The following is a 105,359-nucleotide window of genomic DNA, read 5'->3' on the forward strand; positions in this document are numbered from 1 at the left end:
GTGGGGGTGTGGGTTTGGTGGTGTGGGTATGGGGCATGTATGGGGTGTGTGTGTGTGTGTGTGTTGAGGTAAGCTTCTATTTCTTTTTTACTAAAGGATCTTTTTCATTTAAAAAATGCATGTTGAATATTATCAAAAATATTTTCTGCATATGTTAAGACAAATGACCTTCATAGTTTCAGCTATTGGGTTGCTAAATTATATTAAACTTCTTGATTTTAAATTATGCTTATGTTTCTAAAATAAACCCCACTTGATCATGGTGAATTATTCTTTTATGTGTTACTGGAGCCTATTTGCCAATATTTTATATAGGATTTTTGCACTGATAGCCATGTAATATTGCTTATGGCACTCTCTTTCTGCTCTGCCAGGTTTTGAGGTCAGTATTATCCTGGCCTCATAAAAAATCATTTAGGAGTGTTCCCTTATTCTGCTGTAACACAACCTGAGTGACACTGGAGTTATCTGCTCTGTGAGGGTTTGGGAGAACTTTATGAACCCAGGGCCAGGGGCTTTCCAAGGTTTCGTTTTCACAAACTTGTATTTTGTTTATAGAATTGGGCCTGTTTTCATTTTAGTTTAGTTTTGTTTTTTAAGCCTCTGGTACAGAAGGTTGGGTTTGTCATACATGCCCCTTAACTCATGACACAGTATTACTATTCATTTCACAAGGCCCCAGGTTTTTACTTTTCAAAACACGTATTTGTTTCACCCTCTTTTCCCTTCCATTCTCTCTCTCTCTTATATAGGCAACCATTCTAATATGTGTAATGTATATTTTTTTTAAATCTCTGTAACCTGCGAAGTGCATGCATTCTTTTATTTACACAAATGACACTGTTATAAATCTCATTCTATTTGTTACCGTTTCCTTCAAGCACTATGGTTTAAGATTCATGAATGTCACTTTGTGAATATCTAATCCATAGCTTCTGATTGGTGCAGTCAACTCCAAGGAGTGGATCCACTTGATTTGACATCACTATTCTTCCTGTGATGGGTGACCTTCTTGCCACAAGTGGCTATGCAGTTAATACCACTGCACATGCCTCCTTAGGAACCCATGTGAGACTTCATCTGGTGGAACTGCTGGATCATAGCCTATGTGTCTATTTAATCTGACCCCCGTCCATGGATCCTAAGGAACATATGTGAGAATTCATTTGGTAGAATTGCTAGATTATAGCCTATCTGTCTATTTAATCTGACCAAGTAGTGCCAGCTTGTTCTCCAGAAGATCTGACCGATCTACACTCCCACCAGCAGTACGTAAGGATTTTTATTCCCCCAAATCCACGGATTATTTAGTTTTCTAATTATTGTCAGTCCAGTAGGGGCACACTGATATACCACTGTTATTTAATTGTGAATTTTCTTCAGCTACTGGTTACTTTTGGCGGCATCCTCATAGGTATTATATCTTTTCATATCTATCCTTTGCCCGCTTTCCTAATGAACTTGTTGTATTTTTCTTTTTACTTTCAAGGGTTTCTTGATTAAACCAGGTATTAATCTCTAGCTTTAGACATTGCAAAGATATTCTCTCATTCTGTCATGATTCTATACACTTTAGTCATAATGATATTTGCCGAACAGGAATCCTTAATTTGATTTAATCAAATTTCTCAGATTTTTTTTGTTTTTGGTTTATGATCTTGTTTTTGAAGTTTTATTTTAAAAATCTTTCCCTGCTCTAGGTAACAAAGGTATTTTTCTGTATTTTTTCTATTAACAGTTTTTTCTTAGATTTAATTTTCTAACTAAATCTATTTAGAATCTGCCTTTATTTGAGATATCAGGGAAGGATCCAGTTGTATTTTTCTCCAAGTTTTCTTACTACCACCTTAACTGGATATGTAGTTATAATATTAGGTTAAATTTACACGTCAACTTGGCTGGGCCATGGATTCCAAATATGTGATCAAACATTATTCTGGATACTTCTGCGGCGGTGTTTTGAATTAGATTAACATTTAAATTGGTGGCCTTGATTAAAACAGGTTGCCCTTCATAATGTAGGTAGGCCTTATCCAATCAGTTGAAGGTCTGCATAGAGCAAAAGGATCACCTCCCATAAGCAAGAGAGAATTCTGCAACAGATGAACTTCGGACTTGAGCTGAGCTGCAGTATTGGTGACTCCTCTGTGAGTCCTCAGCCTGCAGTCCCATCCTGCAGATTTTAGGTTTACCAATCTTCATAATCTCATGAGCCAGTTCCTTAAAATAAATCTCTTTCTATATAAACACACATTCTGTTGGTTCTGTTTCTCTAGAGGACTCTGACTAATACAGGAGCTTTAGCTTTAAGTATAATTTATTAAGGACTGTACGTTCAAGGCTTTAGACTTGAGTTCTTTATTCATGTCATTGTTCTATTGGTATAATTGGTATAAATATTTCTTTTTTATTACTGTCTGTGTAGTATGTCATAGTACTTTATAGGACAAGTTTTACTTCTAGTCCCCTTTCTTAAACTGACTTAATAATTTATAGACTTTTATTCCTCCATGTACATTTAAGGATAAGTTTATTAAGCTTCCCTTTAAAAATATAAATGTATGGTGAGGCATAGTGGCGTATGCCTGTAATCCCAGCACTTTGGGAGGTCAAAGCAGGCAGATTACTTGAGATCAGGAGTTCAAGACCAGCCTGGTCAACATGGTGAATCCCCATCTCTATTAAAAATACAAAACTTAGCTGGGCATGGTTGTGTGTGCTTGTAGTCCCAGCTACTTGGAAGGCTGAGGCAGAAGAATCACTTGAATCCAGGAGGTGGAGAGTGCAGTGAGCCAAGATCACGCCACTACACTCCAGCCTGGGTGACAGAGTGAGACCCTATCTCAAAAAAATAAAATAGAATAGAATAGAATAAAATAAAATAAAAATAAAAATGTACTTTTGATTAGGTTTGCCATGAAATTATAGGGAAATTTGTCACAACCAAGAGCATAGGTATTTCTCTACATTTCTTAATATCTTTCATGTCTTATATTAATATTTTCTCCATAAAGATCTTGTGAATTCTTGGTTAAGCTAGCTCCTAGAAACCTTATACTTTTGTTCTCATTGTGAATGGGGTGTTTTTTTTTAATTACATTTTCTAGTTGGATATTGTTGTGAAATGCTATTGATTTTTTAGAGAATGATTTTGCATGCAGCAGTCTTATTTAACTCTCTTATTCCTTCTAAAAATTTTTCCAATTTTTAATTTTTTCAGATTTGTGATCATACCTTCAACAAATAATAATAATTTTATCTCTTTTTTTCACTGTATACACCTTTGATTTTGTTTTGTGTTTTGGTCCTTAAGGCATTGGTGAGAACTTCAATTTAAAGAAACTCTAAACCTGTAGGACTACTACTCTTTTCAGAGTGTTTCAGTCCGTTTTCACACTGCTATAAAGAATACCTGAGACTGGATAATTTATAAACAGAAGAGGTTTAATTGACACTCAGTTCCACATGGCTGGGAAGACACAAGAAAGTTACAATCATGGCAGAAGGTGAAAGGGAAGGAGGCTCCTTCTTCACAAGGCGGCAGGAGACAGAGTGCACAGGGGAATCTGCCACTTTTAAACCACCAAGACTTTGTGAGAGCTTCCTCACTATTATGAGAACAGCATGGAGGAAACTGTCCCCATGATCTAATCCCCTCCCACCAGGTCTCTCCCCCAACATGTGGGGATTACAATTCTCCATGAGATTTTGGTGGGGACACAGAGCCAAATCATATCACATAGTAAATGGGTATTAACACATACAGGAAGTTTCATTTGCATCTCTTGAGACAAACACCTGATTTTTCTTCTTTAGTCTATTAATGTAACAAATTACATTGAAAAAGTTTACAGTTGCAAACCCTCCTTATTTTCCTAAGATAAAAATCTTAGGAAAGGAGATAATTTCCACGCCCAGTTAATTTTTGTATTATTAGTAGAGATGGGGTTTCACCATGTTGGCCAGGCTGGTCTTGAACGCCTGACCTCAAGGAATCTTAGGAGATTGCCCCACTGCACTCCAGCCTGGGTGACAAAGAGAAACTCTGTGTACAAAAAAAAAAAAAAAAAAAAAAAAGAGGGGTATAAATATGATTGATCTACATAGGTAAGGACATTTAATCACTAAAACTTGGATTTAAGTGGTCAATGGGAGCCCCGAGGCTAGACAGGCTTAGGAACATTTAGACTATATCTGAAATTAAAATGTGACTCAATGGGAAAATGCATTTTTGTATATTAATAATAAGGTTGCTTGAACAGAAATGTGAGATTGTAGATGTGTATATGAAGCTCTTACTCTAACAGATACAGATGTGCACTTTTGTCTTTAAATAAGAATCCAAGTTAGAACTGTATACAATAAGAAAATACTTCCTACTACAACTACTATTTTTGAATAGAATTTAAATTCACTTTGTCTTTCTCTCTACTGTACCATCCTCTACTATAATGCACAGACACATACAACATGAGAGCCTTCTGGCCTTTTCTATCAACATGCATTGGGATTTCACATTCTCCCTCCAACAGTCCAGATCCCCTCACCATAGTTCAGAAAAAGAAAATCACCTGGTCACGAACCCTTGTCCAGAGACCATTTCTTCCTCCTTTGAATTCCCATGATGTTTTATCTGTACCTCCCGTGAGACTTACCTCTTTCTATCTTATCTTATAGTTGTTTACGTGTGGTACATGTCATGGTCAAGAGGGAAGAAAGTCTGCTGGCTTTAGAGTCAGACCTGTCTGAGGACAGATCCCAACTCCATCCCTCACTAAGTGGGTGGCCTTAGGAAAATACCAACTCTTGGAAGCCTCCATTTTTTGTTTTGGCAAGATGTAAAATTATCCTCTCTCTCATAATTGTTTTGAGGACAGTGCTTGGCAAACCAGAAAAAGAAAAAACTCAGTCGTTTTTATTGCTATCATTACTAGTGATGTTATTCTTGTTATTTCTTATGCCCCCTGCTAATGTATTTGTTTATCCATTCATTCAACAGGTGTTTATTGAGGACAAACTATGTGTCAGGCACTGGTTGACTACATGGAAAAAAAAGACAGAGTTTTAGGGGTAAAGGCAGCAAATAAACAGGCAGACAAATAAATGCAGAGATAATTTCAGATAAAGATGTCCTGTGAAGGAAAGAAAACATGATATGCAACAGAGCGTGAGAGAGACTGGGGGAGATAAGGGAAGGGAGCATTTGGGCTGAGACAAGGATAAAAGGGAAGCACCTAGCTATGAGAAATTCTAAAGCCAGAGCATCCCGGAGGTGGGGGCAGCACAGCAAATGGGAAGCCTCTGAGTGGGTAACCAGCAGACAGCAGAGTAAGCAAAGGAAAACACGCTGTGTGGGATACAGAGATATAGGCAAGGCCAGATCCTGCAGGACCCGGTTGGCCCTGATAAAGAGCATGGATTTTATCCTCAGTGTGACTAGAAATCTCCTTGAAGCATGGTTCACTGGGTCATACTCAGAATCATACCTACCTCCTGGAGAGATGCTACCCAGCAGCCAGCCTACAGATTTTTGCAAGAGGTAGAGGTGGAGAGAGGGAAGGAAGTCTGAAAAGAAGACAGAGAAGGGAGGAGAGCTGGAGGGGGCAAGGAAGGAGGGGGATAGGGAATATCACAGCAGACAGACATCCACGCAGATGAATCAGATGGTTCTCCCCACTGTCAGGGACTCAAGTCCAGACTGAGGCTGGCCTTGGTGGGTGGGGACATTTTCCATCCTCCTGTGAACATTTGGTGTCACACTGGTCTCGTTCCTCGGGTGGTCCCAGATGGCGGTGGGGGGCTGGGGAACTGGGAGGTCTTGCAGAGGAACAACTCATCACGGCCTCTGGCACTCATCGCTGGCAGTTCTGTCTCTCAGGTCGCAGATAACAACTGTCAGATGGTCTCACTGTGAAGCAATAAGCTTCCCCAAAACACGGAGGCAGGCCAAGCCCCAGAAAGCTGCAGTCTGGACAAAACACACAGCCTGGAAAGAATTAAAAGTTCATATGCAATGAACAAAGCACCTCGGGGAAATGTAAGGGGTTAAATATAAGCACACAGTGTTCCCAACGCCCTTGAACACACAAGCAGGAAAATCTCACGCATCCTTGGTAAAGGGGAAAAGAAGCAAGGAGAGAAACAAGTTGATGTTCCCATATGAGAACTAAAAATACTGCTGTGAAAGGTTGGCCCCGCCTAAAAATGGAGAGAGACAGAAATGAAAGACGGTAGGGGAAGGTAAGAAACAAGATAGGAGGAAGAGGCAGAGGGCAAGGCCTGCTCAGTGCAGCCCTGCTCAAGGCTCTCAGCTCCTTTCTCACGCTCAGGCACTCCCTTCATCTGAGTAACAGAGCCGGGATTGGCAGGGTTTCTCAGGACAGCCTCCCTGCCGATCTCCCTGTTTTAAAGGCACTGTCGTGAGGGGAATCCAATGCACGAATGAAAGAGAAACAACAGGCTCTTCTTAAATATTTTTCTTCTTACATTTTGATCCGAAATATAAAAAGAACTGAACTCAAACCTGGCCAACCCCCGTGGCAAAATGGTGTATGAGGTATTTTCTAATGGACCAGCATCTCCAAAAGAACACTTCTGGTTCAGAACAGAATAGTAGCTCTTAAATGAGCAAGAAGTGTGAGAGTGAGAGAGTCTGGAATCGTACATGAATGCACCTTAAAGGTTAGCGAGCCTGGATTGATGGGAGCTTCTGGTCGCAACTCCTGTCTGGAGGAAGCAGTACAGTAGTTAGAATTAAAGGCAGAACTAGCTGGCTTGTTCCTTATTCCTGACCTCCGTTTCCTCATCAGGGCCAGTTTGGTGCTCAGAAACTGTATGAGTGCAGTTCTGAGAAGTAGTGCCATGATCACAAAAATCCCATCTTGGCTTCATCCTGAGCTTTCCCTGAACATTTTTTTGTTTTTAACCACAAAGATAGGATAAGGACTACAAGCAAGGAATTTCTCCTCCTGTCTAAGGCCTTTTAAACTTCACAGTTACAAAAAGGTAGAGCAAACTGGAATGAAGAAAGAGATTTTGTCCAAAAGTTGTAAAGCTGTTGAGAATTATAATTATCACGTAATGTCTACAAAGTACTCAGGGCCAGCTATGGATGAAGCATTTTCAAAATGCTTTGCCTACGGCGGGGTGCCTTTAATAACTTTCCAGACCTCTGCAAAGTAGCATCAACCCCATGTTGCAGATGGTGAAACTATGGCATGGAGAAATTAAGCAATTTTCCCATGGCCTCTTCGTGAGTTAGTGGAATTTCCAGGTGGGCCTAGGGCTGCCTCATTTCAATGCCAAAGCCCATTTTGAGAATATAAACTCATCTCTCCATAACTGATAAAAAAAATTAAATGGCAGATTTCAATGGCATGGTCATCATTGGTGAAAATCTTTAATGGTTGATTATGGCTTCATTGGGGGTTCAACATTTTTATGGAACAAGCACACGGTGCGCAGGCCTCTTACCTGACATGCTATAGAGAAGATATTTTGAGCTCATAATCTCCAGTGAGTAATGTACTTTTTTTTTTCCCCAGAGACAGAGTCTCACTCTGTCACCCAGGCTGGAGTGCAATGGCGTGATCTCAGCTCACTGAAATCTCCATCGCCTGGGTTCAAGCGATTCTCCTGCCTCAACCTCCTAAGTAGCGGGGATTACAGGCAACCCCCACCATGCCCAGCTAATTTTATATTTTTTAAGTAGAGATGGAGTTTCACCATGTTGATCAGGCTGGTCTCGAAGTCCTGATCTCAAGTGATACACCCACCTCGGCCTCCCAAAGTGCTGGGATTACAGGCATGAGCCACCACACCCAGCCTGTACTTTAAACATTTTTGGCTGAGGGTTTCTTTGTGTCATGAAGATCAGCTCCATCGCTGGGGTACGGAAGAGTAAAAATAGATTTCCCATTAGTAGCAACAAGGAGTTGTTTGTCAGCCAGAAGGAAATTCTTTAGTTCTTTTCCTGTTTCAGTTCTTTTTCTGCCAACATAATTAAGCAAGGTTCATGTTGGGGTAGGTCAGAGCCAGCTTGATATACTGGTGGAATCGGGGGTCATCTATAGAAGATGACTTCAGAGATGTGAGAAAAAGGGTGTTGAACTCAGACAGGACTTGAGAGCACCAGTCAAGCAGGGACCCCCGCTCTCCAAAAACAAAGGAGAGGAAAAGTATATCTCTGGTGAATTTATCCAGAATTAAAATTACTCCAAAAATTTAGAAAGGAGCTTTTTTCATTTAGCAAACATGCAAGTTCTATATCATTTGTAAAGTCAAGTTATTTATTTATTTATTTATTTATTTATTTATTTTTGAAACAAGGGTCTCACTCTGTCACCCAGGCTGGAGCAATCATAGCTCACTGCAGTTTTGACCTCCCAGGTTCAAGTGATCCTCCCACCTCAGCCTCCCAGGTAGCTGGGACCACAGGCACACACCACCACACACGGCTACCTTTTTTTACTTTTTGTAGAGGTGGAGTCTCACTATGTGACCCAAGCTGGTCTCAAACTCCTGGACTGAAGCAATCCTCCCACTTTGGCGTCCCAAAATGTTGGGATTACAGATGTGACCACTGAACTGGTTCTGTCAAAGTACAGTTCCGTTGTTGTTGTTGTTGTTGTTTGTTTGTTTGTTTTTAATGACATGGAAGGGAAAAGGACCACTTCATCATCATAGTTTGCAAGGCTCACTGTCTGTAACATGGTAGATGTGTCTCAACTCTCCCGCTAAAATATGTCCCCACACTGATACCTAAAATGCCACCATTAGCAATCAGTCCCTTTTTGCTAAAGTGTCTTCTTTCTTCCCTCAGGGTAGGTTTTCTTTTTGAGGCAAATACCTAGGAGCTAATACATGAATTTCATACACCTCTGGGAAAAATAATAAGCTTATCAGATATGTATTTTCCATTCCAGAAAGACTCTGGGTCCCATGAAAGCATTTGGTAAGGGGGAGTACCCACTCTCAGCCAAGGTGTAGCAACGAGGGGAGAAAGAATAGGGTGTCCTAGGGCAGTTCCTAATTCTATAAAATTTGCTAGGGAATCACAAAAGTCATGATTCTTTTAAACTCAAACACAGAATTTTATTGCAACTACAAACTACAAAACCCAATCATAGCCTTTTTTATTAATAAACATGTCTGAGGCGCTAATATCAACAACCTAAAGAAACGGCTAACCTAACACATCTCCTGTTCAAGCCTGTGGCTTCCCTCTGCCTGTCCCTGTAAGGTGCTGTTGACCGTGGAGTAGGAAAGGATGCTGGCTCCCAGCCTGCTGTCTTAAGGAGGATGACTTCCTTCTTCACTTGCTATCTCAGCTGACCCCCTCAGGAGGTGTAGCTGAAAGTTTAAAATCATGAAATGTTATGCTTTTACAAACCATTTATCTGCAATCACAGCATCCTTGGTGAATTCGCTGGAAGTCACAATTCCTTTTCCCCAGGAAACAAAAATGGACACACCCACACCCACAAAAAAACGCTGCATTCGATTTGAGAGCGTTGAGAAAATTCTGAACCCCAGGTTAAGATCAGATAGCCCTCCTATTTGATAAACAAAGAGCTGGAGAGCCAGAGAAGTGCTTTGCTTGAAGTCACAGTTAGTTAGTGGCAAGACAAAACTAAGATCTGAAGTTTTCACACGGTCATTAAAAGAAATGCTCCCCGTCAGATTTCCATCTGTCAAACATTTCGGCAAACAGAAATGGGAGGGTTACTCTATTCAGGAAGAAGTTTGTTTAGCTCAGCCAAACTTACTTTATTTTTCAACAGATGAAGTAAACCAGACTCACAACTCTACATCTTTTTTTTCACATATGGGGGATGGGACTCTCCTAACTGGAATAGTTCGTGTGTGGTGGGAAGGAGAGGAAGATGTATAATTAAATGAAACATTTGAATTTAAACCAGAAACACCCTGCTGATGTAAAGAACAAAAACAAAAACAAGAAAACACACAAAAGTGCCCCTTTTAGACAAATCAGTAACATTTCCTCCTTGAATTGTGTGTGTATGTGAATGGGGTGTGTTTGTTGGTGTGTGTGTATTGGTGGAATGTGTTTGTGTGTGTGGCTGGCTGTATGTGTGGGTGGGTGGGGTGAGGGAGTGTGTGTGTGTGTGTGTGTGTGTGTGTGTGTGTATTTGGCTTCCGTTTTTTGTGAAAAGCAAATGAGAAGCAGCGTGTACCCCATCAGGGTAGGAAAAAACTTTTAATTAAGAGTTGTGTGTTAAGAGGATAATAAGAGACAGTCAAGGAGCGCTTCCATCCTGACTCAACCAGAAGCCTTCAGAAACGCTGGAGAAGGAAGTTGGACTGAAGAGTGGGACCTGGGGAGGGGCACAACTTGTGTCTGGAGCATCAAAACTGAAAATCAAGAGATTCTCCATGGCATTTTTTGTCAACCAAGTGACGTAAAGGTGTATCAGGATTTTAAAGGACATGGATTTCTTTTTCAGTTTCCATGTGTTTGGATTATTAATGAAACTAAGTTGGAATCCCACTTTCCAACTGGGTGGCCTTGGACAAGTTCCCTTGTAGACCTTAGGGTGTGATGAATGAATATTGGGATTTTATGATCAAAATGCCAAGGAAATGCCTTCCTAGTTTATCTATGACTCAGTTTAGAACAATGGTTCTTTTTTTTTAACCCAGTAATCCCCAAATATTTTATCCTCCTCTGATAGGTTACCGTGCACTGTCTTCCTGGACAGAATTCATGTTCCTGGAACTTATCTCTATTCTCAGCACTGCAGCTGATACCCTAAGTTAGAAAAAAGAGAATGGAAAAGACCTGCCTGTTTATTGTCCCTCCTATGGGGTGAGGTCCTGTCATTCTGGGTGCCACAATTGGCTTTGAACTTCCTGTGGACCCTTGAGGAAACCCAATGTCTATTTGAAAAGGACCACTCTAACTGATTGCTACCTCTTTAGTTTTTTATCTAGAAAAATTGAGGCATCAACAAAAAAGTATCATCCTAGCTCTCTTCTAATTTAGCTCAACTGTATTTACTTGCCCAGCTGTAAATGCTCTGGTGTTTGTAGATAAACACTTTCAAGAAGTCCTTTTAGAACTTCAGCAATGAATTGCATAAGGAGTCAGAGGGGATCATGAACTCTGTCCAACAGCACTTGTAATTGCAGTAACAAAGCTCCAGCATCTTCCAGGATAGCTTTTTCAGCAGGTCCAGGAGAATTTCAGAAGCCCAGGGCAAGGAAGTTTGCCTCAGATCCCACTTCTGTCTTGCAAACATCTATGGCAGGGGCCAGCAACTATTTTCTGTGAAGGGCCAAAGAGTATTTTACTTTTCAGGCCATTCAGTCTTTGTTGCAACCACTCAGTTCTGCTGTGATAGTGCCACGGGCAATGTGTAAATGAATGAGTGCAGTTATGTTTCAATAAAACTTTATTTACAAAAACAGGCAGCAGGCTGGATTTGGCCTCCGGGTCCTAACAGGGAATTGATCTTTGATTTATAGACTATGGAGCAGCAAGATTAAATGTGGGGATTCACTAAGATTCTCATCCAACCCCCTTTGTATTTTTAAATAATATTTTATTGTTTTCTTTCTCCTGATAAAGAGATATGATTATTATAAACATTTACAAAAAAATAGAAAAGAAAAATTATCCACAATGCCATCAGACATAGCACTTCTTAATATTTTGGAACAGAGCCTTCTATTTACATATATATATATGCATATATATAAATGCTTATTTTATAGTATTAGGAAAATTCTGTATGATCCTGTATATATAAAAATTTGCCTAATACATTTATTTTCATGCTACTTCCTACATAAGTTTAGACAAATTTTACTAATTTTTACTTTATGGGTTGTTTGCTTTTCAGGAGCAATGAGGAACTCCAGCTGTATGATTTCTTCTCTCACATTTACAATTATGGGACTTTAGTCCTTGAGATTTGGGGCAACTAATATAGAAATGGAAGCAGATAGGATATTGCCTAATGAACTCTAATAATGTGTTTCTCCAAGGTCAGCTGTAGAATGACCCCAGGGAGAAGGGTGTGTGTGTGTCTGTGTGTTATTGGGGAACCATTTATTGATATAGTTTCCTGTAGCCCTTGTTAAAGGTATTGTTTTATGCCCTGTTGAAACTCTGATGCAGGTGGTGTGCAGCTCAAGCTCTGAAAAACACTGAGTGTGTATCAGAGAAGAGCGTCAATCATTCATTCGCTTCAGGTGAAGACTCATTCTCCAATTCAGATGATAATCAAGCATCTGCCTCACATTTTTTCCATTGACAATCTTGGCTATTTTTCTAATCACTGATATCCCTAACAGATAATAGTAGAAGTTCTCATTTAAAAGGGTTTACAGGAGGTAATACATAAAACCTAATGCCTAAAACCACAGCTGTTAGGATTTCATGTGGCTTTCACGTTTAACCTACCGTCCCGTGTGTTCCTAAAATAAAGCCAGATATTTCAATCCTGTTGCTGAAAAGAGGTGCACTTATTGGGAAAATCAATAGGGAACCAGAAAATGACTTGACCCAAATGATCTAAGCTAGACACCAAGACAAAGAATGGAAATAAATAGAATAAGGCCCTGTTACCTTGTAGGGTGAAAGTTATCAGTTAGAGCTTTACTTTCAGGCTCATGTGAGATGATGTTTGCTCAGCGAATTTGCTACACAAGGCAGCTGGAGTAACAATGTTTTTAATTAATGGAAAATTATTTTTTAAGTACTTGGAAACCAGAGATTTGCAGTGGTGTCAGTGAGAATATAAACCATCAAGAAGTCGTCAGGACAAGCCCAGTGGCTCACGCCTGTAATCCCAGCACTTCGGGAGGCTGGGGTCCTGTCCTTGAGTGGACTACTTAAGGTCAGGAGTTGAAAACCAGCCTGGCCAACACGGTGAAACCCTGTCTCTATAAAGAATATGAAAATTAGCTGGCATGTTGGCATGCACCTATGATCCCAGCTACTTGGGAGACCGAGGCAGGAGAATCTCTTGAACCCAGGAGGCAGAGTTTGCAGCAAGCTGAGATCCCATCACTGCACTCCAGCCTGGGCGACAGAGTGAGACTACGTCTAGGAAAAAAAAAAAAAAGAAAAAAGAAGTCCTCAGTGTGGAAAGCAGTTCCTCCTGTTAGCATCCTGTGACCACAGACTTACTCCTTATCTACCTCTGGGTTGCTGGAAAAATAAAATAATTGATATAAATTCTAGTGGCTAGCCTACAATGAATGCAGAATGAACGTTGCCATTGTTTATAACAGAATCAGTGAAGTAATTACAAATTTTCCTTGACCATTAATTTTTGAAGGACTTTCGCTGATGTTTTACTTGCTGTTTTGTTTCTGTATGTATATAAAGGTAATAAGACAATTATGCTATAAATTGCACTATTAATTCATTCCAAGTAGACTTCCCTCAAATTAATACTAATTAGTGATGTTTACATATAATTTCCATAGGGATTAGAGTGATGTTTGCTTTGCAATATCACTGGGAGGGAAAAATCAGTGTTTAAGTATAAATGGAGGAAGATAACATAAAGTGAAGATCAAATAATGACTTCTAAGTATTTACTAAATCATGTTGTGTGCTGCTTCCTCACAATAAAAATATCACTTACACTGGCAGACAGAAGGAAGATCCCTCTAGCCTGGCACAGGGTGGAAAAGTCAGTCTTTATACTCTCAGTGGAGCATCATGCTCATAAAAATTTTTGTAATAATATTACATTTTTTTAATTAAAATTTTTTTGAGATGGGGTCTTGCTCTGTGGCCCAGGTTGGAGTGTGGTGGTGTAATCATAGTTTGCTGCAGCCTCAACCTCAGAGGCTCAAGTAACCTTTCCACCTCAGCCTCCCAAGTATCTGGGACTACAGGTGCACACCACATCTAGCTAAATTTTTAAATTGTTTTTACTGATAGGGTCTCACATTTTTCTGCAGGCTGGTCCTGAACTCCTAGCCTCAAGTGATCCTCCTGTCTCAGCCTCCCAGATTATAGGTGTGAACCTCCTGAGATTATAGGTGTGAACCACCATGCCCAGCCTTAAATACTAAAGTGTCCATTAATGCGGGCTTGCCCTAAAACATAGGACACATCAATCGTATTCTGTTTTAAGTTGTTTAAGCAAGATAGCTCAGAGAAGCAGGGGAGGGCTTGACTGCTTCGATATTGGCAACATGATTTATTATTTTCAAAAATTATAGGTGTTATTATCCTTTCTAGTGGTGAAAGGACCCACAAAGCTCCAGTTGTACAGAAATCAGGATTTCCCAAACTTTCCAAGCAGAAGAGTCGCCTGCTTAAAAATACACATGCCTAGACCACTCCAGGGAATCAGGATCTCTAATAGCTGCTCTATTGTAATCTGACAAGTTTGGGTAACTCTTTCCAGCACTGGTTCTTAGCACTGACCACTTGCTAGGATCTGCTGGGAAGCATGAAAAACAGCAGCAGCAACAACAATGATAACGGATGTCCAGGCCCCACCTCCGACCAATTCAGTCAGTATGCATCTCCTGACTTGGACTGGCCATGGATGTGTTTTCTAAAGCCACTCAGATCATGCTAATATGCAGCCAGGCCTGAGAAACACCAGCTGCTTTGCCTCAGTACTCAGTGTCATCAGAACTAGCAGGACTGGCCTCTTCTGGGAGCTGGGTAGAAGTGCAGGATCTCAGGCCTGGCCCCAGGACCTGAGATGGCGATCTGAATTTTTTTTTTGTTTTTGTTTTGTTTTGTTTTTTTGTTTTTCCCCAAGATGGAGTCTCGCTCTTTTACCCAGGCTGGAGTGCGGTGGTGTGATCTCGGCTCACTGTAACTTCCGCCTCCCAGGTTCAAGCAATTCTCTGCCTCACCTTCCCGAGTAGCTGGGATTACAGGCGCCTGCCACCATGCCCAGGTAATTTTTTTGTATTTTTAGTAGAGACAGGGTTTCACCATCTTGGCTAGGCTGGTCTTGAACTCCTGACCTCATGATCCACCCACCTCAGTCTCCCAAAGTTCTAGGATTACAGGCGTGAGCCACTGCACCCGGCCAAACAAACTCTTTAAAAAGAGATCTATGTGCACACTAAAGATTCAAGTATGCGTGTCAAGGGAACAGAAACCTTTCCACCGCGAGGATGGATTTTTACTCCCCTCTCCCCCCTCCCTTTGCCAGCACACCATCAAAAGCAGCTTAAAATCTTGACTGAGGTTTTTTCTTTATACACTTGGCCAATCGAAAGCCAACTGAAGAGTGGTAGGGTGAGGCCCACGTATCTGCTCCAAAATCATTTAGGAAAGTATGTTAAATAGCATACACTGCTCTTACCCAATCAAATGTCCCAGCCCAGCAACATTTAATTGGCAGTTTGTTTCATGTCCAGCAATCAAAGACATTAAGGACCACTAATATTTACATCCATGAATTCATTTAGACAGTTTTCTTTAATTGATGATGAAGACACTACAATTCTAAGTACCAGACAGAATCAGGAAAAAAAAAAAATTGAAAATAAGCATAACACTATAAAGAAAACTTGGAAAAGTGAAACACTTCTAAATAAAAAATATATACCTGGCCTGGTACCCATTACATATATACATAATACATGTTATACACATATATACAGTAAATGTTTTGGTAGCAATACAGACCATGCATTGGTCTTTGTGTACACAGATGAAGTAGCACCGGGGACAGCACCACCATCTTAAGATGACAAACCAAACTACACATACATTAAATGAAAATACATATGTGTTTAATTTGGCCCACCCTGTAGCCCAGAGGTGTAAGGAAAGTACTTTGCAAGAAAAAATTGTTTGGGGAACTACATTCTTAAGCCAATGGTGAAGTTCTAAAAAGAAAAAGAAAAAAAAACACTTACAAATGTCTATGCAAATACTGACAAGTTTTCCTGTTTACTGAATTTGTCCTATCCTATGGCATACTGGTTAACAGCATAAGGAAAGAGAGAATTAAATGCCAGGTGAATGGCAGAAGTCTAAAACACCAGATCTTTTCAGTGTATCCGTCACAAATGGCAAGTCATTCACAAACTAGAAAAGAAAGATAACTCTCCACGTAAGTCATGTGTTTTCTAATCATATTAGCTAATTATAAGCTCTTTATTCATAATAAATTCCTCGAGGAGGGTTAAGCACCTCCAATATCATTCCACCTCCTCCCTGCGCTTAATATGATGCTCTGTTTACAAGCAGTGGGAGACACACAACAGGTTACACTTTCTCTACCCATACTTAGGAGACAGACTTACAGAACTCTGGAAGGACTACGAAGATCTTCTGTGGTGCTGCCTCAGAAATGACCCACGGCACCAGTGTTTATCCTCGGTGTTCTACTGACTATGGGGCTGTTTTTGTTCTCCATAACTGAGCTCACATTCTGGAGGTGTTTTAGTCTTGGCAAGGTCATATTTCCTCACATTCCTAGAGCACGCTTCTTCCTCTCAAGTTTCTCACAAGCCTATACATACATATACATATACAGATGTATATATACATATACATCTATATATCTAGTGTATATATATCTATATACACACACACCCCACACACACGTCACATACACACACACACGTCATACACACACACACACACACACACATATACAACATTACCTCCAACTAACATTCATCATTCATGGTATCCTAGGAACATTAACTCCCATATCAAGTCATTGCAAAGAAGAAATTTCATATTGGCTTCCACCCATTCTCCTTCCCATTCCTACCAAAAGGGTCCTGTCTCTCCCCAGTCAAGGTCTTGATTCACAGTGTCTGGATTCAGGGCCTCCTTGTGTGATGGACTGACCTACAGAGCACTCTGCAAAAGCGGCATGAGACCAAATATAGGATCACTGTCACCAGCAGTTGGAAGACTGCACATGGATACCATTTTTCATGGCTCTCATTGTCAGTGGATGGTGAAACCCTTCCCCGCCCCCCCGCCCTTTTTTTAACCATCTGCAGTAAATAAAATTAAAGTTTCCGACTTTGTGTTACATTGCATTCAGGATGCAAGACTGAATAAAACAGGGCTTCAGTATTGTAAAATACTGTTTCTTACCATACAGAAAAATTGTTTCTTAATACTTCAAATGTCTCAAATTTAAATGATAGCTAGAAGACAAAAGCCAGAGGAGGAAAGGTTAAAAATCTCTACTTCTGGCTAGATGATTTTTAGTAGATCCATTTTTGCAGTCACCAGATTAGTCAAGAGAGTCCTTGACCTTTGAAAGTCAGCAAGAAATAGCCACAAATGTAACATCAGTACTGATTTGTCATTATTGACTCAGGTGGTTGATCATTAATGGATTCTCTTCACTTCTAGCCGGTTCTAGGGCCATTCTTTTGCCCAGAATGAAGATATCATCAAAGTCATGAAACATATTTGTTCTTTTCACAAAAGAGGATTTTAAAACTCTGCCTAAGTCTCTAAGGAAGAACGCTGTGAGAGGTTGGTGTCATGAAGAAAAACCCACTGACTTCTAGGTTAACCAGAGGCCACTAGAAGCCTCAATAATGAAAGCCCTTGGCTGGCCTACAAATCCTTTGAAATGGATAAAAGCCAACTCTCCTCAATGGGAACTGAACACAAGGACTTAGCAGCTGACGTTGCTCAAAGGAAACCCTTTGTGTTGCCAGAGCATGAGTTTTTGGTTTGAGTACCAGCAACTTCCAGTTTTAAATTGGTAGCTTGATGCCACCATCAAAACCAGCTCAGGTACCACTAGAAGCAGCTTAAATAAGAATTTCTACCTTTATGCTATTTGACTCAAAAAGTCAGAGAAACAGAAACCAAGAGATAGATTTTTCCAGTCTGTTCATTTCTGCTCTCATCCAAAACATGTTGATAATTCCACATGCAGAGGTATCTCGGTAACACATATTCAAAGTGTAGGTTCCTTGAGAAATAATAACCACCTTTACAGGAAAATGGTTGGGAGTGACTTTCTTCATTGATTTCTCTTTAACTATTTCAGTCCTCAAAGGAAAAGAGCAGGGCAGCTTGCTCTCTTCTTCCACTAGCAAGAGTATGAATCAGAATGCTTGAAAATATGAAAAGTTAGTTTGACTAAGAAAGTCTTTTTTACAAAAGAGTAAAAAACAACTTTCATATCAGATTTTCAAAATGGGTAGTCCTCTCTACTAATAGGAAATGATGTAATTCTGCAAGTTCCTTGAAAACAATGGATTCTTATGACTCTAGACCCTATTTATCTTAGAAATTGATGAGCATGCAAATGATTAAAATCTGCAACAATGAACATTGCACAACAGTCTGTGAGGTACATGCCATCTGGTTGAATGAACAGTAACACGGGCCTCAGCAGTGTGAGGGGTTCCATTTATCTCTGCTCCCTTTTGAGTAGAGCTGGGGTCCCCACACAGTTCATCAGGAGGCAGCAGCCACCACAATGCCCTCCAACCCTGGCCCCTACTTTGTAGTCCCCACTCCCACCCAGGGAGCTTAGGTGTTCAGAGAAATAAAATGTTGCTTCTTCCAATAGTAGGGCTGGGAATTCCTGAGAGAGAGAGAGAGGCTCCCACAGACTCAGAAGGAGCCTGATAAGTGCATTAATTCATTTAACCTTTCGGAAGTGTCCTGGTAAAAAAGATTTAAAAATCTGTCGGCAATATCTTTAAATGCATTCATTGCCATTTCTTTTTCACATGGAAAAATTTCCAAGACATGTATACTTTCCAAACAAGAAAAGAATTAACATTTTCACTGCTGGCTAGATGTTTCAGTAGCAGATCATTAAGCTTTTATGTGCTGTCTGTATACTGTGTGTTATTAACTAATCACTAATAGGCCAGCACCCACCAAGGCAAATGGGCCAATTACATTCAGTTAAATAATGTAACACTGGAAGTTCTCAAAAAATACGAGATAAGGTAAGGGTCTTAGGGAAAGTGACACGTAGCCCTGGTCATAATGCAAAACACTTTCTGGAATTTTAATTTCTGGTTAGCAAGACCTCACTTGTCTTATCATCTTTCTCAAGACAATGCAGGAAATGAAATATATCATAATGTGTGCACAGAAAAAAAATGGTGGGAATAGAGTGGAAACTTACAGAAGTGGTGGGGGGAGGGAGGGAAGAAAAGATCAACAGTATCTAGTTTATTATGAATAGAAAGACATTTCCAGAATTTACAAACACCCACATTGTTCATTCCAAAGACACTTTTTGATTTGAAGGAATCACCCATCTCCTTCTCTTTACAATATATACAATGGAAGACTCTGATTTCCTCTTCTTATAATTTTGCTTCCATTCAATTGCCAATTTTAAGCTGACACTTAAAAACACCCAGTCAAATATATCCTTCTTCAGTTTAATTAACATGGCCTATTGTCTTATAGGAAAAAATACAAAATTAAGAGTACTTCTTATAAGGAACTCAGCTCAACATCAGATTTATATTACAAGAGATAGTATCAGCAAATATAACTATACAATTGAGGACCATCTATGGCACTATGATTCTTATATTATTTTTTCTGAATTACAATCTTAAAAACAAGGATCATACCCTATTCTACTCTTTTAAGCCTTGTTTTAAGCATTTGCTCCACTCTTTACAACAGAACATTGTATATCTCTGTCCCACATCCAAAAAAAAGATGTGCTGTAAGAGAAGTTACATTTTCATTAAAAAAATTACACATATAAATCAAAACCTATGTTAAATATTTAATACTCTCTCCACCCAACGTGAACAGTTTTGTATGAAATAATTTACAATGATGCTTTGTCGTACACAGTTTCAGCAGCAGATGAAATGGATCTTGTAAATGCATTGAGAGTAAACCCATTCTCTCATGACACGGTGGTGGGCACATCAGCTCATTATAGCCAGCTAAGTCCTTAAGGTTGAAGATGAAGTTTATGCAGACTCCTTGTTCTGGTGTCACAGTGCTTTTTTTTTTTTTTTTTTTTTTTTTTTTTTTTTTTTTTCCTGCTTGGCACAATATAGAACGTGCAGTTCAGTCAATAAAATCCTGAGGATTGGATAAAGTAAACAAACTGAAATGGATGCATCGTACCATCTACCGACGAGGAAGATATGAGGTCCTAGTTGTGAATCGTGAAATATTTAGAGTCTGGGTACCCATGAGTTAGAGGAGGATTTGCTGAGGTCATTTAGGTCTTCATTCTGAAAAGAAAAATGAAAGAATTCATCACCACAGGCATCTCAAACTGCACAATCACTATTTCAGAACCTTTCTTTTACAAGGAGCAGTGTCGTATAAACTGAAATTACAGGAACAAATAGTACTGTCCACCTAAATACAATCAACAAACATATTTAGCTTTTTATTTATTTCAAAATGCAAGAGTCTAAAGAAATCACTAACTAAAAGTCATCAATGTGGAATCTGTAAACAAATCAACAAGAGCTGGATGTTTCAGAGGTTTAGCAAAGGAAAGATAGAAAATTCTTTGGTGTTGTGATGGAAGCAAAAACATACATTATAGTTGCTATGTAAAATGACCATCCAGTATGAGCGGGTTGTAGTCAGTCTGTGTTCCATCTCCCTCTGGTTAAAAGTCAGCTGCAGAGTTGCAGAGCTTCACGTGACAGGATCGGAAATCAATTTTTAATGTGCACAAACATTGTTTGACATGAGAATTTTAGATGCAAAGGGAGACCCAAGCAAAACACACCTACTTAATGATTAAATAAGAAAACAAAAGGATTCAGATTTACGTCTAATAGAAATAAGTTATTTAGGCAGAAGCACAGCATTTCTTCTTCGCAAGTCAAGAAGGTAAATTTTAAAGGGGCACTATCCATGATTCCCCTTCAGAGTGAAGACTCTTTTTCAACCTCACAGAGCATCTTTTACTCAAGGATTACATTTCATAGTCTTTTAGAGGTCCTTATTTTTCATGCATTCAAAACTTATCTATAAATATCAGTATCTATAGAGTGCACCAAAGGGTATTTAGCAGAGAGTAAATAAGAAATACTTGTTGAATGAGTACATGGTTGCACTAAATACTAGGAATTGTAGAGAGTTGAATTCTGTTGGAAACTCTGCCTTTTAGTAATTCCAGAAAGGAAGGCAAGTTCTGTTCATACATACATGGCATGTGAAGTAGACATCAGTACATGCTGTGATACATGCATGGGGGCAACAGCTCTAGACACGTGGAGGACAGAAAGAATCCTCCCAGCTGGGGGTGTAAGGGAAGCACCTCACTGACACACCTGGCTTGGTTTTGGAAGAAAAAGAATAATTTGGGGAGGTGGAAACAGGGATTGTGTCTATGTTGCTTCAGTGTTGCAGTCCCAGAACATAACATAAGGCTTGCCACACAGTGGAACTTAATAAATAGGAGTAAAATACATGAAAAGGAAAAGGACACTTCCCATTGAGAACATATGACAAAGTCCTACAGGGTGAGATCGCAGCCGTGAGCAGGCTCAAGTAGAGGAAGTGGCTTCACTGGACCCCAAGATATCTAAGGAGGGATAGAAGGAATTAAGTCTACGAATGTAGGTTGAGGTAGATGGTGAAGAACCTTGAATGACAAGCTAAGAGGTCTTTATCTAATTATAGAGACAACAAGGACATGCTACATTGACATATGGTCAAGATGTAGCAGTAATAATCCACATCACCTACAAGGATAGCGACAACTTCCAATATACACACGACATAAGTGTAGACCAATATATTAGGTTGGTGCAAAAGTAATTGTGGTTTTTGCCATAAAAGAAATTACAAAACCCACAATTACTTTTGGACCAACCTAGTATCTTTTTCCCTCTGTCTCCTCTTGAAGGGAATGATCATGGCTGGGATCAGTCATCCTTCATTACGCAATGGTTTTCTGATAAGTGAAAGTTTACCAAATGAGGACTCTAGTTTTAGGAGATTTCTGTTTATTTTTAAATATTAACTCTGCCTCTAAAAGACAGGTAAACAAACTATTTTTTTAACTGACTAATGAAGACTTGGCATGACGATCCCAATGTAAAAACAAACAAAAAATGAAAGCATTCCAAGTTTGCCCCTTTAATTGCCAGAGAAACAGGATTTACTCTGTGTGGTGTCTACAAATGAAAGGAAAGCCCATCCCTTCACAAGCCATTGGTATGCTAGGAAACTCCCCACAACAAGCTCCAGATTCTCTTTCTGACTGTCAAGCTTCTCCTGAATGCATATAGGAATGTTCCCACTAGAATTTCTAGATTAGTGCTTAACAGAGCTTCACAGCTCTGGGCCTCTAATTAGGCAGGAAGGCCATACTTTATTAAAGGACTTGTGACAAACAATCAAACTGCCGAATATAAAATGGGGGAAAAGCAAAGGGCATATGGTATGTTTTTCATTTCCTATCTGGCTCTTCTCCAGAAGGGGTGGGTGAACAGCTTTGTACAGGAACACAGCGTACCCTCTTTTATCATCACACGTACCAACCTGCATGGATGAATAAGGACAGAGACCCGGGGCCCTTTGAGGAGAGGGAAAAAAACGTGGCTTCACTGGGTGCTGAAATCTATTGCTTTGGGCCACTTGGAAATGATCCCTGTCATTATCCACAAGTATGTTCAAAGGGCAGGGAATAAACGGACATATCAGGTCCACTGATACCTTCCTTCCAAAGTCTTACTTAGCACACTACTTCTCAAAGTCCCTTATCTGAAGTCCTGATCAACACTTGTCTCAGCCACAAATGCTGCCCGTTGGTGGCATTCAACATCAGAGACTATGAGAAAGTGAAAGTAAGCAGTAAAAAGTGTGAGGCAATGCTGACGAGGGGGTGGCAATGGGAACAGGCAGTAGAGATCTGGACAAACATAAAGGGAAAGTCTGAAGTTCACACCTGTTTGTCTTTGTACAGGACGTGTGTATCTGTGTACGCACATAAAGTTTAGCTACATGGACATCCTTCAGTGAGAACTGTCCTTCACAACAGCCACCTTGGGGGCTGCGTACTTATTCCAGTCATGCAGCCATTGTTTGCAGCATTTTTGGAATGCCTGCTCAGCCTTGGGCATATTCTTTTGAATAGTCTCTATAGTAGCCAGTCTTAGCCCTCTGAGAACATGTTTGATCTTTGGAGACAGCCAAAAAGCTTTAAGAGCCAAATATGGTGAATAATGGGACTGACTAAGCTGGGTAATAGTTCCCAGTGAGGTATTATCTAAAGCCAAAGAGCTCCGAGACTGAAGTTCCAAAAGCAGAGTTGTACACAACACTTGCTCTGATGAATTTGTTGGTAAGGAAGTCTCCTCACTTTAGAGACAGACCTCAACACAAGCTTAATGAGACTAAAGTTCATCTGTCTGTATCTCCCTAGCTCCACACACTCACAATCAAGCAAGGCTGAACTTGAATAAAGCAACTCACTCAAAAAAGGCAAACATTTGCGTAACTTAACATATTTTTAAAAAAGAAAAAAAGCAATGCCCATACTAGGGTATTGCAGTCCGTCATTCAATGCAGTAAGCATAAATACAATGGTAAGGACTGGAATAAGCAGGGAAAAAGCCCGCATAGCCATACATGTTTAATACACTTTATATATACGCCACTTCAATTGACTGAAAGGAGACAATTGACTGACCAGAGGTAGCAAATATTGCTACAAAGTTTTACAAATGCAAAAATTCATTTGTGACATGCAGAAACTGGAAACAAAAGGCAAAACATTTCCTCAAGAGAAGACACTGCAAATATCAAGTGGTGATGTTCCTACAATACATTCTCTCTGGTTACATCATTGGGGAATAACTTCTGAAGGCAGAAATACAATGCACCTGTCATGAGATTTAGTAGCAGGAAATTACATTTTGACAAAATTTCATCACCACATCAGTATCTACTATGCCCCTCTGCGTGTATATTCTCGTAAGATAAAACCCACCTAATCCTGTTGCCAGTAATGAAAAATGTAATTTTTAAAGCATTATCAAATAAGTCAACACTTGAGCAATGCAACTTGAGACCTATGGATTATTGCATTATTGCGTCTAGTAGGAATTTACATCTTCTGGGTTCTACCGACTTAAACTATGCCTACAATAGCTGAAAAACAAATAAAGGCTTTGCTTCCTTTTACATTGTCTCAGCTTACTGATCATTTTACTGGGAAAGCAGCTGGAAACAGCACGAGGTTCTAAGTATGATGGAAAGGTCTGTACACTTTCAGCAATGCATTCTTGGTCAAAACAATTGACATATGTTTTTATCCTGTATTCATATGTTTTGAAACTTCTTGCCAATATGTTAAATCAAGTGCAATATAGTAATAAAAATCTAGTTGGGGCATTGCTAGTCGTTTCTACTTTTACTAGGGAAATAAGAGTAAAAATTCTAAGTTTCTTGGCTACTGTCATATACTAAATTGTTAGAAAGTAACTCTTCCTTATCCAACTGTGCTTTAAAAAAATGACTGTAGTGATGACTTTTTTTTCAATCGAGGTCATTGTTTGAAATCTTATATTGTAGATGGAAGTAGAAAATTCATATAAATTAAATTCCTCCACTTAAAGAAATGAATCAAAACAGCATATTTCGCTTTCAGTTAACACAAACAGCTGTGTTTTTTCAAAAATATATCTTGAATATAATACAGAAAATGTATAAAATACAGGAAGATGTAAAGAAGGAATAAACATGACTTATATTCCCCGCCACCAGGAAAACCACTACTCAGCTGTGGTGGTAATTTCACAATCCACTTAAAGGATTTGAACTTTTAAAATGCTACGTTTAATGTCCCCCCAAAAAAGTCTAAGTAGGAGAGGAAAATACTGTTTGAATCATACTTCGATCTTTTCCATTCTTAAAAATCCACGATGAGAAATTTTTTTGAAATGTTATCCAACTTTTTAAAGCCTCCTGGTATTCCATCCCATTCTCATCATCCCAATGCATTGTATAATATGGGGAGAGTAGGAATTTGAAAGTAGGAAAATCTTCTGGCTCCACGGCTTTACTTTCCAAAGGCCTCAGTATTTAAGGGAATGGCACAGGCAAAATATTTGGAAGAGCCAGGAGAGCAGAAGGATTCCTCTCAGGTTAGAAAAGATTCCCTTCACGAGAGCAGAGGGGTCAGTGGGTAGCTCTGTACCTTGCAAGATTCTGATAGTGATGCCTGTGACCTCTCTCTAGTCTGTCTTCCCCCGTCTGTTGATTTCTTATTTCACACAATTACATTAAACTGCATACCCTTCCCTCCTACCACAATTCATTTCTTCAGTTACCTCACTGCTAATACACTTAATTCACAGTACCACTAACTGGAAGCAAATCATGTCTTCTAGAATGCATATTAATAAAGCACCTTACAACACACACATTCAGCACACCTGAATCTGGCAAATGAGCCCAGTAAACACACACACACACACACACACACACACACACACACACATTATCAGCAGTCTCAAATACCTTTATAGTTCTGGTAATAGATGGGTGTTCCTCATTCAAATTCATACCTCAATAAAATCCCACTATAAAATCTCAGGTGAATAAAAATGACCACTGACCTATGGATAGACTGTGAAACACTTATTAAAGGAATTTCTCAGCTTAAAGCCTTGGTTCTAGCATTTGAGTTAGTAGCATAGGAGTAAGCTGCATTCTCCTGGCCTAGTGCTATTAGCTATGGTCATATTGCTGATACAAAAAGAAGAGCTAAATCCAGAGAGCCTCTAAAGTCTGGGACATGGGATAATCTCTCCGTTCTTTACAAGGGACAGCTGGGAAGTATGGGGGCAAGCTGAAGCTTGGAAAAGGAGAAAACTAACCAGTGAATTCTCAATTCTCAACTCTAAAGCCTTCAGATCATACTCACACACATCAAGTGAAGACTGAGCTAAAGTTAGAGGTAGGACCAACATGTTTGCTACTTGGATGTTGAAAGGAGAAAGCCATTTTAGTTAAAGAAAGGAAACCAACTTCTTTTAAAGTAAGCCAGGATTGAGCTGGAAAGACTTGGTTTTGTGGTCTTAAATGGCAAAGGGTAAGCCAACCAGCCAAGTCAGTGCTTTAATGGAGCTGCTTAAATAGCACTTTTGCCTGGTGCAAGTCACATGGGAGAGGGCTGGTGAAAATAACAAGGTTGCTGGCCAGACCTTCCAGTGTGCAGGGTTGCCAAGGAAGAAAATTCAGGGAGAGTTGCCAACATGTGAGAGGCCATCTCGCTCCAGTTCCCCTTTTGTCCCAGTGAAAGAGCTTCTGGCAGGGCTGGTGACTTCAGGAGACCACCAATGAAGAAAGGCACACGCATTACGAAAAAAAAAAAAAAAAGAAGACCAAAAGGCGACCATCAAGTCTGTCAGCTCTGGCTGAGGCTACCGGGCTGAATTCTGTCAGTCCCGTGAATTTCTCCTTCCCCAGCTACCAAAGGCAGAAGGAGATTCTGGAAACTTTTCAGGATGGTTAGGAATTTGTGGAGAAGACAGACTAAAACAACATTTAATTCTCAGTAATTAAAAGTAGTCTGTCAATGATATATTAAGGACATCTGAATAAATACTAATACATCTTTTAAGCCAAAGAATATCCACTTTCGTTATTTCCCATTCTCTTCATTAACAGGAAGCATGCTGATAAAGAAAATGAGGTTAAGACCACAACAGCTCCTCCCCTCAAATATAAATCAAAATGTTTCCAATCTCCCTTTTACCAATACTATAGTTTGTCCTATGTACATGACAGATTCAAGGTAAAAGGACTCAGGAAAAAAAACAAAAAACAAAAAAAGTCAGACCACATGTACTCTCAGGCAAAAAGATTTAATTTTTTCTTTTCTTTCCTTTTTTTTTTTTTGAGACAGAGTCTCACTCTGTCACCCAGGCAGGAGTGCAATGGTGTCATCTCGGCTCACTGCAACCTCCCGCTCCTGGGTTCAAGCAATTCTCCTGCCTCAGCCTCCCAAGCAGCTGGGATTACAGGTGCACACCACCACACGTGGCCAATTTTTGTACCTTTAGTAAAGACGGGTTTCACCATGTTGGCCAGGCTGGTCTCAAACTCCCAACCTCAGGTGATCCACCCGCCTCGGCCTCTCAAAGTGCTGGGATTACAGGTGTGGGCCACCACGCCCAGCCAGGAAGCTTTAATTTTAACAGAGTTCAACCAAAATAAACCTGTTACGAAAAGACATGAAGGTAATATGGCAGAATAGTCCCTACCAAGTAAGAATGTCATACTGATGTCTTCCTTCTGCTTTCATGAGCACTATTTCTGCAGCGTCTTTTCACTCACAGAAATTGCATTTCAGTTCTGAGGTTTCTATTGTAATTTCACATCACTTTTGGGTTTTGGGTTTTGTTTGTAATGCTCAGATTACAGGATACAGGTTTTATAGGTCTGGCTTTGATACAAACCAGTAGACTTACATTACAATCACAACTTCATTTAGTGTATGGATGGTGAAAATTGTGTGCAATACTGTTTCTATAATTAGACAAAAGGGAATCAGACAGACCCTATTTTCACTGCCTTTACTTTTTGTTAAAAACTAATAGATATCTCATTCTTTGCCCTCTCCCTGGAGTCCATTTGCTTCAAGAAAGCAAGCGTCTGATTTTACATTTGAGTAACTGTCTGACTACCCAATTGTTTCTCAACCATCATCAGTTTTTCCATAATAGCCCAAGAATCAGGCACTGAACAAGCATTTGCATAGACATCCCTGGTCTGCAGCGAACTGAGGTAAGAATCATTAACACCACTGACATCACTTTTGGCAGCTAGAGAAGTGGGAAAACCTGTGTTTAATCTATTTCCTACTCACCGCAAGTTTTAGCTGGAGTCCCCGATAGTATGGGTTGTGGTTGACTTTATGGAAGAACTTGGTCATGTAAGAAAAATCTACTGAATTGAGCAAGCATCTTCCAAAACAAGCATGAGGTACCTCAGCTGTGGCGCCATGATCTTCCCATAGGTTTTTCTGATTCCTAAACAGGCCTAACAGAGGACAATGCCACTCCCAATAGTTCCTAGTAGGGGCAGGCTCAAGCTCAGTAGATTTTCCCTACAACATACATCTAAAGCAAGGGTCCTCAGGTCCCAGGCTGTGGACCAGTAGAGATCCATGGCCTGGTAGGAACCAGGCTCCACAGCAAGAGGTGAATGGTGGATAAGCATAACCACCTGAACTCTGCTTGCTGTCAGATCAGCAGCGGCATTAGATTGTCACAGGAGTGTGACCCCTATCATGAACCGCGTATGCAAGGGATCTAGGTTGCATATGCTCCTTATGAGAAAAGAATGTCTGATGAAACCATTCATCCCCCCACCCCCAGCCATGGAAAAACTGTCTTCCATGAAACCTGTCCCTGGTGCCAAAAAGGCTGGAGACTCCTGATCTAAGGAACCTCTCCAGGAAGCCATCATCTTACAGAAGCAAAAAAGGTTTAGCCGTTGTTTTCCTTTTTGCTTTGAGGAAAATATCAGGGGGAAAATGTTGAGAAGAATGTGATCTGGGTTCTTTGAAGTGAACTGTTCTTTAAAAAAAAAAAAAAAAAAACAAAGTGGTCTAACTATTGAAAAAGCACTCCCTCTCTGAAACCAACTGACACTGATTATAATACAAGTATATGGCAGCATATTTCAAATGTATTTGACCCACAGTTCTCATTTGCTTTACCTGAAGAATATTTGTTATGGAAATGCAAGTCATAAAGATTTCTGGGCTATGATAGTAATTCTTAAACAAAAGTCAATGTAAAAGGACCAAGGAAAAGCATACCATTCATCTTAGATTTCAGAAGGCCATACATAGGCAGGAACCATATTAATTAGCCTGATGAATTCAAGAGAAAGCTATGAACTGTTGCTTACAGTAAAGCAATAATGCAATAAATGTGTGTTTCCCTGGAGTTGCCTCTTTCTGAGTGACAAGTGAGTAACCTGCATGTGATTTTGAATTAAAAAATGTACTTTAGGGAATTCAACCCCAAAAAAGGTTATTTTCAGAATGAAGATGGAGCTATTACATGGCTGTCATACTTTTTAAAGACTGATAATTTTGTTTAAGTCAAAACTTATTTCTGAATTAAAATTTGAAAGGAAACTAAGACAAGTTCCATTATCCCATCTCTCATTGTTCTTTTCTCTGTGATTTCAGGCAAGTTGCTCACCCTCCAAAATCCCAAATGTTTTCATCTGTAACACAGGAGAGCATTGCCCATTTCACAGGGTTATCATTGAGATTAAATGAGATAATACATGACATTTTCTTATCATTGTGCCTGACACATAATAAGCCTTCAATCATTAGCTCTTAGTGTAACTACTGTTACGAAGAACTAGAAACCCTTGGATCCCACATCTTTTCCTGATACCTGAAAACACACCAGCCAAAAACACTGTGGTGGAACTAGCAAGCATGGATAACTCCACCAACCAAATGCTAGGCAAGGATTGAATCTGAAGCCAAAATGAGGATGCATCTTGCAAAGAGAGGACAAAGTTATTTCAGAAAGGAGGAATGGGAAAATGCCAGAACAAAAAGAAAAAGTAAAAGTCACAGCAGTAGTAAGGCTAAAGATATGATTTGTAATACAATGTTATACAAAGACCTGTCTACCTACACAGGCAAGAGGACAAATTCAGTATCGAGACAATAGCAGTCACCTACAACGGGGAAGATCTCAAATGAATGCCGTCTACAGAAATATCAGAAAGGCCACTTTTATTGCTTGAAAAAAATCAGAAGTTTGAAGTCCCCTACTCTTTCTAAGTCTGCTAATGAAAGACTTCTAATACTACTGAAAGTATTTACAAAGAAATCACATGAATATCCTTAAATGGGTGTTCAATGAGATTCTTAGGCATTATTTCTAGGTTCTAAAGCATGTTTATAATTGTTGGGGGTGGGGGCAGGGAATTGGGTGGCTTTTGTTTCCAAATTCTTTTCCCCAATCTCTCATCTGAAGGAACTGAACAGGAGTGTGATCTAGCCAGTCAATGCTGCCTGAGTAACTTGACGAAAAACTGAAATTGCTGCCAGATGCACACCTAATCGTTGGCAGCTGGAAAAGGAGGGGGGAAAATCTCAGAAAGATAATCTAAAATAATTGATAATGCATCCGCTGCTTGCAGCTCTAAGGTCACTGAGGCAGACAATGGTGCAAATTTCTAACTGACTGCAAACACTACTGCCTGTGTAAAGAGGCAAAATTTTTCCAGTTGACAAAGAGGGGCCGACCTTTCACCTCCTGACCCCAAAGCTCCTGGTCCTTTGCTTTCATCTTTCAAGTCTTACTTCCACTTCGTTCCTGCCCCTCTCTATTTTCTCCATTATCCTACATTTCAGCCTCTTTCTTTTTAATGTGGAAAAAGCCTCTTGCTTAAAAGTTCCCTAACAGCATTTTTTTTTTTCTTTTTTGAGGCAGTCTTGCTCTGTCAACCAGGCTGGAGTGCAGTGGTGTGATCTCAGCTTACTGCAACCTCTGCCTCCCAGGTTGCAGCGATTCTCCTGCCTCAGCCTCCTGAGTAGCTGACAGTACAGGTGCGCACCACCACGCCTGGCTAATTTTTGTACTTTTAGTAGAGACGGGGTTTCACTATGTTGGGTAGGTTGGTCTCAAACTCCTGACCTCCGATGATCCACCCGCCTCCGCCTCCCAAAGTGCTGGGATTACAGGTGTGAGCCACCGTGCCCAGCCCGTAACAGCATTCTTAAATGAAACTGCATATCACATTATTGCAGTGTTAGGCTGCCTGTCTGGCTGAGCCAAAAGCAGCTCCCCGTGGACTGTTGTACCCCATTCTTAATAAACAGGTAGTGACAACTTTTAGCTAAGGAACCATCATTAAGAAATATTTATAGTGACTGTTATGGACTGAAACGTGCCTTTCCTTGCAATTTATATGTTGAGATCCTAACCCTCAACATGCTGGTCATTAGGAGGTGGGGCCTTTGGCAGGTAATTAAGTCATGAGGGTGGAGCCCTCGTGGGTGGGATAAGTGCCCTTATGATGAAACATGAGAGCTTGCTTTCTGCTCTCTATCGCAAGAGGCTACAATGAGGAGACGGCCATCACAAACCAGGAAGAGGGCACACCAAACCTGGGTCTGTGGTGCCTCATTCTTGGACTCCCCCACCTCCAGAACTGTGAGAAATAAATGTGTGTTGTTTAAGCCACCATCAACTCAATTTTGTAATAACAGCCCAAACTAAGACAGAGACTCTGAGGGGACTGCAGTCCTAAGGGAGATAAATGGGGTAACCTTCAGGCCCATGGAAGGGCCAGACAGAAGCCATCCATCTGGCCTTTGGCAGAAACACGCTCGTGAGGCTCAACCGACTTCTCTTTGCAGACGCCCTCTACTCTCCAAGCATTTCATTAAATCTCTAGGGTAGCAGCGGTTCTCAATTTGTGTGGGTGAAAACACTTTGCCCCACAGGGAACATTTGGTAATGTCTGCAGATATTTCTAGTTGTCACAACCGGGATGGGGTGGCGGGGGAGAGATGCTTCTGGCTTCTAATGGGTAAGGGCCTGGAATACTACTAGACACATTACAACACAGTGGACAGCCTACTGCAACAAATTAACAGTTTAACAAAATGGAGAAAATACCTGGTTTCACAATCATTTGCAAAGTTCAGGGAGATAATGAGATTAGGCTGCAGTGAACAAGGAGACACATTACTTACACAACCCATTCATCACGCTCATTGTCCTGAAATCTCTGAGAGTCAAAAAAAAAAAAAAATCCTCAAGGGCCAGGCATGGTGGCTTACACCTGTAATACCAGCACTTTGAGAGGCCAAGGAGGGCAGATCACATGAGGCCTTAGGAGTTCAAGACCAGCTTGGCCAAATGATGAAACCCCATATCTATTAAAAATACAAAACTTTGCCAGGCGTGGTGGTGCACATTTGTAATCCCAGCTACTCGGGAGGCTGAGGCGCAAGGATCTCCGGAACCCAGGAGGTGGAGGTTGCAGCAAGCTGAGATCTAGCCACTGAACTCTAGTCTGGGAAACAGAGTGAGACTCTGTCTCAAAACAACAACAACAACAACAAAACAAAAACAAAAAGAAACAAAAAAACCTGAAATATTAGATTCCCTCTGTTCCAGAATTTGTAGACTTTAAAAAATAAACCCACTAACTTTATTCTCGAAGAGGCTGTTCCTAAATCAGAACACTGTTTCATAGAGGTTTTCTCTACTTTAAGATAAATATCCACACCCACCTCGGAAGATAATTTATGATCAAAAAACAAAACACACACACACACACACACAATCCAATAGTCAAATGCAAGACTGAGATACAAATTGTAGTTGCTGTTTCTGTGGTTTAAAATGTCTTCTCAGGAAGACGCTTTTAGGTCTGCTTTCCCCAAATTTAATATTGACAAAAAACAGCAAAGGGGGGATACGCAGGGCACATATATCATTATCCATGAGTACACAGGGTTCCAGATTCTAAAAATTAGACAATGAACAGAACAAGTTGACTTCCAGGTGGTTCAATACCAGGGTTTTCAGATTGAACCCTAAGGCAGTGGTAAGAAGAACAGATCCTCCTTAAATACAGCAACAGGAGCTGCTCCAGGTCCAAAAGTACACCAAGAAAACAACAGCTTCTATTCTTCCTAGACCATAGCCTGAGACGCTGACAAAATGCTTTCAAAATAAAAGGGAGCCACACAATTTCACCTTACTATCAAACATCAACAGGCTATAATTAACACTTAATTAACAGCATTATGGTGAAATCTGCTTATTCTTCTCAAAAACTGCCTGAAGCTTTTTTTCCCCATAAAATTATCGTATGTCACAAGCCGGCCATGGCCTACCTGTTCATTTGGTTTCTCCACGCTTTCCTTCTGTAACAATATAAGGAAGAGTTGTGGCCAGGCAAATGTCCTTGGAAAGCCTTACCCCTTCAGAGGTAGTTTTCTTCCTTCCTGAATTCTCTTCACTCCCAACCATCAGCAATACTCACCAGGGCCCCTAAACACAGCCACTGACTTGCCCCACATCATTTCTTCTGGCATTCTCTTTGTGGGAATTTCTAGCAGAAACAAGGACCTTCCCAAGTATTCTTCAGCAGAGATGGGAGGATTGCTAAGTCCTTGCTAATTTCCCACCTCTCCAATGCATAGTTAGAAAAAGTCAATAGGAAGTTGACTTGAGAACCATTTGCCATAAGTCAATAAGCTGGGACCCTTCTCCATGGTGGCTTCTTTCCTCTGCCTTCGACAATTTAGTGGTTTACTTGCACTTTTTCCAGAGATAGATCCAAGAAATAAAATGAAAACTGAATAAAAATTCAACTTAGTCCATTTTTCCCACCTGAGAGTTCTATAAAAGTGGGAAGGAAGATGGACTGATGACTAACCAAAAGATGCACCTGGATGAGTTATTCCAGTGTTTGTTTTAAATGCCCTGTTCTCATTTCTACAGGCAGCATCCACCACATGACCAAGTCACCCCATAAAAAGCTCATTAATTAATATGGACAGAGCAATCAAAAAGTCCCAGGCCTGGTATTATGAGGGTTTCCTTGATTGTATGGTATTGCTGACTTAGAATCATTAAATCAGTGGCCAGGCATCATGGCTCATGCCTGTAATCTCAGAACTTTGGAAGACCGAGGCGGGTGGATCACTTGAGGTCAGGAGTTCAAGACCAGCCTGATCAACATGGTGAAATCCTGTTTCTACGAAAAATACAAAATTAGCCGGGTGTTATGGTGCATGCCTATAATCCAAGCTACTTGGAGGCTAAGGCAGGGGAATCACTTGAACCCAGGAGGCGGAAGTTGCAGTGAGCCAAGATCCCGCCATTGTACTCCAGCCTGGGCAACAAGAGCGAAACTCTGTCTCAAAAAAAAAAAAAAAGAATCATTAAATGAGTTGTCTGAGTTCATGCAACTTGTTAGTAGTAGCACTGGGGTGAGACTAAGGGGTCTCCTCACTCCCAAATCAGTGAAATCTTAACAGCATAACTATTTAGAGAAACAGAAAGATCCTAACAAAAGACAGAAAACAAGGTGATATTCAATATAAGCACCAAAGAAGATTCTTAGCTGCCAAATCACTAAATTAAAAAATGGAGACTTCCACAGGTGAGGGGGGTAAACATATAGCAGTAAAAAAGACCCAAAAATGTCGTCAGTGACTACAAATGTATTGTAAAGGAAGAATACACATCAAATTTAGTTCAAAATGTTTTAATATCATGGGTATTAAATTAACAGGAAGTTGAGGCACATAAATACTTGCAAAAACATTTCCACTCTATTTGGTAATGTCCAAGTCATCAATATAGGACCATGTCTAGCTTTAGTGTCCACTGTTAAGCCATACTAAAGAAAAGCACAGAGAAAATATCCAGATTATAAGGATATGGAATAAAGTAGCACTTCTCTAACTTAAATGTGCTTAGGACCTCCTGGGGGTTTTGTTAAAAATGCAGACTCTGCTTCATTACATTTGGGGTGGGATCTAAGATTCTGCCTTTCTAACCAGCTTACAAGTAACCCCAAGGCTGGGGGTCTGAGGACCACACTCTCAGTGGCAAAGTAGTAAAGAACCAAAAAGGAAGCAGGAAACCTACTATTTAATTACTGTAAACGAATACTAAGAGGGCTTAGTTGAGGGCCAATAAGGAGGCTACAAGACATGTCTATAGGTTGAATGGGCTTCGACTGCAGAAAAAGTTTTGAATTAAAACATGAAGGAAATTTTCCAGGTGGATAAGGTTTTGTAAGAGTTAACTAGAGAAGAATGAGAAACTTCTGCCCCTAGGGCTCTTGAACAATACAGATTTGGATGACTGCAAAGAGGACAGTGGGGGAAACTACAGTAGTTAGAATTCCTTAAAAGACTCCACACGGGTATTTTGTTTAAAAACCCTGCTTTAGTGTTCAGGCTAAGGAGAAAGGAAGGCCGAGTGACAGAGGCAGATGCACGGGGGAGGGAAGAGGGATCGAAACTGTGACCCAATACATTTCTATCTTTACAAAATCAATGCGGGTGACTCTGACACCGGAGAGGCTCAGTTAGGAGGAACTGAGGTAGGGCCACGTACGTTAGCTCAAAAGTGACAGAACCAAAAAGAAACAGGCATTCCCGGCCGGGCACGGTGGCTCAAGCCTGTAATCCCAGCACTTTGGGAGGCCGACACGGGAGGATCACGAGGTCAGGAGATCGAGACCATCCTGGCTAACACGGTGAAACCTCGTCTCTACTAAAAAAATACAAAAAACTAGCCGGGTGTGGTGGCAGACGCCTGTAGTCCCAGCTACTCGGGAGGCTGAGGCAGGAGAATGGCGAGAACCCAGGAGGCGGAGCTTGCAGTGAGCTGAGATCCGGCCACTGCACTCCAGCCTAGAGGACAGAGCGGGACTCCGTCTCAAAAAAAAAAAAAAAAAAGAAAGAAACAGGCATTCCCCAAACTCAGTGAAATACATCGCCCTGCCCTACAGCCACGTTTTACCAAATAAACCACAAGGCACAAATTGGAGGCTAGTTCCCAACTCCACATCTTTACTGCTTGAGAGGATTGCAGGTATAAAAAGTCACCAAACTGCCAACTCAGATCTCATCCCAAATAAATGAGTAGAACTGACATAACAGGTGAATGACTCTCATGTATGACACCTTCAACTTTGAAAAATCAAAAGTACTGATATTAAGACATGCTCGCTCCCATGTTCTGCTGAGTATTAATTCATCCTCAGAATCTTTCTTAAGAACAAGAAGGACTCCTTGTGCAGGTAGCTCATTCCCAGAACCGTAGATGCTTGCAGAGAAAGATCCTGAAGCAGCACATTTTGTATTATCAGGGGGAGCACAGAGGCATAATGACTCAAAGGTACCAAAATGTAGAAAAGACTAAAAAATAAAAAAGAAAGGATGGTTCGTGTGTGCTAATAACTTCCACTGAGGCCAGCACACAGTAGCAAACTGGTCCCCGATTTCTACAGGAAGGCAAACAGGCCCTGAATCAACAGCACACACGTCAGCCCTACTTACTAGGAAGTCAGCCACAAGATTCTCTTTTCCAGTCAATGAAGTTTTACGGCAGTCAACAGGCCTTAATTATTACATGGCAATTTCATTCACCAGGCCTAACTCCGGTCTCTAACCCCAAGGTGAAGCTTTACCACTGGTCTGCAAGCATAGGCTACCAAAGGCTTTAGGAAATGATGAGGTGGCCAGAGATACTTCCCAAGAGCTAATTTCCAAACCACTGCTGGGCAGTGCAATTCACATATTGTGTAATTCACACCAGTTGTCTTCCTAACCAGTTGAACAGAGTGAGAATACATTTTGCCAAGGGATATGGGATACAATGAGAATGTAATATATAACCTTTAAAACGGTATCCAGTATATAATCCTACCTGTAAGGTACTTACTGCTGGACCCATGTGACCACTGGACAGCAGGAAGACCCCAGCTCCACTTACTGACGTGTGACCTCGGGCACTTGATCAGCCTCACTGAGCTGTGGTTTCATGGTAAAACAGTGATAAAATTACCTAACTCACTTTTGTTGTGAGGATTAAATGAGATGGTGACGGTAAAGCACGTGGCACAGATCCTAGCAACTAAGAAATGACAGGACCATCAATTCATTCTATCTAGTAGCAAGAAGCCAGCAGAAACCAAAATGGCCTCGAGGGGGTGGCAGAAAGAGGAACTGAAAAGGGATGGAAGGGCCTTGACACTGAAGCTCTGCCTCTTTGCAGTTCTATCTGTTTGCAGAGAAAAGAGCCTCAAAAAATCATGCCATGAAAACCCAATTACATGAATCATGTGATATCACAGGCCTTCAATAAGGAATATTACCAAATTACCACTGTTTTATCACTGGGTATAAAGGTACTTCCTATTTTGCTTTAAACTTATAATTTTAATCATTGACTCATTATTTAAAATGGATTGTCCTTAACTAAAAGGGCAATTCAGAGGCACCCTAAACTTTTGTAACCTGCATTATTACACTTCATTAGCTGAAAGGTAAAATTGTGTCTAGGCAGAGTAGAATCATACCATACTCCAAATATGCCATGAAATGTAATTTTCTGAGACTGTGAATACACTTACATTTGATTACAACCCTTTACTAAACAGTTTAAGAGATTTCTTATCTCTAACTTTCTACCTGATCCATTACAGTGTTTTATATATAACTGGTACTCAATTAATACATGTGTATACCAAGAAAGGATCTATAAGAAAATCATAGGTACTGATACATATAGTCTAAGATTCATATGACTTGATTAAGGATAAGTAATTTCAGCCAAATCAAAGATAATGGACTCTGAAGTCTTTGTGACGAGATCCTCATAGTTGGCAGTGTTTAAAGGGGTTTGTTAACCTTTTGAAAGTGTTATTTTCTTTTGATAATATGTTTTTAAAACTCAGCACTGATCGATTGATTGATTGACTGATTGATTAAGACAGGGTCTTGCTCTGTCACCCAGGCTGGAATGCAGTGGTGTGATCATGGCTCACTGCAGCCTAAACCTCCTGGGCTCAAGCAGTCCTCCCACCTCAGCCTCCTGAGTAGCTGGGACTACAAGCACATGCCACCATGCCTGCCTATTTTTATTTTTTTGTAGAGATGGAGTCTCAGCATGTTGCCTAGGCTGGTCTCAAACTCCCGGGCTCAAGTGATCCTCTTCCAAAAGTGCCAAGATTACAGGCACGAGCCACCACCCTTGGCCTCAGCCTATCTTTTAATGCCACAAATTAAATCTCTCTACCAAGAAAATAAAGCAATTTTAATATTGATGATAACTGTTCTCAAATTACACTAGTATCCTCCTCCCTCCCAGTATATTTTAGTAAACCATTCCTGGAGTAGGGCGGGGTATATAAACTAACCCAACCCACAAACACATACACAGTAATTTAGAATTGCCAAAAACAATATAGCCATCATTTATTACATGTCAGGCACTATGTGAACAGCGTTAATATGCATTATTTCATTTCATTCCAGCCATGATCCTGAGACTGCATTATCATTCCTGTTTTAAACACAAGAAAACTGAGGTTTAGAAAAGATGAATAAATAAATTCCTCAAGATCTCAAACTAGTAAAAGGGCAATTAGGATTCAAAATTCATGCTATTAACCAAAAATTTATAGACAATGCTATAAAAAGCATGGGTGGAAATACCGTCAAACCTTTCATCTAAATAGAGTTCACTGGAATATACAAGGTTATTTTTATAAAAGGAAACGGGGTAATGTTTGTGTTTACAAAGGTAATGAGAAATTACATACTGAAATGCCATTCTGTTAAATCTAAACTAAATCAGTTAAAACAACATTTCACTTAATAGGCACTTGGATATCAGAAATACCTTCACTTCTAGAAAACAGCTTGCAAAAGAGATGGTCATTATAAAAGCACATTTTTTATCTCTTATTATATGTCCTCCTATAAAAACACTAAATATGAAATCTCATTTCCAGAAGAATCTAGACAGTGGTAGACACAACAAACTGTGTGTGACTAATAGATTTTGACAAACACAAACAGCCAAAAGGTAAAGTGTGAGGCCTGACATTTATTGATCCCATAAAATAGAAACCCTTTTAGCTCTCCTGCCACACTGCATGACCTGGTAGGCAGGGGGATATTTTTATTCAACAACTTTCCTTCAGTCCTTCCGTCCTTTTTTAGAAAGCCAAAATAAAAACCAGAAAAGGCATACTTATAAAGTCATAAGCCATATGCTGTAATAGGTAAATAAAAGTCCTTTGACATTAGAAGCCACGAAAGAACAGAAGATTAAAAACTAAATCATAAACAGCTGCATCTCGCCTCCCAGTGTTTACATTCTTAGACATCCACTTTTTAAAAATATTCCCTCTGTAGATCAAAACATGCTGTACTTTGAGAAGGGGAAAACAATGACGTTAACGTTAAAATATTGTACAGTTTACATATAAACAGAGCTAAGTTTATGCACATCATTCTAGTTGGCAGCAACTCATCTGAATGGCTCAAACTGAGAGCTATAATTAAGTGTGTTAATTATCTGTCTACACAAAAATCTAAAATATATATGTTCCTTATTATAGAGCATAGAATACAACTGGTTTAACAAATCAAAATAATCCAAAAAGCTTTTTCAAGTTAAACTTGGGTGCTCTGAAGCTGGATGAAACTAGGTTCAATTATTGGGGGACCTCTGTTTCTTCATCCCCTCCTTCCCCTCCCCACAACTTTTTATTCCTTTCCCTCAGTAGCTCTCCCCTTTCAACTAGTGCCACCCACAAATACTGCTCAGCTCATTACTGACACTTAGGCTTCAAAAACTGGGTGGCCCCATACCAATAACCACTTTAAAAATTACTGCCTTCAAGCATTAAAATGCTAACCCAACAGAAAGCTAAGCTTAAGAGCATGGAGCGCCTCCTCCCAAAAACATACATGTATGTGGGAGAGAAGCAAGGATGAGCCACGTCTTTAAAATTCTAGTTTGTAACATATTCAAGAGATAAGCAGTTGGCAGAAAGTTTTCAAAACACAATGCCCAGTCACAGACTTTCTGCACTCACTTTCAATCATCCTTATAAAGGGAAATACTTCATCCTGAGAAGGATGTAAGTTTTAACATAATAGAGGCCAACTTCCATCAGAAGCAGCAAATTAGTATCAATGGTAAGAAGGCTAATAAGTTCAGGCAGATACAAGATTTGGGTGCCCTGAATTATCATTAAGAAAACATTTATCTTATATACACATGTCTAAGGTACAAGCCAAGGTGAATCACCAACTCATCTGACTGAGGAAGTTCTGTTGCTAAAATCTGGTATCGCTGACCTCACTGAATCAAAACATATATGCTCCTTTGAAGGTGGTGAAACATCCCGAGTCAGTGAATCACCACCTCTCAAAAATCTCCAAGGATTATAGGTAATCATGAGCCCTGCCACTACAAGTCAAAGTCTTGATATCCAAAGAATTGGCTCTGGTGTTAATACATGCCCAAGGTTTAATGAGGATGAAGAAAACAAACAAACATATTTTCCCTCTAGAAGACAAGTAGGACACACGGTTTTTTAAATCAGATGACTTATTGATCAACTACAATATGCTTATTGATGCAGAACAATAGCAACATGATCTAAGGCTCAGGGATTCAATCCACAACTGGGATAGGTTCTAAGCAAGAACAGAATTGTCTCCTTTAAAATACAATGGCTCGGGCGGGCAGCGGAGGCTCACGCCTGTAATCCCAGAACTCTGGGAGGCTGAGGTGGGTGGATCACGAGGTCAAGATATAAAGGCCATCCTGGCCAACATGATGAAACCCTCTCTCTACTAAAAATACAAAAATTACCTGGCGCGCGCCTGTGGTCCCAGCTACTCGGGAAGCTGAGGCAGGAGAATCACGTGAACCCGGAAGGTGGAGGCTGCAGTGAGTCAAGATCATGCCACTGCACTCCAGCCTGGGTGACAGAGCGAGACTCCGTCTCATAAATAAACAAACAAATAAATAAATAAATACAATGGCTGCTTTCCCTAACAGGCCGTATATAGCCAAAGAGAGGCCTAACTGCTTGTGTGCTTGCTTCCAATGACAAAGTGCGTGTGTAAGAAGCACAGATATACTTGACTGTTTATAAACTACTGCAATTAATAATTTATGACAATGACTGCAAGTCATACAACATCTGAAGGTACCTATAATATACACAGCAAGAAGCTTTCACTACTAGAGGATGGTATGGTTTGAACTCTCCTGGAGCCCTGGTCCTGGACATTCAGTAGGCCAGCAGCTCCTAAACATGTTCTACAGAACATGAGCTCCATGAGAAACAGAGTCTCATGAGGCTGTGGCACAGTGGCTCACGGCTGTCATCCCGGCACTTTGGGAGGCTGAGGTGGGCAGATCACCTGAGGTGAGGAGTTCGAGACCAGCCTGGCCACATTGGCAAAAACCAGTCTCTACTAAAAAATACAAAAATTAGCCAGGCATGGTGGGGTGTGCCTGTAGTCCCAGCTACTCAGGAGGCTGAGGCAGGAGAATCGCTTGAACCTGAAAGGTGGAGGTTGCAGTGAGCCAAGGAAAGAAATAAGTGTCTTGTGTCCAAAGACATTTAGGACATATCTCTGTCCTGACGTCTCTCATCTCATATTAGAGCTTTGACATTTTGTTTAACCATGCGTTTCCTATACTTAAACCAGAAAATATGCAGTTTTCATTTGCTGTCTGTACTAACTACTCTAACATCTTTAAAATACATTTTGAGAAATATTGCATTAAAATTCTCCCTCAAAAAGCCTTTTCCCTTGAACTTTGTTATTCACAAAGCATTCTGATAAACTATTAGACAAAAGATATATAGGCATAAGCAAAAGAAATACGTTTTAGAGTAGAAAAGATTTAAAAATTAACCACAAAATGTTTTATTTAAGAATATCATATTTTTGTTTTTAGCCCTAAATTTCTAATATGGTTTGTAGTCAATAAGAAAGATACTAACATATCAATAATTTACAATTTGCCAAAACATTTGTATGTCAAAAGAATTCTTTCCTTCTCTGATTTTGAAGGAAAAGAAAATGAGAAAGGCAGAGAGAGAAAAAAATGGATTGAAAAGTGGAGAGAGAGCTTCTTCCCCTAATTATTCACAGATTCCATGTGAATTCAGAAAACGATTCTTCACATTTCAGGACTCATGTACAAAGGTCGTTGTATTTTTACTTTATGATGTTGGTAGATTACTGTTATATAAATTATTATCACACAAACAATTTTAAATAATACTTGAAGAATGAGACAAAAATAGTATTTTACATTTCTAGAACACCAGCTATATCATTAGTCTACTACCATGATCACCACCATGACCCAACACGTGATGAGTATGTCTAAAATCATAAAAACACCATAAATGAAAAAAAAACCTTTATTTTCTAAAACATTAGGCAGAATGTTATATTACCTTTTAGCCTAAATACTTTCCCAATATACAGTTGAATATCAGGAATATGCAAAATTTGAATGCCTACATATAAATATTTAGACTTGGGTGGAAATTCTCCTCTTATTAGAGGGTTAAACTTTGATATAATACAGAAATAATTATAATGAATCAATTACTCTGATCCCCTTCTTGGTTTCCAAGAGGCTATGATGACACACAATTTTCTAAGATATCCCTATGTGCCTAAAGTATATACTGCTAGAAATGTGGAAATGAAACATAAAAGTCATCATGTTTGCAGGGAGTTTTTAAAAAAAGGTGTCAGTGAAGGGATGAGGTTAAATGATTGGATGCAAATGGAAATAACCTCCAAATTAGCCAGACAGGACACACCCCATCTACCCTTCCTAAAATGTCCAAAGAAGTGAAATTTGTGATGATGCTCTACAGACAGATACGGGGATTGTCTTTCAAGATCTTCTTGTAAATTCCTTTAGCAAAGATGCTCATTGGACATTACAAATTATTTTGCCCAGTAACTGTGGAGTAAGTGGTTGTGTAATCATACATTCACTTCTACTTGTGTCCAGAGTATGACTCAAAGAGGCCCAATGGGGGATAATGAAAAAGTCAGCTCTAATATCCAAAACTGCCTGTGTCCAGGGCTGGTGCAAGGGATTACACAAGGCTCAAAACACAAATAAAAGTCACAACTAGCAAGTCATATTCACTAGGCACCCATGTGGCTTTGAAAGACAATTTCAAATGCTTACTTATATAAATGTGAGATATGGTTGCTAGATTTTTATAATGCCATGATGGAAAATTGAAAAATTCTTTCTACAAAGGAAAACATTTAGTCTAGAGAAAACGTTTACAGAGGTTTGCAGCAAATAAACTTCTAAATATAGTACCAGCACTTAATAAAGGGACAAATAAGTTCTGGGTTCTTGAGCCTAAAGTTTTCAAGGATTTTGACACAGCCCCAATGAACCATGGCAGAACCATGGCAGCTGACAAATGCTCTGAACCATTAGCCACCAAACAGCTGCTGAAGCAAGTCACATTCCACAATTCTGTAGCACTTCCTATCGTATAGTAAAAGTTGGTATGTGCCCAAATTTATTTTCTCACTAAAGCTGAATGAAGATCATGTGAGCAGAGAAAAGCTTTTATGATTAAAGCAGATATACATTTTCAGATGTATTTTTTAAATGAATGGTAAACAACAGAAACTTTTTCAAAATTCATGCAAAGACAAATAAACACCCTTTTCTGATATAATTTAAAACTACGTAGTTTCTTTATAGCCAAGAAAACACAAGAGAATCAGAAGTCACAATAAAATGCAAATATGCCATGAAAAGCAAAGCCATGAAAATGCACTGAAACGTTTTGTCTCCTAGCACTCTGTTGGAACTTGTACATAGGCTTAGCTGAGAAAGAAGGGTTATGTGCTGGGTGCTGTGGCTCACACGTGTAATCCCAACATTTTGGGAGTCCAAGGCAGGCAGATCGCTTGAGCTCAGGCGTTTGAGACCAGCCTGGCCAACATGGCGAAACCCCATCTCTATTTTTTAAAGTACAAAACAGCCAGGTGTGGTGGCGCATGCCTGTAGTCCCAGCTACTTGAGGGGCTGGGACTGGAGGATCACTTAAGCCCAGGAGGTTGAGGCTACAGTAAACCATGATTGTGTTACTGCACGCCAGGCTGAGACCCTGTCTCAGAAAAAAAAAAGAGAGTAATGCATACAGAATAAGTCCACCATCCAAATGAGTCATTTAATTTATGTGCACAAATTAAATTTTTTTCATTATGTTTGTTTTTTTGTCTTATTGCAAGATTAAAAATTAATTTTAAAACTACAATTCAATAAGTGGCTTTACATTTTAAAATGTCTCTTGAAATATTATTTTGACAAAAGCTGGCATTAAGAATCTCCTTCTTACTCCTTGGAGAGAGTTGAAAATACCCAATTACTTTATAAAATGTCAATACAAGAGGATCTCACAGATAGCAAATCCAACAGTGTCCGGTCCACACTTCCCTACAAATACATGCAGTCATACTTTTTTTTTAACCGCTTAATCTGCTGTGGCTCCATTAGTAAGCCCCTAAAAATGCAACCTGGCATTTACACTCTTGTCCATCTGGAATGTCTCTGCATCAGAGGAAAACCCTCAACTCCACCCCACTCTGCAAAAGATGAACAAGTGCACAGCTGGTAGAAATCTGGGCACATATGAGGGCAACCACTTGCATGCATGCATACGCAAGGCTAAATGTTTAATCCCTCGAGCACCCTCTTCTATCCATTTTCAGATGACGCTAGGAAGGATATGATTTGCTTTCTTAAAAAATTGAATTATGTACTTTTATTAGACACCAAACAATTCCTTGTTGAAAAGATATTGCAAGAAAAAAGCTTGAAAACTTGCCACCAAAGCTGTCTGCAGTCCAAAGTGCCGTCTTTGCCTGTCACCAGAAGACTTGGAACCAAATAGGCAGAATGCTAAGGTCAATCTTGTGAAAGAATCATTGTGAAACCTAACCCTAGACCTTTGTCCTCCTCAGAGCAGCAGATTCACATATGTGCATTTCAGCAGAGATGCAGGAATTGCTGAGGTTTTCTATGCTGCTTCCATGAAAACCAACACTTGTAGGGTTCACTGCCAGCTCATGATGTGAAGCTAAACTTAGAAATCAAGTTGGGTTCTATATCGAGCTACACCACTTAAATAGCTGTGGGCAGGAATATGACTATATAGACAACTCCAATTCTTAACTATTGGTTTTTAACGAGCAGAGCAGACCAATAAAATTCAGCTCTCTAAAACAACAACATAATTGCTTTGGAATGCATTTTGGTAATAAATTTGGCTGCTGTAACAGAGATTTTGAGAGGACAACTACAGGGGGCACTATTTACACCATTCTGGGTGTAAAAACAGTTTCATGGAATTGTGCCGTACACAGCCCAGGTGACTGCCGGTTTTATTGACATTCTATACCAACTTCCAAGATCTCTATCCCAGGGGGAAAAAAAATGATCCATTGTATCTTTGATACTTTCCTATTTTGCTATATTCCTCTATTTCTTTCTGGCCCCCTTCTCCATTCTGGTCAACTGTTACTTATAGAGACAGCTTTGTTTCTTATCAAACTTTAAATCAAATAAAAGCTAGTTGAGGTTCCAAAGACCTTTTCTCTTCCCACAAAGAATCCTAAGTTGTAGATGATTCAGATACTAAAATTTGAACAGAACTAGAGTTTTATAGGTACCTCAATAAACCCAAAATTCCCCAAATCCAAAACTTTGGAAGAGTTCCATAACATAATTAAGCTACACATTGTCATTCTTGAAACTTAAATGACTGTTTCATGAATGCAGTTTGGAAATCATGACAGAGCCATAAGCACAGACATGAACAACAAAGGTTGCCAGGTGGCATTACGTTCCATCATAAACTACAGAAAAATTAAAGTATTTCATTACTTTAGCCAAGACCCCTGGTTTCTGGATTACACGGGCACTGCATTCCGCTTGTCCAAAAAGCAAGTCAGAGAGAACTAAAATGGCAGTACAGAGGCTGAGCTGTTGTCCTGCAACAACATAGCCCTCGCTCATTACAGAAGCACTAGGCACCCTAAGGTTCATTTTGTTCCAAAAACTGGCAATCATTATTTTCCAGAAAAACGGAGATGTGAGTTTGGTTTATTAATTTAGGTATTCAAAATCTTGCCCTTAGTGACTGTAAATATGCTCTATCGCCATTCAAGGGTGGCATCCTCACTTGGAATCTCTGGCCAGAATTCTTTGGGAAGTTATCATTGATATCTTATTGCACTGATACTTAATAGACAGATAGCTCATTCCTCCTGAGATATTACTATCTTAAAATGCCATCAGAACATAAAAACGCAAAAAAAAAAAGAGCAAATCTTTATCTAAACCGAAGCTTTACCTACCACAGGTAACACTAGTGAAGCATCTGTATAATTTACTCATTGCACTAAAAGTTTTAACCAGTGAAGCGTCGGCAAACTTTCTAATAGGGTCAGATTGCAAATATCTTGGGCTTTGTGGACCATGTATATAGTCTCTATTGCAACAACTCAACTCTGCCATTGTAACTCAAAAGCAGTCAGACAATACATAAAGAAATGGTTGTTCCAATGAGTTTTACAGAAACAGGTGGCAGCTGGATTTGGCCCTAGTTTGCTGGCTCCTGGTCTACTGTAAAGTCAGTAGAACTATAGGTTGGTGCAAATGTAATTGCAGTTTTTGCCGTTACTTTTAAAATGACAAAACCTGTAATTACTTTTGCACCAGCTGAACACATATTTCATTGTAAATCAGGAATAAAAATCCAAAAGGGGCTAATCATAAGCACAAAATCAGCTCAAAGTGACAAGCCTGCAAATATAAAACACCTTCCAATGGAAGGAATCAGGTACAAATATTAGCTAACAAGTGGTCTGCCAGAGGCTAACCAGTGGTCTGCCAGAGCGTTAATGGGCGTGTATTTGTTATTCTTACAAAATGGTATCATACTCTTGTGATCATCCAGAAGGGAAAACTCATTTGGGAACATTTATATCATCATCTTCCTTTAAACGCTTTTACAACAAAGAATGTACACTAACTTTCTGAATAGAAAGATAAAGGGGGAAAAAATGATGAGATGGTACCTCCAAAGGCAAGAAAGGCAAGATGGTTGATTTCAGGAAAAAAGAAACTGAAGAGAATGCATTGCTGAAGGCCTTGTACTGCTGGAGGGTCGTCTTAGTTTTAATTCACCATTCCCTAAACACTTCTCATACCATCCTATTTTAGGTTTCTTTTTATTCAAATTACTACATTTTTGGGGTTTTTCTTTTTATACCACGTTGTGGTTTCTACAGTCTTGAATTACACAAGATTCTCAGAGTCCTGCATTAAGTCTCTCTTGGAAGACTACTGTCCACATTCGTGACAAAAATACTACAAAGAAATCCACAAAAACTGCCATTCATGCCACATCTCAGATCCTGGTGGTTACCCCCTTTGAATGCCAACATGAAAATGAAACGAGCAATCCAGGGAGCTTGAATTTCAAGGATATTTTTAAAAAGATGCCATCTGCTTTCCAAAAGCAACACAGACACAGAATTAGTTCTCTCCTTGACTAGCACCTACACTCCAAAATATTAGATCATGGTGAGTGAATCCCATCGCCAATGGCCCAGGTATCCACATTTTCTGGCCTTTCTCTCTTGGTTTCTGTGATACTAGTCAAGTTTTATTTCATCTGGAACTATTCACTATCCTCCCAGTAATTCCAAATCAACTTTAATTGCCATTAAAAAAAAGACCCTACATAAGTCTTCCATTCAAACAAACAAAAACTGACTTTCGAATCAAATTTCTCTTTAGCAATACCCAAGCTACTCTTTTCTTCAGTGTGGAAAACTACAACGAATCTCGGGGTATTAATCTATCCTATGACAACCTTTGGGCCAATCACTTAGTAATCAGAGCTTCCAAACTCATTTGTATGACTGTTGTATAGTAAATGAACTTCAAATCCAAATAAAATGAAAATCCCTATACACAACTCTATAGTTCATGCCAAATGATGAAAAATGGAGCACGAATAAACTTCAGCAGAACACACTCCAAGAATCATTTCCATTCAGTCTGAAAGTAAGTTTTGTGATTACTCCCCATACCAGATTTCCTAAGTAATATTTTCCTTTTGCTTTTACTGCACTGCTAAGGGATACGCTGCTTTAGAAACATCGAAGGATCACTGATGGAACGTGGCAAGAATCAGAGCTAAAAACATAGCTTTTTGGCCAGGAACAGTGGCTCGTATCTGTAATCCCAGTACATTGGGAGGCCAAGGTGGGAGAATCACTGGAGGCCAGAAGTTTGAGACCAGCCTGGGCAACATGGCAAGACCCCTTCTCCAAAAAAATATAAAAAGTTAGCTGAACATGATAGTGCTCATCGTAGTCCCAGCTACATGGGAGGATGAGGCAAGTGGATCGCTCAAGTCGAGGTGTGCGAGGCTACAAGGAGCCATGATCACTTTACCACATTCCAGCCTGGGCAATAGAACAAGACCCTGTTTCAAAAAAAGAAAATCTATTTACCTACAGAGAGACTTTTAAAATTATCACGAAAAGTATCTCAAAGCCTAAAATATATGTCATCAGTCTCAGTGAAGACCAGAATAAGGAGAGAGAATTAAAGAGGGTGACATTACCAGTTCTAGAAAAGGGAGTGAAAGCAGATCACAGTGATGGTGCCCCACACCATAACCTCTGTGAATCCTCACGCAATTCACCTCTTGGGTTGCCGTCGTCAAGGTTTAATCGCTCATCTATATGCGAGCAGATCAGAAATGGACCAGCTGCCTAGCTTGTTGTTCTACGAGATGTACCACAAGACACTAATCAACTACTCCTTAAAGACAACAGTGCACATGCATATCTAAGCAGTGGTTACAGAAATGCCATCAATCGTGTACTTAGAAGTCTATCGCACAAACTTTGTTTCTTGTTAATTTTCCTCAAAGCCAAGAAAATCTACTTATACTTCTATGTCGCTCCTTTTGAATTATATATTTAACTTTCCCAAGCTTACCCTATAGCTTCACCAATTCATATTCTTTTTATAAATATTATTCATTCATTCATTCATTCATTCATTTGAGATGGGGTCTTGCTATGTTGCCCAGGTTGACTCAAACTCCTGGGCTCAACCAATCCTCTGGTCTTAGCCTTACGAGTAGTTGGGGCTATAGGCATGTGCCACTATGCCCAGCTCACCAATTCATATTCTTTCCTTAGAAAAAAAATCTGCTAAGACTTACCTCCCTCGGGAAGTACACAGTTGAGCTGAAATGGAAATTAGACAAAAGATAATGCCTTTAAATTTTATTGACTAAAAGGTAGCAAAAACTCTTACTGAATCACTATTGTTGTCATATAAGCTTCTTTGAAGGGTACTCTGTGCATCCTACCCCCGGACTGGTACACATAAGGGCCAGGAAGACTTTTTATTGCGCCCCTGTGGGGAACTGCCAACTTATTTGGGTTTCCTACAAAGTTGACTAATACTGCTCTCTGAGTTCTCTAAAACAACCCTATGAGCACTAATGGCCTTTCCTAGACTCACAAGAGTAAAGTATCCATGGAGCTTTTCCACCTGCCTACTCAACAGCTGGCCTCACACCTTTGGAGCAATGAGAAAACTCCAGTTCCTACTTCGCAAAAATTGGGGAGGAACAGGAAAGGCCTTCCCACATTTCTCCTCTGCCACTTCCATAAAAGAACTACGCAGGATGTCTTCATCAGCTGAACATAATCAGAACCAAAGAGAAGCCACTTTAAAAAGCTAATCTGTTGAAAACATGGACCTAATTTTTATTGTAAATGGATTTAACTGAAATTTTACATGAGGGAATAAAACTGAAATATATGAAAAAACTATCTTGCCTCATGTTTAACAAAGAATGTTTTAATTGAATCTACTAGAAAATTCTTATAATGAACAAAATTGGATCAAGTGTTCATATTTTTGGATTACTTTTCCTTCACGTTTCAACCTGGACTTCTTGCTTGGTCTTCATGGAACAATCAGAAAAAGAATCGTTTCTGTAGAACTATTCAAAGGTGTTATCAATTTTCCCAAGGCCCTCTCTTAATCCCATTTTTTAAAATTATTATTATTTCTTTTGAGACAGGCTCTTACTCTGTTGCCCAAGCTGGAGTGCAATGGCACGATCTCGGCTCACTGAAACCTCTGCCTCCAAGGTTCAAGCAATTCTTGTGCCTCAGTCTCCTGAGTAGCCGGGATTATAGGCATGTGCCACCAACCCCAGCTAATTTTCATATTTTTAGTAGAGATGGGGTTTTGCCGTGTTGTCCAGGCGGGTCTTGAACTCCTGGCCTCAAGTGATCCACTTGCCTTGGCCTCCCAAAGTGCTGGGATTATAGGCATGAGCCACCGTGCCCAGCCAATCCTATACGATTTTTATCATGCGTTTTAGAAGTACTAAAGTAGTCATTATCTTTGATTTGTTTCTTCAACAGTTGACTCATCCAATTCTGCTAGATCTTTACTGGTCATTGACTACTTGTGAAACCCAGCAATTCTCCAGCATTACTTTCATTGACTTTATGAAATGCTGCATCTTTCACAAACGGTATATTTCCACACTGAATAAAACTGGATGAAGGATCACAGGTATTAAATATAAAGAGATAATAAGCAAGGGGAGAGTTCAGAAGTGCTTAGTTCATTTGTGAATATTTTTATATCTTCTACTTCCCTACTAAATCCTTATAATTGCAGGAACTCAAATAATGAAGATCACTCTTTTGCCACCATCCATATGGTAGGATTTGGTTTCATCAACCCACTAGCGTGCCTTCATGAAACCATAGAGCCAGCTGTCCAGAGCAGCTCAAAACAAGAATGGTCACAGAATTAACACCTAAAAGCAAATGGCATAATAAAAATCATCATTAAAAGTTTACTCAGCCAACATAATTTTCCAGGAAGTCAGTAAAATCAACTTAAAAAAAAAAAAAAAAGGCAATGAAGGTCAATGAAGGTCAAAGCTAACTCACATTTACCTGATTAGTGCCAAATGTTTCTACCACAGGTTTTGAATGTCACCAAAAAAAGGCCTGATATGTAAGTGTTAAAGCAGAATAGTATCTAGCCTACAGGAAGATTAAAGGATTAAAATGAACTAATACTCTGCTTCCTAAAACATACAGACTTCTACACAGTGCCAGTCAAATGGCAGCCAAGTGTTATCAGCAAGGCTAAATTTGGATCACATAACCTAAAAACCACTTAAGATAAAAAGAGTGCTGAAATAAACGCAAGTCATAATAAGGGCCAATGAGAGAACGGGTCATGTCAGGTGACATGGTTTCCGAAATAAAAAAAGGCAAACTCAAGATACATAAGAACTGGGATAAATTCTTGATAGCTGGAATGTTTGGTGGAGGCTTAAAATGAGCACCTTACACCCCACCCCCAACAAAAGGGCCCTTAGCCATTCTTTATAGAATTGAGATCCTGCTTTAAAGAAACCAGAGCACACATGTCTTGCAAAGAATGCATCAATGATCATAACCTGGGTGGCCAAGCATCCAGAAAGGCCTGGAACTAGGAATCAACTCTGGTGGCAATATGCAAAGGGCCTGGTTTGACCAAAGGGTATCTCAGAAGCTAGTGCAGCCTGGCGCTGCGGCAAGACTAAAAAGGAAACCCTTTGGAGCCACCCCTAAAATATGTCTGGATGATGCTGGTAATGAATGTATAAAAATGTAGGGTAGAGGTGGCTTTAGTTCACATCTAAGAGGTCTCAGCTGTTGGCACTATCAAACTCAAAGGCATGAGGAGTAACAGGTAACACAGAAGAAGTCCATGTCCCTCTAGAATAGAACTTAATAGCATGGTGAGTGGTCCAGGCACACACGCTGACATTCCTGGGCTTTCATCATATTTTGAATGAAATTCAAGCAACTTCCCATGGCCTATGAAGCCCTCAGAGACCCTAGCCTACTACCCCAATCTCACCTTCCACCCCATCCCTGCTGCTCCAGATGCACCAGAACATAGGACCGTTCCCAGCATAGGATTCTGCATCTGCTGCTTCTACTGGGACACTCTTCACCAGCACACAGCCTCACCCCGTAAGTCTCTTCCTCACCTCACTAAGGTGTTTGCTCAGTCACTGCCTCCTTTCTGGCTACCCCTATCGAAAATGGCCCACCCTACCCATTCTTCTCTATCCCTTTACACTGTTTCATTGGTTATCATTTGTTTCTTCCCTTGCAATAATATAAACTCCACCAACACAGAAACCTACTGTCTGCCTGATTCACCATATAGTCTCTGTTTTCCAAAAATGTGTCTGGGCACACAGCAAATCTCAACAAGGAATGATGTTTGGAATAAATGAATGGACATATACTCATTGCATTGATACAAATGTGTGTTAGAAAGTAACGAAATATTAAACAAAAATAAGTAAATAATAATCAATAAGACTAAAATACACCAAACCAAAGCCAAAGGGTTAATCAAAAATTTGAATGTTTGTGAGCTAAATATTGTACCAACAGCGGCTTGGTAAAACCACCCTGAGCTCTCCTCTGTACCTGCTGACCTTAAAATCCATTTGAAACTAGGTTCTGGCTGTTACTAAATCAATCTGAATGCCATCAGAAGTTCTCCAAAACCTTGACCCTTTTTTTTTTTTTTTTTTGAGATGGAGTCTCTCTCTGTCACCCAAAGCTGGAAAGTAGTGGCTTTCTCTCGGCTCACTGCAACCTCCACCTCCTGGGCTCAAGCAATTCTTCTGCCTCAGCCTCTGGAGTAGCAGCAACTATGGGCACATGCCACCACGCCTGGCTAATTTTTGTATTTTTAGTAGAAACAGGGTTTCACCATGTTGGTCAGGCTGGTCTGGAACTCCTGACCTTGTGATCCTCCCATTTCACCATCTCACAGTGCTGGGATTACAGGCGTGAGCCACTGTACCCAGCGGATCCTTCTTTAAAGTAACCAGAGCTCACTGAGACAAGAGAGATGGTGCCTTCGGTGACCCATTCTCTAACAACAATGTTGTAACACTTGTTTGCAAAATAGCAACTCATGTTCAATATGTTTTATTTAACTATATTCAATATATTGCAATATTATTTACGTAACTGAAGAGACAATCAGAACCTAGAAACTAGTAATAGGATTCTCCTAATTCCATACTCCCACTATAACCGAATCACTCTGTGACCATAAATATATTCTTAAAAGCATGGAGTACATGGCAAAGATGAAAATCCACTAAGCAGAGTCAAAAAAGAGTTAAGAACAGATGATGAAACTGAAGACAACTAAGGCCACCAGCCTTGCCCTGCCAAAGATGGTCACTGGCAGTGCAGCACACATGGACATTGAACTCAGGACAGTCCAGGTTCAAATAATCAGTGACCGACAAAGAAATGGAAGCTGCTGCAAGACTGCCCGGAGTGTCTTCAGGAAGCAATTAGGTCTATGAAAGACTAGACCAAGGCAATGCAGGCCTGCAGCACCCCATGGAACCACAGAGCCATTTCGAGGCTGTCCTTCCAGCCAACCAGACATAGATGGAAGATGTAGACATGCAGATGTTATTTTATGCTTCCTACGCATTTCATGGGAGGCTTAGAAACTTAACTTTCACTTGAAAACCAACAACTTACCAACTCATCATTATACCTCAAAGTTGTTTAACAAAGCTATTGTTTTAGTAGGAATGAGGCAGATGATGGGGAAGGACTACTCTTGTCATTATCTCTAGAAAACTTTCTATTTATGACTCCAGAAAAACAGGTACATATAAAAATGTGTCATAAGCCAATGGAATGGAGTCTTCCAACTTTTCTGAATGTATCGGGCCACTCACTGATCACAAATATACATTCGTCTTAGTTGAGACATATCAGCCATTGATCGCCTTACTGCCATATAAGGTACGATCCTTCAAGTCTTACAAAATGTAGCCTCCCAGTTTCACTGCTGTCCTGTCTGGTAAGCAGTGGAGGCACTAGGAAACCTACTCCTCTCCCAGAAGGGAAACAGGAGGTTGAAAAAAAGAGCACTAATAAAGTCCTAGCAGTCATGAATGCATTCTGAAAACTTTATGACTAGGGTTGACTATGTCATAGATACAGGCAATTGATTACCAGCGTTCAGAAAGTATTTTCAAGCAGGACTAACAATCAAACACTCTACATATGAAAGAGAAAACTTCATTTAACAAGCTACCTTTTAAAGCCTTTAATTATTCTAATAAATTATAATTTTTCCCCTCAGACATATGTATGAATGTCTGAATGGCATCTTGCCCAGTAGAATTTTTCAAAAGACACTTCAGAAACAATAAAACTAAATATGGGTGTGGTCCACTTAGCTTCTTTGATAAATTTAGGATGATACATTGTTCATAAACTCCTCTACCCTGCCTGATTTTTCCAAAGAGTACTTACCACTATATGAATTAACTCCATCTGTGTAGTGCCTATTTCTCCCACTAGAATATAAGCTCTAGAAGCATGGAAACTAAGTCTTATTCCTAGCCCTATTCCCAGCACCCAAAATAGTGAATGGCTTTACAAATATTTCGGATCAAATGAATGAACAATGACATCTATAACATATAGTCTTTGGATACATACATATGTGAATATGCAACATATACGTACAACATGTTGTATATATAGATACAAAACAGACAAAGCATTTTACACATGCACAACCTGATGTAGTATAGCATGGGAGAAAACATTAACCTGGAAATAGAATATCAAAATAGAATATCAAAAAAATATTGCTTTTGTTTCTGTTTTTGCTAACTCTACCATGTAACAGCTGTATCATCTTGACCAAGTTACTTACACTCTCTGGTACTGAGTCTATTTGTCTGTAGAGAGAACACTCTGAGCTTTATTATCTTTAGGGATACTTTTAACTTGAATATTTTTCTCAACAAACTCAAGACTCTTTGGAAGTCTGAGGTGGGAGGATCTCTTGAGCAAGAGTTTGGGGTAAGCTATGATCACACCACAGCACTCCAGCCTGGGCATCAGAGTGAGACCCTCCCTCTTTAAAGTTATATATATATAACTAGAGTGAGAGTGAGAACTAGCCAGATCCTGTCACTGTCAGTGACAGAAGAACGTTGGTAGTGTGGGCTGTGCTGTTTATGATTTTAAACGTTACCCTATTTTTATGGGAGGGAGTGGTGTATGTAAATATGAACTCATTCTTGGTCCTGCCTGTGTTTATTAAGGTCACAAGGTGCTGAGGAAGGATGATGGTGATGGGGCATAGCATGGCTGCTGAGGAGTTTATAGCTGGGGCCCCTTTCCTGTGCCCAAGCAAATGGTATTAGTCGGCTGTCCGGTGACTCAGTAGGCTCATTTGTGTTCCAAAATTACTTCAGAGCATTCGACCCCACCACTCAAGGAAAAGGAAAATAAAAAATAAGGAGAGGAACAAAGGAGTAGGTTGGAGGAGGGGTGAAATTCACTGGACAGTTTTATAGAGAGCCATGAACTACAGTTAGTTACTGATTTATAATTACCCAGAGGCCAGGAGTTAGAATTTTAGTAGTTTCGTTATTTTGCTTTCCTTACAGCATGGATTATGTAAATTGTTGTATATATGTCTCTCGAATATATATATTATATATGTATATTTAAACATCTATATATATGTTTATATACATATATAAACCCATCTCTTTAAGATGCTCATGCCTTCTGCCCAGCACAGCACATAGCACTGGATCTCTCTGTCAAAGAGTCCTGAGACTCAAGAGCAGGGACAAGAATTCTACAGAAGAAAGCATTCAGCACTCCCTAGTCATACTTTTATTTTCAATTTTTTATATATAATTAAATCCACAGGAACTATAAAATGCATGTACCTAGCTCCCTTTAAAGTTTAATAAATATATTTCAGCCTTTGATCCCGATTTATACTTACAGCTTATAACAGAATTTAGCCCACGAGTAGAACTTTGCTTTTTCTATGCCAAGCTAATAAATGCAACCCAGTTTCCTAGAATTTAACAGTACACCATACTCATACTTCGTAAAATAAATATCTGAACAAGAGAGTCAACACTGGTGTATCTTTTCAGGCACTCAATCATGATATACTCTTACAGCCAAGAAATCTAAGAAGCTGACTGAGTTCGAAAAATATTTTTAATAAGGAAGGAGCAAAAACCAAAACCACCCCTGTGTTCTAAGGGTGAAAGGGGCGTTGGTGGGATATAACTCAAACCATGACAAACTCTATGTACGAGAGGAATTCATAGTTTACAAATTTACTTTCATATATTATTTCATTTGATCCACAAAACAACAATATAAGACAGACTGGGGCAATATTACTATCTCCAATTTTGTGAACCAGAAAATCAGGTCAAAGAATGACAGTTCCCAGGAGGTGTCAGAATAGGGAATAAAATTCACATCTCTTTTCTTGTCCATGATGGTTCTATACTTTCATTTGATCTTTCACTTACAATAGTCAACCTAGTCTTGCACTAAAACAAATACAAAATCAATACTATCCACACACAATAGATACAGCTAATGAATGAGTGAACAGTAGCGTATAATTTGTCTCTTAGCCAAGCAAATACTATGAGTGGCAGGAAATGAAAGGACCTTATCAAGACAGGAAAAATGATGCTGGTAAATTCTTTCTCTTCCCCCATCTGGACTTTTTGTTTTTTTGTTTAATTCTAAGTCCTCTTATAGAAGATGATTACAAGAAAATAAATCTTGGGATCAGGAAAGCAGAACTGAAACCTAAAGCTTATCACGCTGATAAGGATATTTACACAGGAAGCAATAAGTTACCACTGCTTCCTGTTTTAAGTATCTTATCTGTAAGACACTAAATTTTTTTTCACCACAGAACCTCACATTTAGGACACTTCCCAAAATAGCATCTTCTGATCTTCAGCTGTCAGCTGAAGTTGTTTCATAAATAGCCCAGCATATGTACTCCAGAGAACTGGTCACACTCTAAAATGCAAATACAATCCAGTAATACCAATCCCTTTTGGGCTTTGGTGACAACATGAAACATGCAAAATCAAACAGCCACAGAACCTTCTGAAGCGAATACCGTCTGTAGCTAATGACCTATGTAACTCTAGCTGGACTATTTCTGGAAACTTTGAAACAAAGGCCATTAGCAGATATATATGCCTGTTTTTTACTATCGGTTTATAAAGGAACATAAGGTTTGTTTCCGGTTAGTTAATATTTAAACAATTAAAAACTCAACTTTTTTGCAAAGATTCATTTTGGTGACTAGGATGTATATATAGAAACAGCTGGGTTCTCTATTTGAAACAATTTTTCTGGGACCCTTCAAGGTCAAAGAGCACAGACAGCAAAATGATTATAAGGGAATGTGTTTGAAATATTATACATGTAACTCTAAAGATATGGAGAAAACACATACATACACACTAATATAAAAGCAGCCTCACTGTAATCTGTATGATCTAGCATGTCAGGAATTCTACTGCCAGAATTATACAATAAGCTGAGACAATTTTGGTGAGAGAGAAAGAAAAATCAACGTCTCTGTTTTTAAAAGAAATAAAGAAAAGACTGTATAGAATGGAACTGTATAATCTGTTAGCTTGCAAGTTAAAAAAAAAAAAAAAAAAGAATGGGACTATGGAGCATACCTGGGATTTTATTTTCTTTTGCTTCTCGGTCCTTAAACAAAACATGTGTGCTTTTGTGACCTCCTTCCCACACCACCCCCTGACTTTACCCAGCAGCCCCTCCCCAACACATCTGCCCCAGGAAGGCAGAGAAGGGGTTTTGCCTTGGTTAACTGTAGCCACTCCAGGGGAGTAGTCTAAAAGTTGATTCCATGCTGTACGTAGTAAAGGTTCAAAAATATTTGTTGAGTGTTGAAAGACTGTATAATACAATATGATCCTCAAGCCCTTTTAGCTAATTGGATAGTAGCTGCCTTTTTTCACATAAAGGTGATAGACAGTGAGGCATGGCAGAGTGGCCCTCCTTATGATCCCAGAGGTAATTCCCTGTGGTCCAACAGAGAAAGCCCTGTTCCTACACTACAAATCCAGACAGGGATGCTCAGACCAGGCAGTCCAGGCAGTTCCAGATTCCCACTGGATGTCCAGAAAGCACAACAGCCAAGCTTCAATGGACTTCCTTAACTTGATTTCCTGAGACTTGAGAGTTCATTATAGCAAGAAAGAATAAAAACGTTATAAATGTCTATACTGAATTAAAATCACAAAATACGTTTTAAAAAAGACTATACTGCTAGACGGGTTCAAATAAATCTGCTTTTTAAAATGCAAATAACTATCCTTCAAGGAAGAGAGCTTAAAAAGGCTCTGATGATCATAGTGGCTCCAAGGTGGTACATAATCTACAAAGTTCTGTCATTGAAAAAGTAAAACACTAACGTGGGGCAAATTAAAATGAAGAGAACATGGGGAAATCAGGAAGCAAATGTCTAACTATGTCCAGTCTGGAGTTGGTTTGAAACACTGTACTACAGAATGTTGGACAATTTGGGGGAGGAAAATGATGTAAAAAAAACCAAGCAAACAAAAAAAATTCAAAGTTTGGGAAAGAGCCACAAAATTAATTGAAGATTTGAAAAATAAGAATGATGAGTAAAACCTAAAAATGATTAGCATTAAAGGAAAACTGAGACCTGACTTCACAAATGTCTTCAAACACATGTAGAGAAACATTCCATAAAAGGTCGGTGGTCTAGGTAAATAAACTACGTTTCATCCATACAAGAGTATTAACCAGCAATAAAAAGAAATGAGCTATCAAGCCACAAAAGATGTGGATGAATCTGAACTGCATATTGCTAAGTAAATGAAGCCAGCCTGATAAAAATACATACTGTAATGATTCCAATTTTATGACATTCTGGAAAAGGCAAAACTATAGAGACAATAAACAGATCAGAGATTGCCAGGGGTTGGGGAGAGAAAGGAAAGGTTGAAGAAGTGAAGCACAGAGCATTTTTAGGGCCTTGATACTATTCTGCATGATACTGTAATCATGAATACAAATAAGTAAGCATTTGTCAAAACCCACAGAATTTATAGCACAAACAGTAAACTTTAATGTATGTAAATTAAAAAAAATACACCTAGGAAGTCACTGATCACAGGATGGAATGTAGAATGTGACAAAATAATCTAAATGTGTTACAAATTCATGAAAAGACTTCGTAAAAGTGGTAGAATAAGGTGCTGACCTAAGTAACTCCGGAAATGAGGGGAACCTGTAAGACTAAAAGCAAAAGAAATTTGACAGAAGCATTGTACTCTAGTTGATAAAGTTGTTTCCCATGGGGCTAGAGTTAACAATCCTGAACTGCTATGTATACATATGTAGTGAAATTGAACAATTAAATGGATCAAGAATAGTAGCAGCCAGACTTCCCACTGTTGGGATGGGAGGTGACAGATAAACAAGGAGGTGAGAATGGTCCATGTGGAAATGGACTAGAGTTAGAGACAGCAATGTGAACTCATGTTTAGCTTAGTACAGATACAGATGGTTACATATAGAAATATGTATAGATATGCGTATATGTATGGGTTAGTACACACATATATTTCCTTGCTCTGTCAGCTGAGAAGTCAAAAAAGAAATGACATCTCAGTAGTGACAAACACTGCTAGGTCCCAGATCTTAGTTTCCAATATAATTGTCCCTCAATTTTCTGTGGGGGATTGCTTTCAGGATTCCTGTGCCTACCAAAATCCATGGATGCTAAAGTCCCTTGTATGAAATGGTGTAGTGTTTGCATATAACCTATGCACATCCTCTAGTATGCTTTAAATCATCTCTAGATTACTTATGATACATAATACAATGTAGCTGCTATGTATAAGTGTTATACTGTATTGTTTAGGGAATAATGACAAGGAGAAAGTCTGTATATGTTTAGTAAAGAGGCAACTATCCTTTTTTTTCTTGAATAGTCTTGATTTGTGCTTGAAATCCACAAATGCAGAATCCAAGGTTATAGAGGGCAGACTGTAGGTTCTCCAATAAAAGGAAGCAGCTCCTTAGAGAAATGGATGATTTTAGAACTGGGGCAGGAAATAAACAAGGTGATGCTGTAGCATATTGGAGTGTCAAAAAGTAAGGGAATGCTAAAAAATAATACAAAAGCAAGAACCCACAATGATGGGAGTATGTCAAAGGGACACAGGCACCAACTGAAAGGGCTAAAGCTGGGACAATTTGAGCAACAAAATAAAGTGTTACTGGATTATAACTTGAAGTATAAAATAAACAGCCATGAGTCCATACTAATATAAATATAATTGACTAAATAAACAAATCTCCTGTGCAGAAGAACCGTGTGTGTGGCAGGGGGGTAGATAACTGTCCTCTCCTTAATTGTGGGTTGTGTATAGTGACTTTCTGCCAAAGAGCACAATATGGACAGGGGGGAAAAGGCTAACTTTATAGTAGAAAAACCTGAAAAACGCTCCTTCAGCCAAGTTGTCAAGGTCAACATTGACCTTGAGAAATCCTGTTGATAACAGGTACACTTGATCGGTGATGAAATGGCACTTCATCTTTGTGGTCTTCATCCCCAAAACACATTACCCAGTCTAATTATGAGAAAAACATCAGACAAATCCCAATTGAGGGACATTCTACTCCTCAAAACTGTCAAGGTCATAAAAAACAAGAAAAATCTGGGAAACTGACACAGTCAAGAGGTGCCTAAGGAGACACATAATGTAATGACTAAATGCCACGTGGTATCCTGGATGAGACCATAGAACAGAAAAATAAGGACATTAGGGGAAAACTGAGGAACTCTAAATAAAGTATGGACTTCAGTTAATAATAATGTGTCACATTAGTTCATTGTGACAAATGTATAATACGAATGCAAGATGTTAATAAAGGCAGCAACTAGGTGTGGAGTACATAGTAAACCTCTGTTCTGTCCTTGAGGTAATTCTGTAAATCTATAACTGTCCTGAAATAAAAAAGTGTATTTTAAAAATGTTATTGAGTTAAAAATGAAAACAATATTAGATAAAACAAGCTTAGGTGGCTATATAAATACTCAAGTATTTTGTTTTCCAAGGGATTTTCAAACATATTTAAAGTTCCTGACCACTTATAGAACTCCAAATTGTAAACTGTATTTGATGAATTATTGTTCTTCAGAGAATAGTTGGATGACGCAAAATTTCTTTCAGAGGAAACTGGCTGATATGGTTTGGCTCTGTGTCCCCACCCAAATATCATCTTGTAGTTCCCATAATTCCCATGTGTTGTGGGAGGGACCTGGTGGGAGATGATTGAATCATTGGGCGGGTCTTTCCTGTGCTGTTCTCATGATAGTGAATGAGTCTCATGAGATCTGATAGTTTTAAAAACAGGGGTTTCTCTGCACAAGCTCTCTTTTTACCTGCTTCCATCCACATAAGATGTGACTTGCTCCTCTCTACCTTCTGCCATGGTTGTGAGGTCTCCCCAGCCAGGTGGAACTGTAAGTCCAATTAAACCTCTTTAGTATGTAAATTGCCCAGTCTCGGGTATGTCTTTATCAGCAGCATGAAAATGGACTAATACACTGACCGTATTACTAAATTTCAGCAAATAAATATATGTTATATTTGAAACCCAGAAAAGTCATAGCCAGTTTAATTAGAATTGCCTGATCAATTATAAAATACTTTCTATTTGTAAATATTTTTCTAAGAATTTCTTAGAAAATTCATTTACTGTCTTATTTCCTCTTTTAGCAAGCTGATCATGCAGTACTAAGGTTATGATTTTTCCATTTATTCTTCTGCATATCTACATATGGTCATCGTGTTTTATTTTAAATTTGTTTTTAGAACTTAATAGTACTTTACAGTATATTTCTATAATTTAAATCTTCTGATAAAAATATAATTTATAGCCTCATTTTTTTTAAAAAAGGCCACTTGTCACCACTACTAAAATCAGAATGAGGGAAATTCTCTCACACATAAATGAAGGATTTAAGTTAGAAATAAAGGAATTTCCTCACCATAAAAGCTGTTATCCACTAGAAAAAGCAACCTCAAAACTGTGGGATTTCTTCTTGTGATGTATGGATTTAACAGGAATATGCCTGAAGATCCTTACTTGTAAACACACAGCAATACCAAAGTAAACTTTTATATAAAAGCAGTTTCAAGATAGTCTTTCCTCCCAAACATTAAATACTTTTCTAACAGAATTTTCAAAAAACACTTTTGGAAAAAGAAAGATTAAAGTATACACATTACCACTTTTGCATGCTAGTCTTAAAAAGAAAACTCTTAATAATACCCAGCAAAATTACTACCACTCAATGCTGCAACATAAGCTATGGTTCATTACACCCCTGCTCCCTCCAACACCCAATGCCCAGTACACATAGGTGGTCACACTAGTGGCCAGCTTCAGTCTTCTCTAGGGCTTCCCAGATGTACCACATGCTCCTAACATCCTTCTCGCAATATGTCACCTGTTCCAGATCTTGACTTTCATGTAAGACTCTCTCTGAAGCACATATACATCAACTTCAACTCTTACCTTCTTATCTTTTATAATTTGACCTATTACATCACAAAAATGTGCCCTGGGGAAGTTGGTCCTCTACAGCTTTCTCGCTCACCTGGCCCTCAAGAAAGGAAGTTCTAAGAAAGCTTGAATTTTTGTCCGTTTTCTTCACAGTTGTAATTCAAGAACTTAGGAGTATCCTGGAACTCAGTAGAAATTCACTAACTCCTTATTGTACTACTTAACCAGAATGCTCTCTCATGACAGGTCTACAAACATTTGAGTCTTCAGCGACTCCCCACCAAGATCTTCACGACTGGTTATGATTTCTGTTAAACTTCAGGTTCATCAATTACAACAGCTTACTTCTGCAATGAATGGAAAAATCTAAGAAAATATTCAATACCCACCAAGTGTTAGCAGTAGTAATGTAGTTAATAAAAACGTTGTTTTCCTGAATAGAATATGATTCTGGTCTACAGATAAATGAGGTGCTGGTATATTTCCTATATTGTGCTTTAAAACCCTATGGTCCAACATTCATTCATTACTTACATACAACAAACAGTATCTACCAAATGCCAGACTCATTCCACTGAGCATTCAAATCTATTCAGCCACGCTGGTGAAAAGAGAAAGAGCCTAGCTCAATACCGGACACATACCTATAAGGACACACATCTTCAAGTTTTAGAAAGCAGCAAAATTGTTAAACGACTGTGAAGGGCCAATAAAACTGAAGTCTTATTTAAAATAAAATAGAACTAATTTATATTACAGATTTTGTGGAGTTGTGGGTTTCATACCCAAATGTGGCAAATGTTCTGCTATAAGTATTATAAAAGTGCTTGGATCCTAAGTTTTAGCTCAATACTTCAAATGTCCAACAATGGTTAAAAACAATTGCTACAATAGCTGGCACACCAGTTTAGAATACACATTCCATTATTTTGGTCATCACACCAGTTCAGCCTCAATGAAGTGTGGAAACAAAAGTCAGGGAATGCAGGGGAAAAGTCTCAAAGCAATTAGGTTCAATTTTCCAGACCAAGGTAACATTTTAGCAGAGGAGCTACCAAGGGCTACACTGGCAAAATGGACTCATTTAAATATAATTCCTTTTCCTAAACCTTATCCATATTTTAGTAGAGGGACTAATTAGCAACAATATTCCCAACAGGAACAAAAAGGAGGAGCAATGGGACACATCAAGAGGGAAATCTATGAATCATAAATTTTCTAACTGACCTCTTTTTAAAAATAGAGGTAGCGGCTGGGCGCGGTGGCTCATGCCTGTAATTCCAGCACTTTGGGAGGCTAAGGCAGGTGAATCATGAAGTCAGGAGTTTGAGAACAGCCTGGCCAACATGGTGAAACCCTGTCTCTACTAAAAATACAAAAAATTAGCTGGGCGTGGTGCCAGGCGCCTATAATCCCAGCTACTCGGGAGGCTGAGGCAGGAGAGTCACTTGAACCCGGGAAGCGGAGGTTGCAGTGAGCTGAGATCAGGCCACAGTACTCTAGCCTCGGCAATAGTGCGAGATTCCATCTCAAATAAATAAATAAAATAAAATTAGAGGTAGCTGTGATATAATGCTATTTTTCAAATAATTTTCTCATTGCTTTTGATATCTGAAACCTCAGTGAAAATGCCACACTATGACCTAGATCAGTAAGCTACAATTAACATCAGAAGAACTATATTAGTAGAATAAAAGTTGATGAGCTACTGTTGGAAGCACAAAAATAAATCTTGTCAAAACAAAGCAAAGTTCCTGTCAATCTTCAAAAGAATGGTTTGGGGGAAAGGAGGAAGTGTCCAAGACTTAAGATACGTAGGAAGTTGCAATTAATTTTATCCAAGTTTTTATATCCAGTCATACCACATTACAAAAACTCTTGTAATTTTGATCGACTGTTTTTAATATAGCTGATATTGTTAAATCTGAATTTTTAAAATATTTGACAAATGAAACGGTTTGAAGTACTCGAAAATTATCCACATTATTGTTCTTGTTTGAAACTTTTCTAAAGCCACCCTCTCCCTTGATCCAAGACTCTTCCCTGAACTGTTGATAAATACGTTTTCAATGTGGCAAGTGCTTTGTTAGCACCAGCTTGGATGATGGAGTCATGAAATGAAGAGTGAGCCTACTCTCAAACAGCTCACAATTTTTAGTAGGAAGGAGTGCCATAAAACCAGTAACTGGAGCAAAGAGAGGTGGTGTTACCGCTTCCATCATCCTTCACGAAGGGGTCAATTTTCTGAACTAAAAAGAGAGGTAGGGTGGTAGGTACACTTGAACCCAGCTAATAAAAGGTTTTGGCATTTTCTTTGTTCAATGCATTTAAATGCACTGATTTTACATTGCAAATGCGATTTTACTTACTTTTGCTGGAAATCCATTCAGAACTCTTCTTAGCTAAGAGAGTTGTTCCTAAATACCTTCCACCATTATTTTTTAAAATAGTATTTCCCATCCACAAAATAGGAAAAGAAAAGAAAAATGCTGAAGTTTCCTAAACTGGTGAGTAACAGTAAATCCCATGAGTCAGGCTAGGGAGGAAGCCGTGGAATGAGGCTCTATTCATAGAGAAGAGAAACATTAATTAAAAATCCACCTAAAAGGAGCCAGTGAATTAGATCGAATTGGGTGGTATGGGTTTTTGTTGTGTACTTGATAATGCAAAGACGTTTTCCATGAGCCCATCTAACTAATACAGCGTGGTGGGAAGCAGGCTTTGAAGACACAGTAACATTCCTCCAGCGAGCTTCAAGCTGGAGGCTAAAGCACCAGCCATTCATTTTTCCATCTTGAGACACATTCTTCACCCAGTTCAAAGGCCCAAGAAAACAACAAGCCTGCACACTTTCTGAAGGTCGGCCTTTGTAGGGACTTGTGGGGGACCAAAGGCTCAGGCTGCAAAATATTTTTAAAGACCAAGTTTTAGGAATGTAACCTTTTTTACTGGACTGCAGTTTCCACTCCCTAGTCCTCCTCCTCACCCCTAAATACACACACACACACACACATACACACACACGTTGGGAAAAAGGGAGTTTTAATTATACTCTTGGTAACTTCCAGGGTACTCTACAAGTGGAAATAAAATATTTTTAGAAATTAATTTATTACTCATTCCTTTAAAAATGTAATATTAATATTCCTTAACCTAACCAGAAGGAATGGGATTCGCTTTGAAAGGAAGTTATTGTTTAGCTGTGGTTCAAAGAGTATGCTGGAATTGGGAAGGGGGGCAGAGGGAGCTAGTAAGGGGTGGGTTAGTGGGGTGGACTGGAGCTGCCAAGATAACAATATAAATACCACCACATTAAACTTTCAGTTTCTCCCACTTGGCTCCCCTCCATGACATATTTTATACAGTGTCTTGTTTTGTTTTGTTCTGTAACCTCAGGAACATTTAAGGTATTTGAGATTCTGGTAAAAGAAAAATGTAAATAGTAGCTGATGGGAGAGCTGGGTGAAGAGTTAACTAAAGTACTGCCCTTGCTTTGAGTGGGATATGGCAAACCATTTGCATTTGCCTTCCAACAGTCAGCAACTCTGTGTTACCCAAATCTAGATTTTTGCTCAGACAGCAAAAGCCCTTTCAAACCATTTCAAAGTCTCTGACTCCATTTAGGCCCTTGCTATCTCCCCACAAAATGTCCAGCGCCCTGCACCAGTTCTCATGTGGCTCAGCTTGTTGTATAAGTGGGAACAAGCAGTCAGCCATTGGTGAAGGGACAGTGGGAAGATATCCCCTGGCTCTGGGTTCCCTTCCAGTACCATATTCATTTTCAAGTCCTATGTGAGCCACCTGAAGACTGTCACAAAGTGTAATCCTTGGTTGGGTGCTGTGGCTCATGCCTGCAATCCCAGCATTTTGGGAGGCCAAAGTGGGCAGATTACTTAAGGTCAGGAGTTCATGACCAGCCTGGCCAACATGGTGAAACCCCGTCTCTACTAAAAATACAAAAATTAGCCTGGTGTGGTGGCGCACCCCTGTAATCCCATCTACTCAGCTGCTGAGGTAGGAGAATCGCTGGAACCCAGGAGGCGGAGGCTACAGCGAGCCAAGATCGCACCACTGCACTCCAGCCTGGGCAACACAGTGAGACTCTGTCCCAAAACAAAACAAAACGAAACAGAAGTATAATCCTCTAACCTAGCTCATATTAGACATCTAGAACAAACAGTATATTTTTACCAGCCACCAATGGCACTAAAAATAGAGACAACCGCATCTACTACTAGAAACCTCAATAGTCATTTTTCAATGCTTTATTTAGAGGTGAGCTTTCAGCCTTCACTCATCTAATAAGAGGTATTCTTAAGGAGATCTAACTCTTGAAAAGATGCCATCAAGACCTGAATCTGCACTTGGCCCACAGAGCATGTAATATAAAAATATGTGTTTCTCCTTTACAAACCTGAATAACAGAAGTACATTATGTATTTTCTGAAATCATTTCCTGCCCCTACATTTACAGTAGTGCCCATTATTCTACTTCATAACACTCTGCCCTTCCTCTTCCTCACGCCACATTTTGCAGTAGCATATTTCTTTATGTACTTGTCTATTCTTTGCCCCCTGTAAAGTGCCACAAAGGCAGGACACACCTATTTCAGTCTCCACTGCCTGGCTCACAGAATAAACTCAATGAGTATTTATTTAAGGGAATATACGTGTTCATGTTTTCCAAAAAAATTAGTATGAAGGAAATCGCTGATATTTCACCCAAAAGTAGAACTGTTCACTATAAACATCTAAGAATAATTTGATTCTAAATGTTCAAATGCAGTTGATAAACATTTACTAATGACAACAAAATAACTGCACTTAGTATACTATGGTATCATAGTAAGTCAGAAAATACGGATTTTCTAATAGTATCTCTATTTTATCCCCTTGATATTGGATGTGGCTATGTGACTTGCTTTAGGCAATGGGATAGTAGCAAATGTGATGTAAGCAGAGGCTTGAAAAGTACTTATGCATTCGTTGCTTCCCTGCTCTTGCTGCTGGGAACCGGTTCAATACCACATGAGGACTGGGTCAGGCTGCTGGGGACACGTGGACCAGTCAATAGCAAGCACCAAATGACAGCCAGCATCATCCACTAGATATGTTAGGAAGAGAATCCTAGACAACCAGCCCCCAGCCAATCCTCCAACTGACTGAACCACATGTGTTTAGCCTGATGAGACAAGCAGAAGAACTGCCTAGCGCAACTCGGCCTAAATTACTAACACACAGAATTGTGACCTAGTAAACGACTAATGTTTTAAAGCACTTTATTTGGTTGTGGTTTGTTACATATTGAAAGCCAAATGATATATACTCCTGAGAAACTAGACATAAAATTCTTCAACAGCTTTTTAAAATTTCCTTCATATTGATGAATTTCATTCCTCCTTACTTTAATCTGGAAGAAAACTGATACTACTGCTGTTAGTATACTCTTATTGGTAAGTCACCAAAAACACGATCAAACACTGATGATTCTAATTAAATTCTAATTCAATTTTTTTTTTTTAGATGGAGTATCGCTCTTGTCTTTTAGTCTAGAGTGTAGTGGTGTGATCTCGGCTCACTGTAATCTCTGTCTCTCAGGTTCAAGTGATTCTCCTGCCTCAGTCTCCCGAGTAGCTGGGATTACAGGCACCTGCCAGCACATGCAGCTAATTTTTGTATTTTTAGTAGAGACAGGGTTTCACCATGATGGTCAGGCTGGTTTCCAACTCCTAACCTCAGGTGATCGACCCACCTTGGCCTCCCAAAGTGCTGGGATTACAGGCGTGAGCCACCGTGCCCAGCCTCTAATTCAAATGTTATCTGTTACCACATTCTCGAAAGTTTCTATTTTGTAACAAGAGCTACCCCATTCTATTCATTCTCTTCCTGGACCACAATTAGCAAGAATAGCAGGGTATCAGTCATAAATGTATTTGACCATTAGAGAAGCTCCTCTTTGCTTCAAACTAGAAATTATCTCAGCAATACACACCTTCCTTAGGAGACAGGGTAGATTCTCTAAATTCCATTCCTGTCCAGTATTAATAACTTTGGAGAAAATAAATGAGAGGACATCGCTAGTATAAATAAATTTCATTAATTAGTTGTATGTAGTCCTATGTACAAAATAAATTGCTCCCAGAATTTGAAATGTTGAAAGATTATTCCAATAAAAAGCATTAATTCTTTTGAGCACTGAAAAACTGGAGACAATGGTATCCAGAAAGTCTTCAAAAAGATCCTTAACCTTAATACTTAATCCCATTACACTATATTAAGAAGTAGTTATTCACCCAGTCTTGGTGGAATGAATGCCTAAGTACCATGGAAGTGAACAGGAAAAGAAAATAAAGTAATAAAGATTTAAATTGGTGGTGTTTAAAAACTTAAAACTTTTCTGGCCAGGTGTGGTGGCCCACACCTATAATCCTGGCACTTTGGGAGGCCGAGGCGGGTAGATCACTTGAGGTCAGGAGTTCAAGACCAGCTTGGCCAACATGGTGAAACCCCGTCTGTACTGAAAATACAAAAACTAGCCAGGTGTGGTGGCACACACCTGTAATCCCAGCTACTCAGGAGGCTGATGCTAGAGAATGGCTTGAACCTGGGAGGCGAAGGTCACAGTGTGCCAAGATTGTGTCACTGCACTCCAGCCTGGGTGACAGAGTGAGACTCCATCTCAAAAAGCAAACAAAAATAAATAAACAAATAAATAAGACACATTTCTTAATTTGCACATTTCGAACTTGAAAAACCAGATCATTTTTTAATCTATATTTTCCCCTTTCACTGTTGTGCTAGATTGATTAATCTCTAGAAATTTTTGAACCTCAGGATTGAAGAGAGACATGGAAAGTAGTGTGTCCTTTTTTTCCCCTTTAAGAATAACAAACAAACAAACAAACAAAAAACAAGTAAGTCTGTTGTACGAGGTGTATTATCTGCTGTGCCCCTTTAAGTGCTGAAATTTGGGATCTGAGCATATTCTTCCATAGAAGACTTGGAGCAGTTGGGCATTTAACCAACTTTCTATTACAAAGCTTCAAAATTTATAAGCAGTCTATCTCTGGAAAGATAAACAAAACCCAGCAGTGATGGTGGCCTATAAGAAACTGGGGACAAAGGTGGGAGGAAGTTTTATGTTTCACTCTCTATGTTAAAAAAAAAAAAAAAAAAAAAAAACACTTGAAACTTATAGCATGTACATGTATCACCTATATAAAAATATAGAGAAAAAATAGTGTGAAGAGACCCAGAAAGCTATTATAAAACTTGGTAGTCTTAAAAAAAGCTTTTTAAAAATGTTTCTGTAAGAGACTACCACAAACTTAAAAATAAATATGACTGCATAGCATCAAAACAGAGGGAGAGAAATCTCAAAAGTGATTATACTTCCAGCCAGAAGCAAGCAAGGAACCACAGTTAAAAGTGTTGGAGCCTTTCTTTATTAAAAATAAAAACCACCCACCCAAAGGAAAAAAAAAGAAAAGAGTCCTGGAATAACAAAGCTAAAATAACAAGAAAAGACTTTAAAATTTCTTTTGTAGCCCCTACTTTCACCCCACGTTTCCTAACACTGGCCACCCATAACAAGTCCACATTCAACCCCTCTTCATTTAACAGTTGGATGCCTCTTCTTCTGGCTACTTTCACTGGGACTAAAGATCCAAAGCCAAGATATCTTTTTCCTGCTTTTTGTCAATATTACATATGCAAGCTTAATATCCAAAAATGGGCCATTCTTCCAAATGAGAGTTTCAACAGCCTTCCTGATTATTTAGTATGCTGATGGTATTGTCGGACAGGAAGCCACGGTTAGAAAGATTCAGAAAAACACAAACCTTTAAGGTAGATGGGCACTTTTGCCCTTTAGGTTTATGAAAAATGCCAACTTTTGTGAACTACACAATCTGAATCTTGATTTGTTTCTCCCGGATAACTTATGTCATAAGAAATTTGATAACTACTTTGGTGATCTCCTCTCAGTACCATTTTTTACCTCCATTTCCATGAATCTACCTTCATCCCCTTTCAATAAAAGGTGTACTACATGGAACATGATAGATGCTCAATAGTGCTTACTGAGTAAAAGGAAGGAGAGGGGAAGAACAACAAAAAAATGGCTTAGGGCCTATTTGACCAAAAGCAGATAATTTATGTTAGGCTTAAGAAATGGCTGATGGGCTTGAATAGTATTAAAGACAATTAAAGAGCTTCTGATCTTCTGATTGTTCCCATAAGCCCTAAAACTCAAGAGTAAATATAATTATTTTTCATATCCATAGAGCCCTCCAAATAATTTTGAAGTGAATAGGGACATGACGATTGGAGAAGATTAGATAAATTATAGTTGACTACATAGCAATTACTGAATATTCCAGTGGCCTTTAACTAACTGCTAAATGTTTATAAATGGCTTTTAATATTTTGCTAGCTCACTTAGATCATATCCTTCCTAAAAGTAAAAACCATGACTTTCTGTGGAAAACATAATTTGTTTGCCACATTACATATATTTGAAAAAAAAAAAAAAAAAGTCTCTTTGATCATTTCAACAAACGTGAGAAAACTTCTCAAGATTAAGTGATACTGTTCAGCAACATGACCTAAATATGTCAGGGAGGATCAGAGAACACGCATCAAAGTATTCTTTGGTCAACAATAAAAGCAAGAGTGCAAGGATACATATGTAATATTCAATATTTTAAAAACTTGGGATGGTAAAAGGAATACAATGAATGCAATCCAACTCAGCTTACTCAATAAAACCTTCCTGGTAGAGTAATAAAACCAAAAAATCTCCATTCTGCTTTAAAATAACTGCAACTAGAATCACAGTCTGACCCATGTGTTCAACTCTACCGCCATTATCAATGGAAAATACAGAAAAAGGGTCAAAAAGCCTTTTCAACATAAACACATCTTTTTCAAAGCTCTATTATTCAAAGATCACTGACTCACTGAATAAGCACAAATAACATTTATCCAACCAAATTTATTTCAACAAATAGATTATAGCAGAGCCTGCTGCAAGACTACTATTAAAATGAAAAGTGTTCCTTTTATCACACATGACAGTACCTTATACTTATCTAATCCATCTTCTCCCTTTTTCAGTGAATTAAGAATGGGAGAGATACTACCATTTCCGAAGCGTAAGACGAAAATAGGAGCAAATAGATGACACTTACTAATCTATCCTCTTAAAAAGCTTTACAATAAATTTTAGTAACTATGTCATGCTAGTTTGAAATTAGTATACAATTATTATATCATACTAATATTTAAACGTAATTTTAAGTTAAAATTCAATATGATTACACTTTCTGAACATGTTTCAACAACATTTAGAAAGAACTTTCAAAGTCTGCTGCATAGGTATGGACTAATAAGGTAACGAAAGAATAAATCAGTTACATAATTATAAATGTGGTAGAGGCAGGATCTATTATTTTACATACAAAAAAATACTAGTATGAAAAAAAGTTACAGGATCTTCAGTGTGAAACTGGCTTCAAGCATGATTCACAAGAAGCTATTTTCCTTGAATACAATTTCCAGTAACTTGTAACATAAGGAAATAACTGAGGAAATGGCTTTCTTTAAAACAAAACAAAACCTTAAAACCGTGAAATGTTCCAATATACTAAATTAGCAACCCATCAAAATAAAAGGAACGATTTATATACTATTCAACTAAGACACAGATCTGATTATAGTGAGAGGATTGGAAGAGAATAAGTCCATGGAGTTTCTTAAGAGGCAACAGACTATTTTAATGACTTGTGAAATCCACATGGAGGGACAAAAAAGGTAGGAGCTTCTGAATATACTGGCAACTCAACAGCCAAGATAACACAGGGTTGGAAGAGCAGTGTTGGCTCAACTAATCAAAAATCCTAAAACACGAAAAAATCTGGACAACACTAATTTTGCCAGCAAGAGAAATACTGAGTTGTTTCATACACCTAAGCGAGAAAAATAAAGCTAAACAAAAAATTTTGGAAGACCTCCTATAGTCCCCAATTGGCTTCTCAGATTTCCTTTCCATTCACTTAAATGGCTATCTCACTGAAGAACACTGACGGTACAAATGCGAAACATTATCCACAAATACGCCACCCCCGAAAAAGAGGTGATTTCCAACAGGATGTATGTGTTAATTTCTGCAGTGTGCACTGGTTAAAGCTTAATCTATACTGTGGGGAGGGGTGGGATGTTTCTGAGAGCTGACCTTAGGATGTAGGAACTAGCAGGTGCCTTGCCTTCCCACACACATTTTATTTTTAAAAAGGCGGAAGGAAGAGGAGCATGATCCACTCCAGAGATGGTTCCAAAAACTTAGGCTGGTTAGTCAGGAGGGTTTGTCTTGGGGTCTGTTAAAATTTGAAAACGCCCCTTTGAAGCAAGAAAGGTTAATGTCAGGCCTGAATCAAACGATGTTTTCCTTCCAGGCCCCCGTCTGGCCGTAAAGAATGTCTGATCCAAAGGTTAGAAATGGACAGAACAGGCTATTCTAATGCTTTATGATGACCCTGTCAACAGCTTCTTCTTCAGAATCCTCATTGCAACTGACCCATTAAAGAGTATCAGTCATTTTCTCCACAACATTCCTATGTTTAGAGCTGCAAAGGAGGTTAGAATAATTTAGAACAAAATCCTCAAGTTACTGATGAAGAAATAGGTCCAGACAAATTAAGTGACTTGCCCAAGGTCACTCAGCTGGTGAAGGGCACAGGCTGTGTTGGAGCCCAAGATCTCTGGCTCCCAAGAACTGCTTTTTCCATTGCATCATTTAAGATAGCACAAATCTATTTTCCTGGAATTCTGATTAAAAAAAAAAAAAAAAAAAAAAGTGGCATGCCCTTTGGATCCCAAGTCTCTTCCTGTAAGGCAATGCTGGAGATAGTATTTATTGAGGATAAACTAAGAGAAATGACTACAATATATGCAACATTTTATGGATTTTTTAAAATATAAAAAGCTACCTAAACAATTGCAAACGTTAAGCAAAGTATTAGATGCTCAAACTTTTCTGGAATAACAGAGAAACTCTCTCCCACTGCTCAGTAGCAGTTTTGGGGCATAGCATTTGCACCTGCTTGGTACGTTTCCACCTGTGATGTTTCACTTAGCCCCTCAGAAAAAGCGCTGCCCTGGGATCTTATGATTCAGTGATGCAAGAGGGATGCTAGCTGGTGAGAAATGCTTATTTGAGAGGGAAGGAGGAGAAAATACGCCCATAGCACCTCTCTTTCTTATTTTCCTTATTTCAGAAAGGCCAAATCTCAACACATTTTCCATCCCATGTAGTAATATATCTCACATAATTTTGGTTACTGGAGGGTGCACAACACAAATCTAGCAAGTTTTCAAAATCGATGTGCCTAGCCTAAATTGACGGGCTGTCACTGGGACTGTCAATGATGGAAAAATGAATCTGTGTCTGAGAACGCGACAGCATTTCCTCTAAGCCTTGAAGGAACACACTACCCAAAACCTTGTCACACCGAGTTCTCAGATCTGCAAGCCGCAGTCCTGTCTTTCATTTCTCTGTGAGCTCCCTCACAGCCCAGGAGGATGCGTCTTCCCAGCTCTTACCTAGCTCAGGTGCTTTGCAGTAAAGCCTATGGAGCCTAGGGCACTTTCAAGCTAAAGGACCTTCCCCTCCCCCAATGACCAAAAACGATGGCAGCCGCAGGACTAGCTGGTCTCTCTCCCTCCCTTGGTGGCGGGGGGCGGGCAGGAATCGCGGACCAACCCCACCCGGCCCGCAGGCCCGCAGCCACGTGCAGGGCTCCCTTCCTGCTCGCGGATCTCGAGGCAGGAAGACTAAGGAACGTGGCCTCGTAGTAAACCGTAGTAAAGAGAGGAGGGAAACAAAATGGGGCTCGTCACATGGTTACGGCCTGGATTTTTCTCAATTAAAAATAAGAGGAAGTGTGTGTTTCCGGCCCCCGTTCGTGGGCTGGTTGGACTTTTTCATTCTTAGGATTCTGGTCCAAATGCAAGAATACGGCTGAGGGCACAACGTCCTCAGTCGGCAGGCGCGGTGCGGAGGGGGCCTGTGGCTCAGCCTGCGGGCACCCGCGGGAAAGAGGTGTCAGGCGGGGTGGTAAAAACCAGCCCAGAGCCGCCCGCCCGCTACCACCGCCAGGGGACCTGCGGAAAGCCCCGCCCCGCGCCCGTCCCGGCTCAGCCGTTTCACACGCTGATTGGCTGTGGTGGGGGCCAATCAGCGCCCAGCCGCCCCGCCCGCCCGGGACCCGGAGCCGCGCGGCTGTGCCCGAGGGCGGGGCCTAGCCAGCCAGCGCAGACCACGCGGCCGGGGAAGGGGCCCGGCCGCCCCGGATGACCCGAGACGGGCTGGGGCGGAAGACCCGAGGGCGGCCTGGCTGCAGATTCCCCCACCCGGGGCGAAAGGGGGCTCGGAGGAGGGAGGAGAAGGAATGCAGGAAGCGGAGGTGACCCGGAAAAGGGAAAGTGCCAGGGCTGAGAGGGTTTGCGCCAGCCAAAAAGGCCACACTGCTGGGGAAAGGGGAGGGAGGGGAGGCAACCTTGGAGGTACGGAATCCTTGACATCACAAAAAAGGAAACAGAATGAAAAAGAAATGGAAAGAGTTTTTTTTTTTTTTTTGTCTTTTAAAGGGGGAGGGCATAACAAAGAATGACAAAAACAAAAAACTGAACCCAAAAGGCATGGCTGGGGTCTGTGTCTTTGTCAGCTGCAGTTTCAAAACTAAAAGACAAATTTGATGCCTAGTAAAGGTGGCGGGGCTGCTATGACCGAGTCTGAGAGGCTCTTTTTGCCCTGTTTCTTGGGCTCTCAATTTACTCTCTGCAGAGAGTGGGCCACAAGTACTGCGAAATTCTGAAAAGGAGCAAAAGAAAAAAAGGACAATGTCAGGAACATGAAATAAGAGGTGGAAACAAAGGGATGGCAGGGGATAGTACTAGAAAAGGAGCAGGCCAGAACTAAGAGGCGATGCAAGAGAAAGGGCAGGCAGAAAAGGTTGCTGGACTACAGGTAAAGCAGAAAGGCTTCCAACAAGTCGAGCTCCTGAGCTCAGTGCTTCACAAGTGTTCTCCTCTAACACAATGAAAAATTTTAAACAAGCCGAGATGTTTCAACAGAGCACACCCCTCATACCTCTATTCCTTTCACCGAGTCTCAGGTTTTACCTGAGAAATGAGGGAAAAAAGCAAAGACAGCAATTGCTGAGGAAGTGAGGAAAATAATGTTTGCACACACATACTCATTCGGAGCAGAAGCTCTTTGCCACTCACAGGTCTGACTTCTGTCTGTTTCAGATAACTATGGAATAACATATTTGGACTCAACAGGGCACAGGCAAGCAAGCAGAAATCAGGATGTAAATGTGCCAGGTAGCATTTGGTGCCTCACTTTAAACACCAACACAAACATTCAAATATGCATTGCAGAATTTTCCTGGTAAGGTGCAAAGCATGGTCTATTGTTACTCCAAAATTATTAGAAATAGGATTATATGATTGATTATTCCAGAATATTTTATTTTCCCAAAGAAGGTTAAGGATAGAAGGTGGTAGAGTTTTTTTGTTTTTTTTTTAATGCATCCAACACATAGGAGAATTTTATTTTAAAGCCCTTTTTAAAAATGAAAATTCTAGTTGGACATCAATTTTCTTCAGAGCAAACATTATTTATTCTACTCTATAAAAAAGAAACCTAAACAAATTAAGATGACAAGTAAGAAAAACTTAACTCTCTTCATCTCCTTTAAAACCAAAATTTTAGTTCTGCTGGGCTTGTTTCCTTCAAATTCTCATTATTTTACCAACGAGGCACTTTATAATACAAATGCTTAAAGTGTTGAGGGATTCTGACTCCCAAAAACATCATTTGATATAACAAGATTTGTACTGTTGACATTGACATACACAATTAAATCTTCTAGTGAATGATGAAAATAAATGTTGAAATAAATACTGCTAAAATAAATGCTTTTTATAACATATCACCTAAAATCTTCATTTCAGTGTTCACATACTTTTTCCTTGTTCTACAAAATAGAGAATGATATGGATCGAATATTGGAAACAGAATTAAGAAGACTATGAACACATGATAAACAAATACCTATCAATAGGAAACCAGGACACAGATTAATTTCTTATGAATTGACACAAATTAAGAAAAATCAATGCTTTGACAAGCTTATTCTGTGGAGCAGAGATAAAATTCACAAGACAATCAGTTTGTCAGAGTAAAATGTTTCCAAATGCTGGAAACTTCTGTATTGCCAACTCATCACATTATTTGCAAACTGTACTCCTCTCTTCTACCCACAATCATGACCACCAGAAAACAGGATCAACAGAACGAAGGGCAGGCTAATTTCCTATTACAAATGTTTTTCATTTTCAATATGGCATTAGCCACAGAAGACCTAAAGCCAACTTTTTCAGCATTTACTGTGGTGTCTACTCTTGAACTTAAAGGCACACAACAAATACCCTAAAAGTGGAGGGTATACAGTTTAGCCCTTCTATTCAATGCAAAACAAAACAAAACATATTAAGGCATGTTCCTGACTTAGTATGCATTCTTCTCAACAAATGAAAGTTATTTTACAGAAGATGTATAGTAGCCCCCAAATGATATCTGTAATGTCTCAGTGCGAGAAGAGGTAACTGTAAGGCAGACATCCTAGGATGAACTCCCATAACTCTTAATCATGGGTCCCAGACACAGAGTTTCCTGCATATCCTGTATGAGAGAGGCCAGGCACGTGGGATGGTGGGTTGGTGTGTGAATAATATTTCACAAATCCTGGTACAGGAACAAAAGGACAACGTAACCCATAATTACTTTGAGAGATCATAAAAATAGATAGGTACTTCTCTCTAAACACGTATTTCTAAAAAGCTCTTACTCCTTATCTTTTTAGGGCAGGATGAATAGAACTCAATGTTTCCCGGTGCTGTTTATGTTGCCTTGGTATTATGAAATCACAGAACGAAAGTACAGAGAACAACTCGATCAGATCACCCTTAAGGGCTCCCAGAAACTATCTTAAAGGAAGGGTTTAGCCCCTGTGTTAATATTTTCTGTAGAACGGTCCCTGTAGGGGCTGACTTAAATATATAGTGAAAAGACAACTTCAACAAACCAATCAAGCTTCTTATGTAGGACCTTTACAAACCTCAGAACTGGCATAGGATATACGTTTTAAAAATATGGCAGTAACTCCTTCACTTGGAAATTCTCAAACGAAAAAGCCCTCCTGTGGCTGCTCCTACATGTTTGTTTGACTCTCTGCCAGATGTCAGTGTGGGGTGAGCATCCTGTGTACCCTGAGAATGTAAACGCATTCTCCCTGAGGAAGCAGTGGGAAAGAACAGGAAGGGGCAGAGGCGAAGAACAGAATTGAAGCACAAGGTTAAAAACAGTTTTGTCTTCTGACTTTGTCACCATGAAACGCACCTGCTGTGATGTCCAGTTGAGCTACTGAAGGTCCTCTGGCTGCTTCTGGAAACTGATGCTGGCATAGGCGCTTAAATCCTCACTTGAGCCGCGGCGGGTGGAGCTGCTCTCACTGCTACCCAGGGGTTGATGAGGGGGTGGGGATGGGGGAGGCTGCGGTTGAGGGGTGCACTCCTGAGGGCGCTGTTTGAAATCCTTGACCAAATCCAGATCTATGTAGTTAAGACCATTCTCCAAACCCCCAGCAGCCCCACACAGTTGGGCTGGCTCCTTGGGGGCTCCCCCAAGTTCCCCAGGCCTCAGCCACACATTCTCAAAGGAAGCAGAGCTGTGGCGTTTCACATCCTCGCTGCTGCTGCTACCACCACTGCCCCCTATTGCTGTCCCGGCTCCAAAGGGCACTGTGTTGCCCACCCGGGTGGCACTGGGTGTTGAGGAGAAGGTCTCGGAGCTATGCCTCCTCCGGCACCCTTGTGGGTCTGCACGGATCACTTTGGCACTCTGGTTGCGGTTAGGACTGAGGTTCACCCGGGTGAAGGCGCTCATGCCCCCAGGTCCTTGTGGGCCCCCCAGCAGGGATGAGTGGGCAGCCAGCTCTGCTGCCCCTTGAGGCCCAGTGGGGGAAGCAGAGGCTGCTGAGGATGAGGAGGCAGCAGCCATGGTGGCCCTGGGCAGGCTCACCTCCTCTGCAGCAATGCCTGTCCGCATGTCAGCATAGCTTACAGGGGCAATTGGCGAGGTGTCCACATAGCTCTGGCGGGGACAACTCATCTGCATGGTCATATAGTCACCCCGGCTGCTGGGGACTGCCCGGGTAGGCCTGCAAATGCTAGCAGCCCCGGGAGGTGCGGGGCCCAGTCTGCCCATCTCGACCCCAGTGCTCTCCTGCCAGGCTGCCCTCCGGCCCGGCCCCAGGTCCATCTTCATGTACTCCTCAGTGCCAGTCTCTTCCTCTCTGGGAGCTGGCTGGAGCTGGGATGGACACCTGACAGAAGGTGAGCTACGGGAAGCCACCGGACCAGACAAGTAGCCAGGCTGATCACTCCCAAATTCAATATTCACATATTCCCCTGGGCTCTTGGGCTCTGGAGGGTGCAGCAGGGGCTGCTGCTGTTGCTGCTGCTGCTGCTGCTGCTCTCGGGCCCGAGGTAAGGTGCTGGCCTTGGGATCCTCCAGGGACAGCCTTGTAGGCCGGGCCAGGCGGCTATTGGTCTGAGCAGCTGTGTCCACCTTTCGAGGCAGATGGGGCTGCAGAAGCTGATGGTGGGGATGTGGAAGGCTGGGCTCCAGCCTAGCCCCACAGTATCCCCCACCCAGGCTGTCGCTGCTGGTGGAGGAGGAAGAATCATCCGCTGCTGCAGCATAGAGAAGGCGACCAGAGCTAGTGGAAAGGCGGAGGTGCTGATGCCGGGCACCCTCCTCCGGCTCCCCGCGGCGCTGGGTGTGCTTAAAGGATCTTGGCAATGAGTAGTACGAGAGGACTGGCTTGTGCTGGGGGTCCTCAGGGCCATAGTAGCAGTCGGAGGGGCTGCTGGTGTTGGAGTCGCCCACTGGTGACATGTTCATGTAGTCACCTGTGCAAGGTAAGAGCTTGCCACCGCTGCTCTCCACTGGGGGTTTGGGGTGAGGCAAGACATGAGAGTGGTGGCCCCCTACCCCGTTTGTCCACAGCTTTCCATAGCTGCTCCCGGAAGGGATGGCACTGCTGCTGCTGCTGCTGGGGCCACCTCCAATGTCAGGAGAGCAGCCGCCGCTGGGGGACATCATCATGTAGCCATTGGGGTCCACTCTCTGGGGATGGCGTCTGATGGGATTGATGATCTGCTGTGGGGCAGACACGCTCTTGGGGCTCATGGGCATATAGTCTCCACTGCCCTTTCGGCTGCTGGGCACTGGGGCCACCCCTGGGGACATGGGCATGTAGCCATCATCGGTGTGGAGGGTAGAGCTGTCTGGGCGGTGGTGGCCCCCCCGACGCTCCAAGGGGTGCATTTCCAGACCCTCCTCTGGGTAGGAGTGGGTGGGCACGAAGGCAGAGTGCCTGTGTCCCGGCAGTCGGCCTCCACTGCCACCTCCTGGTGGGTAGGCAGGCATCATCTCTGTATACTCCTCAATGGAAGCCACTGAGGACTGGGACGGGGTCTTCTGGTGGGTAATGGTAGGGGATGTGCCTGCAGAGTGAGTTCTCTTTCGGAAGCGATTATCCGGATCCGCAGCACTGGATGCTTCATCCCCAGCCAAGGCTGGACTCGTGCCCAAGCCTGTTCCTGGGGTGTAGCGGTGGCCATTGCCACCCCGAGACAAAATGTAGTGACCATTGGGGGCGGTCAGGGTGGAGGGCCCCTTGCCGCCCATGCAGATATAGTTGCTTAGCTCCTCCTCACCGCGGGCTGGTGGGGTGTGGCCCAGGGAATCCGGAGTGACACTGCGGAAGGAACTCCGGAAATCGCAGGGACTAGAGCCATACTCATCTGAAGAGATGAAACCGCCATCGCTGGGGGAACCAGACACCGAAGCACTAGATCGCCGTGGGAAGAGACAATCCGAGGTGGAGCCATGGCCACTGGTGCTGCTGGACGACAGACTGACGGGGCTGGTGGCCGAAGGCGAGCAGCGGGAAGCTGGCATGGGGATGGAGCGGCTGTGGTTGAGCGGGGGGTGCAGCCGGGCGCTGCCCCGATGCCGGTGGGAGTGGGTTCTGTTGGTGCTCGGACTCACAGGGCTGCCGTCCACCGAGGCTGGGCGGGACATGGTGCCTTCGCCGTCACTGGAGGCGCGGACGCGGAAGGAGCCTGGCTTCCCGCCCACCATGCTGGCCGGGGAGGTGGCGGTGATGCTCTCAGTGCGAGATCGGCGGGTCAGCCCCACCTGGCTGGGCGGGGGGTTGTTGAGATGGTGCCGGCGCAGGGGGACGCTGATGGGGTTGGAGCAGTTGGACGAGGACTGGCTCTTGCTGCGAGGGCGGAACTCATCGCTCATAGCCCGCATGGCCTCCAGGATGGTCTCATGCATGTTCTGGGCCACCACGGAGTCATCCACCTGCATCCAGAACTCCCCGGGCCCCGTCACGGCAGAACGGCCCACCTCGATGAAGAAGAAGTTCTCCGAGTGGCCGCAGCGCCTGATGTTCATCAGCTGCAGCACCACAGCGGCTGCTTCCGAGTTCAGCTTCACGAAGCTGATGGTCTTGCTGGTCAGGCAGAGGCGGTAGATACCAATCAGGTTCTTTGTCTGACCCAGGCCCTTGGGCTTCAGGATCACCTGCCAGACCTCTTTGAACGCGGGTCCTGGGGGCACGTCACCGTAGCTCAAGTCCTCCCCAGCCTCACCAAGGCCGGAGCTGCCGCTGCAGCTGCCCCCGCCACCTCCCGCCCCGAGGGCCGCAGCTCCGTCGTGGTGACCCTTGGCACGGTTGTGTAGCTGTAGGAGAGCCTGGTACCAGCTGTCTTGCTCCGCCTCGCTGTCCGCCGCAATGGCAAAGTGCTCGTCCCGGGTGTAGAGAGCCACCAGGTGCTTGTTCTTGGAGTCAGCCCGCTTGTTGATGTTGAAGCAGCTCTCAAGGGGGATCGAGCGTTTGGGGGCGCTCGACTTGTGCCGCCACTTCTTCTCGTTCTCGTAGTACTCGAGGCGCGCCGGGCCCCCAGCCTCGCTGGCCGCGCGCAGTACGAAGAAGCGTTTGTGCATGCTCTTGGGTTTGCGCAGGTAGCCCACCTTGCGCACGTCCGAGAAGCCATCGCTCTCCGGTGGGCTCGCCATGCTGCTGCCGCCACCACCGCCGCTGAGCAGAGGGAGTCGCCGAAAAACAACCGGGTGGGGGGCGGAGGCTCCTCGCTGCGGCCCCGCACATGCAAACAGGGCTGGAGGCAGCAGAAACCCCGACTCCGAAATCCACGCCGCCCCCCGCGCCGGGGAGGGGCTGCTGAAGGAGGACGCAGCTGCTGAGCCAAGGAGAGAGCCCGACCGGAGTTTTCGGGCGCTTCACGCCCGGCAGGGAGGCAGTGCGTCCGGGGTGAGGGCAGCCCCGATCCTCCTCTCAGCCGCCGCCGCCACCAGGAAGGAGCGAAGATGCATCTCTCGTGGCCCCAGCTGGAGTCCGGCGTGGGGAGGCGACAGTCGGGGGTCCTTGCGGTGCCCCTCCAGGAGCGCGCGCGCGCGCGCCTTCCCTCCTGAGTTCCCCTCTGGAAGTAGCGATTCCCCAGGCAAATTAAATATCCTTGGGCAGGGGGAGGCGGGTTGCCAAGTCCCAACGTTGCACGGGGTTCTCCCTCCTCCTCCTTCGCCTCCTCCCACCCCCCAACCGTCCCAGCCGCCACCAGCCGCCCAAATACCAGCTCAATCGCAGAGACCGCGGCGCTGCGGCTGTTGCTGCTGCTGCTGCTGCTGCTGCTGCCGCCGCCCGCGGGCGCGTCCTCTGCAGCCCCCATTCGGGCCCATCTCGGCGGGCGGAGAAAGTGGCTTTTCCAAGCGAAACGCTACCGGGCAGCCAGTGCAGCTGGGGACCGACCGGAGGGACAGGCTCATCCCTGCCCCTCGCTCCAGTCGGCAGGGGAGGAGGGGAGGGGACAAGGGCGAGAGGCGATGGGGGAGGTTTTGAAGGGTTCGGGGAAGACGCCTGTTCCTAGGGAGGCGCTGCCGCTGCAGTTACTTCTCCCCCTCCTCCCTCCTCCCTCCTCCTCCTCCTCCTCCTCCTCGGAGAGTTGCCGAGAGCCCCAACCAAAACAAGCGGCGGCGTCTGGCTCTGCGCGCCGGCCCCCTCCGACCGCGCCGCCGTCTCACTCCGAGGAGAAAAACACGTGACGGAGCCTCCGCGCTCGGCAGCCGGGCAGCCGCCGCCGCCGGGAGGCTCCCGCCCGGGTCTCTACATTCCGGGCCGAGCCCGCCCCGCGCCCGCCCCTCTCCGCCCCCCGGCCGTACTGCAGCGGCGCCCGCGCCGAGCCCCGGCGCAGCGCTAGGACAGCGCCCCTGCGCGGCCGTCAGCCCAGGCGCAGCGCCTCCCTCACCGCGCGCCACCCAGGGCGCCCCCGGCCCGCAGGAATCCCCGCGGTGGGCGCGGGCGGGGGTGTTTGGGTGGCTACCCGAAAGCACGAGGGGAGTCTGGGAAAACGGGAGGGGGCGAGCTCGAGAAGACGCAGGAGTGAGGGTGGGGGGCGACGGGGGGGGCACTGCGGCTACAGAGCCCCGAGTGGGAGACCGGGGGAAGGCGGGGGCGCGGGAGCTGGGCTGCCTCTTACCTAGCAGGTAAGACTTACCCACGGGAGGGAGGTTTCTAGTCAAGGCTGTTTCTCCCAGGAAATTAAAAAGCTACATTTCGGCTTCAGGGCAATAGGCCGTGGTGAGGGGACCTGTATTTTTGTAAGGTTTTCTAAAGGACTTCTGGGCCAGCCCTCCACCTTGGGATCCCCAGATTTGCTGCCGTGAAGTACCTGGAAGGCACAGAGGGACGCCGAAGGGCAGTGACTCGGGGCAGTTAATGGTCACTGCAAAAGGAGAACAGGGATCCCCAGGAAGTGTCTCACATCCGGCGCTGTGGGATTAGCTGCTGATCAATTAGGGAGAAAATGTAAATATCACCTTTTCTTCTGCTCCCCTTGCCCATCCGAGTGAGGGGGGGATTCACACATAAGGCTGAGGGCATGGGGGAGGGGAAATGAGAGGTCCCTTATCATATTCCGAAGTCTATCCGTGACTTTAAAAAGCTGTTAGGGACCTTCAGAGGGTTCATAAGGTCAAAACTCTACTGTGCAAATATTGGCTGAAATGTTTTTTTCACACACAGCTCCCACACCCATTGAACCACCCTATAAATTTTTAACCTTGACCACAAGGATAATAGGGAGAAAACAAGGATGGTGCCAGCTCAACTGTACATGAAAATGGGTACTTCATGAATGGACCAGATCAGCAGCCTGGGTCTACTTGAAGCGCCCCTTTCAGGGTCAGCTTGCGGTATCAGTCTCCCCACAAGCAAATGTTCCCCCAAAGTTTTTTTATTTTTTAAGCTGACCTATAAACAAGCAGTTTGTCCCTGCTTGCTCGCCTGGCACTAAGGACCCACAGAGATGTCACTCGGTTTAATGCTGTCTCATTTTGATGCCCGGCCCGTTTGGGGTTGCCGCCCCTTTACTACGCCGGGACCCTCCTCGGCCTCGGGCTCCCAGGCACTGCAGGATGCTGGCGGGGCACTCAGCAGTCTAGGTGCTGGGCATGCTCAGTGGCCCGGACCCACCGGGCCGCGGGGGAGCGCGCCTCGGCCCAATGCGGGCTGAGGGGCGGGGCGAGTTTCCCTGGGCGGCCTGCTGATTGGTGGGATGGCCTGTTTTTCAAGCCTTGCACTGCAGAGGGAAGGTGGGGGAGAAGGGTTGAGGGTACCAAGGTAGGTTGCAAAGCGTAGTAAAAAAAGAAAAAGAAAAAGAAGATGATGATGAAGGAGAAAAAGAACCATAAGCGCCATTCAGAGGCGTGCGATACGTAAATTAGGGGGATTGGGCATCTGCAGAGGGGCTCCTCCCTACCCAAGCCTGGGAGCCTCTCGTTTCTCTTCTCCCCTTCCTGTTCCCGGTCGTCCTGCAGCCTCATCTAAACCTGGTTAATCTATAATTTGAGTACACATGTTGAATTGAAAGCCCTCCCTCCTTTTCCTCTGACAGCTTGGTGATGTGGGCACACGTGCCCACTATAGCAAGGCTATTAATAGCAGATATTTGGAAATGGAAGCGAGGCGGCACTCACAGTGACCGAAATTCTGGGGGTATAGAGTGCCTTATGGAGGGTGGGGCAGGGAGGTGCAGAATAAAGACGCCTGAAGTTGGTGGAAAAGTGTAACTGTGTGCCTGGTTTTACCCTAGACAAGAAAAAAGAGAGATGATAAAAGGGTTGTTTACTAGTAAAAATGTAATCCAGATAAGGCCAAAGGGCTTTTTACAGGTTTGATGTTTAGCGCTGCGATGGGGGTAGTGGAGTATTTAACGTTTTGTAAGACAACAAATCAAATCTATACACATTTACTTTTCAAATGGGCCTGATACCCTACCTTCGTCCCTCCAAACCCCTCCCCACAACCAACCAAAACAAAGCTAAATAAAGGTACTGTACCTCTATGGGGGAAAAATACTCTTTTCTGGAAGGAGGGGAGGGTTGGAAAATTTATTTGCATATATTTTACAATTATCTTCACAGGAAGGATTTTGATCATAAAAAGCTAATTATGATAATAAATCTTTTTAAAAATATATCTCTCAGTGTTAAAGCATTTCTGCTTTAAAAAACACAATTTCAGTTGCTAAATATTCGATAAAATTATGAAATAAACCGCACTGCTGTGACAAATTATGTTCAGACCCATGGGTTTCCTATGGAAGATAATCACTGATCATAGGATATTAGTGCCATTTTTCTACTTGCTGATGTTTTACTACCAATTTAAAGGTGGTTAATATTTGTTATAATTATACTACAGTAAATTCAATTGTTCTCTACATTTTTTTAAATTAATGGGCTAACTGGAAATGCATTTACATTTGGTTCATGTAATATATAGAATAGAAAGAGACGCGTTTATGGCAACTCACTGAAGTAATGCTGAGCAGGTATGAATATTATTCTGTCACCTAAGCTAAATTAGTCTTTTGGTGTATTGTAATGAAATACACTGTATGGAAAATTTACTCCTCACTGAAAATTCACAGAACAGAACAAGCTGTTACCAAAATCTGTTGCTCGATGCTGCCATCTATAGGACAGATAGAGCCGATTTGCGTAATATGCTAAGGTGCATTTTAAAAGAGGGCTAAAATAGTGATTCATCACAACATTGCAACAGCTATGTTGATGTCACCAATACAATACTAATTAAAGGGGTTAAGAGTTTACATGCTATGGATGCACTTTGGGGCAGTATCTCTACAACTAGCTTTAAAATTGAATTATTGGTTTATGTATGATACTACCAGGAAAATAATGCAAAATTTATAGATTAGTACATATATCTGTAAAGGGCTTGAGTTGGGTAGATGTAAAACTAAACATTTCAAAATTATAAAACACTGCTTGTATCAAAACCTATGTTTTAAGATGTATGGGTCATAACTGGAGGAGCTATTTAAATACTGGCATCTCTTAGAATTAATTTGGCAATTTAGAACAGGGCTTGAAGGACAACTGAATGTGGAGTTTCTCACTTTAAGATGTATTTTTATTTTAAGATGGCTCAATAGTAACAAGCATTTGAATGCCTACTCTGCAAGGCAATATGAAATACATTAAAAGATAGCTTCTTACAGCTTTGATGGAATAAGAGAGTACAAAATAATAATTGATGACTAAAATGTGTGTGTGTGAGAGAGAGAGAGATGTCAGATAACAAACAATTGGTATTTACTTTCATGATGGAAGAAATAACTAAATTTTTACAGAAGAGAGGAGCCTTAAGCTTGAACTTGAAATGGGCTATAACTCAGATACATGGCACTTTCTTTCCCACTCAAGTATTTTGGAACACCTACTTGCGTTAGGCACTAGGCTGGACACTGAGGATTTAGATATCAAAGACGTGCTGCCCACAGGAAACTTACATTGAAAATGGCAGATGAACACAAGTACAGAGCACTATGATCTCTTTTGTGGAAAAAATAGGCACAGGGCAAATGAGATCACATAACAACCAATTGCCTTCTGACATAAACATTATTAGTCACAGACAGTACAATTTGGGAGTCTGAAAGGTGCCTCTTCCCTTAAAAACTTTGTTTTCTCATGTGATTAAAATTTTTCATCTCTTTTATTTAAAAAATATAAAATAGGCCAATTAAAAGTGAGCTGAAAAGTCACACTTGGCTTGTAAACGGCTAGATCAGGGTTTCTCAAACCCTAGGATCTTGTTAAAATGCAGGGTCTGGTTAAATGCAGAAGGTCAAGGGCAGGCTGAGGCGCTGCATTTTTAACATACTCTAGGTGGTGCTGATTCTGCTGGGTAAGTAGCATAGTTCTAACGACTGATGCTTAATTGAAAGACACAATAATTTGGTGCTGCGATATGCAAGCAAGGCACTTATACTTTAGTATTACATACATGTACAAAGAGAACAATAGCAAGAAAAATTCTACTTAACTGAGGCATCATTGTGTTTGGGCTTCTCTCTTTTCAATAGCAGGCATCAACTTTTTCTGGTAAGCATGAAGAGTTATTATCAAACAGTTGTGTTAGTGTTTTCCAAGGTGTAATTAAAAATGGAGATTTCTTACCTCATCCCAGTCCTACTGAACCAAAATCTCTTAGCGATCTATGGGCCCCCGTGCATTCACAGTTTAAGCAGCATTACGAGAGATTATTATTTACATTAAAATTTAAGAATCGTTGGCTTAAATACAAAGAAAAAAATTGTAATTATATACTTCCAGAATTGGCAAATGCACAGCCTTAACCAGTCAACAAAGATCTTCACCTGTGAACTGTTTACTACAGGTGGGTGGAGCAGGCAATGACCCAACCCTGCATGAATCTTCCAATATGAATTGATTTTCCTTTGAAGAAAATCAATTACTGGCAATCAGCTAGTGAGAATTCAGTTCTGCTCTCATCTTGATTTCATTCCTCATCTATTCTAGAGAACTGAGGGAAAATAAATGCACCAAGAACTAACATGGGATTTTGGAAAGACAGTAATGCCCTCAACAGATGATTTCAAAACATTTGCTGTTTGGGGAGCAAATAAAGCATGAAATAAACAGATGGATGGGATTGGAGGAAAGGAGGGAGGTGAAAACTCCATGCCACTGTTTAATTCTTTCACTTCAGAAATTCTAGTGATTAATTGGTGATTTTGGGGGCGGTGGGGAGAATCCATAAGTGATATTTGTCTAAAAAACTTGGTCCTGGTCCAGGCATGGTAGCTCATGCTTGTCATCCCAGCAATTTGGGAGGCAGAGGGAGAAAGAACCTTGAGCCCAGGAGTTCAAGGTTGCTGTGAGCTATGATCATGCCACTGCACTCTAGTCTGGGTGACACAGTGAGACTTTGTCTCTAAATATAAATAAAAAGACGACTAGCTTTTCCTTTTTTAATTTTCTTGATTTCCTTAACTATTATATTTTCATTTTCTTTTACAGTCTTGTTTGATAAGAATCAGGGGTCTGCCAGTCAGTCAATTTGTTATCTTAGACAATGCTAGTAATGTTTTTGGTCATTTAATCCAGAGAAAGAACCTCCAGCTGTTCTTCTTTCTTTCTTTCTTTCTTTCTTTCTTTCTTTCTTTCTTTCTTTCTTTCTTTCTTTCTTTCTTTCTTTTCCTTCCTTCCTTCCTTCCTTCCTTCCTTCCTTCCTTCTCTCTCTCTCTCTCTCTTTCTTTCTTTCTTTCTCTCTTTCACTTTTTTGAGGCAGAGCCTCACGTCTCACTCTGTCACCCAGGCTGGGGTTCTGTGGCACGATCTCAGCTCACTGCAACCTCCGCCTACCAGGTTGAGGCAATTCTCCTGCCTCAGTCTCCTGAGTAGCTGGGATTACAGGCATGCGCCACCACACCCAGCTAAATTTTGTATGTTTAGTAGATACGCGGTTTCACCATGTTGGCCTGGCTAGTCTTGAACTCCTGACCTCAGGTAACCAACCCGTCTTGGCCTCCCAAAGTGCTGGGATTACAGGTGCGAGCCATGATGCCCAGCCAGTTTCTTATATTTGAAGAGCCAAGTGTTATATCTAGAGAAGCACATGCTTAGACAGATTTGCAGACTTTACAACACCTTTTGCTGGTTTTGCCCCCTTCTTTATCTTAAATTTGTCTTTTTGGTGCAGTGCCCTCTAAACTTTCTAAATTTAAATTTATATTTAAAGTCTAAAGTTTGATAGCCCAAAAATGTCTTCACAGTAATCCCTCAACTTCATTTGTTTATTTTTTAATGTGAATTTCAGTAATGAAGAATGTCTCATGTCCTCTATTCAGTGGGCAGGATCTAGAGGTAGAGCTAGTTGGTTTTACTGTGGTTGTACTAACAAAGAATTGCTGGGTCACCATGGCCCCCTCATTCTTCTCACATCCCCTCCTCAATTGCAAGGCGAATAATCATCTCTTTTTCTCAGTAATGATGGATGTCCCATGCTGTCTATTCACTTGGCAGGGTCGGTGGTAGAACTAGTTGGTTTCACTAACAAAGAGTTGCTGGGTCACCATGTTCCCCTCATTCTTCCCACATCCCCTCCTCAAATGCAAGGTTAAGGACCATCTCTCTCCCTTTCTCCCCTGCCCCTCCTCCTCCTCCTCTTCCTTCTTCTTCTTTTTACTGGGTCTCATCACTCCAGGGTTCATTTTAAGAAAGGAAAAAAAAAAAAAAAACTGACTAGAAGCTTAAGGACATTAGCTTTGTGTGTGGATTGGGAAGATACAAGTTAATTTGAACTTAAGAGATTTGTAATTACATCACTACCTGTGGTGTTGTCTGGTCTGACCCTACAAGTGGATAGAGGGTTACCCATATCAGAATCGCCTGTAGAATTGTTCAGATCAAAGCTTCCTGCATCCCACCTCTGACCCTTCTAAATCAGATCCTCTGTAGGTCAATGTGTGACCTACATGTGTGTGACCATTTCCCATTCCCACCTCCGTGAGTTTTATGTATGCTAAGATTTGAAACCCACTGATTGGCCTATCTCGAAAATCCTAGATTACAAATAAAGATATTAGGAAATGTATGCAATATTGACCTCCAGCAACTGTCACAACTTTGGTCAATAGTTTTTCTGAAATATTTTACTGCAGTGACTTTAAAACTTTTGACCATGACCTGCAGTAAAGATACATTTATAAACACATTGTACATCAGTGCATACACACACAGTCAGACTCACTCATGACTAAATACAACTTAGCCTTACTACCTGCAATGCACTCATATCTTTTTACCCTTTCTTTTTCTCTCTCTTTCTCTCAATCTCACACTTTCTCTTTTTCTTTTAATGCTTTCTAAGACCCACTAAATTCATTTCCCAGCACACTAAGGTGTCATGACCTACAGTTTGAAAACACCAACTTTCTATCTGAATATTTCTGAATTCAAAAACAACAGAACAATGATCATCTCTAGATCCTTGGATGCACCACCCATACAACACCTAAGGAGGAAATTCACAATGCTTCCAATGGATTCAAGTTTACTTAACATTATTTTCGGTACTAACCAAGAATGGTTTTTTACTGCTTTTTTTCTTAAGTGGTTGGGCACCAGTCTGTTCCTTCTAAGCAATGAAATCTGATGCACTTACAGTTTTCATACAGTGGAAATCTGAAGACAGGCAAAAGGCAAATTAAGAACATTGAATGTGATTCAGTTACTGTTTTTAAAAATAGACATTTATCCTCACTTCCCAATATTATTTCATTGTAATAATTGAGCTAATGTTGTTTGCTATATAAAGTATTGGAGGAAAAGAAGCTAGAGATTATAAATATATTTAAAATGTATTCTTGTAAATTTGTATTTTATATTTGCATCCGTTTTGGATTGGGGTTAAAGGAGAAAATAGCTGTTTTCCTTTAAAAAGAAGACAAATTTTCAAAAACTGCTTACTAGGAATTTAAATTATTAGTTTTATTAATAACATTAGTTTCATAAAAACTAGATAAAATGTTCCTATTTTGTATTTCTTAATTTACCAAATATCATTGATTCCTAGGAAATTAAAATTTTAAGGGCTAATTCCCCTTAATTCATTCAACAAATATTTACTATGATGAAGAAATGTTCCATGCAGAGGAAATGGCCAATGGAAAGAGCTCCTGACTGGAGGGCATGTGGCACATTCTAGGAGAGGGAGGAGGTCAGTGCGGTGGGAGCAGACTGAGGAAGGGGAGGATAGGAGGAAGCACGCTTAGTGAGATAACAGTGGACACAATCATAAGGGATCATGTAGGCCTTTGTAAGGACTTTGGCTTTTACTCTGTGAGGGGAAACCACCAGAGGGTGTATAATAGAGCAGTGATGTAATTTGACATCTTTTAAAGACACTCTGGGCTGGGCGCCATGGCTCAGGCCTGTAATCCCAGCACTTTGGGAAGCCGAGGCAGGCATGGTGGCAGGCACCTGTAGTCCCAGCTACTCCGGGGGTCTGAGTCAGTAGAATCGCATGAACCAGGCAGGCAGAAATTGCAGTGAGCCGAGATCGCGCCACTGCATTCTAGCCTGGGTAACAGAGCAAGACTCTGTCAAAAAAAAAAAAAAAAAACAAAAGACACTCTGGAAGCTCTGTTGGAATAGACTGTTGGGAGGAGGACAGGGATAATGGCAGAAGCAGACCTCATAAAAGGCTACTGCAGAAATATGGTCAAGAGATTATGCTCATTAGTAAAGATGGTGAGAAGTAGTAAAGTTCTGAATATATTTTGAGGGCAGCATCAGCAGGATTTGCAGGTGGTTTGGATGTGACATGGAAGAAAAAGAATGTAGGATGACTCCAAGATGTTTTTTACTTGTACAACTGAAAAGATAAAATCCCCATCAACTGAGACAGTGTATCAGTTTTCTATGGCTGGGTTAAGAAACTACTCTAAAGAAATAATTATGAGTCTGGGCACGGTGGCTCACGCCTGTAATCCCAGCACTTTGGGAGGCCGAGGTGGGTGGATCACAAGGTCAGGAGATCGAAACCATCCCAGCTAACATGGTTAAACCCCGTCTCTACTAAAAATACAAAAAAAAAAATTAGCAGGTGCCTGTAGTCCCAGCTACTTGGGAGGCTGAGGCAGGACAATGGCATGAACCCAGGAAGCGGAGCTTGCAGTGAGGCCAGACTGCGCCACTGCACTCCAGCCTGGGCGACAGAGCGAGACTCCATCTCAAAAAGAAAAAAAAAAGAAATAATTATGAAACATCAACTCTTTTATTATGCTCTAGGATTCTATGGGCCAGGAATTCAGACAGGGCACTGTGTGGATGGCTTGTCTGTGTCCCGGTTGGGATGGCTCAAATGGTTGTGGAACTATTTGACCTGAAAGGCAGGAGCCTGGAATCGTTTGAAACATTGTTCACTCATGTGTTTGGCACCTGGGTTAGAATGACTGAAGGCTACATCAACTAGAGTACTTACATCTGGTCTCTCCCTGTGACTTGGACTTTTCACAGCGTGGAGGCTGGATTTCAAAGGTGAGTGTCTGAAGAGAGACCATCTCAAGAGTTAACATGCCAAGAGGGAGCTTCTGGAGAGGAGATGTTCCAAGAGAATCAGAGAGAAGTTGTGTAGCCTTTTGTGATCTTATCTCAGAAGTCAGAGCTTCATTCTACTGTATGTATCCTATTGATCAAAGTAGACATGAGTCCACCCAGATAAAAGGGCAAGAAACCTAGACCACAGTTCTTGATGGAAGTAGTGTCAAACAAACAGACAAACAAACAAAACACTTATAGTCATTGTTTTAAACTACCACAGATTGAAAGACTGTGGCTGAACAGGAATGGGGAAGATGGGGGAAGATCAGGAGTTTGGTTCTAGACATGCTGAGTTTCAGGTGCTTATTGATCCTCCAAGTGGAGATATCAAGTAGGCATTTGTATACATGAGACTAGAGTTGAAAAGATGAGTCTGGGCTCAAGGTATAAATGTAAAGGTTGTCAACCTATGAGTGGGATTTAAAGTTCACAATACTGGGTAAAATCATCAAGAGAGAGAAAGTAGATAGAGAAAAGAATAGGACAAAGATGCCAGCAAGGGAGACAGAAGAACAACCAGTAAAGTTGCTCTCTTTTAGGCAAAAGGAAGACACTGTATCCGGAAAAAGAGAGTGAACAACTGAGTCAATTGCTGCTGATGATCAAGTCAGAAGAAGACTTGGAATTGACATAAGATCTAGCATCATGTTTGTGTTATGTGTAAGATATTAACATTGATCGCAGATGCACACAATGTTTATGATCTGATTGAATAGTAGAATCACAAAAGTTCAACATACTCAGATGTGTACAGTAGGTTAGTAGAGTTTGTAGGAATAATTATGGCAACGTACTTCATATTTCCTAAATAACTTTAACTTGAAAAATTCCTATGAGGATAGAGATACTAAAGTACAGTGGATGCTATATTTAGTCTCACTATGCAATTTAGTCTTCTTGTCTCTAAGATTAGACTTCTAAACATTCTTAAGATTTTGAGAAAGAGAGGGAGAAAGAGATATTCATATTAATAGGAAAAATTACCAAGATATGTCCTAATTTTTAAACCAAATATTTTACAATCTTTTAGACAAACGTTTATATCTAGGAATATACTGCTGGATTTATGAGTCTTTACTGATTTAAAACTTACAAAATAACAAATAATAGCTTTCACCTTTTTAAAAATTATTTTAAAAGATTAATGTAAGTTAATTTAGTGCAAAAGACAAATACCAATACCAACACCTAGTTTTAAGTTGGAAAATGTGAAATAAAATCTTATGTAAAATACATAAATACCCAACAATATAATAATAATGTAACATAAAATCACCATGTCATTGGCGGGACACACAATTTACTAAGGTGTAAAAACCATAACATAACTCTTGGAATCTCTATAGAACTACAAAATATAGTTGATGCTTGAACAATGCAGGCATTAGGAGTGGCAACTCCACAAAGTTGAAAACCTGCATATAACTTTAGACTCTCCAAAAACTTAACTTCTAATAGCCCACCATTGACCAGAAACTTTACTGATAATGCAGTTGATTAGCACATATTTTGTATCTGCATTATATACTGTATTTGTAAAATAAAGTAAGCTAGAGAAAAGTGAATGTTGACCGGGCACGGTGGCTCATGCCTGTAATCCTAGCGCTTTGGAAGACCAAGGTGAATGGATCACCTGAGGTCAGGAGTTCGAGATCAGCCTGGCTAACACGATGAAACCCCGTCTCTACTAAAAATACAAAAATTAGCTGGGTGTGGTGGCGGGTGCCTATAATCTCAGCTACTTGTGAGGCTGAGGCAGGAGAATCGCTTGAACCCAGCGGGGCGGAAGTTGCAGTGAGCCGAGATCACACCACTTCACTCCAGCCTGGGCAAAAGAGCAAGACTCTGTCTCTCACACACACACACACACACAGTGAATGTTAAGAGAATCACAAGGAAAAAATATATATTTACTACTCCTTAAGTGAAAGTGGAGCATCCTAAAGATCTTCATCCTCATCATCTTCAGATTCAGTAGGCTGAGGAGGGGGAAGAAGAAGAGGGCTTGGTCTTGCTGTCTCAGTGGTGGCAGAGGCAGAAGAAAATTGTGGATAAATGGACCCATGCTATTCAAACCCCTGCTGTTCAAGGGCCAGCTGTATACTTAACACATCTCTGGGGGTTGTAAAACTAATGTTACTGTTGTTTTCATTTTGCAATTTTCCATCATGATATAAAAGCAAAAGTAAAGCTAATCCATGTGCAATTTATTATAGGTCAACTGAGAATGGCAGAGGACTCATCTCACCTTTGCCACATGGTGACTTGCCCCACTCCCCCAGGTGACCTTGCTCGTGCATGTGGATATTTGCTCAGATTAACGTTTCCCACAAAATTGCTTGCTCTCTTTCATTCTGTCCGTGGTTGATTGTGGTTTATTTGTTGATAACTGAGAGTATTTAAAAATTGCCAAAACGAAAGCCATTTCTTTTCTCCCCGAATAGCCTCATTTTTTCTATTCCCTGTTTCCCCTCCTATTACATTTCAAGGGACTCTAAAACAGAGCTCAAGATGGTTCAGGACCACGGAGAGCGCAAGGAAGGGGAACTACCAAAGCATTTTAGTCATGCAGGTGGGAAAAGAGATGATCCTGAAATTGTTTTTATTTTTTTATTTTTTTGAGAGGGAGTCTCGCTCTGTCACCCAGGCTGGAGTGCAGTAGCACCATCTCGGCTCACTGCAACCTCGGCCTCCTGGGTCCAAGAGATTCTCACACCTCAGCCTCCTGAGTAGCTGGGATTACAGGTGTGCACCACCATGCCCAGCTAAATTTTTGTAGTTTTAGTAGAGACAGGGTTTTGCCATGTTGGCCAGGCTGGTCTCGAATCCCTGACCTCCAGTGATCCACACGCCTCGGTCTCCCAAAGTGCTGGGATTACAGGCGTGAGCCACTACGCCCGGCCGATCCTGGAATTGTTGCTGGACAATTTTTATTTAAAAGACATTATTGTAAGGAGTAACAGTGAATTCTGGCTCCTTGAAATTTGAGGAGAATGACTTTTCTGGACATTCGGCCAGTGCTTTCTAAACTTCTCCACTGAATTCTATCTAATGAAAGATGGGAGGACACTGAAAGTAGGAGTAGCCATAAGTCACTAGTGCCAAATGTCTTTTGAAGTTTGCATTTATTGATTGCTACCATTTATGTAAAGTTTTACAGTTTTGACAGTTATGGGGTGCACCAGTTCACCATAGAAGAGAATTAAGTCATGCAGAGACAGCAGGGTTTAGAATGGATGAGAAGAGGAGTGTGCAGGCTCCAGTCCCTGAAGTCTCCGGGACTGTCCTAGAACCTGCAGCTCATCTGTCAATTTTGTCAACTACCCAGGATCCTCTCAAGAATTATCCCCCAACATCCACCTTTTAAATTTCCTCGAGCTAGTTTCATTTGAGTTTTGTCACTTGCAACTGAATGAGCCCTACTAATGCAGGTAGATTCCATTGAGAAGGGGAATTCTAGGCTAGGAGTACAAGATTACAGGCAAGGAGACGGGAACATAGCTTGGGATTTCCTGGGGCAGTGAGAAAACTGACTTTAAAAAATGAAATGGTTTCTAAAAAGTTTATACAGCTTCTCTATATGGCAATGGGGTAGGAGTATAAATTATTTCAGCTTCTGAGGGCAGTTGAACAAGAACTATAAAAATTTTGAATGCTGATAGCATTTGACTTAACAATTCCACCTCTAGAAATAAATTCTACAGTAGTAATCATAAAAAGTATTCATTGAAATGTTATTTTCTTATAGAAAATGTCAGAACAACATACGTATCCATCAATAGAGAACTTGCTAAATGATTAATACTACCTTTACATATTGAAATACTGCATAGCCGTGGAAGAGAATTTAGTAGATCTATATGTCCCATTATGGAACAATCCCCATGGGGGGAAAAAAGAATAAGGTACAGAATTGTGTCATAGATGTTCTCTTTTTTCTTTTTTTCTTTTTTGGAAAGCACATGTATGCTTTTATATACACAGAAAAATTCTAGAATGGCAAACAAGATATCTTTGCAATAGCTTTTTTCTGGGAGGGGACTCACTTAAATTCTCCCATATTGCTTGTTTTGTTTTGTTAAATGCATCCATGTATTCCTACTTGCGGTAAGCTGTAACTAAATATGATTAAAATATAGAACCTTTATTAAAATAAAGGTTAAAATAGAAAAACTTTAGAGATGTATGCATAAATATCACTTGCTTAGGAATGTCTAGGTAGGTACTATTTTAAGCCCTCTACATATATTATCTCATTCAATCCTTGGAGCAACTCTAGGAGGGAGGTGTTCTCCTCAAATTGCAGATGAGGTTGATGAAGCTTAAAGGGTGATGATGCCATGAGTCCATCCTCTGGTTCCAAAGCCCTTGTGTTTAACTGTTCTCCCTTTTGCATCCCTGTGCTAAAGTGAGTTTGCTATAATATCCATAAGGAAGAATTTCTGTGTAAAAACTAGATTTCCTTGTAGGCAGTCTATTGGTGATATCCGATAAAGACTGAGTAATGGCTAGCAATACAAACCACACACACAAGAAAAACTTTTCCTTTTGTACCAGGTACTTAGATTAGGTGTAGTGATTTTCTTAAATTGACTGTCAAGGTAAATACCACCTCATATATTTCATCAGAGAGCAAGTATATAACAGTGGTTTCTCTCTCCAGCAGTGGGAGCCACGGAATCAGGACAATGCCATACAGTTGGGCTTTCATATTAGATCACTCTTATAGTTTTGAGGGATGGAATTACAAGTAAGGAGATTGGAGGCAGATAGGCTATTGTCATGCAGATTTGTAGGGTGTCCATCCAGCGTTCACTTTGTCCATCTTTTGCCAGGGGTACTCTACACAATATCACCAGTCATTTAATAGAATGCCACTTAGATTAGGCTTAGGTCTGGACTGCCTTCCTTCACTCAGCTCTGCCACTGGCCATCATTGTAAAAGCAGATGACTTAGTGCCTTTCATGCTTCAAGTATCAATACTGTAGGAATAGTAATCGTTTCACATTGAATTATTGTGGAGTTTTAAACAGTTGATGCTTGTGTTATCAGTGCTCAATAAATATCAGCTGTCCTCCTCCTTGTTGTTGTTGTCCTCAACCATGTATTTTAAATAGGATTAGTCACACCACTCCTCATGTCCCCCAGACATTAATACCTGACTCCTTTGCACAACAAGGCTTAGCATATAGTGGTGGGGATTACAAAATCATTACAGAAAGTTCATATGTAAAGAAGGGGCAGGAGTTGGCCAGTTTGACTCTTCCTTAACCTGTTTTATTTTTCTTAAATATTACAATATCACCAGATATACTTTCTATTTATTTGTTCTCTGAGAGTATGTAATTTGTCTGATTTGTTGCCTGCTGTCTTCGGGATAGTGATAAATATGAGTTCAATTAAGGGGGTGAAGAAAACATTCCGTGAGTGGGACTGTGTGAACAATGGAGAAAAGTCATGAAGGAAAGATGGCATTCCATGCGAACTGGAGTAAAGTGAACATGATGTCTTGTCTATAAGAGGGATCCTGCATTTAAAGCATTCAGCATCCTGTAACCATCACAAAAGTCATTCCAAGAAGAGAGTTTGAGCTTTTAGAGGGAAAGGAAAGTGTCCTCTTCCCTTGAGAAGCATTCAGAGCATCTAGTACCATACTTGGGATATAGTAGGCACTTGGTATTCAATTAAAGAATAGAATGGGATTAAATAACTTTGAGGGCCCACATGGATGACTTTGAATACAGATCAAAAGTTTGGACTTATCTTGTCAGTAATGAGGAGCCTTTGGTATGATCAACAGAAGTAACATAAGCAGAACTGACATATAGAGTAAAATGGAAATCTTGAGCAAAGGTAGATTAGTTAGGAGTCTGTTTCAATAGACCAAAGGAGATGGAGAGCATGAGGGGTTCAGTTAGTCTTGTGGTGGTGGAAATAAAGAGGAGAAAGCAGGTGCAGAAAAAAATCAGAGGAGGAAACAATGGGCTGTTGAAACAAATTGGATATTTGGGACAATGGCAAGAGAAAAGTCAAAGATGACTGAGATTTTAATCCTGAGCAACTGGTAGGCTAGTGAGACATCTAATCACTCTCCCCGTCTCCTTCCTCAATAAGTTAATTACTCACAGAAAAATCATTAGCCAGAAGTCAGCATGTTTACGTCAGTTCCTTAATCCTGCAAGTCCACGTTGGTGATGCAGGTGGCCAAGACAGGTGCTGCACACACTAGATTACAGCACGGAAGAGGAGCCCAGGGCCATGGAGGCGCCCCAGCAAGTGGCGAAATATGGGCACCTTGACCTACTGGGTTGCCTCTGTGACCAGCTACAGAAGCTGCTCAGTGTTTGGAGATGGAGCTGCCTGCAATCTGGCCACTCAGCAAGAATTTTCAGACTGTTTCTATCCCATGGTGGATGCTCCTTCCAACACCATTCTTTTAAAGTACACACTTCTGATCACTTTCCAACTATAAATGGCCTGAATTTATTTTCCTTTCTTTACCAAAAGCTAACCTAAGTAATTTTTTTCTTTCCATGCTCCTTATTCATGAACTCTAATTGTTGGTAACTTTGAGAGCATTGGTCATCTTAATTTCTTACCACTAATGACATGACAAGTTAATTTCTGTAATAAGTACAGCTGAAATTATTTTTCTATCTTATAATATTTTGTCATGAATACTTTCCTAGAATCTTCCTTCTGGAATCCCACTTTTTATGTAGTTTGGAGATTCTCTTTTCTGAAATAAAGATTAGCATGTAAGATAATAAAGTTATTATATATTTCATCCAAACTATAAAAATACATTGAATATTTTACTTCTTAATTCCTCTAGGTAATATAAAAGTATTTTAGTTTTATATTGTATTAATTAAAGCATATCAAAGCTGATTGATTTCTAAAGACTGTGAACTTAACCCACATAAGAGGAGGCAAAAGTAAAGATTAGAACTTGCCATTTCTATTCCAGTCCATTAATTCTAGCTTAAGCTATTTCTGGTAAGTGTGTACTTTGGAGAAAAAAAAAGTGTTATTTGAAGAGTGGCCACTATATTTGTTTCTAGCTAAACTAAAGTTTTAAAATTCCGGTTCCTCAACAAATGGAAGATGAAATTTTCCAGTTCTTCAAAGTATGATTTTTAGGACTCGCTACTAAAGGTTAAATTTTCTCTCTCTGTTACAACATATTCATGGATTCTTTAGACATTAAAGGTGGGGTGGAAGAGTAGAAAATAACAGAATCTATTTATAGCTTTAGGTTTTCTTATCAATTGCCCCCTGCTCTGTCTCTAGTTTGTGACATGATGCTGATATCATGTCTATTAGTGTGTAGGTGACGCTGCCTTCAGCTAGAAGCTGGGTTCAACAACATTAAGCTGACTTGCAGGTTACAAAGCCTGTGACTAAGGTCATCACATCTAGCACCAGATTTGATGTCAGGAGCTGATGTTCTTTTCACCTTCTTTCCCTATGAACTTCTTAACTTAGTATTTCTAAGGATATTATACAGTGGCATCGTGCTGACTTAGGCTAAGCAGTGACAAATTTAATGTTACTTCACCTCTGCTGGGGGAATTCAAGACTCATCACCGTGCCCAGAAACCCAATAGCATATTTGAATATTCTGAACTGCAAACCTGGTTGCATTAACAAGAATGGTATGGGAATGGTGAAAAAAAAAAAAAAAAAAAAAAAACAAGCTGTGCAATAAATTATCAGTTTACTTTCTGGAGAAGGTTACTTTGAAGGTCATCAATTTCTTCTGTCTAAGGATCCCTGGAATGGTTTAAGAAAGCCTACTTATGGTCAAAGTTAAGAAATGAATAATCTCTTAAACTATGCCCCATATCCAATACTCTGTTGTTTACAGGTTATACAAAGAAAATATAAAACACAGTGGCTCAAGCCTATTATCCCAGCGCTTTGGAAGGCCAAGGTGGGTGGATCATCTGAGGTTAGGTGTTCGAGACCAGCCTGACCAACATGGTAAAACCCATCTCTACTAAAAATACAAAAATTAGCTGGGCATGGTGGCAGGCACCTGTAATTCCAGCTACTTGGGAGGCTGAGGCAGGAGAATCATTTGAGTCCAGGAGACAAAGGTTGCAGTGGGCCAAAATCGCACCACTGCACCAGCCTGGGTGACAGCGCAAGACTCCATCTCAAAAAAACCACACACACACACACACACACACACACACACGTCTAATACCTTTTTCTGAGGGACAGTTTGCAGTTTAGTTCATTTCTCACTGAAGCAAAATAACAATTTATATTTAAATGGTGGTTTTCCTTAAACATACGAAAATGTATAGTTCTTGAACACACCAGTCTATTGGCATTTTCTACGGCTAATGCTTCCAGTGTCTGAAGTGGTGTGACATCATCTATACCACTTTCATTATACTATTTTTGTCCCGTGTAGGAGTGCATAATGAGCTATGTACTCCTAGTAATATGCTTATTCCTTGTGTTTAAGAGCAGGCAAGGTCAGAAGTTACACTAATTCTTTGGGGATGAGTTCATTGGTCAATGCCATCAAATAACTTTTCTGAGAGCTAAAAATTTGTCCAGTTATTGGCTTAACTAAAATGCCTAGAGTGTTACAGTAAATGATTGTTCAGCTCAGTCACAGACAGTTGATCTGGTAGGCCTAGTTGATGGTGTTCTAATTAATGCCTTATAGTAGTCAATCAAAAATTACTGGGCACCGATCAGGTACATTACACTGATATTCAGCAGGGAACCAAGAGGAAATAACCCACTAAGGCATTAGCTAAATGAAGAGCAACCATAAACTGGAAGCTAATGAGGTAGACATTTGTCATTATGAAGTATCAACCTGAAACTATGTAATTGAACAACCCAAATGCACAGATGAGTTCCGAATCACCCAACCAAGCAGGGATCCAAAGGATCCCAAATTTGCCCTGTTTAATTGGAGCTGTCTCTGCGTGGAAGAATAGGGAAGACAACAGCAGTTAAGGCTGGCAGTTAAATGACGTTGTAGCCAGTATATTCTCAAAGGGAGAAACTCCACTCATGTTTATATGTGAATAATTTGGGGATTGGGGTGCTCACACAAAGATTCCTAGGATCCACATGAGACCAAATAAATAAAAAATCCAGCATGCACCTTTTTAACAAGCTCTTCAGTGAATTCCGCAGTCAGTGGTTTACAGTTCACATGTTGAGAGATACCCTTTATGGTTTCACATAGATCCCTAGGTCTTTCCTGTTTGTATTGGTAAAGTCTAACTTAACTGCATTGTTAAAGTTATACAAAAGCTAGTTTAGAGGTATAAGAATTCAGAATGACATGATAATTTGGAGGGCATTCTTTCTCCTATTACTTGTTTGAATCAGGAGTTGCAAACTTCTGGCCAGGTGTGGTTGGTCCATGGATAGTCTTTTAAGTGGTCCAAACAGTATTTATTTATTTATTTTTTGAGATGGAGTCTTGCTCTGTTGCCCAGGCTGGAGTGCTGTGGCGCAGTCTCTGCTCACTGTAAGCTCCGCCTCCCGGCTTCACGCCATTCTCCTGCCTCAGCCTCCTGAGCAACTGGGACTACAGGCGCCCGCCACCAGGCCTGGCTAATTTTTTGTATTTTTAGTAGAGACGGGGTTTCATCGTGTTAGCCAGAATGGTCTAGATCTCCTGACCTCATGATCCACCCGCCTTGGCCTCCCAAAGTGCTGGGATTACAGGCATGAGCCACGGCGCCCGGTCCAGTATTTTTTACATTATTTGCCAACATTAAACATTAGAAGATGATACACCAAAATCTGAAATTCTAGTTTCTCTTTAAAAATCAGATGACCTGGCCGGGTGCAGTGGCTCACACCTGTAATCCCAGCACTTTGGGAGGCTGAGGCAGGCGGATCAGAAGGTCAGGAGTTTGAAACCAGCCTGGCCAACATGATGAAACCCCATCTCTACTGAAAATACAAAACTTAGCCAGGCGTGGTGGCGGGCGCCTGTAATCCCAGCTACTTAGGAGGCTGAGGCAGGAGAACTGCTTGAACCCGGGAGGTGGAGCTTGTAGTGAGACCAGATCGCGCCATCGCACTCCAGCCTGGGCAACAAGAGTGAGAATCCATCTCAAAAAACAAACAAACAAAAACAGATGACCTGAGAGTACTGAGCCCTGATTTCTACAAGACCTCAGTCAGCTAGAATTGAAAAGCAGCTGCCCCTTCAGTGGGTAGTTTTCCATAGTCCCATGACTCCAGATCATTTCCCTGACACCGTGGCCAAATGTCAGGCGCCATTTGTCACCACAGTGCTTCAGATGCTCTCTTTCATCAGGCCCACTTGACTCATTTATATCACCTGCCTATATTCTCTAGGCACTTGAGTTTATGACCCCTGTCTTAAGGGTACTTCAAAACCAATTGCTTTTGAACAGTATTTGATGATGAAGACAGATATTCCACATTCAGACTTACTCTGGTGCATTCCCCTGGGATCCACATACTATGCTCCTGGGCAGAATCTGGGCTAATTCATTTAAAGAATGCTCATTAATCAAAAGAAAGTCCAATCTAACTCAAGTCTTTCTAGGAGACTACACAATTTGCCATGTCTAATTGATGTACATATTTTATTTTCTATTTTCTACAGCAAAAGGAAAGATATTGCTTAAGAGGCTGTTGTTTCACAGAAAACATGGCTGTTTACAGTCGTTTACAAAAATTTAACCATTTTACAAACCACTCTAAAATACTCATCCTTGTGTAATTCTGATGTGTCAATGTAGGTTCATCAATGGTAACAAATATACCCTCTGATGGGAAGGCTCATAATGTAGATGCTATGCAGGGGGTGTATGGGAAATCTCTGTACTTTCTGTTTAATTTTGCTGTGAACCTAAAACTGCTCTTTTTAAAAAAGTCTCAAAAAAATTTCATCTGAAATCAATCCCAGGTGCTTAACAGCCCAAGAGTATTCAATGGTCAACATTCCCTATGTTTTTACTACTTCATAAAAAATATACTTTAAAATATTTCACATTATTTCTCAGTAGAACCTTGAAAAGTGAACATGCTATCTTTTTTCCTAGATCAAATATGACATAGCATTGCAAAATAAGCCTTTCCCCTCATTACTTTCACGACCTTGATTATGTGCACTAAAAACACGTCTCAAGAAAATCCAAGATAAAAACCTGTTGGTAAAATATTAAGTTCAGGTTTAAATGTGAAAACTACATATTCTTTCTTTCTTTCTTTCTTTCTTTTTTTTTTTTTTTTTGGCTGAAATTCAAGTCTCTCTTTTAGCTAGGGCAGCTAAAAATCTGTGGGTGAATTCATGGTAATTTAGGTTTGGGTTTCAAGTGTCTCCCGTTTTGGCCCTGTGAATTTGAACTAGTTACTTTGTTTCTGTAAAATGAGATAATAATCCTACCTCATAGCCTCATTAAAAGGACACAAGTAGTTTGATGAATAAAGTACATGGCACACACTCAATAAATGATAGCCCTTATTTTAATTAGTGACAATGAATTTCTTTCTGTACTGACCAAACAGTATTTCCACAGGACCTAAGAAAAGTGCTTTAAAAAGGAAGTCATAAACCCTTTTTTCGACTTTTCTTTTAAGCAGCTTTATTCACCCACAAAAGGAAAGGTAAGTGAATTTATTTTCCATGACAACATTGTTCAGGCTAATAGCCAGTTATAACTCCTACCTAAGACTCCATCTTGCTCACTCTTATATTTCTCAGGTAAAAACTCCAAAGAATTCCACAGAGAAGTAACTTTCTTTTAAAAATTAACTTTTACTGGCCAGGTGCAGTGGCTCATGCCTGTAATCCCAACACTTTGGGAGGCCAAGGCGGGAAGATCTCTTGAGGCCAGGAGTTCAAGACCAGCTTGGACAACACAGTGAGACTCCATCTCCTTCCCCCCAACCCCCCAAAAAAGAAAAAACATTAGCTGGCCATGGTGGCATGCACCTGTAGTCCTAGCTACTCAGTGGGTAGGATTGTTTGAGCCCAGAAGTTTGCATCACTGCACTCCAACCTGAGAGACAGAACAAGACCTTGTCACTAAAAAAATTTAAAAATCGATTTTTACTTTTGAAAGTAGTATCAGAAAAGCCATTAACACCGATCAAAAAGGGGTTGCCAGAAAGTTAGCTGGTGTGTCAAAGAATAATGATGAAGAAAAGGGGCCTGTAACTGGACCAGGAAGGTGAGCAAACAGCATCCCTGGCATCTGTCAGACCTTCCCTCTGTTCCTCCAGGCTTCTGGTACCCCCATCCTCTCCTATGTCTGCCACTCAGGCTCTTCCTTTTTTCCACCTAAAGCAGAAAATTGAATGTGAATGATGGCAAGGTTGATATTATAGTTAACATTTTTTGAGCCCCCTACTATGTTCCAGTCACTGAGCTGTATGCTTTATTCACCTTAATTAATCTTAACAAAAAGCCACAAAGAGAGGAGCTATTGCCCCATTTCAGAAGTTGGTCATACCATCCAGTCCTTAGGCTAGAGCTGGGGCTGAAGCTTGGATTTATCTGATTTCAAGCTACTTCTAAATGCAGTAGTGACAGGTACTGTTTTTTTTTTTTTTTTTTTTTAGCAGTGGATGAACTTTTAATATTTGTCATATTAAATTAAAAATAACTAATTTCTTCTTTGCTTGAGTTATGTCCACAGTCATTGACTTTGTTGTATTTTTTTCTCCCCTGCCCCCACGCCCCATGACTTACTGGCTCTCAATAGCTGGAAATGTGTTTAAGTTTTGCTCTAGTTTTTCTATTTTAATAATTATTTATTATTCTATAATTTAGGAGTTTTGTTTGTTCAGAGCTGTCATTACCTCTTATAGACATCATAACATGAGATATATTTATTAAGTAATTGTGAGTTGTATTTAGCTACTGACTATTTCTTGGTTCTGTTTCTTCATTCCAAAATATAGCAAAGGTGTATATTTCATTCCTTTCATTTTCTATACTATAAAACTTTTAACAAAATCTATATGAATGTTTTAAATATGAAAATTATGGTCATTCTTATTTATTTGTATCTCAAAATTTTACCTTTTCTTTGGCTCAGCAACTCTTACTTCTAGTAATATTTTAATATTTTTGTCATCTTTGATTTTTTTCTAATATGCTATTTACTTTTTACTCTAGATCTTAGAATCTTAAAATAATTTGGAAGAGATCCTTCTTAGAAAAAATTTCATGTTATTATGTCATCTTATAGTTGAGAAAACTAAGTTTCAGGGAGTTTGAATGACCTACTCAAGGCCACATAGCTAGTGGTAGAGCTGAAAATCACATTCTGTGAACTTTCCAATTTTCTATGCTTTCTTTCTCATTGTAAGTCAAAGGTATTAGGAAAAAAAAGAAAAAAAAAAAAACAAAAAACTTCTGTTAGGCCCGCAAATAGCTTTATAGATTTATGTAACAATTTTTTTTTTTTTTTTTTTTTTTATACTTTAAGTTCTAGGGTACATGTGCATAACGTGCAGGTTACATATGTATACATGTGCCATGTTGGTGTGCTGCACCCATCAACTCGTCAGCACCCATCAATTCATCATTTATATCAGGTATAACTCCCCAATGCAATCCCTCCCCCCTCCCCCCTCCCCATGATAGGCC

The 105,359-nt window shown here is 40.8% G+C and overlaps 1 protein-coding gene across 1 annotated transcript; it reads right to left on the reverse strand.

Annotated features, from left to right (window-relative positions):
* Positions 1-15,411: 15,411 nt before the first annotated feature.
* Positions 15,412-81,538, reverse strand: IRS1 (insulin receptor substrate 1). Its single transcript, XM_023193903.2, has 2 exons — positions 77,551-81,538; positions 15,412-20,172 (listed from the first exon to the last, which is right to left on the reverse strand). Exon 1 carries the CDS (start codon positions 81,304-81,306, stop codon positions 77,572-77,574), a length of 3,735 nt encoding a protein of 1,244 aa, XP_023049671.1. The 5' UTR covers positions 81,307-81,538; the 3' UTR covers positions 15,412-20,172; positions 77,551-77,571.
* Positions 81,539-105,359: the final 23,821 nt, after the last annotated feature.

Source organism: Piliocolobus tephrosceles, chromosome 11 (assembly GCF_002776525.5).
Source record: "Piliocolobus tephrosceles isolate RC106 chromosome 11, ASM277652v3, whole genome shotgun sequence".
In the NCBI taxonomy this organism is placed as follows: domain Eukaryota; kingdom Metazoa; phylum Chordata; class Mammalia; order Primates; family Cercopithecidae; genus Piliocolobus; species Piliocolobus tephrosceles.

Bases quoted from the DNA above. Each gene is read 5' to 3' on its own strand.
- IRS1 (XM_023193903.2), bottom strand. From the start codon at position 81,306: ATGGCGAGCCCACCGGAGAGCGATGGCTTCTCGGACGTGCGCAAGGTG.